The 139,914-nt window shown below is 41.4% G+C and overlaps 3 protein-coding genes and 3 long non-coding RNA genes across 12 annotated transcripts; 2 read left to right on the plus strand and 4 right to left on the minus strand.

Annotated features, from left to right (window-relative positions):
• The first annotated feature begins 23,061 nt into the window (after positions 1-23,061).
• On the plus strand, positions 23,062-32,092 carry LOC102714878 (ABC transporter B family member 11-like). Of its 3 annotated transcripts, none has more exons than XM_040530026.1 (12): positions 23,062-23,247; positions 24,655-24,709; positions 24,895-25,070; positions 25,708-25,929; positions 26,033-26,271; positions 27,073-27,598; positions 27,674-27,947; positions 28,553-29,213; positions 29,916-30,144; positions 30,243-30,509; positions 30,596-30,859; positions 31,243-32,092. In XM_040530026.1, the coding sequence occupies exons 1-12, from the start codon at positions 23,083-23,085 to the stop codon at positions 31,894-31,896; spliced, it is 3,732 nt and encodes a 1,243-aa protein (XP_040385960.1). In that variant the 5' UTR covers positions 23,062-23,082; the 3' UTR covers positions 31,897-32,092. The 3 variants fall into 3 exon arrangements, with proteins under 3 accessions (XP_040385960.1, XP_040385959.1, XP_040385961.1); XM_040530025.1 differs by lacking the exon at positions 23,062-23,247 and adding an exon at positions 24,030-24,162; XM_040530027.1 differs by lacking the exon at positions 23,062-23,247 and adding an exon at positions 24,577-24,581.
• A 14,935-nt stretch (positions 32,093-47,027) lies between these two features.
• On the minus strand, positions 47,028-48,141 carry LOC107305367. Its single transcript, XR_001551527.1, has 3 exons — positions 47,937-48,141; positions 47,566-47,847; positions 47,028-47,488 (listed from the first exon to the last, which is right to left on the minus strand). It is a non-coding gene; the product is annotated as an uncharacterized LOC107305367 (long non-coding RNA).
• Positions 48,142-51,432: 3,291 nt separating this feature from the next.
• LOC102713131 lies at positions 51,433-54,173 on the plus strand. Of its 2 annotated transcripts, XR_001551525.2 has the most exons (4): positions 51,433-52,364; positions 52,602-52,679; positions 53,218-53,304; positions 53,902-54,170. It is a non-coding gene; the product is annotated as an uncharacterized LOC102713131 (long non-coding RNA). The 2 variants fall into 2 exon arrangements; XR_005813489.1 differs by having other exon boundaries at positions 52,602-53,304; positions 53,902-54,173.
• A 13,619-nt stretch (positions 54,174-67,792) lies between these two features.
• LOC102712860 lies at positions 67,793-71,146 on the minus strand. 2 transcript variants are annotated; one of them, XR_001549495.2, is made up of 5 exons: positions 70,519-71,146; positions 70,165-70,395; positions 69,956-70,063; positions 69,676-69,736; positions 67,793-68,501 (listed from the first exon to the last, which is right to left on the minus strand). It is a non-coding gene; the product is annotated as an uncharacterized LOC102712860 (long non-coding RNA). The 2 variants fall into 2 exon arrangements; XR_423021.3 differs by having other exon boundaries at positions 67,797-68,501; positions 70,165-71,146.
• Positions 71,147-71,555: 409 nt separating this feature from the next.
• Positions 71,556-75,151, minus strand: LOC107304196. The gene is made up of 4 exons (XM_015837150.2): positions 74,436-75,151; positions 73,037-73,183; positions 72,298-72,351; positions 71,556-71,965 (listed from the first exon to the last, which is right to left on the minus strand). The coding sequence occupies exons 1-4, from the start codon at positions 75,078-75,080 to the stop codon at positions 71,585-71,587; spliced, it is 1,227 nt and encodes a 408-aa protein (XP_015692636.1). The 5' UTR covers positions 75,081-75,151; the 3' UTR covers positions 71,556-71,584.
• A 21,904-nt stretch (positions 75,152-97,055) lies between these two features.
• On the minus strand, positions 97,056-109,789 carry LOC102712583 (ABC transporter C family member 10-like). Of its 3 annotated transcripts, none has more exons than XM_015843758.2 (13): positions 109,509-109,789; positions 109,024-109,094; positions 105,705-107,116; positions 105,073-105,393; positions 104,910-104,996; positions 103,773-104,366; positions 103,514-103,678; positions 103,176-103,404; positions 102,601-102,815; positions 102,171-102,476; positions 99,947-100,007; positions 99,617-99,847; positions 97,056-97,333 (listed from the first exon to the last, which is right to left on the minus strand). In XM_015843758.2, exons 1-13 carry the CDS (start codon positions 109,718-109,720, stop codon positions 97,224-97,226), a joined length of 4,014 nt encoding a protein of 1,337 aa, XP_015699244.1. In that variant the 5' UTR covers positions 109,721-109,789; the 3' UTR covers positions 97,056-97,223. The 3 variants fall into 3 exon arrangements, with proteins under 3 accessions (XP_015699244.1, XP_006644297.2, XP_040377666.1); XM_006644234.3 differs by having other exon boundaries at positions 103,113-103,404; XM_040521732.1 differs by lacking the exons at positions 109,024-109,094; positions 109,509-109,789 and adding an exon at positions 108,838-109,000 and having other exon boundaries at positions 103,113-103,404.
• Positions 109,790-139,914: the final 30,125 nt, after the last annotated feature.

Below are 139,914 nucleotides of genomic sequence, written 5' to 3' on the forward strand. Positions count from 1 at the left end.
ATCTGACACGTCCACCGAAATTTAGGTGGTGTTTGTCACGTTACATCCGACGCTATATTAAATATAGACCAATTATAAAATTTATTCTATAATTTTGTACTAATTGGTAAGACGAATTTATTGAGTCTAATTAATTCATGCTTAGTCTATACGATGCTATAGTAAATACTTACTAATTATGGATTAACTAGGCTTAAAAAATTCGTCTCGTGGATTAATTCTCATTTATAAAATATTTTTATTAGTCTATATTTAATACTTTAAATTAGTGTCAAACATCCGATTTGACATAGACTAACAAATTTTAGCCTCATCTATACATCCCCTCAAATCAAATCCAACTTGTTTGCTGCATATAAGTAAGAAAATTTGAATTTTAAAATTTAAAACGTTCTCTTTCATCGCGGTTTATTTTCTAGGCTTCGTTTCTACTCATTCTGTTCTAAAATAACTTTATTTTCACTCATTACATATATACCAATATAAAAGCAAAAAGGCCATAATATCGTCTAAATTATCATCTTTATATAATTATTCCTGACTTTATCTGTTCTTAATACATTTACTTTAGAACGGCAAAGTTGATGTTATTTTGTATGCTAGTGCTAGTTTATACAAAAGCATTGGTTGAATAATGCCTCTAGATTGCAAAGGTGACGCAATTCAAAATTCGTAGTGGGAACACCTGGCCTTTTTTGCCCATAAAAGAAACAAGATTCGGCCCACCGTGACCAAAAAGGTGTCACCGTTATGTATGACCGAGAGATCTGATTTATTTTTACGCTTTTTAGATTGGGATTTATTTATTTGACTAACACAATGCCCAGTTCTTCCCCCACATGGATAAAAAGAACCATTCCATATAAAATTTCACTAAAATATACTTCCTATGTACTTTAATAAATACATGATTATTATTTTAATAAATACACAACTTTTTGGTATATGTTTGAACTTTTTTATTAAAAAACTTACATAATTATCATTTATTTTTAATGAATTTATTACTAAATATATTTTAATTATAACTTATATTTTTCACATATTTGCTAAACTTTTTGAATTATTAAACTTGTGTCAAAAAGTCAAAAATATCATCTATTAAAATACAGATAGAGTACTAACCTTCCCTAAAAAAAAAGCTAAATAATCACAAATTGTACATCTAATAATACCCAAAATAATGAAATGCTTTTGTATCATCAAGCGACCGAACAGCACGTCGAGGCCCCCAGGCCCCAGCGCGTCAAGTACGTACTACACCCATGGGCCACAGCCCATCTATTGGCCGGCTACCACACTAGAGAGCGATCTGTTGGGGTACGTGTGGCCTACTGGTTTGGGCGCCTGCACTGTGTACGTAGGAACAAGTTTATTTGAGGTCCCTTCGATTTTCGTCCGTGAATCACAGTACCAGATACAACAAGTCTCTCAAATGTCAAAATCGATGCAAAATATTTTCTAAGATGGTTTGAATGATGGTTTTTGCTGACGTGGCACCTGCGTGACTGATCTGACTTGGTCCTCGTTCTACGTGGAAGTGACGTAGCATTAAAAGCAAAATATAAAAATTAAAAAAATATGTCCCCTATGTGGCGATACCCTCCACCAGATCGACTTTACCATTTTCTAGCAAATTTGCGTAGACAGATAAGAGAGGGAATGAGGTGAAGGAAGTGGGGTCATCGACATGTGAGTCTCCCTATTTTTAATTTTATTATTTGACTGCCATGTGGGCCTATATATTTTGTTTTATTTTTTTAATTGTTAAATTTGTCTTTATGGGTAGGTTAGGATGAGTACTAACTCATACTAGCCACGTAGGCGCCAAGTCAGCTGAAACCATCGTCCAAAACGTCTTAGGACTTATTGTATGTTAGTTTTGACTTTGTATATGTTTTTTCGGTTAGACAACAAAAATCAGATTCGTTGATATGAGAATGGATCTCAGATGGACTTATTCCGTACATGTATGCACGCCAAAGATGTGCTTATGCGGTGGGGCGGCCCAGTGGCGCGGGTGGCACCAGTAGGCCTGACAAGGGCGCGGGGCGAGGCCGACCCAGGCGGCGTACAAATGAGCATGCAGGCCGCCAGGCCGATGGCTTGTGTGCCGGTGTGACGAGGCACACCGCACACGGCATAATGAGACAGAAACACTCTATATTTTTTAAATAATTATATATATATAAGAAAATTAGATCCTACTACTAGGTGTAGCTACTCCTTGCACGTCCATGATGAAAAATATTTTTATAACTGTTTCTGCTCCCACTCAACAGAAAGTATAGACACTATAAAACCTCAAGTGAATGATACAACTACACGTATAGAGTTTGTACTTTCTGTTGGAAGAGAGAAGAAATATATATAGAGATGTTTCTGCACCTTAGACGTGAAGAGAGTAGCTACACCGGGTAGTATGACAGAGACTTCCTCTATATATATATATATATATATATATATATATATATATATATATAAAATTTTATAGATATTTAGACTCGCCGTTATGGACAAAAGCACTAAGCATATTAATCGAACACACTGAACCTGCCATATGTGTGAAGTCCCAGAGAGACAGCCTAGAGGGGGTGAATAGGTAACCTGAAAATTCTTTCAAATCGCAGCGGTCAGTACAGGGGCCGGACTGTCCTGGTTAGAACACCGGACCGTCCGGTCAGTGAAAAATACAGACTTTGGCGTGCAGAAGGATCGCAGGAACAAACAGAACATGAACGTGATGTGATTGTGTGTGTAATAAAACAGCAGAAGGATCGCAGGAACAAACAGAACATGAAATCATAAGAATAAAGACACGAGAGATTTATCCCGAAGTTCGAATCTTTCGATCCTACTCTCCGTTGAGGCGCTCCTGCGAGCGGGATCTCTCTTGATCCTTTCCCTCTCTTGGCTTCCTCCCATAATGCCAACACGGGTTTCCGAATTCACAACTAGGGACTAGCAACCCCTTCGATCGACCACCAAGGTCAAGATCAAGGCGGCTTGCCCAGCCCTAGATTGCAATTCACTCTACCCTGCAGCCTTCTATGAGAAAGCACAAGAATCCACTATCAATCTTACCTATTCCTTTGCGAAGGTTAGGCACCAACCTTCACAACTTGCTACTGGGCCATCCACACGAATCAGAAGCTCGCGGGCGACGCCTATCTGTCTAGGAGATCAATCTCCAAGAGTAATGGGCCACCTTGACTCCACATGCATCCATCAATGCCCGAGAATGAACACTCTATCACTCACTAACCTTATGTCACGCCCAGAAATTCCTCACACGAATTTCTGAACTTAATTGTGTATTAAATCCCTGTCCAGGACCAGCCAGGGTACACAAAAAGACAATGTTGATTACATAACCATCGTTCTTAGAAACAACTGAAAATTACACTTATTCTAGCGGAAATGCAGCGGAAAGAAAAACAAAGGGTAGACTAGCTCCAGCGGGTACGGCTCCAGTCCACAGGCAACACTTCGACGGCGGAACAGCTCACTCCTGAGAGGCACCTCCATCGGACTCTACTTCTAGCTCTGGGTTGGGAAAGTTAAGCAAGGCTGAGTACAAACCACCGTACTCAACAAGTAACACGGACAAGGGGAGAATAAATGATGCAACGGAATTTACAAGGACAGGCTAGGGGTAGTTGCGATAAAGCAGCAGTTTAAATAAATAACAGAGATTGAAAGAATAAAGGTAATTTAAATACAGTAAAGCATAAATAAAAATTAAGCAGTTGTAAAGTACCACAACACTGTTCAACGTTACACCACGTTGCAACAGGCCCAACCACTACTCAACGTTACACCACGTTGCAGTAGTCTCGAGTGAAAACCAATTACTCAAGTTATTAGGGTTCACTAATCACAGTGAAGCTGGGAGTTCGCCCGTAACCGTGGGCACGGCTATTCGAATAGTTTATACTCTGATCAGAGGTGTACTACTGTACCCACAAGACACGACTCCACTACACTTGAACGTGCGCCAACATACCACCACGGCATACCGGAAAGGAGACCGTGATAGGACCCGTTACACAACCCTCCCTATTTGATCGCACCACACTTCAGGTTTCACCCCCTCCTTTACACCAAGTCGGGCAGTCCCCTCTTGTGCCTTGGTAGATCCGGAAGCAGGAGAAGCTTTCGTTACACCACGATTGCCCGTCCATACTCCATCACGCCTACCCTTGCTTGGGTACGTCAAATAGTTCGAAGTCATGCCCCAAATCCCACCTTACCCATTTCGGCATGTGGTTAGCACTTAATTACTTCCAGGGTTTCCCGTGAACCGGTCCTTAATTACCATGGGTGCGACTCTCAAAACCATGCACCCACAGCCCACCATTATCAATATTTTAGTTGACATTAACCCGAACCGGGTAGTGAATCATTATCTCAGCTAAACAGATCTAAGCATAATTATATGTGATCCCATGAGCTATTTGTTCTAAGCATGGCTAAGCATTAACCTAGGCCTGACTCTAATCAAGTTACCCCTGGTCCAGCAATGAATAAGGTTAGATAAACAACGGCATAATAATAAGGTTTACCCGAAAATAGCATAAAGTAAGTACTTTAATTAAGACAATGCATATTTAAAATAAATAAGCGGGGAATTTGCAATAATGGGTTCAATATGTTCAAGGATGAGTGTCACTTGCCTTGCTCTGGCCCTTGGGGAACTTCGGCGACGATCTCGAAGTAAACCGGCTCTTCGGCGGGGTCCGAATCTAAGCGACAAAGCACAAAAATAAATAAAACAGGCACAAACTCTACTGAAACAGCAAAAGAAACTATTTTTAATGGATTCTTGATAATTTTATGAATTTAATGAAATTTGAATGGACCTAAACGGAGACTAGATGAATTACTTATGAATTTTAGAAGTTTTCTGGGTTTTTAGCTAAACAGAAAAGTCCTAAATCAATTATTGCGCAATTAATGGGGCTGCTGACGTCAGCGAGGAGAGAGGAAGTTGACGGCTGACAGGTGGGGACCACCTGTCGGTGAGAGAGAGGGGGAGGAAGAGACTGACACGCGGGCCCCACGGGAGAAGAGAGAGGAAGAGAGGCGGGGTGACTGACGGGTGGGCCCCGTCGGTCAGCGAGAGGGGAGCAGAGAGGGGAGCAGCGAGCGCGGCGGCGGCGGCGCACGGCGACGGCGACGACGGCGCGACGGCGACGACCGGCGACCGGCGACGACCGGCGACCGGCGACGATCGGCGTCCGGCGACAACACGAGGTGCGGGACCGAGCACGGCGCACGGCGACGACGGCACGACGGCACGGCGACGGCGGCGACGACGGGCGGGCGCGGGAAGCGGCCATGCGGTAAGGCGCGGGTGGCGCGAGGACAGCGTGACGACGGCGGAACTGGGCGACGGTCTGGCAGGGGCTGCCGGCGACCGGCGGAGTCCGACGACGACGGCGCGGGGAAGAGCTCGGCGGCGATGATGGAGGGAACGGGAGAGGGAGAGGGGAAACGCTCACCGGCGGCGACAGGGACGACGGCGCGTCGGCGAGGGCGAGGCGGAGGTGATGACGCAGACGCGTGGTGGCTGGCGACGCGTGGTGACGAGATCGTCGAACGGCGGCGAGGCGGTGAGGCGGTGCGGTGGAGGGGTCGGAGGGGCGGCGACGGGCACGAGGCGTCCACCGGCGGCGACAGAGCCGGGGAAAGGTTGGCGACACCGAGGCGGAGACGATGACGCGGCTGGACGACGACGTCCGGCGGCTGGCGGCGAGATCAACCGGCGGTGGCGAACGACGACAGCGCGGCGGCGGCTCGGGCGGAGGCGGAAAGTGGGCGACGGCGCGCGGCGGCTCGGAATTTAAAGGGTGGCGGCACCGGCTAGGGCGGGCGGAGGTTGGAGACCGAGTCGGCGACGACACGGTCTCGGCGGCGGCCGTTGCGGCGGCGGCGGTTGCGGCAAGCTGGGCCGAGCGGCGGCCCAAGCGGGAGCGCGCGCGGGCGGAGGAAAGGGGCTGGCGCGGCTGGGCTGGCCGAGGAGGAGTGGGCCGGCTCGGCTGGGCCGGCCCGGGAAGAAAAAGAAAAAGAAAAAGAAAAGGAAAAAGAGAGAGGGAGGAAAATTGGACTTCGGCCCAATTTGAGAAGGAAGGGAAAAAGAAAGGAAAAAGGAGGGAAAAAGGAAAACCCCACTTTTGCCGAGTTTTAAATTAATTTGTTTGGCCAAATTTTATACTTCTGCAGTTTAAATTTAAATCCTGTTAGTCGATTTGCGAGCCTCGATTTAATTGAATTAATTCCTTTTAGAGGGATTTTTCCTGAGTTAATTAAGCCAATTGTTATTTACGGATTTTTTTTTACGATTTAGGCTTAGGACGAAACTCCGGGTGTGACACCTTAACACTCTCTCTAAGACATGATCCAATGATTAATCTCTCTAGGAGGTGTATTGGGTTAGTGGGGAGGCTTGAGAGGTGCTAAACTTTCCCTAGCAACCAGAAAACTCGAACAGAAAGACTCACCAACGGCTAGATCTCGAGAGCCCCTTTTATAGGCTGGTAGACGTCACATAGCCGTTGGAAAAGAAACCTAACCGGACTGTCCGGCTAGGGAGCCGGACCGTCCGACCAACACTTAACACATTCACTTCGAGCAGAGGCCGGACCAAAGTCCGGAACGTCCTGCCACCGGACTGTCCGGACAGAAGTCCGGACCGTCTGGTCCCTGCTACTTGCGAAAAACAGCAGCGAGCCTCCGCTCGACTTCGACTCAACCCTAACCACTCTTGGATGCATGCTTAGCTTCTGGTGACCCCTCTTAATGGTACGAAGTTCCTACGACTCAAAAAGAAAAAAATAAAATACGCCTTCGAGCGCCTTCGTCTTCGTAGAGCCGTCGCTTCGGGTCACACATGCTCTAAGTTTTATCAAGTAATCCTTCAATCGAATTGATCCTTTAAACTTCTCTGCAATCACAGCTCATTAGCGCACACATGCTTGTCTAGCATTGTCATTAATCATCCAAAACTTCGTTTAGGGGCTAAATGCACTTTCAATCTTCCCCTTTTTGGTTATTGATGACAATACTAGTCAACACATGACATTAAAACAGAATATATGCAGAGATGCAATAAATCTAGCTCCCCCTAGGTGTGTGCTACCTTTAACAAGCAATCATGCATGAAACTTGAACTTTTCTAACGTAAGGCATACGAGTTCATGCAACGAACACACAACACATAGCAAGGAAATTAAATGCGAGCTAGCCTACAGTCAATACATCCCAGCAACACAAAAGTTCAGAACACAGGATAAACGAGGCCGGACTGTCTGGCTTCAGGGCGGACGGTCCGGCCGACATAGACTCGGAAACATTTTGACCCCTCTCAATTCTGCAACTTCTCCCCCTTTGACATCAATACACCAAAAAAGGGAGCAAGCAGGGGAATGAGATGGTCAATGCTCATCTGACGGGACAATCTCAGTGGCGCCAGAGGCGATGCTCGTAGTGTCGTCCTCTGTCTGAATCACATCACTCTCAGTGGCCTCCACCTCTGCAGCTACTTCTGGCTAAGCTGGTTCTTCCATCTGAGGTGCACCAAACACAAACTCCTGCTGAGTAGAGTCGCCACCTGAAACCTGAGGCTCTGGGGCCGCCTGCTCTGGTAGTTGTTCTGCCTGCTGCTCTGGCTCCCCCTCTGCCTGTGCGTCTCCCTCCTCATCGTCTACTACCTCGCCCTCATCAGACTCGGCCTCCTTTGAGGACTCCGCTGCAGGCACCTCGGACTCCTTGTCGTCCTCCTCAACGTACTCCTCCAACTCGGTGTCGACATCACTATCAACAGGAGCAAGGCGAGAAGAGGATGCGCCGACGTCACGGACGATGGTACGGGCAGCCTCAAAGGCAGCAAAGGGATCCTCGTAGACCTCATCCTCGGACTCAGAGGGAATCTCATGCCCAGACTCACACATAAGCTGATTGATCTTTCTTTCATTGGATTTTACTTTCACTGATGTCTTCTTGCAGATCACAAAGATAGCAGAGAGCGCTTTCTTGAAAGGAGAAACCGATCCTGAAGATGGACGCGCAGGAATATGCGAAGTGGAGGGGCGAGCTGAGGCACTGGACTTTTCTTTCGCTTTGCTGACTTTGGAGAGAATGGGCTTGTAACTGCGGTGAGCACAGTCAGCTACAAAACGCAGACCAGTGACTGTCTCAATCATCAGATGCAGGTATGGAGCATATGCAAGTCCACGGGAGGCATCCAGGATGATTTGCTGCAGCTCATACCAGATATACTTCATGATGCTGAAAGGAGGTGCATTCTCCCTCATGCGCAACAGCAAGGTATGGTGCCTAGAGGTAAGGGTTGTCTTGTCGCCGCTCTTGGGCGAAACAATAGTCTTCAAAAGATTGAGTAACAGATCGTAATGAGGAAGGAGCCCCTTGGTCGAGCCAAGTGCCCCTGCCGGCATCCGATCTGCATACAAGGTGCGAACCACCTCTGAAGACATTGGGGACTCTGCGTGTATACTGGGCTTGTTCAGATCGAGTGCATCGAGTCCCAAGATGGTGGCAAATTGTGACATGGTCACAATATACTCTTCCCCTTCAGTCAGCCACCGCATCTACTGTTCTGTCCTGTCCTCCATGTCCTCAAAAAATACAGTCGCAAAGAACTATCCAATCAGCTCCTCATTCCAATCCTTCTCCAAGCACATGATGCCACCGACATCCTTGTCGATGCACATCTTGATCACTTGCTTAGCTACCGGATTAGTAGAAGCCTGCAAGTAGTCCCAATCCATCCATTTTATCTCTGTGAGGGAATTGGTCCTACCGAGAAACAGTGAGTTGTACCAATCCACTTGCACTTGGGTCTTGAAACGGTAATCTGCTTCACACAGGTACTGCTGTTCTGGAGCCTTCAAACGATCAACTCTGGTCTTTCCCATGCACCTCATGTAGTCAATGCTCTTTCTTGGAGTCTCAAACTGGTTACAGCGCATCACAACCCTTCTTTTTCGTAGCTCAAGGGGGCGGCCGCTCGACTCATGACGGGAAGGTCGAGAGGAGCTGCCACCAACTGGTTCCTTCCCCTTCAGCTTCTTGGATTTGTTGGACTTTTTAGCTTTCTTGGCTTTCTTGCGCTTGGCAGGAGGGGATGAGGGGGAGACAGGTGAAGCGGTCTCTCGACCTGTCTGACTGCGAGTGCAGGGATGCGGAGGAGACTCAATCACAATCCCCATGGAGCTCTTACGGATAGTAGCTCGCTTGCCTCCCCCTTTGGTTGCCACCTTCTTTCCTTTTGTCATTTTCCCTCTGGGCAACTCAACCGGAGGGGAATCCTCACTGTCTGTTTCTGTAGATAGCTCCTGACGAGCCTTCTGATGCTTTTCTGAAGTCATGACTGAGGACAAGAAGTGCAAGAATCAAGAACCATGAAAGAATTGAAGTATGGTGGAAGGTGAAGCCAAAGAATTAATCGGACTGGTTGTGGGTCGGACAGTCCGGACAAGCACACAATAGTCCAATCAGAGCTCACTGTCTGGCCAGAGAAATTGAGCCGGACCGTCCGGTCCAAGTGCTTTGCCAGACCGAGAGGGCCGGTCGGACCATCCAGCCTTGAACACCGGACTGTCCGGGCAAGAACAGGTGGTTGAGTATGTGATTTTGGCCAGTAGATCGGTAAACTAGACATCTAACTAAGTGGTTTTCTATGGTCGAAAGTTGTTAGAACCTAACAGATTTAGAGATCGGGCTAAAACAAGGTGAAAACCCTAAAAAGAGATTGAAACCAATACCTGGAGTTGGGGAATGTCGATTCCGTGTTCGGGGGCGAGTTCCTCACCACCAATGCAGCGAAAAATGTGGAATCCGAAGCCTTTTAGACAGTGCAAACTCAAAATCGCCTCTATGGGGGTGATAGGGAGTTAGGGTTTGAGGGAGAGAGGAAATGAGAGAGATTTCCTGTCTCTGCTCGGCCTGGGGGCAGATAAGGAAGTCGCCGGCCGGACCGTCCGGGTAGGGGCCGGACCATCCGGCTGGGACTTTGCGAAGCAGGCCGAGGGGGCTGGCCAGACGGTCCGGCTGGGGGCGGACTGTCCGGTCCAGACTGAACTCTGGTGGAAGTAAAAGAGGCTGAAGCGAAACTGACTGATTTGGCTATTCAACTTGAGAATCAGATCAAGCAATCGGTACAAAACTATGATTCTCAAGTCAACAACCATTTTCGCTATCTAGAAATCAAGTTTTTGCAAAGCACTCAACAATTTTCTGTCACGCCCAGAAATTCCTCACACGAATTTCTGAACTTAATTGTGTATTAAATCCCTGTCCAGGACCAGCCAGGGTACACAAAAAGACAATGTTGATTACATAACCAGCGTTCTTAGAAACAACTGAAAATTACACTTATTCTAGCGGAAATGCAGCGGAAAGAAAAAGGTAGACTAGCTCCAGCGGGTACGGCTCCAGTCCACAGGCAACGCTTCGACAGCGGAACAGCTCACTCCTGAGAGGCACCTGCATCGGACTCGACTTCTAGCTCTGGGGTGGGAAAGTTAAGCAAGGCTGAGTACAAACCACCGTACTCAACAAGTAACACGGACAAGGGGGAAATAAATGATGCATAGGGATTAACAAGGACAGGCTAGGGTTAGTTGCAATAAAGCAGCAGTTAAACAAATAACAGAGATTAAACGAATAACAGGTAATTGAATACATTAAAGCAAAAGTAAATAACAGTTGTAAAATACCACAACACTGTCCAACGTTACACCACGTTGTAACAGGCCCAACCACTACTCAACGTTACACCATGTTGCAGTAGTCCCGAGTGACAAACCAATTACTCAAGTTATTAAAGGTTCACTAATCACAGTGAAGCTGGGAGCTCGCCCGTAACCGTGGGCACGGCTATTCGAATAGTTTATACTCTGATCAGAGGTGTACTACTGTACCCACAAGACACGACTCCACTACACCTGAACGTGCACCGACATACCACCATGGTATACTGGAAAGGAGACCGTGATAGGATCCGTTACACAACCCTCCCTATTTAATCATACCACACTTCAGGTTTCACCCCCTCCTTTACACCAAGTCGGACAGTCCCCTCTTGTGCCTTGGCAGATCCGGAAGCAGCAGAGGCTTTCGTTACACCACGATTGCCCGTCCATACTCCATCACGCCTACCCTTGCCACGGTACGTCAAATAGTTCGAAGTCATGCTTCAAATCCTACCTTACCTATTTCGGCATGTGGTTAGCACTTAATTACTTCTAGGGTTTCCCGTGAACCGGTCCTTAATTACCATGGGTGCGACTCTCAAAACCATGCACCCTCAGCCCACCATTATCAATATTTTAGTTGACAGTAACCCGAACAGGGTAATGAATCAAAATATCAGCTATTCAGGACTAAGCATGATTAAATGAGATCCCACGAGCTATTTGTTCTAAGCACGGCTAAGCATTAACCTAGGCCTAAGTCTAATCAATTTACCCCTGGTCCAGCAGTGAATAAAGTTGGATAAACAACAACATAATAATAAGGTTTACCCGGAAAATAACATACAGTAAATACTTTAATTAAAACAATGCATATTTGAATTAATAAAGCGGGGAATTTGCAATAATGGGTTCAATATGATCAAAGACGAGTGTCACTTGCCTTGCTCTGGCTCTTGGGGAACTTCGGCGACGATACACTTTCAATGTGATACTGTTTATTTGACTAATAAATATATATGGCATGGCTCAGCATCCAAAATAATAAATGATTGATAATACCAAGGGATGAAAACAAATCGGAAATGGGGCATTTAACTATTTGCCACTCTTATAAGTGGTCTTAACTTTTTGCCACTCACATGTGTCTATGACATGTGGGTCCGGGCCCACATGTCATAGACACATGAGATTAAGACCACTTATAAGAGTGGCAAATGGTTAAATTTCCCATAAAAAATAGAATTGAATATTATCAAATAAAGACAGGGATGGCAAATTCTCCGTCGGGGCTAGGGATTCGTTGGGACCTGCCTAGACAGGGCCGGGGATGGTAGATTTTTTTTCCACATAGAGTTCCTCGGCCCTGGAAAAATGTGTATGATCCCACTCAATTTCTATTTTTTAATATCAATAGAACCAGTAACCCAGTTGTTAGAGCATATATAAGCCCTACTCAAATCTAACCTTTTTTCCTCCTAGGCTCCCACTCACGCATCTATCACCACTCCTCCTTGGCACCGCGCGCACATCACCACCCCTCTATGCCCTTCGCCGCCCTCGCCTCTCCTCGCCACTCGTTGCTTGTCTCTGCCCCTCGCCATCATCAGCCACGTCGATGCCTCTGCACCGACCTACACTCGTAGTCGTGTTGTCCACCCATGGGCTCCCGGTCGGGCTAGGGATAAGCTGGGGGTCGGGGTTGTTCTTGACTAACACAATCCCAACCTCCTTCATTACCAACCCTAAATATAAATACAAAGTGAATGCATACGGTATGACTACAGTAATAACTATTTATCAGAATATAAAAGCCTCTTATGACGAACTCCTAAATAGCAAAGAGTTATAAGCTTATTGTATATTAGATAATAGATCAAGCTGTTTAAATTTTAGCAATAGTATTTACGTAAGGATATATCACATAGGCAACTTGTAAGTGTTACGGATATGAGGTATCCTATAGATTTGTAACTTATCTCGGCAAGAGTACTACATACATAATCCTATACAAAAATAAGTTTCATACATATGGATAGAGTGATGAGAATATAGGAAAGAATACATGAGAGAAAATAATTGTACTGGAATAAGGAAAAATAGGTAGTCCAATTCGAACTTGAATGTACATGTCCGATGGTTTTGCGTAAGGACTTCATAGTCCAACTTGGCTACTGAGACTACTTGGATAGTATTTATATTTGTCTCCCTAGTTCTACTTGGACTAGGAAGCAACTGTGGGTATAAATACAAAGACTCTTATGAGGGGGAGATAGCCAACCGACCCGAGGGACAACCAGAGATCAATTCAACTCAATAGACTCTGAGGGGTAATTAGAAGCCAATACAATACAATACAAATCACATCAAGCCAACACTGAAGAAGCTTTGTAATACATAGCTACCGACAACTATTGTCACACCCGGAGTTTCGTCCTAAGCCTAAAATCGTAAAAAGAAATTCGTAAATAACAATCGGCTTAATTAACTCAGGAATAATCCCTCTAAAAGAACCAAATTTAATTAAATCGAGGCTCGCAAATCGACTAACTAGATTTAAATTCAAATTGCAGAAGTATAAAATTTGGCCAAACAAATTAATTTAAAACTCGGCAAAAGTGAGGTTTTCCTTTTTCCCTCCTTTTTCCTTTCTTTTTCCCTTCCTTCTCAAATTGGGCCGAAGTCCAATTTTCCTCCCTCCCTTTTCTTTTTCTTTTTTTCTTTTTCCTCTCCTCCTTCCCGGGCCGGCCTAGCCGAGCCGGCCCACCTCTTCCTCCAGGCCGGCCCAGCCGAACGGCCTCCGGCCTTCCGCTGCCCTCCCGCGCGCGCGCGCAAGCCTCCTCCCGGCCGGGCCGCCTCGGCCCAGCTCGCTCGCTCGCGCCGCGCTCGCCTGCGTAGTCCGCGCCGCCTCCCTCCTCCACCGTGCCACTGACAGGTGGGGTCCACCTGTCAGCGGCCAAGCTTCGCCAGCTCGCGCGCTCGCGCCGCGCCACGCCGCGTCGAGTCCGAGTCCGCGCCGCCGCCGCAACGGCCGCCGCCGAGACCTCGCCGCGCCCGACTCGGCCTCCAACCTCCGCCCCGCCCTAGTCGGCGCCGCCACCCTATAAATCCCGAGCTGCCGCGCGCCGTCGCCCACTTACCCTCTCAGCCCAAGTCGCCGTCGCCGTTCGCCGCCGCAGTTCGATCTCGCTGCCGGACGCCTTCGCCGCCGTCCAGCCGCGTCACCACCTCCGCGCCGCCATCGCCGATTGGTTGCCGCCCCGTCGTCGCCGGTGAGCATCCCCAGCGCCGCGCATTCCTTCGCCACCCGGTCGCCGTCGTGCCCGGCCTCCTCACCGTCGCCAACCGATCTCCGCCGCCACCGCCGATCTTCCGCTCCTACCCGCGTCGCCACCTCCGTCTCATCCTCGCCGACTCGCCCGCACAGTCGGCGCCGCCGGTGAGAGTCTCCTTCCCCCTTCCCCCTCTCTTTTCCTTCCCGGCCGACCGCCGTCGAGCCGCACGCCGTCACCGGACGTGTGCAGAGCTCGTCCTCGCCGTCGTCCGCTGCTGTCGTCGTCGCCTTCGCGACGCCGTCGTCAAGCCGCCGCCACTCGCGCCCGTCCGTGCCTGCGCTCGTCGCTCGCTCGTCGTCGCCGCGCCAGCCCGTCGCCGCTGCTTTGCCCGGTTGTGCCGCGTGCGCCGCCGCCTCGGTCGCGCGCCACGCGCCGTCGCCGGACACCGGTCGTCGCCGTCGCGCCGTCGCCGCCGCCGGCTGCCGCCGTCCGCACGAGCTGCTGCTCCCCTCTCTATTTCCCCTCTCGCCGACCGACGAGGCCCACCCGTCAGTCACCCCGCGCCCTCCTCCCTCTCTCCTCCCGTGGGACCCACTAGTCAGTCTCTCCTCTCCCCTCTCTTCCACCGACAAGTGGACCCCACCCGTCAGCGCCTCCTCTCTCCTCGCTGACGTCAGCAGCCCCATTAATTGTGCAATAATTGATTTAGGACTTTTCTGTTTAGCTAAAAAACCAGAAAACTTCTAAAATTCATAAGTAATTCATCTAGTCTCCGTTTAGGTCCATTCAAATTTCATTAAATTCATAAAATTATCAAGAATCCATTAAAAATACTTTCTTTTGCTATTTCAGTAGAGTTTGTGCCTGTTTTATTTATTTTTGTGCTTTGTCGCTTCGATTCGGACCCCGCTGAAGAGTCGGTTTACTTCGAGATCGTCGCCGAAGTTCCCCAGGGGCTAGAGCAAGGCAAGTGACACTCATCTTTGATCATATTGAACCCATTATTGCAAATTCCCCGCTTTATTTATTCAAATATGCATTGTTTTAATTAAAGTATTTACTGTATGTTATTTTCGAGTAAACCTTATTATTATGCCGTTGTTTATCCGACTTTATTCATTGATGGACCAGGGGTAACTTGATTAGAGTTAGGCTTAGGTCAATGCTTAGCCGTGCTTAGAACAAATAGCTCATGAGATCACATTTAATCATGCTTAGTTCTGAATAACTGAGATATTGATCCATCACCCGGTTCGGGTTAATGTCAACTAAAATATTGATAATGGTGGGTTGTGGGTGCATGGTTTTGAGAGTCGCACCCATGGCAATTAAGGACCGGTTCACGGGAAACCCTGGAAGTAATTAAGTGCTAACCACATGCCGAAATGGGTAAGGTGGGATTTGAAGCATGACTTCGAACTATTTGACGTACCGAGGCAAGGGTAGGCGTGATGGAGTATGGACGGGCAATCGTGGTGTAACGAAAGCCTCTGCTGCTTTCGGATTTACCAAGGCACAAGAGGGGACTGCCCGACTTGGTGTAAAGGAGGGGGTGAAACCTGAAGTGGGGTGCGATTAAATAGGGAGGGTTATGTGACGGGTCCTATCACGGTCTCCTTTCCGGTATACCATGGTGGTATGTCGGCGCACGTTCAAGTGTAGTGGAGCCGTGTCTTGTGGGTACAGTAGTACACCTCTGATCATAGTATAAACTATTTGAATAGCCGTGCCCACGGTTACGGGCGAGCTCTCAGCTTCACTGTGATTAGTGAACCTTTAATAACTTGAGTAACTGGTGTTTCACTTGGGACTACTGCAACGTGGTGTAACGTTGAGTAGTGGTTGGGCCTGTTGTAACGTGGTGTAACGTTGGATAGTGTTGTGGTATTTTACAGCTGTTATTTACTTGTCCTTTACTGTATTCAATTACCTGTATTCTTTTTAATCTCTGTTATTTGTTTAACTGCTGCTTTATTGCAACTAACCATAAGCTTGTCCTTGTTAATCCCTATGCATCATTTATTTCCCCCTTGTCCGTGTTACTTGTTGAGTACGGTGGTTTGTACTCAGCCTTGCTTAACTTTCCCCACCAGAGCTAGAAGTTGAGTCCGATGGAGGTGCCTCTCAGGAGTGAGCTGTTCCGCCGTCGAAGCGTTGCCTGTGGACTGGAGCCGTACCCGCTGGAGCTAGTCTACCTTTTTCTTTCCGCTGCATTTCCGCTAGAATAAGTGTAATTTTCAGTTGTTTCTAAGAACGATGGTTATGTAATCAACATTGTCTTTTTGTGTACCCTGGCTGGTCCTGGACAGGAATTTAATACACAATTAAGTTCAGAAATTCGTGTGAGGAATTTCTAGGCGTGACAACTATGCACATGCTACTATGTCCATATAGTTTGTAAGCTAGACTAGGGTTTCCTTCTTACATGTGGTATTGATGTGAGATTAATATAATGGTGAAATCAGCTACGATTTGGAGGAGTAGGCCTATTACTGAGGGGTGGAGTGTGGGGGGGGGGGGGGGGGAGAACCTTCGAGCTAATGTTCTAAGTCTCCATATAAACTTTTGTAGGAAACCAATGACCTAGCTAATAGTTGAGACTAACTTAGCCAGAGTCCTTAATACTCCATCTGTTTCATAATGTAAGACTTTTTAGTCTTATCTAGATTCATATAGATGCTAATTAATCTAGACATATATATAAATTATATATATTCATCAATTGATGAATTTAGAAAATGCTAGAAAGTCTTGTAATATGAAATGGAGGTAGTAATTTATAGCCCCATCAATATTGTTGGTAGGAATAATACAAGATATTATCTATTGGGAGAGGAAAGGAAAGGGAAATGACACTATGGCATGGTTTGAGAGGGAAAATATGTTAAATGATATTGTTATCTTAGAGTATTGCTCGTCTCATTAATCATCTTTCATTTAAATTTATTCCTACGCTATCTCAGCCACTCCGGCACCCTTAATCACACCACTTAATATGAGTACAATATAGTTTATTTTAAAAATCTTAATACATACTAAACAGAATATAAGAATGTGACAGATGAAAGTGCTTAAGAGATGTCTTTATCCCAATTGATGGATGTGCTAATTAATGTTCTATGCGTACTTTTGTTGATAACCTAGATTCTCTCGGGTTTTTTTCACACGTACGTATCTCGAAACTGTTATACAATATATTTTTTATGAAAATTTTTTACAGCAAAGTTGCTTAAAAAATCAGATTAATCAATTTTTCCATTTCTTTCTAGTCTATACCGTATTTCCGCGCCACGCTGGTTAGCAACTACCACGCGGAATGCAGCCTAAAACTATGATAAAAGGAAAATTCAAAAATCAAATTTTATTTATAAACATAAGCATATGCGAAAACAACTTAGCTTTTTCTCAGCAAGCACCAATCGAAGTGCCCCTTTGAAATTTGCCTCCCCTTTTTCCTACTAAGATATACTTAATTACCGCGTGTAAATTAACAGTTTCCTAGTTAACTTTAAGCTTTTATCTGTATGCCTTGCCGCAAATTTTGAGCTTGCTTCATCCCGAAAAGCATATACTAATGGATGAGAGGGACAAGAATGAGGAGAGGTCGGGGTGCCCCGACCCCCTCAAGCGCGTGGGGTGCGGTTTTCGGGCCCACCACGCATCGGGGGTAGCTGGGGCGCCCCATGACTACATTTACTGCAACAAAAGGGGTGCCTAGTGCTTCGCGCCATCATCAGGATAGGCGTGGACGCGTGCCTGCGCTGCATTAAATATGGCGCAGGCATGCGCCTCACCCATATTTTCCCCTGGGTAAAAGGCAGGCTAAGACATGCCATCCTAGCAGCACAATGGCATCTTTGTCACTTTTGGGATGGTCTGTCCTCCCACTCAGCCCAAGTTGGCGAGTTCCAAGGAGCGCATCTCCCCCTCTCTTCTCGCAACTGCCCACTGACAGACGGGACCGGAGGAACAAGACGTGGCAGCCACGCCTCACCCACTCCCTAACAGATGGGACTGGAAGGAGGACAGGATGGTGTCAGCAAAGCCCTGCGGCGTATCCTGGGGAGAACAAGATCTGCTTCTTGCAGGCCAGATGATTGCCTATGTAGTAATTATGAATAAGGGTCATAACCGTTGTGGTGTCCTCTTGTCCATATAAAAGGAGGCCCCGACTACCTTAAGAGGGGGATCCAAGCAAGAAGAAGAAAAAGAAACTTGTAACACATTCATTCACATAGTGCTCAGACAACAGGAGTAGGATATTACGCCTCGCGGCGGTCCGAACCAGCTGTATAACTCTCTTTCTCTTCCAGAAGCCCATCGGCGGAGAGCCGACCTTGGATTTACTCCCACATTCAGTCGAGGCTTTTGGGCCCCAACTCTACACCCCTAAGCCAAACTTACCAGGGTCTTATGGATCCCCGCTTGAGGAGCTCACACTTTGACATATATGCATAAAAGTATATTTAATAATAAATAAATAATATAAAAAATCAATAATTATGTAAATTTTTGAATAACACAAATAGTCAAACGTGTATAAAAAAGTCAATTACGTCAAATATTTAAGGACGGATGAAGTAATTGTTTAGCTTCCTTATCAACGCACGTCGTATAATCAATTATTACTCCTTCTGTATGAAAATATATACAAGGCGCCCTTATATTCTGTAAAGTCAACAATTATACGCCTAACTGATATCAAGCTATTAGTATATATTTTTAATGCAGTATATATTGTATTGGGAATTAATGGCCAATTAAATATACGACTTTGTACACCTTATAATTTTATAGCAGTGGCATCGTCTAACCCTTTTGTTTCAATGGAGTGAATTCCATTCTGGACTATATTTTATTACGTAAGTATCGCTTTAAACACCCTTCAGTCCATCTTTTAACTTTGGACAGGGTGAATTTGCGAACACAACAGCTTCAATATACTAATAAACTCTCTCATATATGCGCAATCCATATATTTGACCATATTATTACCTGCTCGGTTCTATTTTGTAAGATGTTTAGATCACACGTAATTTATTCATATATTACTGAATATGTTTTATATTATTTTTAGTACTTATCAATATTCATATTTATATTCATATGAATATAAAGGAAGACGAAAACGAAACAGAGGTGATAACTGTCATGGTGGCTGTTACCGTTCGAGGATGCTCTCTAGCTTCTAGAAGCCCAGCGGCGCTCGGGCGGGCCATGCGAAGATGCCCTGCGTGACAACAGCGAAAACAGTGGGCCACCTTGCAATGTCTAGGCATAGTTTTTTTTTTTTTTTCGCTCTCCGCAGGGGACCTAACGTGGTGACGCCTTGCTGCACGTCTGCACGGCTACTCAGTCAGTCCTGGAGTATTGAGAAAGAACATCATCATCACCTACGCAACTGCTCCATCATGCAAATGTATACTATTAGCAGTTGACGATTAAAAGAGTCTAGCATTAATACTCTTCTGGTTTCGTAATTTCTATAATTCTGGATAAGCTTAAAGTTAAAATTTAAAAATTTTGATTATCGATGATTTTAAAATATTTAGTTAAAAACGTGAAAGATAATACATATAGTTTGGTATTAAAAATACTTTAATAAACTGAAATATCTATTTATTTATTACAAAATAGAAAATCAAATCTAAATATAGGTTTTGGATGTCATGCCGGTATAGAAAACGACATGAATAATTAAACTTGATAGAGTATATATTATTCCTATATTGATAGGCAGGGGCGGCGACACGACTAGTGTATTTAGGGCTTGAGCCTTGCCTACGTAATCATGCTTAAATCCTTCAACGTCATCACATAATTTTTTAGAGAAAACCCCTTAAGTATTTGTAGCCCTATCAATATTATTGTTGGTAAAAATAATACAACATATTATATACAAGGAACTAGGCATTGCTCAGCTTGCTAGCATAGTTGTCGAGCACGCAACCCACCCGAGTTCAATCCTAAGTGATCACAAAACCCGGAGTGTCCTACTAGTGGTCATATAGATTCAATGCATGTAAATGGCAGGTCTTATCCATATAAAAAAAAGAAAACCCGTTGGGAGAGGAAAGATAAATGACTATATATGGCATGGTTTGAGAGAAAAATATGTTAAATGACGCTGTTACCTTATAGTTTTACTTCATTAATCATATTTAATTTAAATTTCTTCGTATGCTATCTCAACCACTCTCGCACCCTTAATCACATTAGGATATATACTAAAGAATTTAGCCAGAATATAAGAATGTGACAGATGAAAGTGCTTAAGAGAGGTCTTTATCCCAATTGATGGATGTGCTAATGTTCTATGCATACTTTTGTTGATCTGCAACAGGAAACAACTTCTGCCTGGATAGGCACAGGTTTGAAAAATCTTTGAGCACACCTCCGTAGCATCAGCGCTGACGGAAACAGCGACTCGATCGATCCGCGTGCAGTTTTTCTTTCTGTCTGACTTTTTTTTTATGTTTATACTTAATTATAAACTAAAATTTAAATTTTTAACTTTAAATCTTGAGTTGATTTGAGATTTTTTCACCAAAGTTTATTTTTCAGAATTGACTTTCGTATCGCTAAAAATGTATATAAAGTTTTTGTTCACAAACTATTTTTTCGTTTGTAAATATATTATTTGTCATTTTTTGTGGAACGCCCTAACAATGAGCCGAGCACCCCGTAGCATCAGCGCTGACGGAAACAGCGTCTCGATCGATCCACGTGCAGTTTTTCTTCCTTGTGGAAGGGGTGTACGGGATTAACGTACGTTTCCTCCAACTTACTAGTTGGAAAAGAAAATCTTTGGAGCTTCATTGTTCGGATGAAATATAAACAAAATAACTCATTCACGATTAAAATGATAAATTATGGATAAGAGTTTTATACATGTGTTCTCTTAGCTATATATAAGTAAAATGCTAAAAAATAAAATTCTAAAATTAACTCTAATTTTAAATTTTAAAAAAATCAAATTTTTTTACTTGATAACCATACGTCAAAAGATGGGGACCTAGTTTTTTCTTAGCAAGCTCCCATAGAAGTGCCCATTAAAAATTTGCCTCTCTTTTTTCCCATTACTTCGGCACCAAGATTAAGATATCCTTAATTACCGCGTGTAAACAGTTCGCCCCAGTTAATTTTAAGCTTTTAACTGTACGCCTCGCCGGACACCTAGAGTGATACTCCATCTGTATTAATTTATTAAATGACGCCGATTTTTTACATATGTTGAGTATTTATCTTATTCATAAATTTTATGTAAACATGTCAAAATTTAAGTTATAGTTAAAATACATTTAGTAATAAATTCGATCACTGTAAAATAAATTATAATTATGTTAGTTTTTTTTAAATAAGACAAATAGTCAAACCCATGCCAAAAAGTCAACAACATATTTACAGAAAAACCGAGGAATACTTCTTTTTTCATCTTAAAAATGCATGAGAAGCCTGCCTACGGTAAATATTAACAATCGTGTACATGTATCATGTACTCATAAATATCATTTTGATTTTTCGACGTATGTTTTATTCAAAGTTTATCAAATATATGAAAATGCAAGTTATACCTAAAAACATTAGGTAATAAATCCAATCAGTAATAAAAATAACAATTGTGCAAGTCTTTTAATAAGATGAGTGGCTAAACATTTGATAAAAAGTTATAACGATGACCTATATATACTAATAAGGTACTCCCTCCGTTTCATAATATAAGATGTTTGACTTTTTTACTTGTAATGTTTGACCATTTGTCTTATTCAAAAAATTATGAAAATATTATTTATTTTGCATGTGACTTACTTTATTATCAAAAGAACTTTAAACACGACTTGTTATTTTTTACATTTATACTAAATTTTTGAATAAAACGAATAGTCAAACGACTAAAAAAGTCAAACATCTTAAAGTAGTACTAGTTTACGTAGCCACTTAGCTAGCATAGGACAAACGCAGGTGATCCAAAAAGAGGCGACACGTGGAAAACGCACTCCAGCTCGATCGCGCATTATATTCTTAATTATGTAAGTCGTATGTAATTAGAGCTAAGCTACTATTTTTTCCGAACGAGAACACATTACAACACACCCTCATAATATATCGTATATATATACGACTATAAAGCTACACACTAGCATCATATTCCATGACTATGTACTTAATAAATTGTGCATACATATGTGACTAGCACTAATGCCTGTCCTAGCTAGATTATAATAAATTTCAGAAATTTACATGAATATTAAGCCCTGTGGAATCAAATGATGGATGATTAATTATTACACGCAATGGATTGAGAATACAAGGTACTCCCTCCGCTTCATAATATAAGATACAACCACCACTAACTCAAAGACTGAGAAAGAGTTATACCTACCTTCTCGTTTCGATTATTTAAGTGCATGTATGCATGTAACGTGGTTGGATTTTTATTAATACATACTTGCATACATGTCTTATATTATGGGAAAACGTGATTATGTCTTATATTATGAAGTAGAGAGAATATGTTAAAACAATACGTTGGTCCTTGGAAGTAAACAATGAGTTGAAACGAGATGGCGTGGATAAAAAGTTCTTATATTTTAGGATAAATTTAAAATGCTAAAGTTGATACTCCCTCTATGATTAAATATATGACGCCAACGTCATATATAAAAAATGAGAGGGGGTATATTTTAGATTGGATAGATAATAATATATTCTAACATCGCTACATGTACGTAATGACCTAATTGAATTTGCTAATCCTGTAGCCCTGAATTAATTAATTATTTTATGCTTGGCGCCCAAGCCAGTGACTCGCAAGCAAAGCAAGCAACCAACCATTCTTTTATATATACAAGTAATCATGATTGTGCAGAGAAGAGAAGAGATTAATTCCCTCCTCTCGGTCAGCCTCCTTCACATGGCGAACGAATCCAGCTGAGAGAGCTTGCTAGGATCGATAGCTAGCTCGCGCTCTCTCTCTCTCTCTCTCTCTGGTCTATATGGCGATGGGGCGAGAAGAAGCCGGCGGCGGCGGCAGTGAGAGGCCGGCCACGGCGGCGGCGGCGGGGGAGGTGGGGAGGGTGGCGGTGCGGCGGATGTACGCGTTCGCAGACGGGGCGGACGCGGCGCTGATGGCGGTGGGAGCGGCGGCGGCGGTGGCAAGCGGGATGGCGCAGCCGCTGATGACGTTCATCTTCGGCGACGTCATCAACGCCTTCGGCTCCACCGCCTCGCCGGACGTCCTCGCCAAGGTCACCAAGGTGCGTGCGCCCTCCGTCCTCCTCCTCCTATGGCGCCATTGCCCTCCTGTGTGTTCTTCCTTAAAAAAACGGGAGAGCACGTAGATTAGAGAAAGCTACAAGTGGACTTCCACAAACCCATATATTATTTGATGATATGGCACCTAACCACACGTATGATGATCATATTATTTAATAAAACTACACTTTTGACAAGTTATTAACTCTGCTTCATATTATAGGATATTTTGGTTATCACTAGATTTATCTATATCTATAGATGTTGATGAATATATGAACATATATATTCATATGCATTAATCCAGATATAACGAAAATGCCTTATAATATGGAGTGGATGAACTATTATTTAATTCAGAAAAATTATAAGTGAAAAAACTACATATAAAATCATGTAAAACTTAATATCACATGAAAGTACTAAAATTTTACAGTACTTTCTTAATTCTTAAGACAGTAAAATTTCTCGTTAGAATTACATGTTCTTTGATATATTATATACAAGCTATGACCACATAAGATGAAAAATTTTCATTTTATTATAGTAACAAGTTAAAATTGATCAATGGTGTGATTTTACGAAGCTCTTGGATCCTAGTACCCATGATTCTGTGAAATTTCAAAACGAAAAGCTATTTTTTTTTTCCCGAAAACGAACCTTTCGAGGCCCAAGCCCAACGACTAGAAGCTCCGCCCGCAGTATTTTGGCCCAAATATTGAGACCAATGGAGACACTCGTCGTCGTCGACTTCCACGCGATCCTCGCCCGCGCCTCCGACTCCGACGGGGCATGACTCGCCGTAGCCGGCGCCGGCGGCTCTCCGCGGCCTCGACAGCGAGGCGGAAAAATGCGCCCCTTACGAGCTCGCTCCCATGCACGGGGAGGTTGTTTGACCCGTCCATTGATGGAGTGTGGTATTCCCTGATAAAACTCTGAATCTGAATCCCTACGACTAGAGGTGTTCTTGTTGTTTAGTGTTGTTTGGATCTATTTGGGTGGTCGGGGTGGGGTGGGGGGGGGGGGGATCGTTCAGGATAGGGTATTCGGATGAACTAGGCGTTCTTCGTGCTTCCCGAATGGGCAGAATCGGAAAATCTGATGGTCACCTGGTTGAAATCGATTCATTTCCCTTCATTTCGATTCGAATTTGGGCATATTCTAGTAGTACGTTTCGACGGCATGTAGGCGACTTGTTCTTGTCAGCAACCAGTTTGATAGGATATGAATCAGTACTCTGCAAGACATCCGATCACAATCAGAATAGTATCGAGCCATCGAGGAATGGAATCGGTCACAATGTATTTGCATAGTAGGGTGTAGGAGCAGGACAAAGGTGAAAATTATTGTCAGGGATATGTCCTTTTATCGTTTTAACCTCTAATTAAGGTGCTCTTTCTTCTTTTCAGGTGATCTTGAATTTTATCTATCTTGGCATCGGAGCTGGATTTGTTTCAACCCTTCGTAAGTGGCTTTCTGATGCAACAAAATTAGGATGTCTTAATATCTATCGTTCAACATAAACTCTCTCCTCTTAGATTAGGAATTCGACTAAAAATGGGTTGTTTTGTATTAATACTACAGTAGTGATGTTCAGAGCATTTTAATGGCACTACTAGAAACTGATATATTGGCTAATGTTTTGGTAGAGGTATCATGTTGGACAATCACTGGAGAAAGGCAGGCTGCACGAATCAGGGCCTTGTATCTCAAGGCAATACTGAGACAGGACATTGCTTTTTTCGACAAGGAAATGAGCACAGGACAAGTGGTTGAGAGGATGTCAGGGGACACGTTCCTCATTCAAGATGCCATTGGAGAAAAGGTAGGCTGTTTATCTAAAGAGTGCACTTTTAATTTATAGAACATAACTGCAACTCCCTTTAAGCAATGCATTGTTAGATGTTATATACCATCAAGTGCATCGTTTGATGCAACAGATCTCTATGGTCAATATGGCAAACCTTGCATGGTTTGACAGCAAAAGGGGTTGACATCTTGATTCACAGAAAAACAATTGACTTTACTTAAATTCATCCAACTCACTGCATACCTGGTTTCAGGTAATAACTCAGTTTACTCCTCAATATTAGTTACATGAGTACATCCATACATCATAGTCAACACTAGATAATGTGTGTTTGAGCTCCACTCTAATTCTAATGTATTTAGTTGTTTAATCTTTGCTTGTCTTCAAGTTTGATAATTAATGAGTTCATGCTGTATTCACATGCATCAGTATCAGTAATGTACATAACAAATTTCTTCTGAAATACCCTTTGATTGAAGTTAGCAGATCATAAAAGGAGATTGATTCAGTCAATATGGATTGTGGATGTATAACATGAACTCATTCTCAGATATTGCAAACTATAATGAACTATCATTTTTAAATAAGAAATAAACACGTATCAATACCGAACTAGCAGTGCATATTCGTTTAACACCTCCTTTTTACTTAGAGTGGCAAGTGTATACAACTCCTTTCTACTTTCTTTGGAGGCTTCATTATTGCATTTGTGAGAGGCTGGCTCTTGGCCCTTGTGCTGCTCGCATGCATTCCTCCAATTGCGGTGGCTGGTGCTATTGTGTCAAGGTTGATGACAAGAGTCTCCACTCGCATGCAAGAAAAGTATGGTGATGCCGGAAACGTTGCTGAACAGACTATTGGAGCCATTAGAACTGTGAGTTCTAGCTGTAGAGTAGATAATTAATATTTGAGCAGTTATTTCCTGTTACTACCAATTTAATCAGTTTTTTTTTTCTTAACTGGCACATGCTATGAAGGTTGCTTCATTCAATGGCGAGAAGCAAGCTATAAACACTTATAACAAGTTCATAAGAAAAGCTTATGAATCTACTCTACAAGAAGGTGTTGTTAATGGCCTTGGATTAGGTACTGTAATGGCAATCTTGTTTTGCAGCTATGGGCTGGCAGTTTGGTATGGTTCTAAACTGATAGTTGAGCATGGATACAATGGTGGCATAGTTATAAATGTTCTAATGTCTGTCATGATGGGTGCAATGTAAGTCTCATATGTTAACCCTGCTCCCATGAACAGTTAATGTATAATTAAAATTTGTTATGGAACGTACGTCAGTTTATATTATGGGTAGGTGGGTACATTTCAGGTGGTTATTGGGAGCATTACAAGCTTGAATTTTGCATTTTGTAAGAAGTTTGCAACTAGATGGACCATTTTCAATACTCTTATAAAAAGGAGTAGTGGTGGTGGTGAATCTACCACCCACTCACTCCACCACCAACTCTTATTTTTAAAAGGAAAAATAACTATGGGACCTACATGTCAACCATTCCCGCTAGCTCTTTACCTTTTTGTAGTAAGAAAAAGGGATTGTAGGACCAATGGGTCCATATGCCAGTAACAAATATATGTAGCAACAATTAATAAAATGATATATATAGAAAATAATAGTAATAACATGGTAATGGTAACTTTGTTTAATAAAAATTCCGTTGCAATGCATGGGCAATATACTAGTCTTTCTTGGGTTTTAAATCACTATACGCTTTAAAATATAGACTGGAAAAGAATAGAATGTCTGATAAAAGTTGTTAGTTAATGAATAATTAGCCATATTTCTCCATCGATGTGCCTCTCGGTGTAACCAATTTGTTGAATGCAAAATATATTCGTTAGTGCTCCCAGGACAACACCGGCCATGACTTGCTGAGTTATTGTAGCAATAAGAGTCTCCAGTAGTAGTGAAACTAGTCCTGCTAAGATATGAAATAGATTATTTCCATGTCACTGTCATTTTTCTAGGTCTTCTGGGTACTGGTTTAGCTTATACCTCTTCTTTAGGTCCTTAGGTCAGGCAACACCATCAATAACAGCTTTTGCAGAAGGTCGAGGAGCAGCGTACAGAATGTTTAAGACAATCGAAAGACAGCCAGATATTGATGTATGTGATACCAAAGGTATCATATTAGAAGACATCAAGGGTGATATTGAACTCAAGGATGTTTACTTCAGCTATCCTACCAGGCCAGAATATTTGGTATTCAATGGATTCTCCTTGCAAATACCAAGTAGCAGAACAATGGCCTTAGTTGGAGAGAGTGGCAGTGGAAAATCAACTGTGATCAGTTTGGTGGAGAGATTTTACGATCCACAGTCTGGGGAAGTCTTAATTGATGGAACTGATATTAGAAGAATGAATCTGGGATGGATAAGAGGAAAAATCAGTCTTGTTAGCCAAGAACCAGTGTTGTTTTCAAGTACAATCAGGGAAAACATTGCCTATGGGAAGGAGGATCAAACTCTTGAAGAGATAAAGAGAGCAGTAGAGCTTGCAAATGCAGCAAAATTTGTTGATAAGTTGCCCAATGTATAACACTAATTTGAATGTCCATAATTTTAAGTTGGTTTCTATTGTTAATTAATATCTAATGCAACATTGCAGGGTCTTGAGACGATGGTTGGGGAACGCGGAATTCAATTATCCGGAGGGCAGAAGCAAAGAATAGCAATTGCTAGAGCAATTATAAAAAATCCTAGGATCTTACTACTTGATGAAGCAACCAGTGCATTGGACATGGAATCTGAGAGGGTAGTTCAAGAAGCTTTGAATAGGGTAATGCTAGAAAGGACTACAATAATTGTTGCACACCGCCTAAGCACAGTGAAGAATGCTGATGTGATTTCTGTCCTACAGCATGGAAAGATGGTTGAACAAGGTATACCATTAATAAATTTCCTGGAGAGATTATCTTAAAGTACATATCAAGCACTACCTCTGTTCCAAAATATAAGGATTTCTAAGTTCTTTGGCAAAAACTAAGGTAGAGGGAAAATATCCTCTTTTAGTCACTTCAGTGGTCAAGAATTTTGATTTGCTTATATTCCCTTCCCAAACATCTAATTGCTTGAAAATGCATGGATTTCCATGCGTTGGAATTAGTGCCTGAGAAATGCTTATATTGTGGTATATTGAGTCCTAGAAATTCTTAAATTTTGGAATGGAGGGAGTAGTAACATGTTCTTGTAGACAGTAGAACTACAAATATAGATCCCATTGTGTAGTGTTTATGATACATGATACTTTTAAATGCACATTTTTTACACATCTTGGTAGGCTCATCAACACACAACTTAACTAGATGAATAAAAGCTGCTTCTGACTACTAGCCAAAATTTCAACAGATAGGCAACAATGGGTATTAGTCACAATGCTTCCTTATAGACATTCCCTAAACTGTCAACATGATTCAGCATGCTACTTGATCTACAGGTTTATTTTTATGACTTTGCTGGTTGTTTGTGTCAATTCAATTCCGAGCAGGTTCTCATGTAGAACTGATGAAGAAACCTGAAGGTGCTTATGCTCAGCTAATCCACCTCCAAGGGACTCAACAGGAAGCTGAAGCCCCTAATGACGACCCTGACATGATAATACGAAGCGGTTCGGGTTCTAGGTCTATAAATATAAAACCAAGAAGCCAAAGTACCTCATTTAGGAGATCATCAATTACCAAAGGCTCTTTTGGGCATAGTGGTAGGCATCCTATTCCTGCTCCCCTTGACTTTTCAGATCCCATGGAATTCGAGGATGATCTGGGCAAGGAGATTACAGACAAAGTGTCTAGTGGCCAGAAGAAAGCTTCAATCAGTCGGCTATTCTATCTGAACAAACCGGAAGCTTTCGTTCTTGCACTTGGTTCTGTAACTGCTGCAATGCATGGACTCGTATTTCCAGCATTTGGTATATTGATTTCAAGTGCAATAAAGACCTTTTATGAGCCACCATCAGAACTGCTGAAGGATTCCAGGTTCTGGGCAAGCATGTTTGTTGTCATGGGAGCTTCCGCATTTGTTCTGATTCCAACCGAGTACTTCCTCTTTGGATTAGCAGGTGGGAAGCTTGTGGAACGTATACGTTCACTGACATTCCAAAGTGTCATGCACCAGGAGATCAACTGGTTTGACAAACCTGAACACTCTAGGTGTGCATATAATCTCTCTCATCATAATTTTCTACCTTTTGTCCTTGAATTTATTGTGTCAAAATTCCATGTTCCAATACTGAAACCAATGTCATGGGTAATACTCTCAATTACTTGAACCAACTGAACAACACACGTAATTTAAAAACATTGACCAAATATTTTGGCATGTATTATTTTTCTTACTAATATTTCATAGTGGTATGTCTCGTATTTTCCCAATTAAGAATTTTAACATTATAAAACTATATTTATAACTCATGAGTTTCCCTGAAACATAGACTAGTTTCCACTGGGATGTGGTGCGAAAATTGTTTTTCATAAACAAGGGCCGACAGAAAAAGACAAGTGCATTTTGATGAACAGTACATATGCTCGTTAGCATCTGCTCACAAATTTGGTATGTACTAAATTAATTCAAGTGGATTGATGCATACATAGGAACATGTATTATCACCTCCACCAAACGTGCATCCAGATTGATGCAGGCATTCAGAATTCAAACTTCCATCCCATGTTCAATTCCTTGAAATTTCCTTGCATAAATCTCGAAGTGCTTTTCGATGGTTAAGATGGCATATGTAATAAACGTGTGGTTTTAGATCCCCCAGATTTTATATATTAAGGAAAGAGCTGTACTCGTCAGCTAGCACTGTCTTTCTACTGTTGTTCTCACTCCACAAATCTCAACATTTGTTGTAGTGGATCAATTGGTGCAAGGCTATCTGTTGATGCTCTGAATGTGAAGCGCCTTGTCGGGGACAATTTGGCACTTAATGTACAGACTTTATCAACCATCATATCAGGTTTTGCAATTGCAATGGTGGCAAACTGGAAGCTGGCATTGATTATAACAGTGGTAGTTCCTTTGGTGGGCTTCCAAGCCTATGCTCAAATGAAGTTCCTAAAAGGTTTCAATAAAACCGCAAAGGTACATACAATTGACTAACCATGACCATTTTTTTCTGCACGTGCATTATCATGCAATAAGCTCTTCAATTTTATTGTTTTGTGGGATGCATCATGCAGCTAAAGTATGAAGAGGCAAGTCAAATAGCAACTGATGCAGTCGGAGGCATCAGAACTGTAGCTTCGTTTTGTGCTGAACAGAAGGTGATGGAAGCCTATGCGAAGAAATGTGAATCTCCAGTAAGGCAAGGAATAAGGGAAGGTGTTGTTGGTGGCTTGGGATTTGGCTTCTCCTTCCTTGTGTTCTACTTCACTTATGCTCTCTGCTTCTATGTTGGAGCAAAGTTTGTTCAGCAAGGAGTAGCAACGTTTCCTGATGTGTTTAGGGTGAGTAAACTTTCTTGTCCATTTTTGCTTAGCATTGACATTTCAATCTTCTAGTCAACTCTTTACCAGTGGTTGTCACTTGTCAGGTCTTCTTTGTATTAGTTCTGGCTACCAGTGGAATCTCGCGTACAAGTGCAATAGGCGCAGACAGCACCAAGGCTAATGAATCGGCGGTCTCCATCTTCGAAATCCTCGACCGTAAATCGAAGATTGATTCCAGCAGCGAGGAGGGCGTGGTTGTTGCAAGTGTGAGGGGTGACATTGAGTTTCAAAACGTGTGCTTCAGTTACCCACTACGCCCAAATATTCAAATATTCAAAGATCTCTCCTTGAGCATCCCCTCTGGAAAGGTTGGTTTCAATCTGATCCGAGAAATGAATATATTTAGTTTATTAACACATTGCTATCTAGTGCTGAGCATTCCCAGAAGTACATTATCCCATCGTATATCATGAAAGTAGAGGATGATTGGTAAAAATTGAGATTCAACAAAACATCTATCTCATTATATCAGGAGAGAGAGAAACCCTATATTTGAATATTCTTTCTCCATTCTCTAAAGAGATACGAAGGATGTCATATATGGATGATTTGCTGGAGTAAAAAAGATATGAAAGATAAGACTATTTTAGATAATCATCCAAAGATATGAAAATAAAGATATGAATGAATAAATTTTTAGATAAGTCATGGGCGATGATCTTAACCAGATGAAAACTGTCGTTTCTTTCAGACTGTTGCACTGGTCGGAGAGAGCGGAAGCGGGAAGTCCACCGTGATCGCGCTGCTCGAAAGGTTCTACGACCCAGATTCCGGCAAGATCCTCTTCGACGGGGTGGACCTCAAGACACTGAGAGTCGGCTGGCTCCGTCTGCAGATGGGGCTCGTGGCGCAGGAGCCGGTCCTGTTCAACGACACCATACGCGCCAACATAGCCTACGGGAAGCAAGGAGAAGGGTCAGAGGCGGCGGAGGAGGAGATCAGGGCCGCCGCCGAGACGGCGAACGCACACCAGTTCATCTCGGCGCTGCCCGACGGGTACGACACGGTGGTCGGCGAGCGGGGGGTCCAGCTCTCCGGCGGGCAGAAGCAGCGCGTGGCCATCGCGAGGGCCATCGTGAAGGACCCCAGGGTGCTGCTGCTGGACGAGGCGACGAGCGCGCTGGACGCGGAGTCGGAGCGCGTGGTGCAGGAGGCGCTGGACAGGGTGATGGTGGGCAGGACGACCGTGGTGGTGGCGCACCGCCTGTCGACGGTCAGGGGCGCGGACGTCATCGCCGTCCTCGGGAACGGGGCGGTGGCGGAGAAGGGCCGGCACGACGAGCTGATGCGGATAAAGGATGGGGCCTATGCTTCGCTCGTTGAGCTTAGCTCAAGTTCGATGTAATTAACCTTTTCAAGCCTAGACAAATCACTCTTAGATATTTGACACCGATTGTCACCATTAGACTTCGCCGGCTGTTATTGAAAAGGGTTAATGTTTACATGTAAATTTGCAGTAGGAAGAGCTTTATAGTGTGTTTAGTCAGCACTCAGCACACATTTTTATCTACATAAATTTCATCGAAGGAAATATTTACATACACCTATATACATGTATGTATGATCTCTAACACCCCTGCCGTGGATCCACTTTACAAGCTCACGCGAGAGAGACGTCACGGGCTCTTCCGCAGCTACTTGCGCTAAGTCTAATCAGTGCAAGTAAAACGAAAAAATATATTAGCATATGATTAATTAAATATTAGCTTTCATAAACCTAAAAAATAGATTAATCTAATTTTTTAAACACAGGCTTAAAAGAAGACTCCGGGGCTAGAAATTACCACGTTAATCGGAGTTAAAAAAAATACACACCGTTAGATCATGATAGGTCCAGATTATAATGGTATTGATTAATCAAAGATAAAGAAAAGATATATTGGAGAAAAAGAAAAAATATGCACCCTTAGATTATGGTGGGTCCAGATTATAACGGTATAGATTAATCGAAGAAAAAGAAAAAATCTATAACATTATATTGGAAAACAGGAGAATAAAAAGAAAAGATATTTTGTTGAATCGGACAACTACGAACAAAAAGAGAAAAGAAAAAAAAACAGCCATCCGTGGAAGGACGATGGAGTCATGGACCCCTCGCCACGCCCCGCCTGCCTACGTGCCTGCCTTTCTTGGCCCGGCGAATCGAATAGAAGAAGGGCAGAAAAAGCAGTATAAATATAATTTGAAAACAACTAAAAATACAATTTAGGAATTAAAAATAAAGAACAATAAAAAAGCCTACGTATGAGTACAGTTTAGACAAATTTAAATCTCGATTAAAATTTTTAAAATAATTAAATCGAGAAAAAAGTCTATCTATAAATACAATTTAGAAATTTCAGTTAAAAAGAATCAGATTAGAAATATAATTTTAAAATTAAAAATAAAGAAAAATAAAAAAGAGTTCATGCATAAATAAAGTTGTAGAGCCTCGAAATTATGAAAAGAGAAAAAAAATCTACGCTGTTAGATTACGTTGATCTATTTTTTAATGGTCAAGATAAAAAAGAGATATAGATAGAAAATTCTATGTTAAAGTTATAGAACTAATCAATCGGACTCAACCATGAGAGAGACCACGGATAAAAAAAATACCAGCAGTACCAGCCGTACAGGCCATAGTAGCGGGCACACGGCAAAACAAATATCACATTTTTTTTACCAAAAGTCGTCCGATCAAATATTAGTAAAAGTTTGAACATTATTTTATGTAAGGAATGTCTATACGATTATGCGATTATGCTATTAGAGCCTGAAAAAAAGGCTCCACGTTCGTCTTGCAGCCTATAAATTCCCACATTAATCGAAAAAAAAATCTACACCATTAGATGATAATATATCTAGATCATAAGGTCTAGATCTGCTATAAAAATAAAAAATCTACACGGTTAGATCATTATATATATATATAGACCTTATATCTAGATCTACTATAAAAATATAGAAAAATTATGTACTATTAGATCATGGTGAGTTCAGAGATTATAACGATATAAAAATAGAAAAAATATGCATGGTTGGATCACGGTGAGTTTAGATTATAAAGGTGTAGACTAACCGATATATCATAATATATGTATATAAAAAAATAATATATATAGAAAAGAAAAAATATGCACCATTTAATCAGAGAAAAAAAATACACACCGTTAGATCATGGTGAGTCCAGATTATAACGGCACAGATTAATCGGTGAAAAAGAAAAAATTATATGTCGTTAGATCAGGTTGGGTCTAGATTATAACCGTTTAGATTAATCAAAAATATTTCAACCATCGGATCATATTGTCTTTGAATTTTAACGGTTGATATTAATTACCACGTTAATCAGAGAAAAAAGAAAAAAATTCTACACCACTAAATCATAATATATTTGAATCATACGGTTTAGATTTGTTATATAAAAGAAAAGCAAGATTATATGCCTAGGCCCGTTCGGCCAGTGGCTCCGACACGTACGCGTTACAGCCACGGGAAGATCGATCTAACGCAGATCTCTCCGGACTCACGCAGCATTAACGATGGAATCGATCTCTCCGGACTCCAGAGCAGCGGCAGTAGGAGCACTCCACGTCAGACTCGGTGGTAGTTCTTACATACAACAGATTTCATGTTTTATTTAAAATTACAGCGCAACTCATTAAATAAATAAATACTACTCTTAATGTAATATATATATATATATATATACACACACACATGACAATAGACTTTTACACGGATTCATGTATAGACTCGGATTCACATGTAGAGGAGCATTAGGACATAATAATATCATATTTTCCTCCCTAATAAATACCAAGCAAATACAATAAGGCTATAGTCAGATCAACCAAATAGTTAGCCATCAAACAAAATAGTAAAGAACAAATCCCTTCAAGGTGTTTCGCAGGATTTAATCCTTGAAAGTGCTATGAAAAAGAGAAAAATATGCACCGTTAGATCATGATAGGTCTAAATTATAACAGTGTAGATTGATAGCTACATTTATTGTGTATTTAAAAATAACAAATATTCTATTTCTGATAGCACGACCAATTAGATTAGATCAATTCGACTAGAGAGCGAAATCATATATGTTCTTTTAATCAGATGAAAGGAGAAAAATATCACGGTGATCTCATATTTTAACTGTCAAGATCAAATACAATATGTAGCCTACTAAGATTTGATCCCTATTCCGTACCATTGGTGGCGGTTCAATCTAAGTGCTCACGTGAGTCATCTGATCTGTGATTTGCGTTCCGGATAGATATGATCAGCCGGCCCACGGATTTACCATCAACCGCGATCGTGAAAAAAAAACAAAGATGTACAACTCATTGAACCGAAATTACCACATTAATCAAAGAAAAGAAGAAAAATATCTAGATTTATCAATCATTCCTATTACAAAACAAACTACATATTCAATTTGAATAGAAAAAAGTATTCTGCATGTACACATACATATACATACATAGAATCCTAATAGTTTTCCGATTGAAAGAAAGGAAATTGTTTACGATTGAAAAAAAAAGGAAAACAAAGATCTACAACTCACAACCAAGTCAATAGAAAGTCTTGCCAAGTCATCATAAACATATAGTTTTATTAAATATTAACCAAAGAAAAAGAAAAATATTAACTGTTGGATCGCAAACCCAAAATTATATATAGGGTAGAGATTTATTAAATAGCATAAACAACAATCATAAATCTATGAAAGAGATTGAAGGAAAAAAACATAAGAATATTATTGGGAAGCCAATTATGTCGGTGTCCATTGTTTTGTTTTTCTCAGCACCTTATTCGATCCAAATTCAAACTATTATTAAATAAAGTATACTTTAGAAATTTTGCATCGTGAGTTTTCATAAGGCAAATAGAAAATAGAAAACTAACAGTAATATGGATAAAATGCTATATATGAGAATGGAGGCAATGATATAACAGTGAACTGGAAACTTTGTGATATATATACACACTATTAATATATGCTATAACCAATTTTATAGGCAGATAAATCATTAATAGAGTTATATTGAAATGACAAAAAAAATTAAAGAATTAAAAGTATAACGAGAGTTTGAAAAACAAAAGAAATTAAAATATAATATTAAAGTAAAACACATAAATAAATTAAATTTAGCTGCGCAAATGCGCTGCCCCCTAACTAGTTTTTATATAATTTCTTTTTTCAAAACACCGTTTAGCGATTCGAGAGACGTTTACACGGGAAAAGAGGGAAAAATTTGCCTACTTGCGAACACGCCTCTCGAGGGCTCATTCGTTTCACGGGACAAACAAAGGAAACTAAATCCTAGGGAATAAATCCTACAGCTACTATTCGTTTTGAAGGAATGAACAAAAGGAAAATCATAGAATTTTTTGCTACCCTCCCAATTGCATTTGAAAAACGAAGGTGTGGGATATCGGGGTATCTATAACCCGTACGTATCCGTATAGTGAAGGGTTATCGTACGGAGAAGGCAACATTATCTTGTACTTGGTCCGTTAGAGTTTGATTGCATTTAGATTACATGACGTGATTGCTGGACTCTACCATATCTAGACCAGGTAGGCCTTAGTCTTATCAGATTAGGTATCTGTCGACGATTGCTGTCGGCAATAAACTTACAGGGTGGCTATCGGGCTCAAAATTCGATGGTTAAGATGAAGAGGGAGACGATTTACCTAGGTTCAGGCTCTCGATGTTGCGAGATAATACCTTATTCATGCTTGGCGATTGTATTGCATAGATGAATCTCTGTTGCCCTCAAGGGGGCGCCCCGTACCCCCTTATATAGTGGGGGAGGGGCTACCGATATGATAGAGTCCTAATCTAACAAGACTAAGATCTATCCCAGTTCGATTACGGCTCGGGTCTAAAGTACACGGCATGCAATCCGGTAAGTATCAGACTGCTAGCCGATACCATACAGATATATTCTCCTTCCTATTCGGTACCCTATTGACCGTACGTATTCATATAGTCTATGGATACCCCAGGTATAGGTATCCAACAGTATCCCCCGGAGTCGTACATAGCTGCGTAAATTATCTGTGTAGATTATTAATCATCGGGTATATTTTCACACGTCACGCTTGACGTTATCTGAGTGCTTCCCAGACGCTCCCCGAGTGCTTCTTGAGTGATCTCGAGTACTATGTAATGATTGTAGAGGCTGTGGAGGGCTTCGAATGGAAGAAAAATCTAGTTGCATCGAAGATGCACCTAATAGGTATAGCCCCTAAACATAGAGTCATCTATGGACTTTTACCCAGAAGGTTTTCTCGAAGTTCCGAGCTTTCCGACTGATTTTGTGTCGTATTTCCCTAGACATATAGCCTTTGGCTATGTTCTGCCCAAGGGGTAGGTTGCGCCGACTAGCTCGTCCATTACAACCGAGTAGTTAGTACTGAGTATATTCGGATTTACTCAAAGTTTAGGCACAAGCTAAAAAGCGCAATTAAGTGCCATGGGTGATATCGACCGATGCTTGCCCGAGTGCGGCCTAAGGCCCATAACATAGGCGTACCAGCGATTCCCGATTTGAAGGAAATTGCGAATTTCATATCACCGTCTGGCGCGTCCAAAAAACTCGCAACGTTCCTTTAGAATGGCATGGTATCCATTATGCCAGCACCGAAAATTTTGGCCTGCTCTGTCCGTAGGGGAACATAACGACACTTAGCCCAGTAACGGAATTTTCTAGCCGTTAGGCCCACCATCAGCCCGTTTAAGCCTCCCGTTTCTTTGCCTATTCACCTTCTTCTCCGCCGCGCTAACCACTATAGCCCTAATTCGTTCCGACGATCCCCGCACTCACCAAACCCTAACCTCCACGCCCAAAGCTCCGCCATTCCCATCACTTGTCGCACCTGCACCCGCCCCTCCCTCAATCCGCCAAAGAGCGCCCTAGATGGCTTCCCCAACAGACACAGAGAAGGCGCTGCCGCTGCACGCGTGGCACTCCATCATCTCGAACCAAAATCTCTCGGTGTTATCCGGAGCTAGCCTGATCCAGAGCAAGGAGATAGCTGGGTACCGCGGCGCTTTTGGTGAGGAATTTCCTACCCCCGACTCCCGGGAAGTGGTAGTATTTGAGCCGTTCTTCAAGCAAGGTTTTGGGCTGCTGGTGTCCTCCTTTTTTCGGGGTTTATTGGACTTTTATGGAATCGAACTTCATCACTTGAATCCTAATTCCATTCTTCAGATCGCGGTGTTTGTATACACTTGCGAGACCTTTCTTGGGATCCCCCCTCACTTTAACCTCTTCCGCCATCTCTTCGCCGTCAAGCCCCAACCCAACCGAAACCATCCATCAGTGGTAGGCGACGCCGGCGTTCAACTTCATGAGGGGAGCAAAAAAACTTGCTTTCCCTACCCATGTAGACCTCCCTCAAGGGCTGGCATGCGGCATGGTTTTATTGCTCCAACCTAGCCGACTCCCTTCCTCCCTTCGTCGGCCATGCTCTAGTAGCTCGGGAGGCTTGGTCGTCACTCCCGACGACCGAGGAGATGCCGCAGGTGAACTCGTTGCTCAACTTGATTGAGAACTTGAAGACCGCCGGCTTAACCGGTGCCTGGGTGACGCAGCACTTCATCCGGCGCTGAATCCAGCCTCTAAAGGACCGAGCCCGGTACGCTTTTGACTACACCAGGAGTGACGACCCGACTTGGGAGTCGACGGAAGTGCTGCAGTGGGAAGCCATCCAAGCCAGAGCTCGACAGCTATTCACTCCGAACACCCATATTCCGGCTACCCCCTCCGGCTTCCCATCGCCATTCCACGCTAGGAACCATCCTTCTCCGGTGAGCCCTTCATCTCTTCTGAAGGTTTATTTCCTTCTTCTCGGGTATTTACCCTAATTTGCCATAGTTTGACTTCTGACATTTCTGTAGGATCGCCACCAGTTCCTGTCTTACCCCCTGAGTCGGGCGTTGCCCGTGCTCAAGAGGGGGTCGGAAGCTTCGGCTGACAAGCCGGCCACCAAGAGGATGGCGTTTGATCCAGACGCCGAGCTCACCGGGGCGCCAGATGACAACGCCGCTTTGACCCCGACTCGCTCTCCCAGTCCACCTCCCTTGAAGCGCTTGAGGAAACCCGCCTTCAAGACAGGATCAAGGTAACATGACTCAGTTTTTGTGCCATGATCCGATTAGGACCCTTACACTTGCCGAAATCACGTCACCTGGTTTCTTCAGGAAATCAAGCAATATCGATTCGGCCGCACCAGCCGGCTCTAGGGACGTTCAGCCCCCGGGCCCGCCAACAACCATTGCTCCGATTGCCCTGAGCTCGGCCCCCATGCCAGCGGCCAACCCTGTCACAGAGCCAACCACCAAAATGATCCTAGCGATCGTCCCAGCCACCATCCCAGCGTCGACTGTGGAGCCAGAGATCGCTGTAACGCTTCCAACCACAAGCACCGCGACGCCGAATGCTGGGGCGCCCATCCCACCGGTTGTGACAACGACCTCGGCGGCGCCCCCACCAAGGGCCTAGGTAAGCCGCGCCGAGCGAGTCAAAGTTGACCTATCGGACGACTCCCAGGACATCACCAAGATAGAGCGATATATTGAGAAGTCGATCAAGCTCATGAAGGTAAGCTCCTCGGCTGTTACCCCATGCACGTGATTTATTTCGCTCACGTCATAATGCTCAGGGAATCGAGGCGCGCTCTAAGGCAAAGTCGGAAGCCCTTCGTTCGCTGGACCCGTAGCTAGGGAACATGGATGCCCTGTGGCATGATCACGACGAAATCTTGGAGCGTGCAAAGGCCATGGAGAGTCGCCTGCAAGGTGAGATAGCTAACCTCCGCAGGTGTCGAGTACCGCCCGGATCAAAGGTGCAACGATTTGATTTTGGCTAATGTTTTCTCTTCGTGATTGAAGGTTATCTTCTTTTGCCAGATCAAGACATGGCCTTGGGCTGAAGAAGGCGAACGCTGGGCTCTAGGCCGAATGTACCAAGTTGCTAGCGGTGAAGGTCGAACTTCAAGTGTCACGCGCGGAAATGAACCATTTTCCTGAACGCTTAGTGCATTAATCCTCGTCCCAGGAAAGGCGAGGTACACAAAGACATAGTTGATTATTACAAGCCAAACTTTGCGGAAGCGTAAATAGAGAACTTAAAAGGGGCGACCTTAGGCCCTTACAACCAAAGATAAACAAATAAAACAGCGGAAGACTAAACAACGGCAGCCACAGGCACTTGACGGCGGAGCGAACTAGAAACCAAAGCCTTCACCTTCTTCTGGTCCAACTTCTGGGGATTTTTGGAGCAAGGGTGAGTACACATCACCGTACTCAACAAGTCAATCGGAAAAATGATATAAATGCATAGGGGAACAAAGGAAAGGCATAGTATGGTTGACATTTTTGCACAAAGCTAAGTTTGTAATATTTTACTATTTTAAAGCTATTTATAAAACCAGACTTATGTCTGAGCAATTTTACCACGGTTGCGCTAAACCACGCATTGCCGGCCTTAAACCTCAGGTTAAACCACCTGTCCCAGGTTAAACCACCTGTTTACCACACCAAGAATTCCATCCATTCATTTTATTTAGAGAGAGGAATCTAACTTAGGTACATTGCTAGGCTTGCCCATGACCGCGGGCGCGGCTATTCGAATAGTTTTTAACTCTGATCAGAGGTGTACAACTTTACCCACAAGACACAACATTCAACATGTGTTACCACGCGCCAAACACCACCACGGTGCCTGGATAGAAGTTGTGACAAGACCTTTCAAGCATATCATCCCAAAACAAAGGACCCGCTGAGGTTTCGCAACCCGCCGGTTCCCCACAATTAAACCATTGCCGGATCCCTGGGACAAGACATGCCCCCTCTTGCGCCGAGTCAGAATCAGCCGACCCTGGCCCTAGACTCATCGTACCAGTGCCCTATGTTTTGAGATGATCTACCATTCCGGTCAGGCCTTACCCATTAGACATGTGGTTGTACTGATATACTTCACGACAGAGGCCCGAAGACCGGTCCTTATATTAGCCGAGTTGCTTCTAACACAACCATGCACCTCGTGCCCCACCCAAAAACAATTTTCAGAATTTTGAATAGGGATCCATCAAGTTCTGGCTATACTAGCCATAATCTTATTATCTAAACCACATTTTAGTCATTACCACATTTTAAATATAAAAGAGTGATTCTATGTTAAATCTAAGCATGGATAAGCCAACCTAAAGCAACTAGTGAGTCCATCATATAGGAGTCAAACTAGTTATTTTACAATTTTACTAAGGTTTGCAAGGTATAGATAGACAATATCAAATTGGCCATAAAGCAAAGATTATAGGAATAATAACTAAATAAAACAGTTAACGTTATATAATTTTACAAAGCAATGCATAAGGATTAAAACAACATAGATTTTCACAATATTGGGATCAATATGTTCAAGGGATGATTGACTTGCCTTGGTCGCTCCAAAATTTTTCTGCTTCCATAGCTACAAAAAGAGGGTCTTCCGAAACAACGGAATCTACACGACCAATGACAAAAGGAAGCAAAAATGGCTAAGACAACAATAAAATTAAGAACCAAACAATACAAAAATGGGTTCTTTAATTCGTTGGAGGGGATTAGTGATTTTAACAGATCCTATTCGAAGTTCAAATAGCCAAGGAAAACTATTTGCATTTTATATGTTGTTCAGGTGAACAATTTGCGAATTCGTTAATTTAGACTTTTTATTTTGGATAATAAGTAATGGATAAAGAGAGAAAGGGATGGTCACTGCAACAGTAACCATGATGGATGATAAATCATCGGCTTACCACGAAAAAGACGACGATTGGTGGCTTGACGGGTCCCCAGGGAAAGTTGTTGTTCCAGCGAACGGAGGGTTGGCCGGTATTCTCCTTGATCACACGAACTCAACGGTGCAAGCGGCGTCCTCCAAAGCCGTCCAGAGCAGCGGCAAAAGCCCGCCGAAGTTTGTCGGGGAGAGGAGGGAGGAAGATGGTGGGAGGGCAGAGGAGAGCTTGAGAGCTTGGGCCAGGGCTAGCAATTGAAGGAGGAGGACGAGGGGGTTCCATTTTATAGGGTCCCGGGAGGTGGAAAGTCGCGGGAGAGGTGAAACGCCGGCAGCTTCTTCACTGCGTCCATGAAAACGCCGGCGAGATAAAGAGTGAGGAAAACCGGCGATTTAAGTCACGATTGAGTGAGGAATTAAGGGGGAAATTAAGAGGGAGAGGTGGGGATTCCGTTTTTCTATTTAATTTGGAGAGAAACCGTCGGGAAGGAGGCGAATCGAGCGGCGGCGCCGGTTAGGGTTCACGGGAGAGAGAGGAACAGGCGGCGTCGGTCTGGAGGAAGGAGAAGAGCACGTGCGTGCGTGCCTCTCTGGCTAGCTGGGCCGGGCGGCACCGGGAGGGGGAGGAGTGGGCCGGGAAAAGGCCCAAGAGGGAGAGAAGAAGGGGAAGGGAGAGCTGGGCCACCAACTAGGAGAGAGGCCCATAGAGGGGAGGGGTGGGAGGACTTGGGCCAACTTTCAGCCCAAGTTGAGGGAGAGAGATTTAAATTGATTTTCTTTTTAGTATACTATTTTAATGGTTTTTGTTGCATTAAAATTAGCTAAAGTGCTCTGAAAATTCCAGTAAAAATTACTTACATACTTTGAGGCATGGGGAACTTATTAAAAATACCCACAAGCCCATTTGAGTTCAGTATTAGTCATTTTTAATTGTTGGAGGCTTCCTTCATCTTTTAAAATTTCTCGAAATTCGGATTAAACAATGTTTTAAACTTAGGGTGATTTTAGGGCACTACAAACCTACCCCCCTTACAAAGAATCTCGTCCTCGAGATTCAGAGGCACAGGCGAAGAGATGGGGATGGGCGGATTTCAGTTCATCTTCACGCTCCCAGGTTGCTTCATCCATTGAGTGGTTGCTCCACTGGACTTTACAAAATCTGATTACTCTGCAACGAGTATGCCTTTCTGCCGTTTCTAGTATCCGGATTGGTTTCTCTATATAGGTAAGATCTTCTTGAATCTCGATCTGATCAGGATTTGCTTCCTCTGTCGGAACTCGAAGACACTTCTTGAGTTGAGACACATGAAAACATCATGGACTCCACCGAGTGATGCTGGCAATTCCAGTTGATATGCGACTTCTCCTCTCCTGCTCAAGATCTTCTATGGTCCCACATAACGCGGTGCCAATTTTCCCTTGGTATGAAAACGACACACACCCCTAAGTGGTGTAACCCTCAGATACACAAAATCTCCTTCGAAGACTAGCTCCCTTCGTCGAGTGTCAGCCTAACTTTTCTGGCGGGATTGGGCTTCCTTTAAGTTTCTCTGAATTATCTTGACTGTCTCCTCAGCCTCTCTTAAGATATCTATTCCGAAGACTTGACGTTCCCCAGTTTGATCCCAAAGGAGAGGGGTTCGACACTTTCGGCCATATAGGGCTTCAAAAGGTGCCATCTGTAAACTTGCCTGGTAGCTATTGTTGTAAGAGAACTCAGCATATGGGAGACTCTTATCCCAACTTTTGCCAAAGTCTGGAGTACAAGCTCTAAGCATGTCCTCAAGGATTTGGTTGACTCGCTTGTTCTGACCATCTGTCTGGGGGTGATAGGCAGTGCTAAAATCCGATCGTGTTTGTTGCGATCCCGAGTTGTGTTGCAACGAATGTTGGATAGTAGCTTTCATCACCATTGCTTTGATCTTATTGATGGTCTCGACTACTAGCAAATCTTGAGGTGGCAGCTATTGAACGACATCACTGAGTAGTTTTGCTGCCACTCGGACGTTTTGTTGGGGCATTTTGAAGATGTACCCCTTGACCTGAGTTTGGAGTAGATCGCGCTAGATCCTGCGTGATTGGTTCGTCAGCTCCTCACGAGATTGACTCACGCACTGGCGTTTGGCTTCATCTTCAAGTCGTTGGTGTCCATCCTCAAGTTAGCGCTCCTCGGCCAGCTTGGCAACCTCCTCTTCTTGTTGACGTCTCTCGGCGTCTTCCATTGTCACCCAAGTGATGGTGAAGACCTCTCAGGGAGGAACGAAGTTTCCCAAGCTATAGTAGGTGTTCGACGTAGCGAGTTGAGTAGTTGGCGTTGACCTTGATCCCAACTGGCAGATGTGCCGACTCAGGAGACTGCAGCTCCGTGTGGTGAGATCTACATTGGATCTCGTCTTCAATCAACGCCGAGTTGTCAAGTACAAAGCGGCACACCTCCTTATTAGAGTCCGATAAATCTAAATCCGTGAAGGACAACGTACTGTACTAGTTGGCAAAAAGTCTAATGTTGCCAAACTTGAACGTCTACCCTAGGGCAAACTTTGTCTTCATAATCTCCAAGTTTGGGTCCATCGATCTTGTCAAAAACCTCGGAGTAGCTTCCCCTACCAAGCGCGCCAACTGTCGATGATTTGGATGTCGACAATATATATAGGGTGGCTAGCAAGACACAAAGATCGATGGTTAGAATGAAGACACATGGTTACCCAGATTCAGACTCTCAGTATACGAGATAATACCTTACTCATGCTTGGCAATTGTATTTGATTGTGTACAGATCAACTATAGAATAGTCGATCTAAATATGCGCCCCCTATGAAGGGTGCCCCTGTCCCCCTTATATAGTGGGGAGATAGGGCTTACAAATATGGTAGTCTTAGTCTAACAAGACTAGAATCTATCCTACGGATACGGTTAGAACCAGTGTAAGCGGTATGCAATCTAGACGTTACCAAACTTGTAACCGATCCGATACAGATATAATTGCCTTCCTATTCGGTAACCCCCTACCATACGTATATATGTATAGTTTACAGATACCCCTAGTATAAGTTTTTCACAATACTAAACAAGCCAATAAAAAATTATTATAAACTTAGAAGATCAGACCAAACCGGGATAGTTCATGTTTAAACATAAATATAAACTAGCTCAAATCAATATTGAATGCAATTGATACTTGATCGATAATCCTAGGGTAACTTATCCACCCATCTTGCTAAACCTAACAATTCAAAAAGGTAATCCTTCATCTCATTGCAAATAACACAGTAGATCGAACTAAACCGAGATAGTTCATAATTAAAACCAATGTAATCAAGGATCAAGTAATGATTTGTAAGCACAACAAGTCAGTTGATAAGCTAATAATACTTTATTGGCTATTACTCCAATAAAACCAAACATGCATATACCCCAAGCTACTCTATAGCCATGAAACCATACAAGTGTAATTGATCAGACTAAAGCAAGACAAAATTGCACTTAATATCCTCACAGATGCAGACTAGAATGATATTCATGCATGAATTATGATTGAAGAAATACAATCGCTCTAAACCAATCAACATAGATTAAAGCAATTACAAATCCTCAAACAAAATTGTCGAATAGATTAGATACAACATCGGACCAAACCAAAGAAGTCCTATCAAATTTACTCGACAGGTTGATGGGATTGAACTTATATCACGGAATATGTCGACTTCGATCGGTGCTACTACAGGACAGGGATAAAGTAACACAAACTTATAACACATGACAAAACGTGTTACAGAGAAATATCATAGCAGCACAAAATGTGTGTTACACAGTATGTTTGTAACACATACTCTATGGAGCTTGAAACTGTGTTACACGAAATACTACAGTAGCATATATATGTGTTACTAAGGATGGTTACCTATTCGCAATTTGATTTGTGAGCATACAAGATTGAAAACAGATACTTGTTGATTTTTTTTTACAATTGTGTACTATACGTGTTTAAAGGCATTATACGGCACCTAATTAGAATCATAAGAATTGACCACAAAAAAGTTTGTCCAATGTTAAAGTTTCTATAGGAGTTTACCAAAATCTTAACATAAATAGCTAACTAAGATTTGTACTAAAGCTACGATATCACAAGTTACTGCTTTAATACCAAACTTGATACAGATTAGGAGCAAAAAGGAAAAATTGAGGTTTTGCACCCAAAAAAATAGTTGATCATAGGACATCCAAGGTGTATCCTTGAATCTTTGCAATTTTTTGTATATTGCATCGAATGACTATTTCAAGTTATCAACATTTCAACTGAGCAAATCTGTTTATTCAGTGAATGAGTATGCCAACTCCAGTATTTTTCATTGATCATCAGCATATTTAGGCATAGGTTGAGACTGAGGAAGAAAAGATGATCACACTAAAAGACATCTCTTAGTGAATAATAATAAAGTATTAGCTATTGAAAACTTAAAATACGGATTAATATATTTTTAAAAAAATTATATAGTTCTTTTCCAAAAATAATATACCAGTTTGCAAAACGTGGTCACAGGATACTAGGGGGTTCACCCTATCCATTCCTAATGGAGGCAACCTTAGAGTTGTACATAAAAAATGTATTATAATTTTGATAAATATGTTAAGTTGTTATGCTAATTTCTAGATATTAACATGATTAAATTCCTTTGGCAATTGGCCTAAGAATGAAATTTGTTTGGTTTTCTGGAGCTAAAAACATAAGACAAACAAAAGAAGATTAAAAACTAGTCATAAATGTGAAACATATATTTCTTACAATAACCTAAAAAAATTAAGAAACAATATACTGTTCCCTCAATTGATTGGTACTTAATTTTGAAAATATTAGAAAAAATTCAAAGCTAAAATTCATGGTATATGGGGGATCCTCCTCCTTTTTTTAATTTCCTGTAAACATAGAATCTACACAAAAGAATGTGCACAGAACAAATAAACAAGCTTACAATCTACTAGTATATATTTTCGCATCCTGATACTTGCACCAGAAGACCACATTATTAACTAGCTTGAACTGAAATTTTGATTGCAGCAAGGATAGCTTCATAATGCAAATAAACCTGCCCGGAGAGGTCGAGGTGTACAGCACCAGACCAGACGTCGATCATGATTCTATCTGTACTCAGTGCATTAGGATTGGGAGAACAGTTTGTGCAAATTCAATTTGAAAACTACATAAAACAATCAAATACACTATGTTCCACAAAATAAGAACTTAAATTGTTTTCTTTCCAAGCTATCGGTTTATATATTGACATGAATCATAAAATATTTTGTAGAAAGAGAACTTCAATGAGGTAAGGAAAACCATATTAACTGAAACATATGGGTATTGTGGTGTGTCAATAAAACAAGGATCAATTATGCACTTTATTGTATCGCATCTTGTATTCTGCTGTAAACACTTGCATCCTGCAGGACTATTGAGATAAACATGCATCTGATGGACGAGGCACTCAGACTTACCATCCTTTGGCTGATTATGATTTTGACTGTTCCCTCCGGGCCTCCAAGACAAATAAATATGCATGTCCTCTGTGCCCCAGCAGGACAAAAGCATATTTCCAGCTTACCAACAGACATACACCAAGCAGTTGCTGATCAGGATCAAGACTCAGGCACAATGTGTTTCCAAGACATGTTTATTTCTATATGCAAAACTACCTGAAATTTTGTTGGACCATACATGCACACACACAGACACAGAGAGAGACAGCAGACCTAGCACCGGCCTATTGAATTCCAAACGATAAATTTCTCACAATAAAATAAATTAATCTAACATGAGATAAATACTTTCCTGTCAACACTAATAGAAAACTCTTATAACTCCAGGAACTATTCTGACGATTGTCCTCTGATAAAGAAAATGTACCAAAACTATTCACCTAAAAAAGGCACATCACATATATTTTGAAGCATCACTGCATCCATGTTATAGCAAATCAAAAGATGAAAACTTTTAGCTACACACCGTTCTTAAAAAGAGCAATTAGCTACACACAGTTTCTAGCGTTTCGAAATCTGAAAGATTCTTAGAAATATTAGGCTATTATTTAAGCTGCATTAGTGCATTTATGCTGCACAAATGGAAGCAGTTTGTGCCCAATTCTGAACAATGGCGACCATTCCGTGGAAAAAACACTGCCAGATGCAATTGAAATAATTAGATGAGGCGATTCTTCGATTGATGTTTGGGCATGCACAACATAATTAGTTACCTGATGTTGCAACTGGTGGCGGCGTGGCTATCAGGAAAAGCCAGACTGCCCATCGAGTTGGAGACGCGGATGCAGGGACGGCTGGAGGGGTGTGGTAGCCCGCCATGCTTGACTGGCTGGCTTGATAGAACCGAGGCGCCAGAGGGAGCGGCGGCACCGAGCGTCCTCCGCCGCAGGGCAAGTTGACGGCTCGGCTCAGCACGCGTGGACACGCCCATGTCTTGTACTCAGCCACGAGCTCCGGGATTGGATCAGGCAGGCCGACGGTGCCGGAAACCAACACTGCGAAGAAGACTGTGGAATGAGAAGATTGGTGATGGGAAGAGGTATTTGGGGGAGGATTTGGCGCCCAGGAATGACGGGATTCTCACCAAAGAGGGATTTGACGCCTCCAAAGGAATACTTCGCGCCAATTTCGTGTCCCGGAAGAAGGATTTGGCACTCAGACTTTGGATTTTAAAAAAAGTGATTTGGCCATTTGGCGCGAGAGAATAGAATCAAGTGTCTGTGAACAATGGAGACTGCATTCGGCAACCCCTCTCCAACTTCTGGATGCTTTGGGAAAGACGAAATAGATCGATGTTGGATGCTTTGGGTGACTGGGTTAATTTGGTACACCTGTTTCATATAAGATCACAGAAGACAATATGTTTTTCGCGCCAAACTTTCCCGCGTTGGCGCGTTGCCAAAAAATTGGGATATCTGGAGGGGAACATTTCAGCCCGCGGGAACTGATGGCTGGAGTTTTGTTTTAAAGTATCTGTACTTTGCCTGGGTAGGCTTGTAAAGGTAAACAGAATTATGAAATTGTCGATGGTAATTTAAGAATGAATCTGCTAAATTTAGAAAATGGTTGGTAAAATAGCAAAATTATTCCCATCACCATTTCTAGCTGTTTTTTGGTGATTGTTTTAACAATTCCGTAGAAGAAAAAGGAATTCAGTAAAAAAAATCAAATATTTCTATTTTTATTTTATAAAAATCCAAAAACTTATTTCCAATACACTCTCTATTACAAAATATATGTCATATGTTTCGCTATGACAATTGTTTAACCAGATATGTTGGGATATAATTTTTTAATACAAAATTGATATTGTTATATTTGTATTAGAAAGTATTTTGTTATGATTATATATTTCTACAACATAAGTCATGTATTAATACAACTGTCTTTCGATGGTAAGAGTATGAACTTTTTGGCCACGATATTTAGACCGTGTAACCAGAGAAAACACAATGTTATAGTTAGGAATCCAAGCACACCATGTTGCGGTCCACAACACGTGATGTGCACGGGGGTGGCCCGATCTTTCAGTGAGTTGTGATAACTACGATTTGGGAGAAACGTTGACAATTCGACTACAACCGTACAAGACGTTGTGTTGCACCTTAGCGATCGATACACCTCTCCTTGGGTTTGTTGATCTTGCCGGTGCAAGTCAACCTTATTCCTGCAAGCAAATCAAAGAAATAAGCAAGAATAAGATAAAAGCAATCTGATATTGCAAATAAGAATTGAATACAAATGATATGTTGGGGTTCCGAAGAACAAGCAGACGGGCGGTCTAGCCAACACGCGCGCTGTAAGCAAGTAGCAAAGGTTAAACTTTAATCTAACAAAACCCAAATAACCCTAAAGGGGTACCTAGCTATTTATAATGGTGGGAGAACGACCAAGGGTGCCCTAGGGTTATCCTCCACCAGATTGGGGCGCACTCCACTTGGGCCCCTCTTGGGCCGGAGTCCCAAACGAAGTTACATGCCTATTGGCCTAATATAGATGACGCAACACCTTGTTTCTGTGATTTCTGCCAAACGAGATAGAATTTGACGATGAGGCTGGATCCGTTGGAAAGATGACTCTAAAATCTTTCCATCAAGTACTCATGGAGCCAAAACGGAGCTCGTATGCAAATTTGGCGGCCGTTTGAAGTCAGCAATGTGGCGTGTGGCCGAATCGGATTCCAGCACTTGATCATCTTTATCTTTGTGTGAGCAATGGTTGTATCAATGGTGGGCGTGGTCACATCAACACGATGACATCCCACTAGGCCTCTCTACCATCATAAAGAGACTAATTGTCTAACCCTAATCATTGCCCCACTGTACCCAAACTGTATTTGGTGATGGTAGAAGTAGGATATGTCTGTTATTTATCTATCAATCTTGTTATCATCGCTAGACTACCCCTATGGCTGGTCCTTGTGTGGCCATGCTGTTGCCACTGCCATTGCCACCTCCCATCATCCCATAATCCTGGTGTCACTACATCTATCGTGCCCTCGTAGGCTCATGGCGTAAACCCAACATCCGTCGTCACACTCCTGTCCGGTTCCCACTCTCCACTCGCTATCTATTAGACCATCACCACCTACTCCTCCTCCTCCCACTTTGATTCAGGCATGAAACCAAAGTAAGACAAACTTTTAGCATCTCGTTATCATAATGAGTAAACTAAACCAAATAGCATAGTCATCATATTGCTCATCAATAAACATTGCTAATCTTGTTAGGACGGAGTGGAGTCCCACAAGGATGAATATTGATGTCATCGCTAGTTCGTTCTTCCTATCGTGGCTTCTCTATGATGTATATAGGTATGTGTAAGCTAGATGTCTTTCACCTTTTTAGATCTGTAACGTGTAGGTGGTGGTTAATGCCTTTTCTATGACTTAAATCTAAACCAACGATTTGTTGAAGAAAACTAGCAACATGAAAAAAAACCAACCAAGCCAAAAAAGGACTATGACGATCCCAAGGCAACCACGGCGATGAAGCATGTGTGAGAGTGAATGAGGAACAAGAACCGTATATCATGTGTAATGCTCGCCTTGGCATTAATGCAACCATGGATGACAAGTGAACGATGGGCCTTAGCAACAACATGGAACACTCGTCATCTCCAACCTGGTGAATCCCAGATCTAAGGATGGATCTTGTCAATGCTACCAATGATGTCGACAAATATAACGAAATTTGGTAAGTGGAGAGAATACCATGCGCGCGTAAGGATGAGGTCCCGTACTATAGTATTTCACATTTTATTAGTTTGTTTAAAATACCAATATACTTCTCTTGCCCCAAAATTAGCAACCTTGAAGGGACTATATAGTTAATTTGTTATTGCAAAGTATTTTTAATTATGAAATTATTGTTAAATTGCAAAGCATTTTCCTTCCAAATTATCTTTAACTATAGCTAAAATTGCCTCTAAAACAATTAGAAAAAGTAAATATAGGCCAAAAACAGTGTCGATTTTTTTGGCGTTTCGTAGAAAGTTTGATTTTGCCGCCTGGCGTGAGAAACCGTACCCCACCAATCAGCTAAAATAAAAGAGCTCGTAACCACTCATCTTTTTTCTAGGACAATAGGAGCTCAGACGCTTCGTCTCTTAACTCTTCCTCTTCCACGGGGCTCTTCGTCTCCTCCCTCGGTTCCTCCATATCCACGGCGGAAGGCAGAGTAGTGTACACATTAGGGGAAAGGAGGTGTGCTACATGGACCTGGAGATGTGGCGCAACGATGTGAAGAGGTCTCCGTAGCTACGGCAGGACCGTAGGATGTACTGCAGCCATGTGCAAGTAACCGCGCCCGGGTGTAGCTGGCACCGACGCGCACCGTTCGCCGGCAGCGAGGGGGAGCATACTGGTGCCTAACGACTGCGCGCGCTGCCTCATAACTCCACCGAAGTCTTCAGCGCTCGTTCACATTAGTTCAGGTTCAGAGTCTTTTACAACTATGCCATTAAAAAGTTGATGGTTACTTATATGGAAAAGGAAAAAACTTTATGGACACATACAGGTGGGACCCACGTAGGAAAATACTTCCACTGCCCAGCTACTCCTCCGTCCTCTCCTCCCCTATTCGTACTCCCTCCCGTGCGCCGCCTCCCCCCGAAACCCTAGCCGCCGCAGTCGTCGCCGTCGGGCCGCCGCCAGACCGCTGCCGAATCCTCCTCCTCCCTCCCGTGCGCCACCGGCGCACCGGCCGGTGCGCCCGTGCGGCCGCCCGGCAGGCTGGCCCCCGCAGCCCAGGTCGGCCACCTCTACCGAACCCTCCTCCTACCGTGCGCCAGCCAGCGGGGCGGCGCGGCCGGGCCGGCGCGGCCGTGCGGCCAGCCGGCACCCACGCCCGCGGGTGAGCCACCAAGCCGGACGGCGATGCCCCACGCCGCCTAAACTCGCCGCCTGACTCCGCCGCCTCGCCGCCCGACTGGACCGCCGGCGACAGTCCTAGGCCGAGCCTGGCCGCAAGCGCCCAGGCCGCCGCCGGCGACGACTCCTTGACGCTCCCCCGGCGGCGCGCGCGACAGCACTCCCTCCACCACCGCCAGCCGCACAGCAGCAGTAGATCCATGGAAGCTTGGTCCGGCGACAGCCCCGCCTGCTCCGGCGGCCTCCCCGCCGCCTGGGTCGTCGGCCTCCCATCTGCATCCCCTACTGTTCATTCAATGAAAGAAGAAAAGAACTGGAGCACTGGATTTATTTCACTCGGCTTTTCCCATGGGGATGAATGAACAAGAAGACTGCTTTAGTTCATGAATGCATTCATACTTTCACAGCTCAATAAACTGAAGCCAGATACTTTGAATATGTTCTGATAATTTACTGATTAATTTGGGAATTTTTCTGATTTTTTCTGAATATGTCCTTGGCATCGTGAGCTCGCACGTGGACATGGACTCATGGAGCTCCTGGCCAGCAAACCATGGGTGCTAAGGTATGGCATGGGCTGTCATTCCAGTTCGCAGACGCATCGTTCTTTCAGTACAGCTATAGTCCTTTTTTGTCTCACAGGTATGTCTTTTACATCATGAATAAATTTTTAAGTGAACGTGTAACTCTGCCTAATTATTGAACAAATGTATAAGTTTGTTCCTATGCATAGTAGAAATTCTAAGAATAGTAGCTCATATATAGTTTTTGGGACATTTAACTTTTTGTCAATCTTACGAGTGCCCTCAGAATTATCTTTACATTTCTGTAACCACATGACAATGTTTTGCTTTTCTGTCTATTTGTTCCTTTTTCTAGAACATAGATGTGTTCCTGGATAGAATGGAAGCAGGCACACCCGTGTTTTTTTAGTCATTTCATGATTAAACAGCTAATGTAAGTTTTCATCATTATCATCTTTATGTCACGTTACCTATGGGCTGAACTGTACTCAACTTCTTTTCCTATCATTGCAGCAGATGCTTTATTTATTTAAATAAATCATAGCATTGGCCATTCATCACAATATTTACACTGCTAAATTAATTTTTAGCATTCAAGCATTGAGCTCAAATTCTGTGTGATTGTTTGGGAGATTTTATAAGGCAGCTAGGGTGAAATGATATAATGTTTTCAGTAAACTCAAAACTGTACATGCTTCACTCTTTAATGAAATTAGTTGGCCCGGTCTGGGCTTCCCTGGCAAAAGAAATGATATATGTTCAATGCTGCATTTGTGCCTTAGGCTGGAGCGACAAGAATGTTGTTTAGTTATTAAAAACTCATAATCGTAGTACTAATTCCTTATGCTGTAGTACTAATTCTTGCTTCAGTTCCAAATATTTCTAAAACTCATAATTCTAGTTTGCTTCTAACTACAGAGGGATGGGGGCACTGAAAACAGTAAAAACTCAACATCTTTTGTAACTTGCAGGGCTTCTTCATGTGTCTTGTTCAGGGCTTCAGGTACATATAATGTCAGTGCAAATGCAGATGTGATCACAGAAAATGGATGTTAAGGGTATAGTGTTGCATTATACTTTATCCATGGGAAAACTTTTATTCATCGAGCATTTTATAGCTTGGTGCACTGCGATGAATATATTGTGTAAAAATCTACAGTTGCATTCATTCTCAATTATATGAAGCTAGTCATTGCTGTCTGGTCTATTCCTAGAAAAATATTGTTTTGTACCTAAGAATTCCTTTTTTAAAAAAAAAAAATCTTTCTTCCTAGGCCAAGCAATTCTGCCATATCATTTTCCAGATTATGCCCTTGTTTTGGCTAGAACAAGAAGCAAAATAGTGGGGAATTTGAGATTTTCTTTTGAGCTAAAGAAAACTGCAGTGTTGAGAAATCCTTCCTTGAATCTGATGTTTGACCTATGCTATTCATGTAAATTTCTATGGGCTAACAGCATGATCTTTCTGCTTATGTTTATAAACCAAAATTTAGAGTTGATTTTGGGGTTTTTTTACTGAATTATTTTTTATATTGAATTTTAGATAGCTAAGAGTACATATATAAAAGTTCTATTCATAAATTATTTTTCGTTTGCAAATATGTTATGGAAAGAAAACCAAGCAATCACCCTATCTTCGTCTTGATCAACTGCAGGTACACATTCAAGACTTGTACTATACAGTGCAACTGTGTGAGTGTACGCATGCAAGTACAGGATCAGCTGAACTTGGAGCAAAAGATGATTACTCAGTATTTTTATCCCATCGATGGATCCAGAGGCAAATAGCTCTAGTCTTGTATTTAGAAATTATGCATGTATTGAGACTAATCCTATGTATCCATGTAAATTAAAATTACTTTATTCTGAGGCAATCCAATTTGTTACGTTGATTTGTGTTGTGAGCCATACGATACTTATAATAGATATTTTGATACATTCCTAGAAATATAAATACAATAGTTTTAAAATAAGTAGTGGTTAATAAACTGTTATCGCTAATCAAATTGTTAATTCTGCTATTGTTAACTATAACGTGTCATTTACTTGTGTTACTGGTGGCTCAACTGTGTTGCTGGAGCCTAAGACAAGGTTTGTAATGTGTGGTAGACGTTATAAAGATGTGTTACCAGTGTGCATGGTAACATCTAGTTTGTGTTACAACGGGATGGTTGTAACACCGATTTTTATATACTGGAACACAAGTTAGGGATGGTTGTAACACCTATTTTTATATGCTGGAACACAAGTTATGTGCTACTAGGTAATACGCTAGTAACATGGCCAGTAGGATCACTTGTATTATGTGTTACAGCGGAATCCAGTAACATGGTTTTGGGGTTATAGTAGCATATAGTGTTGTTACAAAAGCCCTGGGCTGATGTAGTCCGACAGCTCACTCAATCGAAAAGGTTGGCGATGCACCGAGAATACGTGTATTGATCTAAATCTCCAATACAAACTATCAGGCTTTGTATTTATACCCTCACAACTGATTCACACAGATACAGACATGTATCTTTTAACTAATCTTAACAAATATAAACTCTAACTTTCCTAACAAACTGATGCCGAAACTAAGTGACTATATTACACTTATCCATTTTCGTAACCAGACTCTGCAATCTATCACTGAATCAATCTCTATCTGTCTCCTTCAATCGTACTTCTCCTTTCCTATCCGATCTGATCATCATCTCCAGTTTGATTTGGACTCCACCAACTCCTTTTACTTTCTGTCCAGCCCAACTTTTGGCCATTTAATTATTCCGTGATATAATTATTTGGTCACCTGCATCCAAATTCACATTCTTGCGATTCACGGCTAAAACCAATTTTTGTTGTTAACACATCAAATACAATCGCCAAACAGGAGTAGGGTGTTATCTCGTATATCGAGAGCTTGAATTTGGGTAATCCCGTGTCTACATCTAACCATTGATCTTTGCACCTCGTTAGCCACCCCATATATTACTGTCTATCCAGATCGTCAATAGTTGGCGTGCTAGGTAGAGAAGCTACTTAGAAGGTTTCGATGAGATCAATGGACCAAAACTCGAAAATCATAAAGACAAAGTTTTCCCCAGGGCAAACCTTCAAGTTCGAAGGCATCAAACTTCTCCTCGATCAGCACAATGCGCTCTCTTTCATGGATTCTGAATCACCTGAATCTAAGGAAGCATGCCACTTCATACCACCTGAATCTAAGAAAGTATGCCACTTCATACCAGACAACTCAGTGCTAGTCGAAGACGAGATCCAATCTGGATCTCACCACACAGAGCTACAATATCTTGAGCTGGCACCTCTGCCACTAGGGATTGACTTCAACGTGCAAGCCGACCATTGAACTAGACACGTCAAACACCTACAGTAGCTCGAAAAACTTTGTTTCCCCTAGAGAGATCTTCACCACCACTCAGACGTCAGTAGATAAGGGAGAGAAGAAGCACCAGTAGGAACAAGCGGCTAAACTAGCCGAGTAGAGGAAGCAAGAAGACGAACGTCAGCAACTTGAAGCTGAAGCCAGACGTCAACGTGAGAACCAATCTCGCGAAGAGTTGAGGAACTAGTTGAGCATGGTGTAGCATAATCTACTCCACACTCAGGTGGAGGGGCACACAGTCTTTAAGACTCTCAACAGAATGTCCGAGTGGCATCCTCAAACAACTCTTCGACCATCCAATTGAGGAAAAAATTCACAAGGTGAAGGCAATGGTTACTACAGCTGCCACCCAATAGTCTCAACATCGCTTCAAAAATCCACCTTCCAGATCGAAGGCCTAGTTGTCTAGATCTCCTTGATCTAGGGATCCATCTTCTAAGCGACCATTAAGCTCCATGCGGTTGGGCCGAGTATCTACCGACTTAGAGGATAGTAAGGAGCTCGTCGAGAAACGACGTCACCTCGACGACGAACAACGCTAACTGGAAGAGCAATGCCAGCAGCTAGAGGCCAAACAAGAACAACTTCACCACAATAAGGGATTCGACCTACGTGACAAGCTCGACTGTCAACGTAAGGAACATGAGGAGCAACGACGTCATGAGCGCCGACAAGACAGTCGGGATAATCAGAGTCGGGGCCGATCGTCATTGCGTCATTCCACTGATAGCTTTGATACTGATATCGATGACAGTGTGCCTACATTCACCAAAGACCTATGCAAGGTAAACTGGCCGAGTGGTTTTAAGCCAATTAGCATGGACAAATACGACGATACCTCTGACCAAAAGTCATGGTTGACGGTCTACACGATGGCCATCCGAACATTTTGCGGTGACTCCAAGGCCATGACCAACTATCTGTCGGTCGCTTTGGCATAGTCGGTGAGACATTGGCAGTTGGGGCTCCCCTAACGATCCATCGATTCTTGGGCAAAAACTAAAATGTGGGTGTATAGTTTTGGGAGTCGTGCCCATGGCAATTAAGTACCGGTTCTTGAGACACCCTAGAATAATCTAGTACTAACCACAAACCAGAATGGGCAACGGTGGAACTTGTGGTATAAGTTTGCTTTGCCTGGCGTATCCAGGCAAGGGTGAGCATGATAGAGTATGGATGGGTCCGACAGCGGCCTATGCTGCTTTTGTATTTGCCTAGACACAAACTGGGGCTGGCTGCCTTGGGTTAAAGATGGGGGCGAAACCTAAAGTGTGGTATGATTGATAGAAAGGGTTATTCGATAGGTTCTATATATCATGGTTTCCTTTTTGAGGTGTCGTGGTGATATGTCGGTGCACGGTAACGTGTTATGGGGCCATGTTTTGTGGATAAAATTATACACCTTTGATCAGAGTAAACTGTTCGAATAACCATGCCCGTAGTTATGGGATGAACTGCCACATTCACCGTGATTAGTCTCTTCTTTAATAACTTGATTAATTTGGAACTAGTATAGTTTAGTTGGTGATCTAGGCTTGTTGCAATGTGGTGTATCGTTGGACATTGGATGATACAAATGTTTACTTTACTTTCTGTTTAGTCTATTTAAATTACTATTTTGCTAAATAACTATTGTTTTATGCAAAGTAACTTTAGCCTATCCTTGTTATCAATTGCATTCGTTTTATTCTTCTCTTGGGTGCTACTTGTTGAGTACCATGTATTGTACTCAGCCTTGCTTAATTTCCCACCAGGGCCAGAGTTTGAGTACGGCAAAGGAAATTCGTAGGAGTAAGGTTCGCTCTATCACCAAGACTACATGTGCCGATATATCTTAAAGGCGTGGACTACAAGCTCGAGTTTAGCTAGTCTTTTATTTTCTTTTTCCGCTGCATTCGATAGACTATTACTTTTACATGTTTTAAAGACGTGGAACTGTGTATTCAACTTTGTTGTAGTGTGTACTCGGGCTGGTCATAGACCAAAATTTAATGCATACTATTGTTTGAAAATCAGTGTAAATTTCTGGACATGACAAAATTAGTAGCCGCTGTCATAGTTAGGGTTTGTGTTTTGCTTAGATTAATCTATCTAGAACAGTTTCGCCGTTCGTTCGGTTTGTGAGACCCCAACTTGTGAGTTTAATCATTCACCTGTAATTTTGGGTGCAACCTATCTTGTTCTTGTTTGTGTTCTTTGATTCGCAAAAAGGGATTAGTATTCTCGGTGAGGTCAATCGGGTTTCGATACGGTTGATAGCCAGAGGAGACGTGATGCTGTGAATGCGGGGCTTAAGGGCGTGTTCGTTCAGAAGCCGGATCGAGTTGTGTCACGACTCTACCAAATCGAGTGATTTTCAGTACCTATAGGAAGATTGTGAATCTTTGTCCACATGGTGGTATTAAAGCCTTTTGGAAGATCGGGAACCTTTGTCCACGTCACCATTGCCATCAATTTGAAAACTTCAAAAATGGGAAAAAAAATCTATAAATAAGGTTCAGGTAAAATATTAATCTAAAAGGACGCGAGTTATGAGTCCATTCAATTTTGTCAGTTAGTCATGTTAGATGCAAGATTTTTTTTTTTTTAAATTCAACAAATCATGCCATCTTATTAGGCGTAACTATAAGCTTATATTCACCCCTAATGTGACCATAGAGACGACCAACCCTAAACACTATGGTTACCATCTTTTACGATATATTTGTAAATAAAAAATATTTGTGAATTAAACTTTTATATACATATTCTTAGCAATCGGCAAGTAAAGACTAAAAAAATAAACTATGATAAAAAACTCTAAAATCAACTTTAATTTTATGGTTAAAAATTTAAATTTTGAATTATAAATATAAGTATGAGTGAAAAGACAGTGTCCATGAAAGATGAAAAAGATAGAATGGGTAGAACAGCCATTTTAGACCAAGTTATTCTCGCTCTTCTACTAACCCCAAACCTAGATACACTTATTTTTCTTTCCGAATTACTGAATGATGTATCTTTTTATAAAAAAATTTTATAGAAAAATTATTTTAAAATTTATATTAATCTATTTATTAGATTTTACAACTAATAATTAATTAATCGTATACTAAACTATTAGTACGTTTTGTGGGCCGAATAGCTGTACTCCAACAGAACGCGGCCTAGTCCTTGTACTGGTAGATCAGGGTATTTGAGAGAACGACTGCTGCGGAGAGCGACAGGGTGAAATTCCCCCACTCCGAGCATCCGTTTCCCCTTCCGGCAGACACTGGCCGTCGCCGTACGGTCGGAGGTGTTCGCGGCGCGTCTCGGTCGCCATGGGAGGGGCCATATTAGGAGCAGCCGCCGCTCCCTCCCTTGATCGGTTTCTTCTGCCACGTCGCATCGACACCCTCGGCCACGCTGGGATCAGGCAGCAGTGTTCCCCGCTTCTGCTCACATACGCCACCGCTGGCTGACATCACCTCTGTCATGCATTGCCACGTTCTCTTATCGGATAAACGTCAATACATCAACATCCGATCGGTTAGATATTTTGTTACCTATCGGCTCGATAGCCGATCGACTTGTTTCAGTGTTTATCTTGTCAGTTGCAGGATCAAACTGACTGGCACGTCCGTGCACCTTTTAAGAATTTAGGTCCTGCACTGGAGCATTCTGAGAAACGACTCTCAGGCCTTCGTGTGTGACACGTCAGATCACATTTTTGACATCAACACATTTTTGGCATGTCTAGTGGGACTACGTGCTATTTTTACTCACAAGCGATCGTTTGAGTAGTCTGAAGAAGTCAATACCAAAAACTTGGTCACAATAGAGGATTTGACGAAAGAACAGAAACAACTGGTGCAGCAACATGTGGCAGATTTTGGGAAGCGTTGTCTTCAATCTTTCGTCATCACACTAGAAGGACCAGTTCAAAAGACTTAACTCCCCAAGCCGATGGTCAAGACACTTCAAGATACAGTTGATGAATCGGTTTGTCGTGCCTTGTTCAATCAGTCTGGAGTTTTGATGAATACATTGCAAGATTTGATCAAGACAACAATTGATGAATACACTGCTAAAGGAATTCAACTCGGGGGGCAGTATCAGCTAGAATAACCTGATCAATATTGGCATGGTGAATACAATGCAAAGAAAGATGAGTTGGCCAATAAAGTTATTGAGATAATGAGTAAACAATTTGGGATCAGACCAAAAAGGCAAGTAGATCTGTATCGGTGACCATATCCTGAGTGATTCGATAGGGTTTCATTGTCACGCCTATACATGATACCAGAATTCTCTAGATTTTTGGGGCAAGATGATGTTTCTACAATTGAACATGTCAGTCGATTTCTAACACAATATGGAGAGGCATCGACTCATGACACCCTGAAGGTTCGGTTGTTCCCACGGTCACTTTCTAGATCGGCTTTTACATGGTTTTCGTCATTACCTCCAAATTCTATTAGAAGCTAGGCTGATCTAGAGACACAATTTCATAAAAATTTCTTTGTTAGAACATATGAGCTGAGACTTACAAATTTAATTCTGGTTAAGCAGCAGAAAGGTGAATCGGCTATGAAATATATACAAAGGTTTCGTAATGTTCACAACCGATGCTATAATTTAAGCTTAAATGATAAACAGTTGACAGAGCTTGCATTCGGAGGACTGCTCGAACCTATCAAAGACAAATTCTTTTGCCACGAGTTTGCAAGTTTGGCCCATCTCATTCAAGCAGTATCGGTTCATGAAAGTCGATTACGGGAGGCAGGAGAAGAAAAGTTTTGGAGTCATCACAGCCTAAAGAGAGAAGATAATTTTGAAGCATGAGTTCTCATACTTCAAAACTAGGGGACATGTGTTAACGTCAGAATTTGGATAATTGCCGCTGGAGATTAAACTGTGATTAAAGATCGAATCGGACAGGAAACATGACAATCGGATAGAAGGCCAGACGGAATACAACTCGGATTCAGCCGACAGAGTCTGGATCAGATAAGAAATAGAGTCCGATTGGCCTAGAATGTTATAGATAGATTTAGGAATAATTAGAGCCTATGTAATTTAATTTTATCTGTTAATTAGAGTTAGTTTAGATTTTTTTTCCTTTATCTCTAAGAGAGTTAGAGTCTAATCGGGACTTATGTGTTAGAGATAGAATCTACGTAGGAGTTTGTTATTTCTTTTTATCTATTAGGAGTCGTATGTCGTGTCCAACACGGATTAGCATCTACCTGAGGGTATAAATATGTATGTATGGGGTCATTGTAAATCATCTACACATCAATAGATCAATTACTCTCGGCGCATCGCCACCCTCCTAATCGAGGTTTCAACATTGGTGGAACTTGGCACCTGACACGGGGCTGCATCGTCTCGATCTCCCGCGGAGGGGTAAGTCCTACATTCCGCCGACCAAGGTAATCGTATTGGCTAGATTAGAACTATCTTGGTTCGGTCCGATTTTCTAATCTGGTTGTGCGATTGCTAGTTATTGTATCAGTTTTAGCTTGAGTTACTTCGTTATCTTGAGTTGATCTGGTCGACCACTTTGGGTGATCTACGTTGGTTTGATATTTTCTGTTTGACATACTCAATCTTATACTATCTCGGTTCGGCCCAATCTAGTAGATTGCGTTTATCAGATGGATTATATTAGATTGATGTATTTTGCTCATCGTTTTATCGGAGTACCAGCCGATAAGTTGTCAGTCATCGGCTCATGGGCTTGATAGCAATCTAGATATGTTTAGTATCTAGCTTGGCATTGTAGGCGTAATCTTGAACTATCTCAGTTGGGTCTGATCTTTTATGATTAATTATTCCTAGTAAGTTAAGTTAGATATTTTATAGATCTCGATTGATTGTCCGCCGTTTATAGCCGATGATCTTTGTCAATCTACATGTTTAGCATATCTACATGTTTATAGCCGATGATTGATTGTCTTACTGCATTATTTTTACACCAATCGGCTTGATTTACTTAGATCGGCATTTATTTTGTGTTGCATTGGCTTATGAGGATTACATGCAAATTGTATTTAGCCGATCGCAGCAAAACATTCATTGTTGATTTAAATTATTCCAAGTAATTCTTCAGTTTATTTATTAGCCTTATCGATCTTCATGTTTCCTATAATTATATCGTGCTTGACTGCATACTGTCTCAGTTAAGTTCGATCTATGTATGTTTAGTTTGATCTGGTAATAGGGGTGTTAATGCCAGATTTTGGCAAATTACCGTTATGGATTGAAACACAGCTAGAGGCCGAATTGGATAAAAAAGGGGGAGAATCGGCTGGAGACAGAAGATTGGACACGACATAGGTGTAGCCGGTGGAATCCGAATCGGATAGGAGTTGGAGTCCGAGTAGGCCTAAAAGCTTGGAGATAGATTCGGTGTTAGTTGTGAGTCCAATCAATCTGGTTTGTTGGGTTTGTGCTATCAGATTAGATTAGGGGCTCACGAGGGCTTATCGCTAGAGTTCTAGCCAGTACGATCCTAAGTAATCTGCTGATTGGTCCATTAAGCTCATCAATCTTCATACTTATATGATTATATCGTACTAGATTGCATACTGTCTCGGTTAGGTCTGATCTATATATGTCTGATGTGATCTGTTTATAAGAAATCTGTCCTATCGGCTGAGTTTAATGGATTACGCTGGTTTGCTGTCTTGTTGCTCGCATGCTGTAATGATTACTTAAGCTCATGCATGGTTATATTTATATCTATACTGTCTTGATTAGGTTCGATCTTCTAGATCTGGTGTGAGCATGTATACTGTTGATTATTTTTGCTTTATGCTGGCAATTAGTAAAGCAGTCCGGTTTGTATTTAAATTTCACACTTATTCTCCTATTGCCTGTCGATTTTATGTGAGATAAGCACTGAATCGGTTCGATCAGCTGATTAATCTTAAGACTGTCTCGGTTGGGTTCGATCTTTTAGAATTAATTGGTTGGTTGGTCTGTTTAGTGTTTATCCTGCTTCTGACTCAACCGATTGAGCACATTTATACCCACTATCATGAAATTCCTACAAAGCCAATGGTCTAGTTCATCGGCTAGGGTCCTGGGGTGGTATAGGCTATCCGGACGATAGCGGTTTCGGTGTTAACCCTTTTTTCCATGTTATATTTTGTCAGTTACAGGATCAAACTGATTGGCACGCCCAACATTTCTAAGAATTACGTCCTGCACTGGAGTAGTCTAAGATTGATTCCCAGGCCTACGTGTGTGACTGTTGATTATCATTTTCAACGTCAACAAGGGGCTCATCCGATTGACTAAGATAAATAAGTAACTTGGCGGATTACGTTGGTCTAATATTTAACTCAAGTTTATTTCTATTAAGTTTCTAGCCGATCCAAGCTTTTTACTGCCGATTGTTCATCCTATCGGCTAAACGTCAATACATCAACATCTGATCGGCTGGATATTTAGTTACCTGTCGGCTCGATAGCTGATCGGCTTGTTTCAGTGTTTATCTTGTCAGTTGCAGGATCAAACTGACTGGCACGCCCGTGCACCTTCAAAAGGGAGAGAGTTTTTGCTTGTGATGAGGGGAAAGAATCTGTCAGGAAGGCAGAATTTGATCAAGTAATTAGGAGAGAAGAGAGGGGAATTGGTGATACTAGTCTGAAGCCTTATATTATGTATTTGGGCCAGAATAAGGGATACATATATGCTAGTCTAATTGCTATAGCTAACATTACTTTCGCATCTGGGCAATTAGCACAGAACTCATGGCTTGCAGCCAATGTTCAAAATCCCAACGTAAGCACATTGAATTTGGTTCTAGCGTATATGGCAATTGGAATTGGTTCGATCATTTTCTTACTATTTAGAGCTCTGTTAGCAGTTGATCTAGGTCTACAGACATCAAGGTTGTTATTTTCCAAGTACTTATTGCCCTATTTTGTGCACCCATGTCATTCTTTCATTCCACTCCAATTGGAAGTATTCTTAGCTGTGTAAGTACTCAAAATTGGATGAAATTGTATCTCGCTCGCCCAATTTGATTCATTATAATTTATTTCTGTGGCAAGTAAAATGTTCTTTATTTGCCGGTATCGTCTGACTTAAATATAGTTGATCTTGATGTCCCATTTACATTGTCTTCCACTATTAGTGCCACACTAAATGCATATATCAATTTGGGTGTATTATGTTTCTTTACCCGGGCAGTTTTTATTGTTGTTGCACCCGTAATCATTGTGGCTACCAGAATGCATGTGAGTTTTTTATGAACTAGTCTTTCTTGGATGAACTTAGATTATTTTTCTTGTTTTCAAAAATAGTTTTGATGAAATTCAGAGGTGCTACTTAGCCTCTTCAAAGGAATTGATGAGGATCAATAGAACTACAAAATCTCTTATTGCCAATCACCTTGCTGAATCAATTTCTGGAGCAGTAACAATAAGAGCTTTTAAGCAAGAAGATCGTTTTTTTTGTTAAACTTTTGGAGCATATTGAAAATAATGCAAGTCCAGCATTTCACTGTTTTGCTGCAACTGAGTGGTTGACTCAACGTTTGGAGATAATGGCTGCTGCTATTCTCTCGTCAGCTACTTTTGTCAACACTCTTCTTCCACAAGGAACTTTAAGTTCTGGTGAGATCAGCAAAACATTACCACATGCAGTCTTATAATTAGTTTACTCCCTCTTTCCATATGCGAACGTACAATTTACATTATTCATGTAGTTCCTCATCACATAAAACTTTTTTGAGTTGCTTTGTTTTTAAGAGTTTCCTAAGTCATATGGGAAGTAGATTAAGATTAACTCATAATTATAGATTTTCTCTCCACTTTTACAGGTGTTGCAGGGATGGTGCTATCTTATGGTCTTTCACTGAACATGCTATTTCTTTTCTCCATTCAAAATCAGTGTTCCCTTGCAAACCATATAATCTCTGTTGAAAGGCTATGCTAGTACATGAATACTGTGAGTGAGGCACCAGATATTGTGGAAGACAATCAACTACCTGCTGATTGGCCCTCGGCTGGTAAGGTAGTACTTGAATATTTGGAGGGAAGTGTGGAAAAACTAATTTCAAATGCATTATTCATGACTTTATCCGTAATGACTTCATCGGATTAAGTCTTCAAAATCATAGTATGATAAACTAAAAATTAAACTTCTCCATCCACCAAAAACCTAATCAATATTTATTTCAGCAGGTTAAATATACTCATGATGCTTCTGCAGTATTGAAAGGAATTTCCTGCACATTTCATGGTGGGGAGAAAATTGGGATAGTTGGTCGAACAGGAAGTGGAAAGGCAACTTTGATAAATGCAATTTTTATTCTTGTCGAGCATTCTGGAGGAAAAATAATCATTGATGGCCAAAACATCACAACAATGGGCTTAATGGACTTGCGATCTCGAATTGGTCTTGTTCCTCAAGATCGTATACTTTTCCATGGTTCAATCAGATACAATTTGGACCCTCAAGGGAATTTCTTGAACGAACAAATCTGGAAAGTACGTACTTCCTAGGAATATATGAAAATTTGATCCTTTTGTTTTCATATGGTGCACAACAAGCACTGAAAGAAACAAAAAAGAGCCTAGAGAAGACACCCTCACGAAGTCACATGCACCAGTGCCTTACATAAATAATTAATAAAATAATCTCATTCTCTCTTTATAAGAGTATGTTACAGATTTCAAACTATACCCAAGATGGATTGCTTTTTCCCTCTTGAGTGCTAATTTAATTATAATTACCTAAATTTCCCTTTGTGTACAAATAATCTAGCACGTTATTGCTGTGTGAAAATTGCAGCTCATTAACAAAATAGATAATAAAATGCAGTGCCTTCTTGAATGGTATTGAACTCTCAATTACCAAGCCATACCTGTGCAACCAATAAGTTCACTCTTGAAACTTTAGATTAACAGAAAGAAAGTACTGTGCTTTCCCCCAATTTGAGTAATAGTTCCCCACCTTCGCTTCCACCCATAAATGGTTTATTCAAAGCTAATTAGGTACTTTTACATTCCTGATTTGCAAGGTTCTAGGAAAATGTCAACTTGATGAAGTAATTGAAGAGAAGCAAGGGTTGGATTCGCTTGGTATGTGTTTTCACGACATTCACAGTTTAGCGCATAGTTTTTATTCCTGTGAAAGGTACAAAAATTTGTAATGCTATTCCTCTATATGTTTTGCAACAGTTGGGGAAGGAGGATCAAACTGGAGCATGGGCCAAAGGCAGTTACTGTGCTTGGGTCGTGTCCTGTTGCGAAGAAGCTGCATCGTGATCCTTGACGAGGCTACCGCATCAATTGATAATGCAAACTGATGTTGTAATTCGGAAAATCATCTGGACAGAATTAAAGACAGCACAGTCATCACCATTGCACATCGGATTCCTACTGTGATGGACTGCACGAGGGTACTTGTCGTTAATGATGGTATGAATACATCTAAAACGAGCGTAAAAAGCTTTCAAGACCATGCTTTATTTAATTCCATCTACTCTTGGGTAATCCATGTGTATGCAAATTAAGGGGCTATTTTGAAGGATGGAATTTGCATGAAAAAACTAATTCAGTAGAAAATTCATGTAAAGTCCATGCTGTCCAGGGATAACCATGCATGTCTTGAAAAAGAACTCTTATGCAGAGAATATGGCATGATAGAAGGTTGTTGAGTCAGTCATGTTAATCTTTTGTCACGGCAGGGAAAATGGTCGAGTATGATCAGCCCCAAAAACTGATGGAGATCGAAGGATCCTTTTTCAAGGAACTCTTCAATGAATATTGGATGCAAATATCAAGAGCAGGCTTGTAACTCTTGAAGAGAAGTTAGGAATGGGAGACTCTTGCTACAGGTATTCAATGTACCATTCTCTATGCATTCTGAACAACACAGCAAGAGCTAGAAAAGAATTGTTATTAAGGTCGTCAGTTTTGGGACGGTGCAGCCATGCTTGTGGACTGGAGTCTATAGGGTCGATGAGGTAGAGGGCGCTAGAGCTTCTGGTGTTTTCTGTTGTCTTTCTGAAGACCCGTCTTGCTCGAGAGATGCACATATGCTGGATTCTTAACTGTTCTCATGTTGAAGGATATTAGCTACAGCGAGCTAATCAATTGGGATAGCTTTCTGCATAAATGCTTGCTAGCTAGCTTTTTATTGTTTCTCTGGTCATGAATATTTGATGTACAGGATATTTATGTTATAATTTGATTAAACATTTAGAACTTTAATACAAATATTTTTAAATGCTTAGTATTTAGAATACATTTATTTTATTTAAAATGTATTATCATCGTCATTACTACCTATTATTCAACAATATGCCATGTTTCTATCATCATCCGTCTCCTCCATTGGATGCCGTTCAATCTCGCTACCATGAGCCGATCTAGCTGTCCAACCGATCCGATCTGTTCAGTCACGTCTCCACTCCCACTACGCCCCTTAATTAGGGCATTTATAATGTGAGCAAAAAGTGGTATTTTAACTCTATATGGTCTACTTTAATATTATAAAAGGGGTATTAGAAAATGAAGTAGGATGATTTACCTTTAGCTATAAGGACTAACCATATAAACTAGCAATATATCCGTACTAACGCTACGTTGTCAGAATATATTCAATAATACATTATTAAATTATGTGTCAATCAAATTTCCTTTCATATAACAAATCAAATAAATGTTTAAATCGATCTATGTCATGTATCAAATATAATCGAGGAAAAGTGCAATAGTATAATAATCTTTTAAATATTGAAGTCGATACCATAAACAATTATGTATTGTGGGCATCATCATTCCACGTAGAGCTATCGTTGTTCCGTTACAACAACGACTATGCTAGGAGGTGCTACAAGTAGATATGCCACAGCTAATGCCCCTGCACCATATAGAACACTAGAGTGGAACACACGCGTTACGTGCCCTACCAGTCGCCCTGCTATCAATTTGAATCTTCAAAGAATTACAAATATCAAATTATATTGAGCAAATATTGTCAGCATGACAAAATAGGATGAAAGTGAAAGCCAGTCAGCCTGTAGGGCAACACTTATTTTCCTAAGATGAAGTTTTATGGGAGCAACGAAAGTCTTACTTGTTGTCCATGCGCTAAATGAAGAGCAGAAATAGTATAAAAATAAAAATAAACTATTTTGTGTAACATTGACATCAAAATGTAAAACGGTGGTTGGCCATCAAATAATAATTCAATATTTGTAGTAGCACAATATATCTTCCAGATTAAACACAACTTGTCCTTAACAAGGTCAAACTGTGAAAAAGTTCATTTCTATTGAAAACATTAAATAAAATGCGAAGACATGGAACACTGTCACAAAATAGCTCAATATATCCATAATAGTTCATGCGCAACCACAAGTTCACTTTATCACAATTCATGTGGTTTAACGCCCGTGCAACCTTACATTAGGGATTTAAAAATAAAATTCTAGTAAAACATGTTATATATAAAGTTGAACTTGCAGATCATATGCGAGTGACATGGGACATGTATGTTGTAAACCTGTTTGTACATTCTCTTTCATTTGATGCCTCTTCATGTAGGTTCAGTGCAGCAACCTGGGACAGATCCTTTGTACCAAATGTTTCCACAGCACAGCAAGCTTAGGCCATGGCATATATCACTATTTTCCAGGCTACAACCGTTAAATATCAGTATTTCCCTACTCACACGTGCTATAGCACATATGCATGAAGAAAACAAACAATAGGTAGATATCCTTGCCTCTTTTCAGTTTCAGCACTATTTGTTTCCATCTTCATATATTAGACAAAAATAATGAGCAATTTGTTCAAAAAACTTACTTGAAATAGGAATATAGCAAAATACTATATTGTCTCGTCACCGACATGGGTCCTTCAGCTACTCAAGGCATTAGGCCTGGAAAAAAATGAAAAAAAATATCAGAACCCAAAAAATGAGTGTATTCATTTACAATGTTTTGAACACCTACTGAAGAACTGGGATCAAGGTTATGTCAAAAAAAAAAAAGAACTGAGAGCAAGGATCCCTGAGAAATTAAAAATGAATCCAGCTAGACTTAAAAGCTCATTCTCGTACTTCTACTAAACAACACAAAGCCCAACTTCTATCCATGTTTGGACAGAATGGCGAGAAATTTGATTGAAATGTACAAATATATCAATTAGTTTGTCATTCATCCGTCCTTAGACATTGATGATGGAATTCATTCATATCCAGAGTTATGAGTATTATGCAAATAGAAGAGATCTATTGGAAAAGAAAAATAAGTTCTGAAGTAGATAAACTTAAGGTAAAATTAAGATGAGTTTATCAACAACAGAAATATTGAAACTTAAAAGGCTGCAAGACCTTATTCATGTGCTTTAAGTTGAAAAAAAACTTTATCCATGTGCTCAGTACCATAAATACCAAGGCAGGAAAACCACATGTATTATTAATTTAATTTCCTCAATGCGTATTAGCATGTGCTTAGTAAAGTTCATACTTCAATTTTTTTTCCTAAATGTTCTCACATTTATGCACATCAGGCTTACACTATGGTGGAATGAACAGTTTAATGGAGGAACAGTTCCAACACATAAATTTATCAAATTGATGACAAGATGCCCGCAGAATAAATATGAGGGATTGTTTGAAACTTGGTTGACACATAATATTTCAGTGTGGACCAGCATAAATTGTAGTTGTGGATGAACTAAAATTATATCATTAGCAAGGGTATCCAAAAGTACACATATACAGAGGACAACTAAGACGTTTGATCTTAACTTTACACTTGGCAGAGACAACTACCTAAGTACCAAAATAAATGCCAAGTATTTACCATCATAATTTAAAAACAAAAGGTAATAAATCAGATCTTGATAGGATGTTATACAAATGAAAACCATAGCTTCTTTTCCTCCTCTTGCTATTGTCTCATTATTCTTTCGTTCAAATCTGAAGGCATGGAACAAAAAAGTACAATTTTACTCCCATTTGAAATATTCCACAAAACAATTTCCTTCTGAAGGGCAAAGCAAGATGAATTGTTCCCAAACTTATGTTTATCTTCATTGGTTTTTTTTACCTTGTTCACTAAAGTTGTCTTGTTCTTTCTATTTCTTAAGTGACTCTAACCTTTTCTGAACCTGCAACCAGAAAAGTAACTTGAGAAAATAAATAGCGGTAGGAAAAGGATTACAAATTAAACATTCGAAAGTCCAGATATGAAAACCAAGGAAGCTTGAAAATTAGACAAAACTATTGTTTGCAAGTTTTCAGTGGTAGTGTGAAACGTTGAGCAATGGATAATTTGAAGGACTTCAATGCCATAAACAAATGATGAAAATAATAGGATGAACTGTTACATTCCAATGGGAACTCTTCATGAAGTCCAACCACTCTCCTATGGCTTCATTAGGCTGGTGCTAGCCAAGCAGCTCAAATCTCCAGAATAAAACACTTCCTTCACATCCCTAGAAAAATGGTACTCTACATTTCAATCGGAGCAATTTGCAAACCATAGCAAGCTGAAATTCATGCATCAGAAATCAACAAATTTGTTATGATAATTTACCTTGACCAGTAGTTCGCATCATTAGTGATTAGCTATTTCAAGTTGATAGCAGCATTGATGACCAACGAATATCTACATATCCTTAGCTCTTGTTGCTGATATACAGGAGACATGGGACAGGAAGCAGCCTCGAGTTGGGTTCGATATATCAGTAGCACGAACTTTATCCGCCATGACGGGCTGAGAGGAGCAACCAACTGTACTGTCGGAGCGGGGACGCTGCAGTTCATCCTGACCAATAGCCCCGTTAGATCCAGCTTTATTCCATCCAATCCACAAAGTGACATGATTGGGTCTGGCCATGGTGTGGAACAGGGGGGAGGGAAGAGAAGCAACTGGCCTAGGAGATCTGACCTAACCGTGAAGCAAGTACGCAGCTCCACTCAGTCCAGTAGATCGAACCCTTACCGCCAAAACCAACAATCGCTCCAAGATCTGGCATGACACTGCTCACCGGCCCTCCTCGACTGTGCGCGCATGACCTTTGCTGCTGCCTGCTTCCTCTTCGTTGCCGCCGCCGCCGCGCCATCATCGACACGAAACAAGGAGGCGTGATCAGAGGGAGCATGGCAAGGACGGTGCCGCTCGGCGGCTCGGCAGTGGAGGGAGCAGAGCAGGGGTGGTGTCACTCAGCGTGTTAAGCAGTAGGCCAGGGGCGGCGCCACCGAAGCGCCTCATCATCTTTGGCCCTGCTGCCGCCGCTGGATCCGGCCTCCCCGGGTAGCCCACCGCGTACTGTCTTTGTCAACGTCGTCGCAGGGCCGGCGGCGCTGATTTGCCCCCAGCAGCGACGATCGGCCATGGATCCGGGCATGCATGCCCGTCATCGCCTCAGCGCCGCCACCCCCGCATGCCGCGAAAGGGAGAGGGAGGGGATTTGGAGAGGAAGGACGAGAAGAGGAGGAGGAGGCTCCGGCGGAGGACACAGCGGCGGCGGTAATGGGAGGGAGAGAGCGAGAAGAGGTGGGGGAGGCGGAGGGGGGCAGAGAGGCGGACGAAGAGCCGAGGGGACGGGAGGGAGGAGCGATATGGGGTTTTTATTTTTTGGTTTACAGAAAAGCCCCTCTATTTTGTTTATTTAGAGCTCGACCCTTTTTTCAGGTTTTTCTCTTCCTCGTGTAGAACATTTTGTTTATTTGGGTACCCCTACGGAAGAGATCAGAATATACACGTGTATCAATAAGAAAATATAAGAAACGACAAGGTCTTTTTTGCAAAATCGCTAGCTGTTGCGTGGGAGGGGGTGGGCGGGGCTGATGCGTCGGCCTCCGCTGCTATCCACACCAGTAAAAAAATCGCTAGAATCGCGGGGAAAGCTCCGTCTCACGCAGGTTTGAAGAATTCTCGCGCGCGGCTCTGCCGTCAGACAACAGAGGACCATATAGAGCAAGAGTAAATGCATGTGAAATAGATGGCTGCATTACGCAGTCATACATGGATAAAGTTGGTTCGTAATGTCTGGTGATTCATGGTTCATGGTGGTAATTACATATAACTGGGTTGCTAGGTTATAGCAACAGGTTAGCTGGCATAGAGGCAAAAGAGGAGTTTTTTCTTCATCTAGGGTGCATTCAAAGGATATGAATGGTTGCATGTACATGGCCATTCTTGGTGCTGAAGTAGAAAGCACAGACTGTGTGACAAACTTGGTCCACCCAGCTGTGATGTTGCAGCGGTCGTCGGTTGACATGGTGATTGTCATGCTTGAGGGGGTTGTTCCAAGCGTGCTAGCTGTGATTGTTGTCTTTTTGCCGAGGAGGTGTGGCTTGATGTAAGTTGATGTGTACTCACTGCTGAAATACTGGCATAAAAAGTACAGTATTAGTGCTGCACCCAAAATTAGGAGGTCTTTTTAATGAATGAGGCCAGGATTTACCATCTCATTTTGATTGACAGCAGTTTTATTCATCGTGAATAGATATAGCTTTTCTAAAGGGTGCATTTCTGAGGTGTTGGTTTTCAAGTAGCATTTCATGTCCTTTGTCAAGTAAACAAAGTTTCTAAAGCATAACTTATCAGATAGGGTGGGCATTGATGAGGTTTGCTTGGCTGACAACAATAAGGCATTCAAGTAAGCATAGAAAGATGTATTTGTTATTTGGTACTATGAGATATTAGTTGCTGTAGTTGTACCAGATATTCCTTGGTTAGGCCGGCTGATTGTTCCATGCTCTTCAGGAAAACCACCTGTAAAAATAGAAGGATCACTATTAGTGAGCTATATTGGTGGGGGATGTGTGCTATGCAATGTTATTTTGGTGGTGAATGAATTATGGTCTGTAACCTGGTTTGGAGGTCTCGGTGCTACCTGTGGTGGCTGTAGTAGCAGGGTTGTGTACAGTAGGCTGCTTCCGTCGACCGTTTTTGCCGAAGAAAATCATTCTGGCAATAGCTAGCGTTTTCATCTTGAGCATAATTATATCATCTTCCTTTAGGGCCTTTTTTCTTACAAAGTGAGCCCATCCAAAGGAAAGGTAAAGGCTGCTTTTAATTTTCTGGGTCTGGATTCTAGTTTTCATGGCATCATCTGTGAAAATGTTAAGGCTATGTCTACTGGCTAGATTGTAAGCCTCAACAACTGCTGATGGGATGCGCTATGGAGGACAAACAAAGAAGATTAACAGGTACAATCTATGTGGACAAAAAGGATTACACATGGATGGAATGGCTGGGGTAAAAAAAGAATTTATACCAGGCGGTGGATGGATGAACGGCTAAATGGAATAAGAACGTGTTTTGCACAGGTCATTGCAGCGGTCGATGACCATTTGAGGAGAATTAAGAAACCAGAAATATTATTGGCATTCCAATGTATAACAGAACAATACTGACCACAAAATATACTGTTTATAGCAAAATATAACTGACATACATGAAGTGAAGGGGAAGACTCAGATGCACCATTTGGCACTGACAACGGAAGGATTATCTCAACCTCTTCAGCTGAAGATGTGTACTCTGCTAGGTTTACTGAAACTGTTCCCATAACCAATTCACCTTTTGGCCCTTTATTTGAATCCTGCAATAAGAACAACGAAACCAAGTTAGACTAAGCTGCAGGAATAAGCAAACAAGCATACCAAGAGAGGGTGCCAAAGGAAGTATTGTTCCGCTTGTTATTTTGTTACCAACACGCATAAAAAGCTGTAATAAACCCTGACTTTAGCTCTTTTTCTTTTCTTCTGTCAGCAAATAGCTCAGATAATGTGGAAACACCAATGACGATATACCAAAGCAAACAAGTGACTAAATGAGGATCGAAACACATGCGGCAAAATGGTAATATCATCATCATAAAAATTGGCAAAGGAAAAGTTCATCGTTGGCTGATTTCGCTTTTGTTTCCAGAACAATAGAACAACATATTTTTCTGCACTTCCTGATTTGCCATCAATCCTTCTGAAGGTGTAAAAGAATTACATGCCTTTCTGATACATTGAACCTAATTTATGCCTTCAAGTAATTCTTTTTTGATACAGCGGATACTTATCACACATTCAGGCAACTCTTTTTTGATAGAAATATGATTTAGCTTGAAATATTTCATTGTTTAAGGTTGTCAGGACAAGTGACAAGTATAATGATCAAGACACATCCAATAACTGCATACACTGGCCACAACAATTTGGTGAAAATTTAATCATCCCCAACAAAAAAGAATTGAAAGAACCCAACCAATCAACCATCATATCATCCCCCAGAAAAAGTAAATGTTTTGTTAAGGCTACTTGTATCATCATACATAGTTATTTTACACTGAAGACTGGTTGGAAATAAAAACCAATTTAATATATGATCCTTGTCTTATCATAGTTTTTTTTAACAGTGAAGACGGGTTAAAAATAAAACCAATTAAATATTTGCTGTTGTGTTGTGCATAGACCAGATCCAACCGAATTGAACGGAGTTAACAACAAACCAATGGGACTGACTTTTTCAAACGAAAAGTCAAAATTTTCGCTGTCAATATGACACGAACGATAAGATTAAAAATTTCGAGCAAGAATCACTCAAACAACCTACGCGAAAACCAATCAAATCGGTCATCAGGTTATCACATCCCAAAAGCGTTCATCGAAGGCGAAACTTCATTATTTTGTTGACACAGACAATCAAACCAAAAGCGTTCGTCGAATGCGAAATTTCATTCTTTTGTATACACAAACAACCAAAGATTTGAAACATAAAAAACAAATTAATTAAATTGTAGCTAAAAAAATTGCATCACGTAGATTAAACCAAGACAAGAGCAGAGACGAAGAGACGCTCACATTGGAGACGGAGAAGGCGAGGTCCCATGGGTAGAAGGAGGCGGTGGCCTTGCGGTGCGACGTCGCCGTGAACGTCTCCACCCTCTCGAACTCCTTCCACGCCACGGCAGCGGCCGGCGCCACCAGCCGCATGCGGTTGCTGTGCATCACCCGTCGCAGCGACCCCAGCGGCGACGCCCTGGGCCCCTTCCACCGTACCTCCACCGCCACCTTCGTCGCCGCCGCCTCCGGTGATGCCCCCGGCGATGAAGAGCTCGCCGGCGGAGGCGCCAGCCCATCCGCCCGCCGCACCACCAGTCGTACCCGGAACTTCCTCGCCGGTGGCGGCCATGACCACATCCTTGCCACCATCAACGCCCCACTCCCACACCCCACCCTCAATCCCTCCAATCGAGGCAGAAGAAAAAAGAGAGAAAAACGCAGTCTGCCTTCCTTCCTCCAAGAACACGAGGATTTGTGACGCCCAAATTGGGCCTTTACCTCGAATCCGGCTCTTAAGACAGCGCAAGGATGGATTTTGACGGTGGAATCGGGATGAGGGGAGAGGATCTGTGTCGGGGTGGGGTTGGGATTTGGGATGCGGGGTTGGAGATTGGGACGCGCGGAGTGAGGACGGAGGAGAGTGAGGACGGAGGAGAGATGCATGTGAGCAGAGTGAGGACGGAGGAGGAAGACGACCAAATGAGAAGAGGCAATGACGAGCACACACTAATCAAGCCATGTCCACCCATGCTCTGCCTCTTTACCTGTTGCTAGTCAGCTTTTTGTCCGTTGGTGGATGCATCTGGTCCATGCATTTTTCCTCCCTGCCATGTGGGCCTTGTGCCTACTGTTTCTGTGTCTACCATAGAACCGGTCTACTCAGCTAGGCGACCTGCATGTGTCCATGTGAATGTCCTATTTTTTGGTCTGTATAGACATAGTCCCATGCATCCCCGCCTCTTTTATTTCTTTCTTTGTGCGTGCGCTAGGTCCACCGGTTCATCTCTTTTGCCTTTCCCTCACACTGCATGCTATATGAGCAAGTTTAGCTAACTAATAGCTCTAATTTATCTATAATTAATTTAATAACTAATTTATATAATAGTTACCTATAAAACATCAATACATGGTTCCACATATCATACACACATTTTATCTTGGAGCTCGTGTGCAAGCTGGCTACAAATTAGTAACTCATCTCTTTTTTCTTTCCTCTCTTATATGTTTAAAATATATTTATAACTGGCTTATAGCCTAATCATAGGGTTTTCTGTTTGCCTATCAGAGGTCGAACGGCGAATAGAGAGCGAGGAAGCCACCAGCCATCCAACACTGCAACGACAGGGCCCAGCTGACCCCATCGTCCAGGCAGAGGGCGCACCGTGCACGCAGCGCACGCAGCACCAGAGAGAGGCAAGGGGCACGCGTCGCAACAACGAAGCATCCACGCCAGCCAAATTGCTCTGGCCAGCCAAATTGCTAGGGAGCCCTCAAATCCCAACGCTCTTGAAGACTTTAGATATTAGATAATCTAATGTCAAGGTGTGTTCTAAAAAGTTGTAGAGGGGTTGTACTGTGAAGAGTTACCTTTCACAGCATCAGCCAGTGTTAAGTACAGTTGTAAATTTCTTCATAAATTTTTCATGCCCTGTTCTATGATGATGAGGAACGATAACAACGTGAATACAATATTGCTTTAGTTTTTTCCCTCTCGTCCTCACGGAAGGGTGCAAAACATTGTGTAGTCATACAAACGTACCAACACTTGAGCATGCATTCCAACATCAAACAGTCCGGTCCAAGACATGTGTGAAAGAACTGCTGTCAACTTGTCATTTACCATATCGTCCAAGACGTCCGATAGAACGAGCAAGATTTGCTAAGTTATGGCAACCATTGGTGTTCATTGGAGCTGTCGACAAAACACATCAATGACAAAAGAAAACCCTTCAAGACGTGTGAAGAAAAATCTTGTAAATCTTGCCCGAAAACCTGAGGTACTGCTAATATATTTATCAGTACATGTCAGCAGTGGAGCGCGTGTGGAGACCAAAATTGTTTAAGCATTGCAGGCAAGCTAGTAGTCCAAGGTGCCCGAGTAAGGCGGTACATGAAACTATACACAACATGGAAAACATCGAAACTATATAGCCTCTCAGGCCATCAAATATCTTCATCGGCTTCTAGCGGCAGTGAATCTCCTTTGGGCTGATGTGGCCCTTTTGCTCACAACATGCCTGCCCTTATTAGGAAACAAGGAGGGATTTCAGGAGAGATGTGGAAGCAATCTCGGGCATCCATTTAAGTGAAAAATATATAGCCGTCGGATTTTAAGAGTGAGGATGGTAAAAGCGAGGACCTCATGTTGGTGCACTATAGGGTAGACGAGGATGGTAGAAGTGATGACCTCATGTTGGTGCACTATATGATAGATTAAAATACATTATCTCTCTTCTCTCTCTTCCTTTTCCTCGTGAAAGAGCTAGGTCGGGTCCTAGCTTATGTCCATTGCTATCTTCATACATTGTACAAATTGAAACATCAAAAGGTCACGTACATGGGCTGCATCTATATGGACCTACATTGGGGATTCCTTAAGCATCCGGGCATCCACTTGTCCCTCCTCGTGCATGGGCACGGTCTCTCTCTCATGCTAAATGTAGGCTCCTCTGCTACACTCCACGCGTCAAGGCACCCAATCGAATCAGGCGACGACCAACGCTTGCCAACATCAGAGGAGAGGGTACCCATGGTCAGCCTATCTAATACTGGGTCTATATAGGTGCACCAAAATTTAATATTAGTACCACTGAAAATTTACTTGTGGTTGTTCAGGATTTCGATCATGTATAGAATGATATAACGTGCATTGATTATTTCATGTAAATTAATTATTATAATTGTAAAGTAAAGCTCAAGTTGAAACTAGAGTAATCTTATCAAGAAAACTGATACCAAAAGATTCCATAAGCAAAAGTTCAAGTGTAGACCAAGTCTAGAACGTGAAAGTGCATCTAGGACCCTAATTTAGTTTGGTGATTAATGAAAATCAAATGGCGAGGACTAATGATTTATATGAGATTGTGAAGGAATGGTTATTCCTCGTGTTAGCCAAGTCATTTCAATATTGTCCGCGCTGAAAAGAGAAGAAAACAGTATAATCGTGTTGGTGTGCGTGTTTATTTCTATTGTGAGTCCATTAGGAATACCGTACTATAAAGAGGGGTTGTGCAATGAAATCTAGTAATGAATCCGGTGCTCGGAAATATTTTTGAAGTGTCTCTTGCTATCTTTCTGGAGTTGTGCTGTGTTGATCGGAACTTCTAAAGAGAGCTAATTTCAGTTATGTAAGTTTCTCGGAATTTCCGAGGATGTAACCTTCGGAAGTTCCGTAATTTTGGTTCTGTAAGTTTTTCGGAAGTTTTGAGTATGGAACCTTCGAAAGTTCCGAAGAGAGCCAATTTTTGTTCTGTAAGTTTTTCGGAAGTTCCAAGGATGTAACCTTTGGAAGTTCCGAAGAGAGCCATTTCGGTTCTGTATGTTTTTCGGAAGTTTCAAAGATGTAACTTCGGAAGTTACGAAGAGAACCAATGTCGGTTCGGTAAGATTTCTAGAAGTTTCGAAGGAGTTGACTGGAGCTTCCAAAGAGTTGACTTTTTGCAGATGATTTTGAAATTCTAAGTGTTTGGGGGCTGTTATTTTGAATTGATCGGAAGTTCCGAGGTAAGCACCTTTTGTCCCCAATAGGCAGAAAATAAGAGGGGGGTATAAATACCCCCTCCACCCCACAAGCTAGGGTTGCTAGCTCATTTGCTCATCGTGAAGGTTGGATTTCACCTCCGAAAGAAAAGAGACACCTCGAGTGAGGGGAAGTGCGTTAGTGCAACCTTGAGAAAATGGTTGTGGAAACTCGGCTTAAGTTAAGCTCCTTAACAGAGAGTACAATCCCCTTAAAGTGCTTCTAGCCCCTAAAGCATGTTTTGGATGATTACTGATAATGCTAGTCAAATATGTGCGCACCAATGATTTGTGATTGCAGAGAAGAAAAGAGTTTGACTCATGTATGGAGTACACGAGAATGTTTAAAGCGAGAGTGATCCAAAAAGGCTAAAAGCTTATGGAGTCAAGATGGTCAAAGATGTTTTCTTTTCGTTTTTGAGTCATAGGACAATTCGTACTATTAAGAGGGGTCACTAAGTCGCTACATGCATCCATGGTTGAGTCGTGTGAGTCATGTGTTGAGTTTTAGTGAAATTCCAGAGAAGCTGGACCGGACAGTCTGGCCCTAGCCCCTAGTTTGAGTATAAGTGTAGGCCGGACGGTCCAGCTCCTGTGCCCAGAAGGTTTGGCCCCTAGCACTTTTCCCAACGGCTAGTTTGACGCAGATAGCTATTTAATTTAAACCTCAGGATTCTAGCCATTGGTGAGGCTGACAGATTGTTCTCTAGGGTTCCTAGGCTTATTCTAGCCCTCTTTAAGCCTCTCCCACTAACTCAAACACAACCTAAGAGTGATTAATGCATAGATCTAGCCAAGGTGTGTGTGATTAGGCATTAGTGAGTGATCTTGAGTGATTGTGAGTGTTCTTGGGTGATGTCTGGATGCATGTGGAGGTGTTGGAGAGCTATTACTCTTGGAGATCAACTTCCTAGATGGAAAAGCGTTGATCGCGAACCTCCAAGCACGTGGATCGCCTTGGATCAAGTTTGTGAAGGTTTGCGCCGAACCTCCGCAAGGAAATAGGTGAGTTCTTGAGTGGATTCTTGCGCTTCTTTACAAAAGGCCGCCGAGTAGAGCAGATTGCAACCTAAGGCTAGGCGGGACGCCTTGATTTTGACCTTGGTGGTCGATCAAGGGCTTGCTAGCCTTAAGGTGTGAATCTAGAGACTCGTGTTGGTCTTGTGGGAGGAAGCCGAGAGAGGGAAAGTATCGAGAGAGATCCCGCTCGTAGGAGCACCTAAATGGAGAGTAGGATCGGAAGATCCGAACTTCAGGATAAAATTTCTCGTGTTCTTCTTTGTGTATTTCCCGGTTTCTCGATGTTTCTGTGATATTTTTGCTTCCTTCTTTTGCACAAGAACACAACATGTTCCTAGGAACTACACTGAGAAAGGAGGCTTTCAAAGTCTCTCCTTTGACTGACCGGACGGTCTGGAGTTCATACCCGGACGGTCCAGCCATAGCTCTCGGCCCAACCCGAGAGTGCCGACCAGACGGTCCGGCACCTGAGCCCGGACGGTCTCGCCCTGCTAACTGCTACTTTTCGAATAAATTTTTAGGACAACTATTCACCTCCCTCTAGGCTGTCTCCCTAGGACTTCAATCTCCGTGCAATCTCTTAGTGAAATATCTCTAACTTGTGTTCTAAGCTTTGCTTTGAGTTGTCACACGTACTCTACTTGTTGGTTGTGCAAATCTTGGTACTTGCATACTTGTTTGTGTTTTGGCTAGCTAGATATTTGCATTTATTGTTCTAGATCTGGTGCTGTCAAAAGTTCTGAAGGGACCAGAACTTTCAAAGGCCGAAAGTTTTGAAGGTTGACCAGAACTTTTGAAAGTCCAGCTTCCGCATTTTTAGTTTAAAGTTTTTATCACCTATTCATCCACCCTTTAGTCCTTGATTTACTCTTTTAATTGGTATCAGAGCCTAATCTCCTTATTAGAATTAACCGCTTGGAGAGATCATGTTGGGAGAGAGGAAGGGTGACGACAGTACCGTGAGTACTCACATCGGTGGTGACTACTCCACCATCAGGTATGACTATTCCATGTCTATGTCCTATTCGTCCTACAGCGGCAAGGCACCGTACTTCAATAGTATGGAGTATGTCGCTTGGAAGCATAGGATGAAGATGCACCTAAAGTCTACTAACCCATCTATTTGGAGAATAGTTGAAAATGACTATGTTTTGCAGAATCCAACGACGCCCATCGACGAGGATAATAAGAATGAGCACAAGAATGCTCAAGCTACCAATACATTGCTTAGTGCATTGAGCCTGAGCAAGTTCAACCGCGTCGATGGGATCGAGAGCGCCAAGAAGATTTGGGAAACCCTTCGCAATGTCCATGAAGGCGATAGGGTGCACGAGTCCAAGGTGGAGATCTTGAAGGGACAATTGGAGAGGTTCGTTTTGAAGCCAGAGGAGGCCCCAAGTGAGATGTACAATTGATTGAGCAAGATTGTCAACGAGATAAAGGGGCTCGGGTGCAAGGACATGATAGATAGTTATTTCATGAAGAAGATGCTCCGTGAGCATGCCAACTACAAAACCTTGACACCTCATGATGTGCTTGGGCAAATCCTCACTCATGACTTGATGGAGCAAGAATCCAAGGATGCTTGCAACTTCATCAATCAAGGCTCAATCCGAGGTTGATGAAGAGTGTGCTTCTTAAGCCGAGGATGACATGACATTATTTGTCTCATGGCTTGGGAAGTACATGAGGAGAAGAGAATTCTTCAAGGGAGGATCATCAAAGGCAATCTTTGGCAAGTCAAGAGCAAGGCACTCGTCAAGGAAGTGCTTTGAGTGCGGTGAAATCGGGCACTTCATCACCGAGTGCCCCAAGCTTAAGAATGACAAGAAGAAGAAGAAGAAGGAGAGACACTTCAAGAGGAGTAAGGGCAAGCATGGAAAGGAGGAAAGAGGACAAGCTCACGTTGGAGATGACTGGACCTTTGACTTCGAGGGAGACTCTAGCTCAAGTGACGATGAGGGGATGGCAACCGCCGCCATCAAGTCCTCCCCACCATCGGCACCAACTCTCTTCAACTACGATAGCGACGATGACTCTCCTCTTTGTCTCATGGCAAAAGAGTGCAAGCTATCACCCTCCTCCAAATTGTTTAGTCATGACCTGATTGATGAGGTTTGTAGGAGTGATGTGTTGGTACATGCTCCTCCTTTCCGACCTATTTGTCCGAATACGCCTCGGTGGCATGTTCAATATGCCTTTGTGGCATGTTCAACCATTATGCCTCGGGGGCATGTTCGAGCTATATGCCTCGGTGTCATGTTCGACCAATATGCCTCGGGGGCATGTTCGAGCTATATGCCTCGGTGGCATGTTCGACCATTATGCCTCGGTGGCATGTTCGGCCAATATGCCTCTCTGGCATGTTCGACCAATATGCCTCGACGACATGTTCAATATGCCTCTCTGGCATGTTCAACATGCCTCGATGGCATGTTCGACTGAACGTGACTACGAACATCTTTAGGTACGATCAACCAGGAACCTGGGTGAATCTGGAAGGAAGCTTGTTGAAGAAGACAAAGAAGAAGCTTCCCTATCATGACTCCTGGAATATTCGCGCCAGATGCCTGGGGACCAGCACTCAAGTGTTTAGGACAACTGGCTAGGTGGTCCCTCGGCATGGGGGACATTACCGTTGTACCCTTAGTCCTCATGAGTAACTGCCCCTGGGCGTTTTGGTAATTGTACAGGGAAAATCCGGGGTTATAAAAGCTCGTACCCCTGCCTTGTAAAGACCAGAGGTTAATTAAGGTGAATAGTGCCGAGGCATTCGAGTATATTCTACACTTGGGTTCTTTCCGTACATGTTAATTGCTTTTGACTCGATTGCATATACACTCTTGTTCGTGACGTGAAGTCACAACATGATGACGACAAGGTTGAAGATGAGTTGCTTGATGGGCTAAGCAAGGAGTCCTTGCCCACCATGTGTGAGTTACTTGATACTATTGAGCATCAAGATTCCACTCTTGAGAAGCAAAAGGCTATGCTCATTCACAAGAAAGAGCATAACCTCAAGCTTGAGTGTGAGATCACTAAGGAGAGGATGAGGTATGAGACACTTGTGCGTATTTATTGTCACACTCTGAGTTTTTGTCCTAAGCCAAAAAAAAATTGAAACCCTAAATTATTCGCAAGAAATCATGTTGGTTTAACCAGGAGAAAATAGTCCAAAAGAAATTATTTTATTAAATCGTTTAAAGGCCGCAAAAACAAGTTTTCATTTTTCTTTGGGTCAAAATCGACTAATGGCACGTACATGTGAATTTCAGAGGAATCACATTAAAAATTTATCAAATAAAAATCATTCAAAGTTTTTTAACAGTAACTAGGTCGTCTGTTTTCTTTTACTTTAGTTGTAGGTTTTTGTTTGGGTCAAATCGGAGTTCGCTGGGCGTTTTGGGGCCTAAAAGTGATGGTCTGTCTTCGACTCTCTTCCCCTACGGCTGAGCCCCACCTCTCCTCCTGCCGCCTGCCGCCCTAGCCTCCCCTGGCCTGGGTCCCCTGTCCCCACCACAGGCTGCCACCTCCCTCCACCCTAACCTAATCCTATTAGGATTTCTATAGGACTCATACTCCTAATTCTATCTCTAATCCTATTCTAGTTTCCTTAGGACTATAATCTATATTCCTTTGGGACTCTATCGATTCCTTTTTATAGGGGATGAATTCCTAGTTTATCTTTAGACTTTACCCCTATAAATAGCCCCCAAGCTCCACCATTTTCTCCCTTTGTCACATGTCCCCAAGCCCCATGCGCACAACCGTAGCCAACGTCACCTCCCTGCCATCCGTCGCCTCAAAGCCAGGCCAATGCCACCCTCAGCCACTGCCCACCCATCATCGGTTCCTGCCATCACCACCCGGGATGCCTCTGTCGTACTGCCCTCCCCAGCTGATCAGCCGAGCCGCCGGCCGTGCCCTCTGCCTCGGCCAACCCCTTTGCTTGCGCCTGCACCGGCCGGTCATCCCCTGCTGCTGTGCGTCTGTTCTGCCCATGCAGAATAGCAAGCATCAACAATTTGTCGCCGATCTCTCCACCGATCGTCAGGTTTGCATGCCATTTCTATTACAAATCCATCTAAATTTATAGATCATCTAATTGTTCAGGCTTTCTAATATGTTAGCTAACGTGGGATTGATTTGCTGTGCGAAATTCAATTTTGTATGTATAGATCGGTTTTACATTAAAATCATTAAGTTTTGAGAAAATAAAAAAATGCCATTGGCAAACGTCTAAGTCCAAGAAATGCCATTGATGAGTGTGAGTTCTAAGAAATGTCATCGCACAAACGGTAACAATGTTAAATACATTGTTCATACTATAGCACTTAGTGGAAAAATACTGACGAAACCGTAACGACGATGGTATTTCTTAGACAAATTCGTTTGTACGATGGTATTTTGTAGGACTCGCACTTGTCGATGGTATTTTTTACAAATGAAGTGTTTGTCAATGGTATTTGTTAAATTTTCTCTGAAGTTTTCTGTTTAGCGAGCCATTAAATTTCAGTTTAACAGGTCGTTAAAATCTTGTCGTTAATCATGTCGTTGTTTCAGCCGCTAGTTCACGGGTTTGCATTTTGGTACTGATTCGTCGTGCGAATCTCTGATTCGTGCACGTTTTGGTCCTGTCGTGCAAATACATGTTATGTCCGGTGTTTTCCTGAGTCATCCAAGTTGTCGATAAAAAGTCGTTAACCTATTTTACTACCCGTTAAGCAAGAAAAACAACGTAACTTCTAAAAATCATAAATTTTTAATCCGAAGTCCGTTTAAGCCCATTCAAATTGTAGTGGATCAATAATTTTTTCTCCTGTTTGAGTAGTCTTATAGCCTATTTGTCTTTGTTTTGCTTTGATTGTTGTGGAGAAGCCGGTCTCGCCGAAGCGCCGCTTTACTTCGAAGTCATCGCTGAGATTCTGTCTGGACCAGAGCAAGGCAAGTGACACTCTAACCTTGGTCATATTGATGCCATGTTTTTAAAAGCTATGTTTTATTTTCAAATATGCATTGTTTTGCTAAATTGTTTTATTGGGCAATTACCTATTGTTGAGCCGTTGTTTACCAATTATTATAATTATTTAACTTGAGTAATTTGACTAGAATTAGATCTAGGTTTTGCTTAGCCAAGCTTAGTGAGTAATTTGACTAGAATTAGATCTAGGTTTTGCTTAGCCAAGCTTAGTTCAACATAGCTCATGGGTTATCATTTAATTAATGCTAGAGAATGATAGTTGATGATTATGATTAATTACCCGATGAAGGGTTAATTACAACTAAAATATTGCTTAATGGTGGACCGTGGGTATATGGTTTTGTAAGTCGTGCCCATGGTAATTAAGGACTAGTTTTCGGGAAGTTCTAGACGTATTACATGTACTAACTACAAGACACAGTGAGCAACGATGGAATCCATAGCTTAGCTTTTCTCTATCTGACGTATCCATGCAAGGGTAAACGTGATGGAGTATGGGTGGTTCCCACGATGACCTATGCTACTTTCGGATTTGCCAATGCACAAGAGGAAACTGCCCAACTTGGTCTAAAGGAGAGGGGTGAAACCTGAAGTGTGATGTCGATTGGATAGAGAGGATTAGGTGAAAGGTTCTATCATGGTTTCCTTTCCAAAGTATCGTAGCGATGCATTGACGCATGATGACATGTTGTTGGGCCATGCCCACGGTTATGGGACGAACTACCAGACTCAACATGATCAGTCTCATCTTTAATAAGTTGATTAATGTGGATCTGGTAGAGTTCAGATGGTGGTTTTATTGCCCTATCTGGAACATGGTGTAATGTTGGACAGTGAATGGTTTTTAAATGTTTTACTTTATTTTATTGTTCTCTTTCAATCAACTGTTTTGTTAAATAAATGTTGTTTTATGCAAAGTAACCTTAACCTATCGTTGATATCCAAGTGCATTCATTAATTTTCCTCTCCCATGAGTGTTACTTGTTGAGTATGGTGATTTGTACTCAGCCTTGCTTTTATCCCCTTAGAGTTGGAGGTTGAGTCCGACGGAGGTGGTTCTCAGGAGTAAGGTTCGTCCGTTCGTCAAGAGATGCATGTGGTGTGGAGCCCCTTCACGTGTTGAAGATTAGATAGTTTTAATTTGTTTTTCTTTTCCAATGCATAATCGTTAGTCAATTGTTTTTATATGTTTTAAGTCATGGAACTGTGTATTCAACTTTATCATAGTGTGTACTCGGGTTGATTCCTGGACTAAGGTTTAATGCATACTATTGTTTATAAATTGGTGTAAATTTTTAGGTGTGACAAGTGGTATCAGAGCTAATCTTAACTGTAAGATAAGCCAAATGAAAACACTAGGAGCCCTTTTTCATATGCATTAGTTTTTGCAAAATTTAGGTGAGCGAAAGGATCGAGAAGGATCTGACTCCTAGGAGCACCTCAACGGAGAGTAGGATTCTTGAATTCGAACTTCAGGAAAATATTCTTTTGTCTCTCCCATGATTTCGTTTTTTCTCTGTTTTGCGCAAGTTTTTGTCTTATCTCTGCACACAAACTCTCACCACAGTCACAAGAACTTCACCTGAAAAGGGGATTATCTAAATCCACTCTTTTCAAAGCCGAATGATCTTGTGTTCTAGACCGGACTGTCACGAACCGAGTTTTGCCCTAAGCCAATAAATCGTTTTCCTAAATTAAATTACAAGAAATCATATTGGTTTAGCTAGGAGTTAATTAACTAAAAGAATCAGATAAAAAAATTCACCAAATAAAGGTCGTACAAATTTTAACAGAAGTTGGAAACCAGTTCGGTCGTTTTTCCTCTTTTTAGCTATATGTTTTCGTTTGGTGCCCCCCCCAAGCCGCCTATGTGCGACTCTTTGCTGCCCCCCGGCATCCTGGCCACGCACTTTTCCCCCCTCTCCCTCCCTCATGGCTCCCACCGCCCCTACTCCTATACGAATCCTATATTCGTTAGATTCTATCTAATCTATTCTTTGGACTCTATCATTTCCTTTTCTTTTGGGTAAAGGACTCCTAATGCAATTCTATCTCTAATCCCCCTATAAAATATAGGAGCCCTCAGCCCCAAATCCCTCTCTTTTCAGCCCCCAGCTGCCAGCAGCCTCCAGCCCTAGCGCGCCCCTGCTGAGTCGCAGTTTCACATGCACGCAAGCCACCCAAGCCGCTGCCACGCGCCCCAGCTGCTGCTGCCCAGTTTTGCCATGCGAAACCTTGCTTTCGCGCGAGTTTGGTCTGCCGCTGCCGCCGCCAATTTAGCCGTGCTGCCTCCGCTCGGTTTCGCTGTGTGAAACTTAGTTTTCATGCATGTCTGGCCGTTGCTGCTCGCTGCTGCCATGCCCCACGCGAACCTTCTGTTCGGGTGCTGTTCGCATGCACGTAGGCTGCTGTTTTGCCTCCGCTAGTTCCATAGATTGCTGCTGCTAGCCGTCCCTGCCACCAGCCCCTGCAGCCGTGCGAAACCCTGTTTTCGCATGGGTTTTTGCCGCTGCCAGCCGCTGTTTTTGCCAGGGCCATGTTGCTGTTTGCTGCGTGAACCGTTCGCAAGGAGTTTTGCCGCTGCTGCTAGCTGCTGTTGTTAGCCGTCTAGATCACTACATGAGTCTCCGTTTTGCATGGATCGTAGCCGCGCGAAACCAATCTAATGTAATAGATCATGTTTGGCACTTAGATTTTTAGCGAGTCGTTTAACTACTCATTAATCTATAGTGCGAATTCTCCATACGCGTGTACGTGTAAGTTGATCTTTCGTTAAAGCCGTTATCTTGTCGTTATTCCTGTCTTAATCATGTTGCTAACCATGTCATTGTTTCGGCCGTACGTTCATGACTAACGTTTTGGTAGTGATTCGTTGTGTGAATCCCTGATTCGTGCATGTTTCTGTCCTGTCGTGCGAATTCATTCGTCCAGTGTTTTTCCGGCTTTCCCGTTAATGAGTTTGTCGTATGAATCTGCAGTTCGTGCATGAGTCATTAATCTGTCCTCGGTCCGGTGAGTCCTGTTTTTCTCGGCCATTTCCCTATTACGTTCATGTTGCCGTTAAAAAGTCATTAACTCGTTTTTCTGCAGGTTAAGCAAGAAAACAACATAACTTCTAAAAATCATAACTATTTAATCCGAAATTTGTTTAAGCCCATTCAAATTGTAGTGGATTAGTAATTTTGTGAAGAATCTATTAAGAGTAGTTTCTTTACTGTTTCAGTATCCCATTTGTACTGTCTTGAGTGTTTTTAATGCTTATTGTAGATTTTGGCGAAACCCAAGGTCCGGTCTACTACGAAGTGGTAGCCCTAGCCGTTCTAGAGTCGCAAGGTAAGTTACTTTCTTAGCAATTTGAAAGTAAGTCAAGTTGCTAAATCCTTGAGCATATTGATCCCAATTTTTAAAATTGTTTTTGCACTTCTATATTCAAATTTGCATTGTTTTGCTATTACATGCTTGGGTTAGTTGTGCTATGCTATATAGCCAATTGTTATAGTGGATTTTTTATTTTATTTAAGCTGATTTGCTTAGCCCTCCTTAGTGTCAACTTCACTTAATTTGTGTTGGGATATTATATTCACTGTCATTTAATTAAGTCGCGACTTTGTCTCGCAATGGTAATAGTTGTCGTTAGGTGTTTTACCTAAAACAAATAAAACATGACTAATAGTGGACTATGAGTGCAATGGTTTTGTAAGTGGTGCTCATGGTAATTATGGACCGATTCAGGAATCCCTCATTTGACATATTCGTGCTAACCACAAGCCAGAGTGGGTAACGATGAAACTTGTAGTATAGTTTTTATCTATCCGACGTATCTACTAAAGGATGAGCGTGATGGAGTATAGATGGGTCCTTCGACGACCTATGCTGCTTCTGGATTTACTTAGACACAAGAGGAGGCTGCCTACCTTGTTGTAAAGGTGTGGGTGAAACCTGAAGTGTGGTACGATTGGATAGGGAGGGTTACGCGACATGTTCTATCATGGTTTCCTTTCCGAGGTGTCGTAGTGATACATCGGTGCACGGTAACATGTTGTGGGGCCATGTCTTGTGGGTAAAGTTGTATACGTTTGATCAGAGTAAAACTGTTTAAACAGTCGTGTCCACGGTTATTGGGCGATCAAATAGATTCATAGTGATTAGTTTCATTGTTTTTATAATTAAATGAATATGATAAATTAAATGTGGATTAGCATGTTATCAGTGGGAGCTAGTATCATGTGATGTAGTAGGGCATTAGTGGGATCTCTTATATTATGTGCACTAGCATGACAGTGGTGGGAGCACTGGTATTGTGTTGTTTAGCACAGTATTAGTGTTGGATCTCTTATATTATGTGCACTAGCATGACAGTGATTGGTTAATACTATTATTTAATTATTATTTATTTATTTATTTATTCTTTTTGTTTTTATCTAACCGTTGTTTTTGCAAAAGTGAGCCTAAGCTGTATTTTTCTTTGTACACCGTTATGCATTTTTCTTGCATTTGTTGGTGGCTTGTTGAGTATGGTGGTTGTATTTAGCCTTGCTTTTTTCCTTCTCTGTAGAATCCGAAGTTGCGTCAGATGAGGAGTTGTTTGAAGATTAGGCGAGTTGCTAGGCATAGTGCTGCCTGTGGGGCTGTGCCTTTGCCATCGCTCAGAAAAGCTACATTAGATTTTATTTTTCCGTTGTGGTGTTAAGTCTCTGTTTTATTTTATTTGTTTATTAAGATGGTGGATCCATACCTAATTATCATAGCGTGTACTCGGGCTGGTCCTGAACCGAGAGTGAATGCATACTATTGTTTCATAAATTGGTGTAAATTTCTAGACGTGACACGGATGGTCCCACCAGCTCCCTCGGTCTGACCAGAGAGGGCCAACCGGACGTTCCAGCCTACATGACTGGACCGTCCGGTAGTTTTAATCACTATTGCTTTAAGTGTTTTTCAGGCATGCCCTATTCAACCCCCATCTAGGCGAGTTCTCACGAACTTCAGAGATAACCGTTAATAGGACGAATATGATGTCTACGCGTGCGCTCGTGTCGGCTACTAGGCCAAGCAGAGGAGGGTGCCTCCGCTTGGGCCCTACAGGAGTAGATAGCTTGGTGCAGCTATAGATGGAGAAAAGGTCATGTTACCTCACTCAACTCTTTGCTGAATCCAGATCGCATCCCTCACTATAAAACCGGACACTTTGGCTCCCTGTACTTTACAAACATGTTCAACTGAACCCCGTCAGCGGTTTTGCTAGCAGTTTTGCGTGACATGGCAAAAAGGACTAGATGACATGGACGTTAACCATGGTCCAAATTGCTGAGTCACTAGAGAGCTATGTAGTATCAATTCCTAGATGTCTTGATCTATTGTTTCTCATCCCCATTCATGAAACCCTAGGACGCAAAGGCTACCAAGATTTAGGTCCGGCGGCGTGGGGATTTGGTGCGGTGGCGAGGGGATTTGGTCCCACGACGGTGGGATTTGGTCTGGCGACGGCTTGAACTGAGGCTCGTAGGCAACGGTGTGCTGTGCAAGAGCGATGGCTTCAACTCTGGCCTAATTACCGGCGATGAGGTAAGAGAATGTTTCTGTGATGGCTAGTTACATGAGTGATGGCTCAAGCGCTTCTTCCTGGCATATCTGCTCTTCTCCAATACCATATAGGGTCGGTCCATTTGACTATGAGCCGGCGGTGAAATGCAAGTGTAAAGCAAAGGAAGCTAGGTGGATTTCATGGAGCGTGGACAACCCTGGTCGCCGGTATTTTAAATGCTGGAATGCTCGGGTGAGTTATCGTTCTACAAGTTTTGGTTGATATTTTTTCGATTGCTAAATTTAAGCTTGGATTGGTATTTCAGTGTGGTGGCTGCGATTTTTTTGCTTGGTATGATGGGGGAACAATAAGTTTCATGCGAGAATTATTGAATGATTTGAGGGATGTTGTATGGTTACTGAGGAAGAAGAATGAAGAATTGTTAAGTGTTGTGGAAGAAGGGAGGCTAAAGGCAGAGGAAAAAGGCAGAGAGCTGGAAGCTGTTAGAAAAGAAGTTGAGTACATGAGAAACGTTGCTTTGCAGAATGATGCCAGAATTTGTTGCACTGAAGAATAGAAATAGTAGGCTAGAGGCTGAGAAAATTATTTTTATGTTTGGTTTCTTGGTTGTAGGTTTCTGTGTTGCAATGTTGGTGGTGTCTAATGGATGGTTGTAATTTGTGGAAATGTTGAAATCGAACTCTACCCTTTTGTGAATGATTGAATGTGCTTGTATCTGGAATAAATGGCTGAATGTGAAGGCTGAATCTGAAAACTTCCTTTCTCCATTTTTTTACTCACTCAAGAAGAAGTAAACGTATGCCACATGAGAACATGTAGGAATAAATGGCATAATGTGAACAGTGAATGGTATAAAAAAGAGCCTAATATAGTATGACAGTACACCTTAATTGAGGATATCAAATGGCATTTTACTTAGGCAGTACATAACACAAATCTTGCCTACTATAGTCTGGCAGTACATGACATTAGTTCCAGTTACCAAATGGCATTTAGTCAGGCATTACATAACACATATCTTGCCTATTATAGTCTGGCAATACATCACACATAACTAGCCATATTGTGTGGCATTATATCACACACATGGCGAAGCAACTAATAATGTCATTACATGTTCATCACAGCTTGTCAGATTCCCATGGAGGAAGAAGAAGGAGTGGTCCAGGGGTCAATTTTTTTGAAGTATTCTTCGCCTGTACCAGTTCTGCTAGTTCTTGGGCAGAAACATTAACAACAGCCTTTCCCGATGTGAGTTTGATTGATGCACTTGTGGATCCTTGTGATTGTGGCACTTTAGCATGCAAGGCCACACTAGCGGAGCCACCTTTGGCTATTGAAACTCTAGCACTGGCACTGACCTTCACCACTTGGATGGACTCCATGGATCTCTGCTGGTAAAAGAGTTTGGATTTCTCAAACAAGGAAATTACATAGGTACAAATACAAAAAAAATACAGATGCAGACCATACAAATTACCTCTTCCCTTCTCATTTTCTTGCTGACTGAGGGGTTTGCACTTTGAGTGTTGCCAAGTTGAGTGCTAGCAGTTGTGACTGTCTTTTGTTTCCTATTTTGTGTACAACTATGTTGATTGTTGTTAACACCAAAATTTGGTAAGTTTCCGTATTGGGTTCGGATAAGGAAAGGTGCAATTGCCGATAGATATTTTATCCGGAAGAGACCGAATTCAAGAAGGAATCGTGAAGACCAAGGCTTGGCGGTGTAAATTTATCTATTAATTAGAGTTAGTTAGGATTTTTATTTTATCTCTAAGGTTGTTAGAGTCCGATCGAGACTTGTGTGTTAGAGATAGAATCTATTTAGGAGTTTGTTATTTCTTTTTATCTCTTAGGAGTTGTATGTTGTGTCCAACATGGCCTAGCCTTAACCCGAGTGTATAAATATGTATGCCCGGCGTCATTGATTTTCATCTACAATCAGATCAACTAAATTTCGGCGCATCGCCACCTTCTTGTCTGAGGTTTTCAACTCCGACGGAACTTGGCACCTGACGTGGGGTTGCATCATCTCGATCTCCGACGGAGGGGTAAGTCCTACGTTCCGCCGGCCACGGTAATCGCATCTACTATATTAGGATTGTCTCGGTTCAGTCTGATCTTCTAATCTAGTTGTGCGATTGCTAGTTATCATATCAGTTTCAACTTAGATCACTTTCGTGTTATGAGTTGATCTGGCCGACCACTTTGGGCGATCTACGTGGGTTTGATATTTGCCGTTTGACATATTCAATCTAGTACTGTCTCGATTCGGTCCGATCTAGTAGATTGCGTTTGTCAGATGGTTCATATCAGATCGATGTATTTTGTTCACTGTTTTATCGGAATACTAGCCGATAAGTTACTAGTCATCGGCTCATCGGCTTGATAGCAATCTAGATATGTTTAGTATCTATCCTGACATTGCTAGGTTTAATCTTGAACTGTCTCGGTTGGGTCCGATCTTCTATGATTATTCTTAGCAATCTGGGCTAGGTATTTATAGATCTTGGTTGTTTGTCCGTTGTCTATAGCCGATGATTTTTGCCGATCTACATGCTTATCATATTTACATCAATAGAATAGCCGATTGCCTTATTGCATTACCTCTATACTAATCGGCTTGATTTAGTTAGATCGACAGCTATTTATGTTGCATCGGCTTACGAGAATTATATGCAAGTTGGGTTTAGCCAATCGTAACATATGATTCATTGTTTATTCCAAGTAATTCGTCGGTTTATTTATTAGCCTTATCGATGTTCATGTTTCCTATAATTATATAATGCTCGATTGCATACTGTCTTGGTTAAGTCCAATCTTTGTATGTCTAGTTTGACCTAGTTATAGGGGCTCTTCCGATCGATTAAGATTAATAAGTAACTTGACGGGTTACGTTGGTCTAATATTTAATTCAAGAATATTTCTATTGGTGTTTCTAGCCAATCCATGCTTTTACAGCTGATTGTTCATCTTATTGGCTAACTGTTGTAGCATCAACATTCGATCGGCTGGATATTTAGTCACCTATCAGCTTGATAGCCGATCGGCTTGTTTTACTGTTTATTTTGTCAGTTGCAGGATCAAACTGACTGGCACGCCCGCGCATCATTCTAAGAATTAGGTCCTGCACTGGAGCTGTCTAAGATTGACTCCCAGGCCTTCGTGTGTGACACGTCAACAATCACATTTTTGACGTCAACAATTATCTGACAACACCAATTTATCAGTTGCAGTTGCCTTTGCATGAGAACCTAAACTTTTGGAACCTCCTCCCTGGCTATTATTACAAGTTGATCTGTTGTGCCCTACTTGCTTGCATCTGCCACATCTGATGACAGTGCCAACCTTTGACGTTTTACTACCTTGTGGTGCCTCACTAGCTTCTTTTCTCCTCACTGTCTTAGGTCTGCCTAGCATCTTCACATAACCAGGTGCATTAAGAGGTTCTCTACCATCCACCAGCTAGCCAGACATGCCCTCCAATGGTTGCAGGCAATGACTATAGGTTTTCTTGAATTCATCCACTAAGTAACAATTGGCTATGTAATCATCCAGTGAATTAGTCCTGTAGAAAATGCAAGATATTGCATGCGGGTAAGGCAATCCTGAAAGTTGCCAATATCTACATGAACACTCCTTCCTATCTAAATCCACTGTGAACCTATTGTCATGGTGTTTGACCTCATAGTTGTTAGCTCCATTACATATTGCATGACAAAAAGCTGATTTAGAGATATAGACATTTAGTTTTTTCAGAATAGATGGGCATATTTTTGTGGTCCACCTTGATGAATTCATGATTTGATTATCAATCCTAATCATAACTTTCCTTCTAATTGTCTCAAGCATGGTGATGATGGGGAAGAACCTAGCCTCTAATATGCATTTGTTGAAGGACTCACACATATTATTATCTACTGAGTCACAATTGGAACCTAATCTAAACCATGCCCTACTCCAGTGTTGTGGATGTGTGTTCATTATTGCTTGTGCCCCAACAGTGGTTAGTTGTGCTAGTTTTGCCCTAGCAAGATTGAACAACATCCTGCACGGTGCCTTTGCACACTTCCAAAATTTCTTTTGATATACCTTGTCATTGAAATGTTTCTTCCAATTAGCATATATGTGTCGTGTACAGTTCCTATGCTCAGCTTCTGGAGCTCATTTCTACACAACATTAAGGATTCCCTACAAAAAATAGGTATACAATTAGAATATAGCAACTCTTGCAATACTTGACAAATAGGTACATGACAAATTACCTTCTATTGGTTTGATATAAACACCCATCCAGTTCCATCACCAACTTTCAAGTCATTACATAACAAGTCACAAAACCAATCCCATTCTTCATTATTCTCCTTCTGAACCACTACCCATGCAACTGGATACATTTGATTATTAGCATCCCTACCTATAGCACAAAGGAGCTCTCCATTTGTTGCTCCCTTGAAAAAACAGCCATCAAGGCCTATCACTTTTCTGCACCCATCTATTAAGCCTTTCTTGCAAGCATCCAAGCATATGTACATCATCCTTTTGAACACCGGCGACTCGACATATTCTACCCTGTTAACAACAACAGTGCTTCTAGGGTTGGTTCTTAGAAGCTCCATCTGATAGTTATACAATTTCTGGTATTGTCCCTTGGTTGCATCCATTGCCTTCTTCATAACAATTGCCTTGGCTCTCTTTAGCTTAGAGATGGAAGCATCAGCAAACATCTCTTCTTGCACTGTTGCCTTCATGTAAGATAGGTTCCATGATGGGTTTGCTAGTATGAACTTGTGATATTTCTCAGCAATCCTTGCAGCTGTCACCATCTTGTTGTCTCTTCTTGGAGGGCAAACATGGAAATTTACTAATGTTGCAATTTGCCAACTATCACAAGTTGAGTTCTTTGATAGTAGACAGACCCAAGGGCAACTAGACCAGTCACATTTGGCTCTTACTCTCTTAGGATCATCTTTTATGAAATTTATGACCTTCCTCTCAGCCAAAGCATAGGTTGTAATAGCCTTCTTGAACTGCTTCTTACAACTAAACTTCATCCCTACTTCAAAAATTAGAACAACTGCCTTCTTCTTTTTATACCTTGGGTACTTGCTTGTTCTAACTTTAACATCACCATCACTGCTAGCTTCTTCTACTGACTCTTCAGTGTCACTGTCAACATATGGGGTGTCATTGACATCTTCTTCATGACTAACTTGAACAATTGCATTTGAATTATTTGTCTCAAAAGTAAATTCATCCAACTCAGACACCTTTCCTGCCTTTATCTTCTTCTTCACTTGTTTATAGTGCCTGTCTATCTCTATAGCCTCTTCATCATCATCTGAAGGTGAACCATCTCCAGGATTAAAATCACTGTCGCTGTCAAAATTAACCTCACTGTTAGGGGGTGCTGATTCATGGTTATAGCCACTAGTCTCCTATCATTATCGTCATTACAGGCTTCTTCTTCATCACTATCAGAGTCTTGATCAGCTTCCTCTTCCATCTGAACCTCGTAATCACTATCTTCATCATCCCCATCTGACACATCAATTAAGATTGGTTCCTCCGAGTACACTTCAGCAACTCCTCCTTCAACAATGCAGTCAGACATGTATTGACAGACCTTGTCGTCCACTAAAGCACGAAGACCGAAACCTAGCTCTTCGCCTGGGAAGAACCAGTGCAGCATAGTCCCTTCTTGTACTTTGGTATGATCACGCAAATGTCCAACTAGCTCAGGAAGAGATACCTTATCTCGATCCATATAAGATATTGCCTCATTCCCCCCTAGATAGCTGGTATGTATTCCAGAATGCACAAACTCCCCGTTGAAATGGAATCGTACAGGTAGGGTGCCAAGGATGTCCATGAATACACTGCTAGGTTCCCCTACATGACAATCAAACAAAGAAAATTATTTCCCATCATACTTAACTAACAAAGTTCTAGATCCCCATCAACTTTCCACACACTAAGAACTAAAATAAGACCAGATACAACTAACCACCTTTAATCTACCTAAACAATGATTCATCCAAGACATTGTCCGAACAACAAGCAAACCAAGCACACTAAACAAATCCCCATTCCACCGAGACAAAATCCCCACTTGAAAACTGATGACATGAGCACTAACCTCCACTGTTTCAGGTCGTGGATCCAGCTTCCGCCACATGGAATTGACGTTGCACCGCCCTCCGAAGCCGCTAAGCCAGTCGCTCTCCACCGCCGCCACAGCACGACGCCCCTCCCTCCACCGCCGCCAAACCACCACTCGGAATTGACGTTGCGCCGCCCTCCGAAGCTGCTAAGCCGGTCGCCCTCAGCCACCAAGCTAGGGTTTCACTAAATCGAATACATACCCCTCATTTTTAAGTAGCCGCCCATTATGCCACAAGGCTTAGCAGACTCAGCAATTTGGACCATGGTCAACATCCATGTTATCCGGTTTGTGGGCCACGTCATTCAAAATTGTTATCAAAACCGCTGAGGGGGCCAACGTGTCCAGTTTTATAGTTGAGGGATGCGATCTGGATTCAGCAAAGAGTTGAGAGAGGTAAAATGACATTTTATCGCTATTATAGATGTGCTAAAGCTGTAGTGGCCTAAGAAAGATTTTGAGGGGATGGAAGGATGAGCCATGGGCAAGAGGCCCAATGAGGAGAGAGGGAAGGAGGGAAAGGGGAGGAAAAGAGACCGGACTGGGCTAGCTAGGGAGGAGGGAGAGGAAGGTTGGACCAACTTTTGGCCTAAGAGAGAAAACATATTTTCTTTTAATTTTTCTATTATAAAAACTAAAAAAATTATTTTGTTGTATTAATATTATTTATTGTGCTCTATAAATTTTGGTAAAAATTGAGTGCTTTTAGGGCATGGATAATTTAATTAAGAAAAATACTCCAACTCTCGTTTAAATTTTTCTTGGTTGTTTTTTTGGAATTAAGATTTTTTTAATCTTTTAATTAATTCTATTATCCCATTTAAAAGGTGATTTTTAACTTGGATGAATTTATTAGGGCGTGACAATATTGTCTCATCTTCCACAGGTTGCAAGGTGGACACGGATGAATGGGGCATTTGGCATGAGGCCTACTGCCAGAGCAATGTAGTGAGGAGGGACAGATAATTAGATTGTCCAATCCTATCCTTTTTCAAGGGACTTCTTCATCTAAAGAATAATTAACTTTTTGCTACTCTTACAAATAGTAATAACAGATCTATTACTGGACCCATGTATAATAGACACATGAGGACTAATATGTTATAAACAGCGAGTGACAAATCTCTATTACGATCCAATCTTAAGTGTGGCGAATAGTTAAATGCCCTCCATCTAAGTGGTACCTGTATATGATGACAAAAGTTCTTTAACATAAAATAGTAATTTTGTATCATATAATAGAAACTAGGTTCAAGATGATATATAATAACTTGGGGTCCTGGAGACCCCACATACAGCACGTCCCTACATTAATGAGCAACTTGTATTAATAGTTTTAACATTTCATCAGGATGTAGTCTACACGCCTGGTCTTGATATTTGCCGTCTGTATTCATTGAGGAGTTGATTAAAAAGGGATCCTTCAATCTCCATCAGTTTTTGGGGCTGATCGTACTCGACTATTTTCCCTGCAGAGACAAAATACTTACACGTCTGTTACCGAACATATATTATTAGACAAAAGCTGACAAATGCAAATATTTAACAAACAGCCTTGTAGTAACATATTATATTCCCTGTATAACAATTATGTTTTGTATTTGATGGTGGGAGACTGGCTGATCGATTTCTGGGTTGGACATATATACAGGAGGTTCAAGTTTGAGAATTATTGGGTGTAATCACAGGGTTTCCATGAAGTAATCGAGGAGACACGAGCAAAGACAGGTCCTAAGTACATATCCTTATGTCACACTCTACGTAAAGATGGCGTGGCTGGCGAGGAAGCTGAAGATATGGAGGCAAAAATCTATAAGCTCCCTAAGGCTCCAATTCCAGATAGCGACGGAGATCATATGTAGAGTGGATGCAGCACATGACACAAGGACTCTCTCGGCGTGGGTGAGAAGCTTGAGAGGGGCATGCAAATGCAGAAGCTTGGCTTTGGCGGCACTGGAAAGGATTAGGGTGCATCAGCGGGCAAAGATTTGGTATCTAAAGGAGGCGGATACCAATACCTCTTTCGTATGAAGGTGAGGGCGAGAAGGAGGAAGCTTACCATTCACTCCTTGCAGAATGAGGGGCGGCTGGCAATGAACCAGCTAGATATGTGCCAGATAGCCAGAGAATACATCCAGGGAGTCATGGGTGAGGCTAATCAGGAAACATAGAACTGTTCTATCGGAGTTAAGAGGTGCCCATCACTGAAGAAGAAACCTGGAAGGTGATCAAGGACACGCCCAAAGACGAGGCACCGGGTCTGGACTCTTTTGGCAATCGGCATGGGAGACTATAAAAGAAGATGTCATGGCATTCGTCCAGCGATTCAGTGAAGGGAATGCACAGAATTTTGAGCTGCTCAACTTGGCAATGATAACACTGCTACCTAAGAAGCAAGCTCCAGCCCTACTCAAAGATTACCGGCCAATAAGCTTGACCTGAGAAGGAAACCGGCAGTCTTGCTCAAGCTTGACATTTCTAAAGCCTTCGATTCAGTATCCTTTACCTTTTTGCTGCGGCTGCTGCAGTGCAAGGGCTTGATCAATAATCGGTGGATCAAGGACATCAAAGGGGCTCCCTCAAGCACGGCAATCTCAGACTTCCTTCAGGTCTGGGACAAACTACAACAAGTGTAATTGAGGCAAGGGTCTGATGACGAACAAACCTGGAAGCTAACAGGGGATGGTTCCTACTCGGCAGCCTCGACTTACGACATGTTTTTCATGGCCAAGACCATGGTAGGGATTGCTAAGCTCATCTGGAAGACGAGGGCCCCAACGAAGGTGAAGTTCTTCATGAGCGTGCTGCTCAAGAAATGGTAATTAACGGAGGACAACTTGGCGAAAAGAGGATGGCCAAACTCGCGCATGTGCCCATTGTGCGGACAGCACCATATCATGGTGCAATGCACCTACAACAGCCATTGTTGGAGCTTGGTTAAAGGCTGGACACGAATAGCCTTCACGTTTCCAGGCGAGTCTAGAGCTAAATTGGACACTGGGTGGCCAGTGACAAGGAGAGGTTTTCGGAAACACTACGGGAAGAAGTTCGACACCTGAAATCTCAGCCCGAAGCAGGCCAAAATCTGGATTTAACATTAATATTTTTATTTTTATTCAGATTAATAATTTGACATAATATTTTTATATGTTTTTGGAAAGTTTCTTGGCGAGCATTAGCTGTACTTGAAGGGCAAAGGATCAGAACACACATAATGAAAATTAGAAATTACATGAATTCTACCACAGAATTTTATTGTTTCAAGTCAAAATTCTTGCGATCTGAATGACCTCTAAAGTTGCATACACATGGATTATCTAAGGTCAGATGGCATTAAATATATCACGAATTTTTTAGCTTTTTGAAAATCATTCACAAGGTTGACAATCAGTCTTGTTCTAATTTAAATAAGAGTCCCTCTCTGGTGCATTTTACTGGTAATATAATACTACCGGTGGAACTAATCTCATCCGTTAATTTAAAAGGGTATTTTGGTACTTTGTTAATTAATTGATTAGTAGTATTTTGTAATTTTTTTTGGCAATAAAGATAACAATAAAAAGGATGATATTACCCCTTCAATTTTTTACGTACACCTAATATTATTGGTAGTAAAATTTAATCACAGTAGTCCGATAAAAATAGAACAACGGTATAGATTAAATTCTACTACCAGTAGAATGCACTGGAGTCCACCCCAATAGGCAAAAAATAATGAAAATACAAATGACCAAGTTTAGATGCATTCATACCATCATTAATAACAAGTACCCTGTTGCAGTCCATCACTGTTGGAATCCGATGTGCAATTGTGATGACTGTTCTGTCTTTGAATTCTGTCCTGATGGTTTTCTGGATGACAGCATCAGTTGAATTATCCATTGATGCTGTTGCTTCGTCAAGGATCAAGATGCGGCTTCTGCACAATAGGGCACGGCCCAAGCAAAGCAACTGCCTTTGGCCCATGCTCCAGTTTGAACCTCCTAACACAATTGTTGGGCAAAACAAATAAAGAGAATGCAGTGTAAAATTGAACCAAGTTCATACACATGATTTCAGCACGAGTGAGTAAAAACACATACCAAGTGAATCCAATCCTTGCTTCTCTTTAATTGCTTCAAGAAGTTGACATTTGCCTAGAACCTAGAGAATCATGAGTTTAAAAGTACTGACTTAGCTTTCAATAAACTATTTATGGTGGAAAACTAATACTTCAAGTGTAGAGCTGTCCCAGTTCCAAATTTGATTATAAATAGAGACCTGCCATTATTATTATTATTATTTTTGAAAATGAGACCTGCCATTTTATGTTTTAGATCGGCAAACTTCAGCCTTACAGCACCAGGAAGCAAAAGAAAAACAACCAGGCCAGGAGTTTTGTGCAGCAAAACGCAGCATCACCACGCCTCTAGCATAATAGATAACCTCAAGAGTAGATTGTAGAACAATATATACTTTATTTCTGATTTCTCCATTATCAGTAAAATGGTGCATACATAGGTAAGGCTTACAAGGTGTATATGAGAATATCATGCAAGAAAATAATGCATCAACGTAAAAAGACAATGTAATTGATTAGATAACTGCGACTAAGTCGCTAGGTAATCTTGTTGGGTTGCACATTGCCGCAGCTTGACGGCCGATATGTTCTCTGTGATTGACCAGCGGGAGCAAACAATCGACCATTTACATCCCCATTGCCTATCCCGAGTCCCTTCAATTCTACTCGACATATTATAAGCGATAGAATTAATTGATAAATGTATTTTATTCCTAATTTTTTATTGTCATATTTTCATTCCGAATAAATGTATTTTATTGATACCATCAAACATACCCTTCCTCTAATTGGTTCATATGCATGGAATTTGTTATATACTCACATGTCAATCAGTAAAGATAGAGTAAATATACATATTTTTTTAAACAACTATCTATGACACGTGGGACCCACATGGTATCCATACAAAAAAAGACTTGGTAAACATGAGTCTTAAAATGTAAATTTAATAGGAAGAAATATAACTTTTAAACATATGATGACGTAAAATGCCACCGAATATATATTGCCAACTTACAGGCTCATACATGCAAGATGTAGAAAATAGAAAAGAATTTCATCTATCGTCAGCTATTTCATGACCCTTTTGCTCCTGCTATAGTGCTAGTCGTATCTTTATCCCTTTTTTTTGTCCGTTCCCGTTCGATCTAACCCTTATCTCCATTTCTTTCATTTCATCGAGAGCAAGGCCATGGAACAGAGGGGCGACGCAACCTAGCCTGAGGGAATGTTTAAAATACCCCACTGTTTAGAGGAAGGGGGTTGGCAATTTAGGGGAGAAAATTAATGGTGACATTAAGGCCATGTTTATTTCCACTTAGGATATTGTAAGCTGGATTATTAAGCTAGATTACTATAAGTTGGATTACAATAAGTTGGAGGAGAATAAGCTATAATCTGTTTGTTATCAGATTATTGGATAGGCTGGATTACTTGATTTGCATGGCTAAAGTCCAAAATGCCCTCAACTATTTTGGGGGTAAATGGTGGCAAGGTGCGTAATTACTTTGAAATGTCAAAGGGCAGTGGGTCTTTAGCCAACCAATAATCTAAAAAAAGCACCTATGGAGGTGCTTATCAGATTATAGTAATCTAGCTTATAGATTATAATAAGTTACCACAATAATCTATGTGTTTGTTTTAGATTATTCCTAATAATCTAGATTATAATAATCTTGAGTGAAAACAAACAGGGCCTAAGACAAGAGTTTAATATTTGATCTCAATTCTATGTTTGATAAGACAAACATGAATTGGTGAGGAATTTATGTTAAGTAATGATGGATGTCTTATATTTATCTATAACAAGAGAATTCCCTCCCAAAGCTCATCTCCTCCTCAAGTATTAAAACATAGAGAATTTCTCCTCTAATACCTCATCAACACCATTCAAAAATCTCATGTCCTCTAACCAAACATAAGAGTTTAAATAGCTTAATCACTCTCAACTTCCATTCTCTTCTAAAACGTCCTCCCAACCAAACACACCAAATTAAACGAAAATCAATGGTTAGATGTTTTTTTTGTCAGAATTTCTAGATGTTTTCTAATTTAATAGATATGATATGTGGCAGCCTATGAGCTCTATAAAGAATACTTAATGGATCTTTAGTGTATAATATATAGGTGGAATAGAATAGAATAGATGCTCCCGTACATTATATAAAAAGCTAAACAATGAGAGTTTGTTTGTTAGAGAAACAAGCTCTATATGAAATGTTAATATATATAAATGGAATACCTACCTCCCAGATTTGTTCATCAGAGAAACACCCTTGAGGATCCAAATTGTATCTCACCGAACCATCAAAAAGTATAGGGTCTTGAGGGATAATACCAATTCGGGATCGTAAGTCACGTAAGCACATTTTTGTAATGTCTTGGCCATCAATGATTATCTTTCCTCCAGAAGGCTCGACAAGACGAAAAACTGCATTTATCAAAGTTGTCTTCCCGCTTCCTGTTCGACCAACTATCCCAATTTTATCCCCACCTTGAAATGTGCAATTAATTCCTTGTATTACTGGACAATCATCTTGATTATATTTAACCTGTTGAAATCGTATTAATTATATATATGAATAATGCAATGAAAATTTAATTTTCGATCTTGATCGTATTGTGTTGAATGACCAAGTTCATTGACAAAGCATTAAATAAGTTTTACACACTTGCCTCCAAATCTTCAAATTCTATCTTACCAACTGAGGGCCAATCAACTGGTAATTGATTGTCTTCAACAGTATCGGGTTCCTCCCTCACAATATCCATGTATTGTCTTATCCTTTCAACAGAGATTATTTGGTTTGCAAGGGAACACTGATTTTGAATGGAGAAAAGGAATAACATGTTTAGTGAAAGACCATAAGACAGCACCATCCCTACAACACCTGCGAAATTGAAAAGTGAAATTAATACTTCTATGCTAATCTTAATTTACTTCTACTGTCTGCTAAAAAAATTTAAAAAACAAAGTCCAAAACAGCAAGTTTTAACATGTGCAGTTTCATACAACGATATATTAACAGATCTTGAAATGTACAAGGAACCAATAGAAATAGAACCATGAAACAAAGTCTATTGTATTTCAAATAAATTCAATTATTACTACTATATAATAGCGCATGTATGAAAGAGCAAACTAACAATAGCATTTCCTATACTAAATTTAATTTGAATGATCTCACCAGAACTAAATGTTCCTGGAGTAATGGTAATGACAAAACAAGATGATAAAAGAATAGCAGCACCCATTATCTCCAAGCGTTGAGTCAACCATTCAGTTGCAGCAAAACAATGAAACGATGTGCTTGCATTATTGTCAACAAGCTCCAAAAATTTAGCAAAAAAACAATCTTCTTGCTTAAAGGCTCTTATTGTAGTTGCTCCTGAAACTGATTCATCCAGGTGATTGGCAATAAGTGATTTTGTAGTGCCATCGATCCTTGTCAACTCCTTCGAAGAGGCTAAGTAGTACCTCTGCAGTACAATGTTTCAGCAAAACTATTAATGTGCGAACAGGACTTTTTTTTCCTAAATGCTTCCCAGAAATGCTACGCCATAATATGCAAGTGTTACACTTACTGACCTGCAGTTTCACAGCCATAATGATCACAGGTGCAACCACAAAGAAAATAGGCCAGGTAAAGAAACATAAAACACCCAAATTGATGTATGCATTTAATGTGGCACTAATAGTGAAAGATATAGTCAATGGAAGATCAAGATCGATTACACTCAAGTCAGAAGATACCTGCATGACAAACATGTGACATGCCACTCAATTAAAAATACCATGGATCAAATTAAACAAGTGAGGCAGATTTATCAAAATTTTGAGTACTTACACGAGCAAGTATCCTTCCAAGTGGAGTAGAATAAAAGAAAGATATGGGTGCATGGAATAGGGCATCAAGTAGTTGGGAAAATAAAGATCTAGATGTCTGGAGATTAAGAGCAACTGCTAACAAAGCTCTGAACAGTAAGAATATGATTGAGATGATGCCAATAGTTGTATACACCAGAACCAGAATCAATGTGCTTACATCCGGATTTTGAACATTGGATGCAAGCCATGAGTTGCCTGCCAATTGCCCAGATGTGAAGATAATATTAGTTATTGCTATAAGAATTGCACATATGTAGCCCTTATTCTGCCCCAAATACATTAAATAAGGCTTCAGACCAGTCTCGCCAATTTCCCTCTCCTCTCTCCTAATTAGTTGACCAAATTCTGATGTCTTTATGGACTCCTTTCCCTTAGTATGAACAACACTAGTATCCATTTTGAACAGGTTTTTATCCCTGTTACAATCCAGGACATTAATATTTTGAAAGTCGGCAGTGCCTTCATGTGCATTCACAAGGTTCTGGAATTCCTCAATAGATGATAGCAGTTCTTGGTATGAAGCAGCATGCATAATTTGTCCATGGGACATTAACTGCAAAAGGAAACATCTTACTGAATGTTAAGAAAACAACAAGAATTTATCACATATAATTTCTAATTAATTGAAGAATCACAAAAATGTATATTGCAAATAGCACAAAAAACTAACACAGTTCAAATTAATTATTATCGTATACATTTGAATATCATATATCACTTGACAGAAATGTTAAATAATCTGGAATAAACACAGCAGAAAGCAAGGAAAAAGATAACACAAAGGTAACCATTGGCAAGAAGTGCATATTGCGGCCACTTACAGTTGAAAGTGATAGAATGATACTACTAGGGAAAAAAAATGCAATATAAGCCCGCCTATTATTTCGTAATTTGCATATATGTAAATGATTTATTTGATCTCACGGTTCTCCTACTGGAAATTGTATGATTACACACTTACTACTGATGGACAGGGACACAGGGTCAACAAAGGAGCATAATTAGATGTGATCAGTTCAGTGGAGAACCGCAAGGCAACCAAAGATGACCATATATAATCTTTTCAAATGATAATTGTTGAACAAAGCATACTTACTACAATAGAATCAAATGCATGTAAGAACTCCACTTGATGAGTTATCAACAGAACAGTCTTTTCTGATAGAGCCCCCATCACATATTCCTACAAGAAAAAGGTGAACTTCAGATAACTCGAAACATGTGCGACTTAACTTAGAAGCCTAAGATACATAGCATACGTTAAAGAGATTTTTAGCAGTATGTGCATCAACTGAGCTGAAAGGGTCATCTAAAAGATAAACATCCGCGTCGTGATACAGTGCACGAGCTAGTTGAATGCGTTGCTTCTGTCCCCCACTAAGGTTCACTCCTCTTTCCCCAACTTGAGTTTGGTCACCAAACGGCAAGTTTTCGAGGTCATAGACAAGCGAACACCGTTTAAGAGTCTCTTCATATCTTGGCCTATCCATGGGAGACCCAAAAAGTATGTTGTCCTGCACGGATGCTGTTTGTATCCATGCATTCTGAGAAACATATGCTATTTTCCCACAAACTTGGACCTGCAGTTATGTTGAACAAAGTGGAATTGTTATCTATTTCAGAAAAAAAAACTATACAGCCGTTGTATGCCACAACAGGAAAAATAAAGTTTGCACTACATTATTCTAAACACCATATTCAAAACAAAGTGTTTTTCTTTTCCAACAGAACCACATCAACTACAAGTTAAGGGCATACTTGCAACATAATAAAGTTATACATGTACGACTAACATTGTTGCAAGAATATGCAAAGGGACATTTCATTGATAATACAAAAGGAGGTTTTGATAGCAAAAAATCTACTGATAAAGAGAGTAGAAACAATATACCATTCCATTGATCCTAGGCATTTCTCCCAGAATAGCTGCAAAAAGAGATGATTTTCCTGAGCCAACCTCACCACAAATTGCTACCTTTGTTCCTGCTTTCACAACCAAATTAATATTCCTCAGACTAGAACATTCAGAGCTGCTCCATGTGAAACAACCAGATTTGATTACTACAGGATACGGGTTGTGTGCACAAGACTCCATCCAAACTTGGTCCTTTTCTAGCTCAAATGCACCTAGAAATTCGCTTATCCGAGAGAAGGCAATTCTTGCTTGAATTAAAGATCCAATTACGTTTGGAATATAATTGATAGGCTCCTGAACAAGGCGCAGTGTAGCTACGAAGGTAAATACATTGGTGGGATCAAGTGGGATTCCCAGAAAGTAACATGCTATGAATGTTGTAGCTGAAACAAGTGCAGGTGACGCCCAGAAGAGAACACTCGTATATGCTTTTCCCAGCTGAAATGCTGACAACCATTTTAGCTCCAACTCCCTAAAATGCTGTACGACACCCTTGAAATGGTTCTCCCATGCATAGAGTTTCAAGATCTTCATGTTTGTGAAAGACTCAGACATCGTTTTCAGCCTCAGATCTTGAGTTTCCATAAGTTTACTATGGAAGTGTTGCTGTTGCTTGGCTAGAGGGACATTCAATATAACAGTTAGTACTATAACAAACACAGATGCTATTGTTGCAACACCAACAGAGTTGTACAGTACTGTCAAGGCAATTGTAAGTTGGAGTCCACTAGTCCAAATCCGATGGAACCAGAACGGAAATTCCCCAACCCTATAAGTGTCCACCATAAGATAGTTCATTATCTCTCCAGAAGAATGTTTTGTTCTGGCAAAACGTGACAATTTTTGTTGCTTTTGATAAATAATAGCTGCTAAGAGTGACTTCACTTGGATACCCACCCTTCTCGAGTGAAAATACCACTGTCTTTGGGCTAACGACTCTATGCATTTGGAGAAAAGAAGTCCAAGAGCTATGATGTAACCTTCGTGCTTGAAAGCTTCTCTTCCTGATGATACATTTATAAATTCCTTTATGAGCAATGGACCAGCAGATAGAGTGAGCACCTTCAGCAACGCAAAACAACCAGAAACTATAATTTCCCTTGTGTAACACGAAACAATTGACCACAAGAGAGACGATTTCTTGGATTTGGTTTTGGCAACGAACATGGAGAACTGGGTGCCTGCTTCGTCCGCAACATCCAAAGCCGGTATGTCTTTCTCTTCAAGAGGCTTCTCGTAACCTTTCCTAACCAAGGGGTTCAACCACCAAAATGACATCTTGCTGAAAAATCCCGCCGTCGAGAAAGGAGATGGCGATATCTCATCATCAAGAACTTGCTGATAAGCTTCATTGTTTTGCAGGATGTGCAATTCAACTTCTCTGTAGGCTGTGCCAACTCATTTTATTAGACAGAAACAGTAAATCAAAATCGTGTGGATGAATGCATAGCAACATCAATTTTCTGCGTTGATGTATAGTAAGCAAACATAGGGCATAGAATGATGAAAATATTTACTATGCAAATTCAGAACATGAGCAATGGAATTTGCAGATTATTTTTGGGTAGACTCGTGAACTATGCAAACTCTGAACGAATTTACAGGTTTTGTGACCAAACTCTCATGCTTACAGCTTCTCCGAGTTCCTTGGCTATATTAAACTCTGAACCATTTGTACCTCAGACGACAATTCACTTGAGATTTTGGAAGTGGAAAAACAAGGTTTATTCTAGATACTCCAACAAACATCACGTGCTTTTTCAATGTTTAATTAAATTAAAAATGTTTCAGAAGTGTGATAGACTTCAGTGGTTATTGACATTTGACAAGATAAAACATGATAATTAACCCATTGAGAAGATGTTATCAAATGGTCCATTAATTCAACACATAAGAATTTTCAGCACAAGTACAGGAATTAGGGGAAATTCCAATGACATCTACAGTAGACCAATAGATGTAACAGACTGCGAACAGCTACATTAGGAATCAAACCAAATAAAATATGGCTCAAACACTATTATACAATCTAATGCATATGAACTACACTTTCACAAGTCACAACAGTGGCAACATAGATATGGAAATATCACTTATCTACATCACACTCTTGAACAAACCTGGTAACACCTTCCAGAATGACCAAGTAGAGTCAAAATGGATTTGAACCCCAAACTACTGAAATGATTCTACTGATGATGAAGTTGTGGTGTGATAAGAAGCCAATATCATCATTACTAACAATCCAGTTCAGCACGATAAAACAGAGAGTGAATGCAGAGATTGATCAGGTACTCGTTTATATATATAAAAAGGACTGGATGAGAAAATCTAGATGTTAGGCATTATAGTGAATGGAGAACAAGTAACCAGCTATTTAACAAATGTTTCAAGCATTGAGGCGTGTTTGTGTGTATATATATATACACACTACCAAAACGCCGCTGCGTTGAAATGATCAATGGGTGAGTCTTTTTTTATTAGAGTGCATGATTATGAGAAATATAACGATACTAACTTACAATAAAATTATATTTTACAAAATGTTAAGTTTGTAACCATGAAAAACTTGTCTTAGCTATTTCACATAATATAATTTTTATTTATTAAGTACCAAAATCCGAATTATTAGTAACTTTAGTTTGGATTAATCCATATTGAAATCAAATTGCAAGGTTATTTTATTTTTAATTCCGAATTTCAATTAATGCATTTGTGCGCTGTATGGATGAAATTGACTCTGCACGACCAAACATTCCAGCTTTATGCATTCATTTTCTTTGACATTGATGTTCTGAAATTGATATAAATATGTGATGCTGTTTACGGAGAATTGCATAGTTAACTGAAAACCATTTTTTAATAAGTTATATTTGAATCCTTAAACTTCGACCCATATGAGATTAGTTATATTGACTTAATCTATGAACTTACATATCCTAATTGATAGCTCTTAGCCTTTCACAACCAAACAAAGTCTCCGTGCAGAAAGTATGAAGCTAGTGCTACAGGTGGCCATATTTATATGCTGAAAATACCTAGAGTATGAAAGTATTTGCTTTACTGAAATCTTTCAGACATTCTTGATGAACCTGGAATTCAGACTTACATTGAAAGTCGTTCAAATCATTCATGCCTGTCGGCATGAACATGTCACAAAACGAAATAATTCTCTCTCTTTTCCATTGTGTTGCAAAGAGAGGATCGAAAGTGAGCACCCGACAGAGAGAAACACGAAGGCAACGACAAACAACCACGCATGAATTAAATAGTACTCCTTGCCTGAAAAAAAAACCTGTTTGCAGTCTCTCCTTGATTTGCCGCGCAAATTTCTTTCCAGGTGTTGTCATGTAAGACTGAATGAACCTTCATAGCAAAATCATTGGCGGGAGAGAGGATTTCAGCGTTCCACAAAATTCAGAAACAATTTTTTCTTGGCAGGGGTGTTAGAGATATTATCCAAATTACAATATGCAATGTATTCAGGTTATGTTATTTGTTTTTGAATATGACTTCTAGGTTTTTGTATTATGATTATTAGAGTTTTCTAATAAGACATAAAATTTTCCTATTACGTCTCTTAGATTTTGCCTTGTTATATCTCTTCTAATAAGCTACACTTAGGGTTGGCAATGGGGTGGGTCGGGGCTGGGTTGGGCAAGAACGGCCCCGGACCCGACCCCTAAATTTCTCCCCCGGCCCTGGCCCCGACCCTGCGGATCCCCGTCACCCGACCGGGGCCCCATCACCCGAGAGGAGAGGAGAGACCGAGAAACTAACCGGGGGTCTTGGGTCCTGCGCTGCCAGCGTGGGGAGGCGCCGGCGGCCTGCCGACGGAGTAGAGGAGGAGGCGGTGGTGTCCGAGGCAGCGACGTCCTGGCGACGGCGTAGAGGATGAGGCGACGGCATAGAGGAGGAGGCGGCCGCGTCCGAGGCAAGGGTGGCCTAGCGACGCGCCACCGTGATGGTGTGGAGGCAGCGGCGACCGTCATGTGGGAGGAGAAGGCGGCCGCGTCGGCATGGAGGTGAGGCGGTGGCTAGTGGGGAGACGGCGGCGCCGGGGATGGGACTCGGAGGGGCCGGCGCAGGGTATAAGGCCGCGTTTGCGATGACAATAAAAATTTTCTATCGAATTTTTTTTTAAAAAAATCTTATTAGTGTATTTTATATTTTTGAATAATTAATAATTAATTATTTATGTACTAATCTACTACTACCTCCATCCCATAATAACTTCATTTTTCGTTTTTTCCGTGCCCAACGTTTAACCATTCGTCTTATTTGAAAAAATTATAAAAAACTTTAAAAAAATTAGTCACGCATAAAGTACTATTTATGTTTTGTCATCTAGTAAAAATAAAAATATTAATCGTAAAAAAATTTTAAATAAGACGAAGAGTCAAAACGTTGTATCAAAAAACTGAAAAATTATCTTATTTCGGGACGGAGGTAAGTACTACGTTTTTCGCACCAGATAACTAACTCACCTCCTCCTTTCTATAGAACGCGGCCTAAGATAACTTACCCCTCTCGTTTTTCACCCACGCTTCCCAAACTGCTAAACGGTATATTTTTTGTAAAAATTTTCTATATAAAAGTTGTTTTAAAAAATCATATTAATATATTTTTATATCTTTAAATAATTAATTAATCATGTACTAATCTATTACTACGTTTTCCGCGTCGGGTAAGTTAACTTACCCCCTCCTCTCATGAATGTTCGCTAGGAGTGATAAGTTAACTTATTCCCTCGTTTTCCGTACACATGTTTCCCGAACTACTAAACAGCGTATTTTTTGCAAAAATTTTCTATAGGACAGTTGTTTTAAAAATTATAGGACAGTTGTTTTAAAAATCATATTAATCTATTTTATATTTTTTTAATAATTAATAATTAATTAATCATATACTGATCTATTGCTACGTTTTCCGCATCAGATAAGTTAACTTATCCATGTCCCTACCGCCTAGGGAGGTGGAGGGTCGGCAGCTGTAGAGAAGGCATCAGCAGTGCCGGTGTGGAGGGGACTCAGGAGGCAACGGGCAGAGGCTAGACACCTAGAAGCGGTAGCTCGAGCAGTGGAGGTGGTCTCATGGTTGTTAGGGATTAGGGTTTTACTGGGCTGGGCTGTTGGGCTGTAGGGAGGTCCCGTGGGTTGGATTTCTATCACATGGTCGCCCTAAAATTTATGGAGGTCCACCTACTTCCCCGTGGATTAAAAACAAGCTCCCTCCCCATCTCTACTAGGGCAATTGACAACCTTAGCGATATAGAAAGGGTATGATAGGTGTAATGGCCTATTGTATTCTCATGCATTGCGATTATCTCTTGGTTATTATCGGTTGACGTCCATAATTTTTTTTTCATAAGGTTTCCAAGTTAATATGTATTTTTATTGTGACTCAATTTTTCTACGAGTGATATCAGACCATGAAGATCCAATCACTGCCTCACCGTCTCGTCATCAATCCATCTGTTTGTTAGATTGATTTATTCCTGGCCACCTGCTTGTTGGTTTCCTATTCAGCGATATCAGATTGGCTAGCCACCCCCGCCGGTGGTTTTCGTCATCTCATCGGCTCACCGGATCAAGTTGATAAAGCCAAGATGGTCGACTAACTAACCAAACTGGCATAGTGATAGTTTTCATGATCAGGCTGTTTTGCAGTACCGCACACGAGGAAAGTAGGCAGTCATGCAGTAGCAGTATCCTAACTCACGGATCCCAATGCTAATCATGGATCCCAATGCTAAAGTCCTTGCTCCAACCAGACCACACGAGGTGAATTTTTGACATGAATTTGCTACGGCCACGCAATTTGGGTATCAGGAAAATTATTATTGAGCTAATCATATTTTTTTATCTACAATTTTTCTTGAACATGTCATCCTCTGTGCTCTTTTGGCCGAACACAAAAACAGGGTACACGATCTCCCTCGAGCTTTGGCCAAACACAAAAACAGGGTACACGACCTCCCTACCGGAAGAATGATCCTTCCACAACCCGGATTTATGGTTGAGGAAAGAAAGAACTCTCCGTGTAGTTAAGAGAGAGGCAAAATGATATCTTCTCACAAATCTACTGCCATATTTGGCTGGGAAGGTGAGGGTGATTTTCCCGACACTCGACCTCGTACCTCTGCCCTGACACCAGCCTCCATCTATCCTCGTTCCACGGTGAGTAAGCCTGCTAATGGATTCTAATCCAATCCAAATCTACTCCGATCCATCTCTCTGCTAGTTAGTCGATCAATCCAACCCGCACCGATTATTCTTTATTAGGATCCAATCCAAACAAATCTAATTTCGATTTTAGCCCAACCCGCACCAATCTATTTGGTTAAAATGGATCCAATCTACTCTTGCGGAATGGGTCCACCCATTTGGTATGTATAAACTCGGATCTAAAATTTTAAAACTCACGTTCACACTATAAAAGTTTATCAAATTTGACTGCAACTTAGTGAGATGATTTATTATGTATAAAAGCAACTTTCTGCAAATTTTTGATCAATTTCTATATGTGCGTCCCACGTATGTCTATTCTCTTATCCATTATCTGCCCAATTAAAGGATTCATTTGCCCTCCACGGGTTAAATCCATTTAGAACCTAAAATCAACTAACCAAATCCAATCAATTTGTCTCTATGACCCAATCCAATCCAAACCATTTGAAATAACAATCCATTTACACCCAACGAAAGATAATCCAAATTAAAACCAACCCATTTAATCCATTTTCATCCAATCCATTAGCAAGCCTAACGGTGAGTGCACCACAGTCTCTCCCTCTGCTCCATCTCTAGATCCGGTTGTCTTCAATCTCTGTGGCAGAAGATATAACCGGGGTGGTAGCGGGGAGACAGAGATGTTAGGGATGAGAGAGGAGCGACTGAGGTGGTGTTTGGGAGAACGGACTTATTTTTATTCCCTTGTCCTATCGAATGTTTGGACATTTATTATAAATAGTAAACATATACTATTAATAAAACTCATCTATAATCTTGGACCAATTCGCGAGACGAATCTATTGAGCCTAACTAATCCATGATATTACCACTCAGTTATGAAATTAGTTTTTTTATTAGTCTATGTTTAATACTTTAAATTAGTGTCCAAACATCCGATATGACATGAGGCTAAAAAGTTCTAAACAACCCATGAGAGCGGGGGGGGGGGGGGGCGCAAATGGGCCAGATGTGGAGGCGGTAGTTACGGAGGCCGAGATGGCGTCGCCAGTGAGGCAGTGAGCAACATCAACGGCGATTGTGGAGCAGCGTTCTGCTCCATGCTCATCCATGGCCGAGATTGACCAGTCCAGTGTCCTCCGGTAGTGTTAATAATTGATGAGAAGGTGATTATTTGAGAACTTGTTAAATTTGGGGCTGCAATTAATCGAATTTTCGAAGGTGGTTGCATAGACAGGTTCATTGAGGTACTTCATATTTCCGACTACTCCTGTTATATGGGGCCAACACTACCAACGGTGGCCCGCACCCATGGCACAGCAGAAGATGTGCAACAGCAGCCACCGGTGTTTCCTAGCGGCTACAATGCAATCTAGGAAATCAACATGCTAAGGAAAGCTAGAATTAAGGGGTTTGTTTTCTTTCATAGCAGGATATTGTGTTTTCTTTTAGTAGCAGGCTAAATGTCTATATAATAACTGTACCAGGCACTCTACGAATCAAGCAATAATAGCTTATTTCTAATCTCTTCTGATGTTCTCAATCTCACCCGTTTCACCATTGCGCGCTCGGGAAAAATCTCTAGCGCCTCTACCTCCTCTAGCTACGAACTCTGAGTCGAGGACATGCTGTCTTGGGCGCACACACCTTTGACAGCTCCTAAGAAATAACATATAGTATTGTGCTCATTGAGAAATCAGTAGTGCTCCTAAGAAATAACATATAGTATCAACAAAGTTTTCATGTATATGCTTGATTTTGTCGTCTGGTATGGTCTATTTCGTGTAAGAAGATGAATATTTTCATGGTCCGAAGCATTGTTCTGCATTAGCCACATAAAGTTCCATTTTGATGAGGGATGACGGTCACTTCAGTTAATTGGTAACATTCGGTCTGTCAATGATCTTAAACATAGGGGATATGTCAAATGAAAAATAATTTCTAAATAAAACTTTTGTATGCGTGTTCTTAGCAATATAAAAGCAAAAGTTAGAAAATAAACTACGATGAAAAACCCCAAAAATCAACTCTAAATTTAGTTTAAAAATTCAAATGAATTTAGCTATGATGCATCAAATCACTCGATGTTACTATGTTGTCGCCCAGATTTTATATGCTTTCAATGTTTTGGATGCAACCATATATCAAAATGAAAACGCGCGAAATTCAAGTTAGCAGTCACTACGACGCCTCAAGCGCCGGGTTCGGATCGGTCCTCCACCAGGATGCGGGGCCGCTGGCCTTACAGCCCCCTGGTTCGCTGCCCGCCACCTGAAGCTAGCGGCCTACGAACGTGAATTGATCGCCCTTGTCCAGGCTGTTTGCCCGTATCTTTGGGATTGTTGCTTCCTCGTCCGCACTGACCACTTCGCCCCAAAATTCTTGTTGGATTAGAAAACTCATCGGTTTCGACTTCACCATGCAGTATTGCCCTAGGCAGCTAAACACGGTCGCCGATGCCCTGTCCCACCGTGACTCCGACCCTCCGGTGCCCGCGACCACGGCGCATGCCCTCTCAGACCCATCATTCCGCTTCCTTGACGACATTCGTGCTGCAATTTCCACTACCAACAATGCTCGTTTCCACCAGCAGATCTAGGGTGGGGAGTTCGATCGGTGCGCAGTAGCGCTTCGGTGAGGGCCTTGTACTCCACGGGACACGCATATATGTCCCAGACCAGGGCTTCTACTCACTCTGGCACACAGTGGGGCATGAAGGCATCCAGAAAATGCTCCAATGGCTGTGAAACAACTTCTTTGTGCCTGACAACTGCACCTTGGTCCAGGACTTCGTGTGCACCTACAGCGCGTGCTCATGGAACAAGACACATGCCTTATTACCGGTCGGCTTGTTACCGCCTCTCGATGTTCTGTCCTATGTCTGGAACGATATTTCGATGAATTTTGTCATGGGCCTACCCAAGGTCAACAGTAAGTCTGTCATCGTCATGGTGGTCGACCGCTTCTCCACGTATACACACTTCATCGCCCTCGGCCACCCCTACACCGCTGCCTCCGTCGCCCGGGCCTTCTTTGAGAGGATCGTACGTCTCCACAGATTTCTCTCCTCCATCATCGGTGATCAGGACCTGGTGTTTACCGGTCATGTCTAGCGTGACTTGTTCAAGATGGCTGGTGTCACGCTCTGCTTGAGCACTGCCTTCCACCCCCAAACATAAGGGCAATATGAGGTCGTCAATAGGGCGCTCGCCATGTATCTTCGTTGTGTTACTAGTGATTGGCCCTGTGCATGGGTCGATTACTTACCTTGGGTGGAATACTGCTACAACACATCCTTCCAAATGTCTCTGCGTGCTACTCCGTTTGAGGGTGGTCTATGGCCGGTCGTTGCTGCCCTACTACCTTATGCGATGGACACCGCTCGAACCAAGAAGGGGATGCTCTCCTTCATGACCGCGACGCCATTTCACTGAGGTTCGGCAATGACTTTTGCAAGCAAAACAACTATCCAATAAGTATTTTGACGCCTCTCACTGCGACGTGGAATTCATGGTGGGGGAATGGGTTTAGCTACGGCTTCTTCACCGCACCACGCAGTCTCTTGAGCCTCGGGCCATGGGGAAGCTTGGCCCTTGCTATGCAGACCCGTTCCAAGTGTTGGAACGCATTGGTCAGGTGGCGTATCACCTCCAACTTCCGGTGGGCACCCGCCTTCACAATGTCTTCCATGTGGGGCTTTTGAAGCCACACAAGAGCGACCCTTCGGCTGCGCCAACAGTTTTGCCCCCGTTGGATGGGTTGCCTTCTTCTCGCACCCAACTGCTCTCTTCGTGCTCAACTCCACCGCGACACTTGGCACATCCTCATCAAATGGCACAGCTTGCTCAACAATGACACTACTTGAGGGCTGCTCTAGGAATTCAAAGACCTCTACCATGACTTCTAGCTTGAGGACTAGCTATTTGTGGAGGGAGGGAGAGATATTATGACTAGGATCACCTCTCCAGGCGTCGACCATTCAGTGGTTAGGGAGGCCACGCCTACTAAGAGTACGTTTGGTTGATGGTCAAGGTAGGATGGGATACGACCATCCATATTTTTAGGGATATGGTGATCCAGTTTTATGTTTGGTTACATGGATGGGATGATCCAATTTTTTGTTTGGTTGGATGGATGAGGATGTATGGGATGGACATATTGAATTACTAATAAATAATAATATAAATTAATCATCATAGATTTTATCGTAATTAATATAAATTATCAATAAAATATATCTATCGTCATTAATTAACACTAATTTAAACTTGGTAATTACTAATTAATATCAAAACAAGCTAATTATCACTAAACAATCACTAATGATCATGGTTCGCGAAGGTGGATGAGCTAATCCGGCCAATTTGGCTAGATACAGCTATCCAGCATCTTCGTGAAATATTTTTTTTCTGAGCCACTATATCCAGTTTCGCCTACGAACCAAACGCATCAAAAACCTGGATGGCCATCTCCCATCCAGGCATATCCCACCAACCAAACACATCCTAAGTGGACGAGATCCCATAATATCTTTCTTAATTGCTTTTTTCCGTAGATAAGAATATTTACGTCTTAATTATAGGTCTCCTGAGAGGAGTATAAGTAATATATTTATTGCAGTATTCCCCCAGGGAGTCTAGCTACCATTCTTGCTCTCTTCCTTCCTGCACTGTGACCATCACGGCACCACATTCATACGACCGACATAGCCGGTCCGGTAGGACCCATAGTTCTAACAATGGTGGCCATGGCTCCATGGGGACTTTTGTTTGATGTAAACATAGGAAGATGTGCTGCACCTGGGTAGGTGTTGTTACTATATAGAACTGCTAAGGCGATTAAGCTTGAATATCAATGATTTAGTTTGGTTTAATGTAATTCTATTTTGCACAATTTAATCGTTGTTAGTTGTAACTGTCAAAGGGATCTACATGTGTGTGTATCTCAATGTGCACTGAGCTTCCAGTTGCAAAATTTGTAGGTTATTGTAATAATTCCAAGATGAATTTTGCAAATGGACTCCAATATTTTTATTTTCAGATTTATTTAATTTTCTAGGCATTTTTATTTCTTTGTGGACCTTCCGATTTTTCCTGGGTAGTACTATAAATTTTGTATAGATTTCAATTTTTTGTTGTACATTGTGTTGGAATTCCGTTATGCCAAATTAACTGTGTGTGAGTGATTTTTAGTTAACTGGTGGCCTGTCAATCCCCATGATCCAAACAAGCTAACACACTAATCCATAGGGTTGGGAATTGAGAAGGGGATTGGATAACGGGAAAGGTTTTACCCGATCCCCCCTCTTGGGTAGATCTACAAGGGATATGAACCCCCATCGCCAAACAAAGCAGGTATGTTTTTCGGCAGTGTCGGAACGCATGCCTCCACGCGATTTTTCCCACTTCACACCACCCCTTGCCTGCCCCATTCCCACTCGTATCCTCTGCGTCCTATAAATTTTTTACTACCTGTTTCTTCTCAATCTCACAAGTTTTTTTTTTACTAAATGCTCCTCCAGAAAAAAATTACAAATATGTATTTATGTCATATTGAACCACCTTCGAGTAAAAATATTTACAAAAAGGTATTCTACCGTTGTAAAATGTTTACTACCATGGGTTTGAAACATAAGAGTGGTCGGTGGAAATGAGTTGGGTTCACTATTACCCCTTCAGATTTTTTTTATTTGACTCAATTGGTTTTTTCTTATGTTTGACCTTTCTATTTAAAATTTTTGTGCAAATATACAAAACTATAAGTCATTCTTAAAGTTCATTTAGTAATAAATTAAATCATAAAATACAATTATAATTATATGTTTTTAATAAAATAAATGGTTAACCATAGATCTGAAAGTCAACATGACAAAAAAAGAGCAGAACAAATAAAATTTTACAAACAGTCAGCTTGAAACACATGAACGCGTGGTGGGTTTGAAGGTGCGGTGAGGCGTGGAATGAAGACATGTTGTGTGGCATAGTATAGTACTAAGGCCGCGTTCAGCCTTGCCTACAAGTTAACTAACGTTTTCTCGTTTTCCGTGCGCACGCTTCCCGAACTGCTAAATGATATATTTTTTTTAAAAAATTCTATAAAAAAGTTGTTTTAAAAAATCATATTAATTTATTTTATATTTTTTAATAATTAATAATTAATTAATCATATACTAATCTATTACTCCATTTTTCGTACGAGTACGTAAGTTAACTTATCCCCATCCGAACTGGACCAAACTCTGTCACAAAAGGAAGTTATTTCTGCCACCCATCCTTTATGCTAAAATTGGAACTATTTGTCTACCTAGCTCATCATTTCAACCAATAACATTCGTAATTTAATTTTCTCACCTACATTCTCCTATCAACTAATCAAAATATTTCTCCAATCATTCTCATGTACTTTATTAATTCTCGTGCCTAGCTCTAAAAATAGTTAGACTTCAAGATTGAGGGACTAGCTTATATGTTTGTATGTATGACAGCTCTATTCTACACCCTCTTTGTAGAATAAATATTCTATGCCTTCCTCTCCTATGACCCAAACAAATCTTCCTACCTCCGTTGCAATGCCCTAACCCACCCCCTACATCAGTCAAAGTCTGTCAAAGGCAACCTATAGCGGTCAAACGTGCACCCAACCTTTTTCCACCACCCACCTCTTCTCAGCTCTCGTATATTATTTTTCAAAACCATTTTCACCATGGTGTTTAAAAAAGTGATTATCAAAACTAGATATATCATCACTATATCTTAATGATGGTATTGTACACAAGCCATGACGTTATTGCATGTTGATTGTTACGTTACTGCACCACTATGAGACGAGAGCTGAGAAGAGATGGATAGCGAGGAAGGCTCGTGACAGCTTTACCCAAGGTCTGACTGAGGTGGAGGCGCTATAATCAGCCTTTCACTATTGGGGAGCTGGGTTTGTGGGCCTTAGAAGGGTCGTGGGAGGTAGGTTAGACCATGAGAAGTTGGTGCAGAATGTGTATCATGATAAAAAAACAATTGTGTACTTTTGTGTTTAGTTACTTCATACGTCCTTTCATACCAGAGATTCTAGCTTTTCAAATTTATCCTCAAATAAAGGATTCCATACTACTATTTGCTAATGAGCCCCCGCTCTCTACGTTAGTAAGAGGCGCTATATTCTTTATATAATTATATCCTTAATCTTCTCAAGAAAACCTATGAACTCTTGACAGAGAGTTGTAAAGAACAGAAGTCTCATTCCTTGCATCTCCCATGCACGTAATCCCTCCCTACCTACTACATCTGTCAGTCTCTCCCTGACTCCCTCCCTCTGTTCCTTGACGAATTCATTAGGTCCAAGCTGTTTCCTTTTAATACAGAGTACATAGACGATGGTCACATCCGGAAAGGAGTGAACTGACAGGCCCAAGCTGTTGAACACTCTCCTTCTTTCCCCCGGTGCATAGCAAAATACTCGTTCTGAACTAAAATGAAATATTATAGAATTGACCATTTAGATTAATAAAGTAGGTCTAAATGATGGGAGGATGTTGGTGATTGGTTGAGACGAAAATGTAGATGAAAAAATAAATAGAGAATGAGGTATGTATAGAAATAGCTTTATTTTTTGAGATAAAGGATAGGTTATTGAAATGGCTTTATTTTGAGACGGACAGAGTATTATTTTAAAATTTAGCCACATAAAAACTGACAAGTTATTTTTTTACAAAGGCTAACCTAAGGCTTAACAAACACTATTAAAGAGATATCAATTTGAAATGAATGTGATGTTGGTGGTACCGAGAGTGTTAAATTTGCCGGAAACATGTGATGCTCTACAATACTTAAAAAAAAAATCCATGGATGTGGTATGCACAAAATTATGTAAATGTGTAGAATGTCAAATTGAAATCCATCCGTGTTACAAAATTGAATGTCTCAACTTGGTGACAACAGATAAAAGCAGATTGGTTTAGTTTTCATTGGGGGGTCTGGTTGAGAAAATCTTTTATGTAACTTTTGTTGTTTGGATTAGCATCGAATTTAAACCATTGTTGTTTGCATCAGCATTAAATTTGATTGTCGGCTCTACATCAATTTTTGTTAGTAGATTGACTTATCTGATTCCATTAGGTAAAAATATGGGGTTTGACATGATTTCATCCCTGAGTATATTGTAGCTTATATTGTTTTGGTTGTCGAAAAAGAAGTCTGAAAATTTGTCTTTCAAGAGGATCGCATTTTTGTAGCATAAACAAACATGAGACACCGGACAATCAGATGGTTGAAACAAGAAAGCGTCATGCTAATATGATAAACCAGTAAAATAACAAAGCATATGGAAATGTCTATATAAAGATTTCTGCATAATCCAAAAACTGTTGCCAAGAAATCCCGAAACAAGAGAGGGAGGCCGAGGAAGAAGAGGGGAGGGGGGATCACCTCGAGAGCTGCGTGAGACGGCTAGCCACCGACGATGGCGAGCGGTCGTGTCGAACAGAAGCTGTGAATACCGCTCGCGCCCGGAATTCTTGGGGGCGGCGGCGCGACATGGAAAGCGATGGAGGAAGGGGACTCCGAGGGATGCACCCATATTATACCATCCAAGCTGCGCCCCCCCCAAAATCCAAACTGAACCGCCTGCTACCACCCTCGGCTGCGACGAACTTCAAGGATAACCTCGCCGGAGGCGAACCGGAAAAAATAAAAATACAGGCCGTCTGCTTGGGAACCGTGAAGGCCAGAAGGGATGAGCCGAGCAATACGGTGCAGGGCAGTAGGACAAAGAATGAAATTATACGGATCTGGTTTTTGTCTTCTTTCTATATTTGACATGTGAAGGAAAAAAAGAACGATATTGATCTCAAAGTCTCCATCTTGTCTGCAACTCTGCTGCCAGCATAGTTGGGACGCTATAACTCCCTACGCTTCAATCTCACTCCCTTTGTATATAATCGCCGCATTTTAATTACATCCTACGCTAACTCACCAAGCAAATCATCTTTTGTTATTAGTGTGACCATTTATCCTATAGCTGATAAGCCATAAACATCATATAATCAACAATAAAATAATTCACAGGTAAACTTTTTTTTATCATTATGTTGTTCCTGGTTTGAAAGCAAAATGCTGGAAAAAAATCTAAGACGGAAAACATCAAAATTAACTCTACAAGTTCTAAAACTTTAAATGTTGGCCATAGATTATTAGCTAAAATCTGAAAAAAACATTAACCCTCAGATATTCTAGGAAGAGGAATTTTCTCGTTCTTCATAAAGTATAACGAGGTATTGTATCTTCTAGCATAAAATTTTAGAAACTTCAATCGCTTGGTACCTCGTGGTATCAATTTTTTTATGTACAATTTAATACCAAAATATACTTTCTCATGGTAAAATTGCCAATAAAGAGCAAAAAAGTTTGACGTATCGTTGCGGCGCAAACGGTAATGTACTTAACGGGACAAATTCACACTTTCAATTTTTTGAAGTCCACGGGTTTGATATGTTAACCACACAGTTTGGTGTGGTAACAGCAGACAGCAATAGTTGAAACTATAAAGAAAAATTATAAAACATAGTAAAAATCATAGAAAATTATGGAAATTTTAGGAAAATTATACATAGCTCTAGACACATATATTTCAACATTGCATTAATTTATTTCCATAACCTTTAGTATATATTTTTAATTAGAAATAACATTTGTGGTTGCCCCTCCTTTTGAGGTTCGGCCAGGTGCAACCAAGGTTGCCCGAAGATGTTTTTAGAAGTCTATAAGGATTTGCTCGGGGAAGATCAAGGGATAAGTTAAGAGGCTGCTGGAAGACTGAACTTCGACGAGTTTAGCCTAGAGAAAATATACTCCAATAACTATAAAGGTTTAGGCCACCTGGAGATCTAATACTCTACTCTTGTGTTCTTTTTACTATGGAACAACTGCAGATACAGGGTGACATCCCCTTTTATACCGCAAAGAGAGCCTACAATGCCAACTATCTTATTGGAGAAAGCTAGATCTAATATTGTCATTGTCCACGTGTGTCATGCCAGAAATTATACCAATTTTCGAACAATAGCACGTATTTATTGAAACTCAGTCCAGAACCAGCCCAAATACACACTATGATAAATTAATACCGATCCATCATCTTAAATAAACAAATTAAATAATAGAGTCTTGACAACGTAGTGGCAAAAGAAAACTCTAATACAACTATAGAGAAGCAACAACAACGGCACAACCCACAAGTAGCTCTTGAGCATAGCAACTCACCTAATCTTCAAACGAATCCTCGTCGGACGCAACTTCGGCTTCAGGGGAAAAGGGAGAAAAACAAAGGCTGAGTACAACCACCATATCAACTAGCTACACCGAACAAATGAAATAGTATAGATGCATAGTGGTGTACAAAAGAAATAAAGGCTCAAGGGTTAACTTTTGCATAAAACAATATTTACAAAGCAATCAATGTAGCAAAAGAAAAACATTGAATAATTAAACAACAGTATTAAACCAATCATTAATCAGTGCGAAACCACACCAAACCAGGCTCAACCGACACTAATATTGTTCTAAGGCAAACACTGTAAGTGCCACTAATACCGTGTTAAACAACACAGTACTATCCTAAGCTATCTATCTTTACAAGTTTTACCATATTCATTTCATTATGAAAATAGTAAAGCTAATCACGGCAAATCTCATTTGATTGTCCATAACTACGGGCATGACTTTTTAAACAGTTTTACTCTGATCAGAGGTGTACAACTTTACGGACGAGACACAACCCGACGTACATACCCATACGCTAGTATGTCACAACATCCCGAGAACCAACGATGGTGCTAGGGCTATTCGGGGCGTGTGGGAGGCAGGGAGGAGGGAAAGTTATGGTGATCTAACAAACTCAGAAAACACATCCCTATAAAAAAAGGCTAAACATAAATAAAAAGATAGAGTTTGTGTAGGAAAAGGAATAGTACCTGAATTGGGAATGAGGGACTAGGGAGGGGCATTCGGCCATGGGGGACGAGAGGCAAGGGGGCAGCTGAACAAGGAAGGAGGGGAGGGTGGCTAGCCGGCATGGGCTAGGCCCAAGATCCACTAGCGCACTTCCGGCCAATGGAAGAGAAAGGCCGTAAGGCTAAAAAGAAAATGAAAATGAATGGGTTTTATTGGTTCAACTTTAAATTAAACTTTGAATGATTTTTATTTGTTAAAACTTTAAGCCGATTTTTCTAAGATTTTAACTGTACATCCGGTTAGTTGATTTAAACATGATGAACACGACAAACACATTCGCGGCCTTTGGGTCAAATTAATTAAATATTTTCTTTTACTTAATTAACTCTCTACTAAACAATACAATTTGTTTTATTTGTTTTCATATTTTGATTTCTTAGGTTATGGAAAACTTGGGATGTTACAAAGCAACACCCCTTAAACAACTTCTCGTCCTCAAGATTACTCTGAACTGACAAACAAGTTTGGGTGAGGGGCCTTCAGCACATCTTCATGGTCCCAAGTTGCTTCTTCATCCTAATGGTGGCTCCACTGCACCTTGCAGAAACGGATTACTCTATTCCTTGTGTTCCGTTCACTTGATTCCAATATGTCAATTAATTGGCTTTTCCATGTAGTTCAGATTTTCTTGTAACTTGTCACGCCTAGAAATTCCTCACACGAAGTTCTGAACTTAATGTGTATTAAAATCTCTGTCCAGGACCAGCCACGGTACACAAAAATACAATGTTGATTACATAACCATCGTTCTTAGAAACAACTGAAAATAACAATTAATCTAATCGAGAAATGCAGCGGAAAAGATAATGTAGACTAGCTCCAGCGGGCACGGCTCCAATCCACAGGCAACGCTTCAACGGCTCCTGAGAGTCACCTCCGTCGGATTTGACTTCTAACTCTAAAGGGGGAAATTGAGCAAGGCTGAGTACAAACCACCGTACTCAACAAGCATCACGGAAAAGAGGGTAATAAATGATGCAAGGGGTTCAACAAGGATAGGCTATGGTTAGTTGCAGTAAAGCAGTATTTAATAAATAACAGAGATTAAACTAAATAAAGGTAATTAAGTAAATAAAAGAATAAATAATAGTTGTAAAATACCACACCACTATCCAACATTACACCACGCCGCGACAGGCCCAATCACTACTCAACGCTACACCACGTTGCAGTAGTCCCAAGTGAAAGCCAATTTACCCAAGTCATTAAAGGTTCAACTAATCACAGTGAAGCTAGGAGTCCGCCCTTAACTGTGGGCACGGCTATTCAAATAGATTATACTTTGATCAGAGGTGTACTACTGTACCCACAAGACACGACTCCACTGCACTTGAATGTGCGCCGACATGCCACCATGGCATACCAGAAAGGAGGCCGTGATAGGACCCATCACATAACCCTCCCTATTTAATCGCACCGCACTTCAGGTTTCACCCCCTCCTTTACACCAAGTCGGGTAGTCTCCTCTTGTGCCTTGGTAGATCTGGAAGCAGCAGGAGCCATCGTTACACCACGATGTCCCGTCCATACTCCATCACGCCTACCCTTGTCTTGGTATGTCAAATAGTTCGAAGCCATGCTTCAAATCCCACCTTACCCATTTCGGCATGTGGTTACACTAAATTACTTCCAAGGTTTCCCGTGAACCGGTCCTTAATTGCCATGGGTGCGACTCTCAAAACCATGCACCCACAGCCCACCATTATAGATATTCTAGTTGGCGTTAACCCGAACCGGGTAATGAATCATAATTAACAGCTATTCAGAACTAATCATGATTAAAGTTTAGTCCCATGAGCTACTTGTTCTAAGCACGGCTAAGCATTAACCTAGGCCTAACTCTACTCAAGTTATCCTTGGTATAGAATGAATAAAGTTTGATAAACAACGGCATAACAATAGGTTACCCGTAAAATAAATACAATAAATACTTTAAGTAAAACGAAATTTACAATAATGGGTTCAATACGATCAAGCTGAGTGCCACTTGCCTTGCTCTGGTCCTTGGGGTACTTCAGCGACGATCTCGAAATAAACCGGTGCTTCGACGGGGTCCGAATCTAAGCGACAAAGCATAAAAATAAATAAAACAGGCACAAACTCTACTGGAAAAGCAAAAGAAAACATTTTTAATGGATTGTTGACAATTTTATGAATTTAATGAAATTTGAATGGATTTAAACGGAGACCGGATGAATTAGTTATGAATTTTAGAATTTTCTGGGTTTTTAGACTAAACAGAAATGTCCTAAATCAATTATTGCGTAATTAATGGGGCTTGCTGATGTCAGTGGGAGATGGGAGAGAAGAGGGGATGACACGTGTGCCCAAGAGGAGGAGAGGGAGAGGCGGTGGCTGGCATGCGGGCCCCACTGGCCGGTGACACAGAACAGAGAGGAGGGGAGATGGCCTCGGTCGGGCTGAGGGGGAAGGCGGCACCAGTGGCGAGAGAGTGGCGGAGGGCGGCGACGACGCGGACTTGTCGGCGGTGATGCACGACGGCGACGGCGATGGCAAGGGTGCATGGTGGCGATCGGTGGCAGGGCAGGAGCGGTGGCGGAGAGGCGATGACGCGCGACGCACGACGGCGATGGCGACGACCGGCGACGCGGCGAGCTCGACGCGTGCGGGCGTCGGCGACAACGGGGAGAGGTCGGCGAGGCGATGGCGATGGAGGCCGAAAGGGCGACGCCGGCGGCGGACGGCGCACGGCGTGCGGCGGTGGCATGGGGAAGTCGACGGCGATGGCCGAAGAGAAAAGAGGGAGGGAGAGAGAGGGGGAGGCTCACCGGCGGCGGTTCGGGCGGGTGGAGAAAAGGCGGCGGCAGCGCGTCGTGGTTGGGGATTTATAGTGCGGGGGTGGCCGGCCAGGGCGGGGCGGCAGTTGGAGACCGGGTCTCCCACAGCGGCGGATTAGGCGGCGGTGGTTGCGGGCGGTGGGCGTTGTCCGACACGGGCACGGCAACAGCGCGGACTCGGCTCTACCAGGAGGGAGGTGAAGCAGACTTCACGGGGCGTGGCGCGTTGGGCCGGCGGGCGGGCTGCTGGGCCAGGCGGCTCGGCCGGAGGGAGGAGAGCACTCGCGTGGGGAGAGAGAGGGTTGGGCCACACGGCTTGGCCGGCCCAAAAGGAGGGATGGGATAGGAAGGAGGAGGGGGAAGGAGAGATTGGGCTGCGGCCTAATCCGGAAAAGAGAGGAAAAAGAAAGAAAAAGGGAGAAAAAGGAGAGAAAAGAAAAACCCCACTTTTGCCGATTTTTAAATTAAATTTTTGGAGCAAAATTTTATATTCTGCAATTTGAGTTTAAATCCAGTTAATGATTTGCAACCTTGATTTAATTAAAATTAATTCCTTTAGAGGGGTTTTTCCTGAGTTAATTAAGCCAATTATTATTTATGAATTTCTTTTACGGATTTTGGCTTAGGATAAAACTCCGGGTGTGACATAACTCAATCTACTCTGGGTGGCCTTCCTTTGTTGGAACTCATACGTACTTCTTCAACCGTGTCACACGAAAAACATCGTGTACTCCAACTAAATTGGAAGGAAATTTCAATTGATAGGCCACATGGCCACTACGCCCCCGAAATCCTGTATGGTCCCACATAATACAGTGCCAACTTTCCCTTTGTCTGAAATCGATGTACTCCATGAAGCGGCATGACTCAAAGGTACACGTGATCTCCTTCTTCAAAGCTTAATTATCTTCAATGGTTGTCTGAGTAACTCTCTGTCTTGACTAGGCTCTCTTTAATCGATCACAGATGATCTTGACTTTATCTTCTGCTTCCTTCAAGACATCAGTCTCGAACACTTACGTCCTTACAACAAGCTTCATAATTGTTGTTGTATGAGAACTCTACAAAGGTAGACTTATATCCCATGTTCCTCCAAAATTGCCAGGAGTATACTATCTTACAGTCTTCCATCGCTCAAGTTATCCTCACTGACTCTAATGACTCCTGGATGTATATTTGGAATTCGGCAAAATACTCTTCTCAACATTTCTGTCGCCTTTCATTCTAGTCTTTGGTGCCACCCCAGTCTCTCAACAGAGCAAGTTAAACATGAAGATTAAAGTTTTTGGGTGGTTGTTTATGATTGACAGGCTTAATACCAAGGATCTATTGGATAGGAAACATTGCATCCCACCGAATGCCTCTACAAACTGTCTGAGTTGTTCTCGGTCTTTAAGAGAAAACATGGATCATCTCTTCTTCTGCTGCGAATTTAGTCGGGATTTCTAGAACTTTATCGGCTGGACTTGGAATGTTCACTGGGATTTTTCAGATGATTCATTTACAAAAGACTTCCCTGTCCCTGCTTTATGGAGCTTTTCCTTCTAGATGCTTGGAATATATGGAAGCAAAGAAATGACAAAATTTTCCAACAAGAACAACCTTCGGTTACAGGCTGGAGAAGAGGTTTCAAAGCAGATTTGAGTCTACATTTGGTTAGATTCAAGGATTCTCACCTACAACTGGTTCAAACATGGATTGATCGTTTCTAATTCTTTGTTTCCTTTTGTCTTCCTTTTGTCTTTTCTTCTCCTTTCTTCGTTGTTTTCTACTCCTCTGTACAGTTCTGTTTTTATTATATATATACTGTGGGGGCCTCTCTCACTGTGCTTTGATAAAAAACTGAGCACATATTCTCAACCTACAGCTGGTTCAAACATGGATTGATCGTTTCTAATTCTTTGTTTCCTTTTGTCTTTTCTTCTCCTTTCTTTGTTGTTTTCTACTCCTCTGTACAATTCTATTTTTATTATATATATACTGTGGGGGCCTCCCTCACTGTGCTTTGATCAAAAACTGAGCACATATTCTCAATCAGTCTTCCAAAATTTGATTGAGTCTTCCTGCCTATCCGTCAGCCTAAGGATGATAGGCCGTACGGAAGTTCAACCATGTTCTCATCTCCTCTAGAAGTCTCGGCTAAAACTTTGAGTCAAGTTGACTTCCATGATCAGATACAATCCTCTTGGGAACTTCATGAAAACACACTATTCGTGCCATGTACAATTCTGCCAAGATGAATGGAGTATTGGGTTCCATGGGCTTCATTCAAGATTAGCCCTTTCAACTCCTTGTTATCAGGAACACACAACCTCTCGTTCATCCAAACTACGCCTTTCCCATCTTTGGTGAAATCTTGGGTTTTTCCATCCCGTATATTCCTCCTTGACTCTTGGATCTCTCCATCCTTTGCTTGAGCTTCACGTATCTGACCATACAGCATCAGCTCTTCTTCCAACACTAATAGCTCTCTTGTTAACCATACGGTGTCAAAAGATATTAACCAATACACCTACCTACTTTTGTTGCATTCAGAGGCTATTGAACTATTTTACATGCATGGAAGACAGAGGTCATATGTGGTTTCCCAGTATTTCTGCCGGTCGGATACAAGTTCAACGCTAAAATTTGTGTCGTTAAGACGTTATATAGCTTATTGCCAATCTCGATGATGATGAGGTAACGATTCATTTCTGTAATTAGTTTTTAGCACAATCTATTTCTTAATTATTTTCTAAAAGAGTCAATATGTCAAATTTCTGGTGGCTAGGTATCTCTAGTCACTAGTACAGGACCCTCTATCGGCAACAGCTCATTTTTTCGAGAAAATACGGTCTGTTACGGATAACTTATCCATAGCGGCTTAAAATGCAGCCCATTTCAAATATGCCCGCTAGGAAAGACCCGTTACGGATATATGGTTATCTGTAACGGGTCATACTTATGGGCGCTACGAATGATCTGTAACGAGATAAAACCATGATCTGTTACGGATGATAACGTATCGGTAACAGGTGTCATAAGACGAACCGTTACGTATAACTAACCTTATCTATAACGAGTCTTAATTATGGACCGTTACGGATAAGAACATATTAGTAACAGGTGTCGTAGGACGAACCGTTACGAATAACTAACCTTATCTGCAATGGGTCATTATTATGGACCGTTATAGAAACTAACCTTATCCATAACTGCCGGTAGTTACGACCTATTATAGATAAGAAAATACCAATTTAAAAAAGGGTTAATTAGATCCATGCCACTACAAATATGTCAGTTTAGCAAAATATCATTACAATTCAACTAATTGAAAATATGCCATTACAATTCTTCCTTTCTTGTAAATATGCCATTTTATACAACTTGAGACCATTTGGACCCACATGCAGACCAATGTATTTTCGTATTGATCAAAATGCCCCTATTACTTAGTATTGGAGATGGACGACCGCAGAGTAGAGCAGTCGCCGCGGCATTCGCCGGAGTCAACGGGGCTGCGACGACGGAGTCGACGGATGCGGCCAAGCGAAAGCGTAGCACTGGCCGAAGTCGACGGTGGTGGGCGGACAATGCGGCGCCTCCGTCTCATTGTCCTTCTTCGGCGAAGAGCAAGAAGAAGAGGACCACGGAGGCGAGCAGCGGTCTTGTGCGGAGGCCAGCAATGGTCGCGGACCGCCGGTCGGCTGTCACGGATGGGGAAGACCGGCCACCCGCCGCTGTCGCCGCGCCCACCTCCTCTTCCCCTCCGCACCACAATGACATCATCCGTCATGGGACAGCCGCATGCACTGTCGGTCGACCTAGCGGCGGAGGAGCCGTGCAAGACCCACTGCTCGCCTCCGCGCAAGACCGCTGCTCCCCTCGGTGGTCCTCGTCTTCTTGCTCCTCGCCGAAGAAGGATAATGAGACGGAGGCGCCGCGTCGTCCACCCACCGCCGTTGACTTCGGCTAGTGTAGCGCCTTCGCTCGGCCGCATCCGTCGACTCCGCCGTCGCAGCGCCGTCGACTTCGGTGAATGCTGCGGCGACTGCTCTGCTCAGCGGTCGTCCATGTCCGATACTAAGTAATAGGGGCATTTTGGTCAATACGAAAATGCATTGGTATGCATGTGGGTCAAATGGTCTCAAGGTGTATAAAATGACATGTTTATGAGTGAGGAAGAATTGTAATGGCATATTTCCAATTAGTTGAATTGTAATGACATTTTTCTAAACTGGCGTATTTGTAATGACATGAATATAATTAATCCTTTAAAAATGATATTTTTTGTTTTGAAAATTGTTTTGGATGGAGATGTGCTAATAGAAAAGTGGTAGGTTTTGATAAGATCTACAACTTTCTAATTGACATTATTTTGATTTGAGATTAATTTATATGCTCAAATATGTGTTACAGAACATTAGATCTATTTTGAAAAACTAAGTTTTGAATTTAGAAAACAGTGTCGAATAGATATGTGCTCTATAGGTCTGCAGCTTTGTAATATTTTTTCATTTGACATTGTTTAAATGTCTACATTTGAATTTCTCATTGATTGGATATATTTGAAATACATGACATTTTTGAATATTTCAAATGACATCGGATGAAGATATGCTCTATATTAAAGTTGTAGATATTGAGTTTATCTACAACTTATAATTGACTATATTTTCATTTGAAAATTTTTTGTTGGCCAAATATACGTTATAATTATTTGAATATATTTTAAACGAATAGTTAAAATGTTTAAATGACCTCGGATGAAGAAGATTCCTATATGAAAGCTGTAGGTATCATTGAGAACTCCAACTTTGTAGTTGAGAACTTTTTAATTTAAGATCATATAGAGATTCAAATATGCATTATATGATTTGAAAATTAATATTAAAAGAATAAAATGGAAGAAGCAATCAAAAGTGCTTCGTAGGTGAGATGGTTAGAGCGTGTGTTTGTAGATGTGGAGTTCTTGAGTTCAAATGCGGAACTGCCGCATATATATGATGAATAGATGGTGCATACGATTCTAAGCATGCTAGATAGCTAAAATAAGAACTTTTTTTTTGGTATTTCGAGTGTATTTCCGTAACGGTTCATAATCATGACCTGTTACGGATATATCATTTCTATAATGGTTCGTAAACCCGTTACAGATGATTTTTCATTTCAGTGACCCTTCGTGGTAACGGAATCAATACCCATTACTCATAAGGGTATTGACCCGTGACAGACAAGGTGTTATGTACTAGTGAGTGTCATTCTTACATGGTACTCTCTCTAATTTTTTTAATGGAGGCTGTTGACTTTTTGTTTTACATTTGACTCTTCGTCTTATTCAAATATTTTGTCCAAATGTATAAAATTATAATTTATTCTTAAAGTTGCTTTAGTAACAAATCAAATCATAACAAAATAATAAATAATTATATAAATTTTTGAATGAGATGAAGGGTCAAACGGAGATCAAAAAGTCAATGACGTCAATTAAAAAAAACTGGAGGGAGTATATGTTTTTTTATGTGTGACCACTCCTTTCATTGTAGTGTTCGAGCACTGAGAGCTCAGAGCTCTCTTGTTTGCCAGTTCATTATCTGGCGCGGAGCCCCTCGCACGCATGCATATCCAGCTGTACGCGTCGGCTCTTTCAAGTGCCTAGCTCCGTGTTGAGCTTCTTGATTTCCTGGCAATTATTTTGTGTGTTTTCCTCACGTGCACGCAAGCAAGAAGTCATGACCAAATTGTAACGTTCACATATATGGATGTAGGAGTATATGGGTATTTAGCACAGTTTGTTATCACACACTAACATTTAGGGGTGATTTAAATGGTATATTTGAAAATACAAATTTTATATACTCTTAGTTATTTAAAAATCAATGTAAAAAATAAACTATATTAAAAAACTATAAATTTAAGATTAAAAATTTAAATTTTGACTTATAAACGTAACAAAAACGAAAAGATGGTGATACGTTTGCATGAGATAGCTGGCAAGTACTACAGGTGCATGTTTGTCTTTTGCGAGCAAACACGTATGGCCATATTCACGCATACAATTAACCATTTGCGCGCATACATTTATCAAGCTGTGATTGCTTGAAACTAAAGAGAGAGAGAGGTATTTTTCCAACGATGGATGTTTTTCACAAGGAAAACGGGAGTATTTCTTTTAGCGATGGGAAAATAACACTGTCTATCATTATCATGATTCATCAAACACCTTTACAATCTCTGATCAAAAAGAAACTTTTAGGATATTTTACTTTGTTGTGTTTCGGTCCTTGTCTATCGGCAAATAATTAGTCCTTGTCGGTTTTCCATGTGCGCAGAGCTGAGGCAAGAATGGGCACTGACAGATTTAACATGGATATGGGGGTATTGCAACAAGACAAGACACATGAGCCGGAAAATACACATTGCTTTAAGCGTACAAATACACGCTCCCTCCATTTTTATTATACAACGCTATTGACTTTTTAAAAATATTTGATCATTCATCTTATTTAAAAATATAATTATTAGTTATTTTGTTATAATCTAATTTATTATTTTAGAAACTTTAAGTATAACTAATAACTTTGTATATTTGAATATGGTTTTTAAGATAAAACAAACAGTTAAACGTACATTAAAAAATAACAGTGTAATATCGAGTACTGTACTACGATTACTATTGCAGCTAGAACAACACAAGGAAAGTTGATGGAATAATGGGTCCGGACCCTCAATAACTCGTGCAGTACGTCTCAACCTAACGCGGTATAATGCCAACGAGCTGAGCTCATGAGTCATGATACGCATACCCTACGTAGCATAGACATATAGGCAGGGGAATGACTACGTGCAAGCTACCCCTTTTGTTCATAGAGGTAATGCTACATTTTGTTTTGAAACGAAGGGTAGTCAGTAGTCTATATGTCTATGGTGAGTACCCTATGTCATTTTGTTAAGCCAGTACAACCTTCATTCTAAAATAAACGAATTTCTATGTTTTTATACAAGTTTTAACTCTTCATCTTATTTAAAAAAATTTTATGATTAATATTTTTATTGTTACTACGTGATAAAGCATGAATATTACTTTACGTACGACTAATTTTTTCTTCAATTTTTTAATAAATTTTTCAAATAAAACGGATGGTCAAACTCTCGAACTACAAACCCCAGGGATGCTTTTTTTTGGGACAGAGTAGTACTCTATATGTTGGTTATATGTAGGCATCCAACCCCACTTCAAGTAAGATCTTGTTTAGTTTCCAAAATGTTTTTACGAAACAACATTAGATATACGGACACATATTTAGAGTATTAAACATAGTCTAATTACAAAATAAATTATAGATTCCGCCAATAAACTGCGAGATAAATCTTTAGAGCCTAATTAATCCATCATTAGCACATGTAGATTCTACCAAGAAACTGCGAGATGAATCTTTACAGCCTAATTAATCCGTCATTAGCACATGTAGGTTGCTGTAGCACTTATGGTTAATCACGTGCGAATTAGGCTTAAAAGATTCCTCTCACGGTTTCCCCCATAACTATGTAATTAGTTTTAACGATCATGTATATTTAATGCTCTATTTAGGTGTCCAAAAATTCGATGTGATGTTTTTGAGAAAATTTTTTGGAAACTAATCACGGCCTTAGTTGCCAAAAAAATTTAGCAAAGGGGTCACGTCGAACATTTGACCGGATGTCAGAAAGAGTTTTCGGACACGAATAAAAAAACGAATTTCACGGCTCGTCTGGAAACCGCGAGACGAATCTTTTGAGCCTAATTAATCCGTCATTACCACATAATGGGTACTATAGCACTAATGGCTAATCATGCAGTAGTTAGGCTCAAAAGATTCGTCTCACGATTTCTCCCATAATTGTGCAATTAGTTTTTATTTTTATTTATATTTAATGTTCCATTTAAGTGTCCAAAGATTCGATGTTATGTTTTCGGAATAACTTTTTGGAACTAAACTGGGCCTAATAGTCTCGCGGTGCACGGTGACTCTTGAATGGTGATTTTATGTGTGCTCTACACGTTCGACCTGCACGTCCGACCTATACATATGACTGACTAACGGCGTGAGGCACCGCTAGTTCACACTGCAACGACAGAGGTCAATGTCGCCCATGAGCATAGAAGGACGGCATGGTCATCCAGCGCTCCGATGTCTCGGTCAGATGTATAGCATTTTCCCTGTCCTATATAGGGGGAGGAATAGCTAAATGGAACCGTTAATCTTTATGTAATTTTGGTAAGAAGAACCACTACGACCGAACAACCATTTTTCTAGAGTCTTAATGATCATTTATAGGTATATATGGATACAAAACTCTCGGTACTGATAAGTGAGGTCCTGGTTCGTATAACCGGCGTAAATGAGGTTGATATTTGTTACATGTCACCGATGAGAGAAAAAAAATATGCTGATATGCATTGTAACCATAAATTGAAAAAAATGAAGATATGTAACTAGCACAAATAACTTTATTTGTGCCGGGTAGATATTGCAACACACATACATAATCACCAAACCAACACAAATACAATTTTAGAATCGATACAGATAGATACAAATAGAAAGGAAAAAAAATCAGAGTAATAAACTTTGGTTGCATGCTTAATTAATTGTTTTCTATAGCGAGCTATCTGCTTCTCTGGTCTTGTTTTAGAGTAAAATCTTGATTAAACAAGTTCACCAGGTCGATTCACCATCCGTTTAAGAGTTTATCATCCTACCTACTGTCCGAAGAAGCATTTCCAGCGATCTCACAGCCCAGCACACAAATCTAGAGAAATGAAAGAATCCCAAAAATATTTCCTTTTCCCTTCCCCTATCCCACCTCCCCCTGCATTCTCCGATCAGATCCGAAGGCTGGTATGACACACAGACGTTGATGTGAACTTTGCCCCCTTTATGGCTTGGCCCGTTTAGATTGTATTTTTTTTTTCAAAAACATCCCATCGGATATACGGATACACGTTTAAAGTATTAAACGTAGTATATTACAAAATAAATTATAGATTCTGGTAAGAAACTTTGAGACAAATCTTTTGAGCCTAATTAATCTGTCATTAGCATATATAGATTACTGTAGCACTTATGGCTAATCACGTACTAATTAGGTTCAAAAGATTTGTCTCACAATTTTCCGTATAACTGTGTAATTAGTTTTAATATTCATGTATATTTAATGCTTCATTTAGGTGTCTAAAAATTCGATGCGATGTTTTTGAAAAAACTTTTTAAAAACTAAACACGGCTTTCTATGTGTTTCAGACAACAGTTGTAGGACCATTGGGTATTCTTTTGGCTGAACAAAGACATTCATGTTGTGCCTTGTCTACACTCTTTGTGATTGTTTTTTTTTTGTGTAAACTTCAATAACAAAAGAAGTGGTGAATCATGTATCATGCTTCATTTTGTATGCATATCAGTTCACGATGTTTGTCCATGATATCGTATCTTATCACTTCCGTGGTGATTCCTTAGCAATGCCCGCGTCGATGCTGTTTATTTTCCGTTCGTGCCCAAAGACGTTAGTTCCTAATCATGCATATCAGATCTTGGATACCATCGTGCATATTGATTTGCATGCTCAAAAAATTGTTTGAGTGCTAGATTTTGCTATACATTCGATGCTGGAAAAATTGGCTAAGGCTAGATTTTTGTTATGACTCGCCATATATTTTGTCATACAAACCACAACACAGTTCATATTGGATTATGGGTGGTGCATATATATATTTGTATGGTTGTCTAATGGACTGCTAGACTAAATTAATTGTGACAGTGACTAACAAGTATGATGCAATTTTAGGGTGTGTCTAACGGTCAATCAGCAGGGACTACTACAGAACCTCTTATCTGTGACAGCCCATCACATGCCTAGGGCTTCGTAGGCCGTTACAATGAAGTCATCCCAATCGAGCCTAAAGTAAGACAGTTGTAGATGTAGTCGCACAGACGTAATCCAGGTGCATGCCCTTACAACCTGTCACTGATGTCACTGATGTGTGATGGGCATAAATGTATGCCCAATTGAGATTATCTCCATCATCTCAATGGGCCCAACAACCAAGCTCGTCAGAGATGAGACTCATCTCTGACGGGCTCTACAAATGGCCCGATTGAGATTAGTTTAGCGCCTGTCACCAATGATTCATATCGGTGATAGGCTCTTTTCTCACGCCCATTTGAGATATCTGTGCGCCCGTTAGAGATCTCGTACCTTGGCTCGATTGAGATATATTTTGCACTCTATAAATAGTCGACCGGTCTGGTATTTGAAGCTATCCCACTATTCACAATTTTGGTGTGAGGTTGAAGGGGGTGAATTTTTGTAATTTTTTTCTAAAGAAAAAACAGAAAATCATAAAGTAAGTAAAAATGGTACAAGTATTTTCTTCTTAGTTTAGTAGTGCTTATCTTATAAGATGTTAACTAATATTTTGTTTATTTTTTAGCGATGGATCGAAATTGGATGTATGCGACTAATTTGAGGCATCATTGCAAGGAGTATAGAGATGGCGTATTAAGTTTTTTGAATGCCATAGAGGAGGATCGGAAATGAAGAATAGCAAATACATATGTTATCCATGTAGCGATTGCAAGAATGAGTCTAAGTTTGAAAGCAGAGTGGCGTACACACTCACTTGATACGTCGGGGATTCATAAAGGAATACACATGTTGGGTGAAGCATGGAGAGCAAGAATCAGGAAGTGGTGTAGTTGCAGATAGAAGTGGTGCAGACAATCATGAAGGAGATGAAGATGATCAATGATGAGTATGATATGTTTATACCGTCTCCCTTTGGGTGGTGAAATGATTGATGTGAAACCGGATCTGCTGCAAGACATGTTACGTGACGTTGAGGACCCGACATACAACGAGAGAGATTCCATGAAGTTCAGCAAGTTGGTCAGTGACTCAGAGACACCTCTATACGCCAGATGCAGGTCAAAACACACCAAATTGTCAACTACCTTGGACCTAATGAAGCTGAAGGCTACTAGTGGATGGACCCACAAGAGTTTTATAGAACTATTGGGAATAATGAAGGCGATGATTTCTAAAGAGAACACATTGCCCGAGACGACATATGAAGCAAAGCAGGTTCTATGTCCCTTGGGGTTAGAGGTTCGTAGAATTCACGCTTGTCCAAATAGTTGCATATTGTACTACAAGCAATATGCGTACTTAGATGCTCATCCTATATCTGTAAGGCTTCTTGGTACAAGAGAAAGAAAAGTGCGGGGAGGGAAAGAAGAGAATGTTGTGTGGTATCTACCTATCAATAATCGTTTCAAGAGAATATTTGCCAACCCCAAGAAAGTGGAGATAGTATGTTGGCATGCCACAGAGAGAAGGAATGACAGTTTACTAAGACATCTAGCTGATTCGATACAATGGAGGAATATCGACCGAAAGCACAAAGAATTTATTGCCGATCCTAGAAACATGAGGATATTTTTGTTTACGGATGGCATGAATCCTTTTGGTGACATGAGCAGTTCTCACAACACTTGGCTAGTTCTTATTGTGAACTATAACCTCCTGCCATGGTTATGCTTCAAAAGAAAATATATTATGTTGTGCTTGTTAATCCAAGGTCCGAAGCAACTCGGCAATGATATCGATGTGTTCTTGGAGCCTGTTATCGATGATCTTGAGATTCTTTGGAAAGAAGGTATGGAAACATGGGGTGCATATAGTAAGGAGAACTTCAAGCTAAGAATTCTTTTGTTCGGCACCATTAATGACTACCCCGCACTCGGTAATCTTTCCAGACAAACTATGAAAGGAAATAAGGCTTGCTCAGATTGCATGGAACATACATGTAGCCGGTGGCTGAAGAAATCACGAAAGATGGTTAATATGGGTCATAGGTGGTGGCTCCCTCTAAGTCATGCATTTAGAAGAAAGAAGAAAATTTTCAACGACAAGAGAGAACTTCAGTCTGCTCCAAGGGATTTGTCTAGAGAAGAGGTCCACAACATGGTGAAGGAATAAGTAATGAGTTTGGAAAGAAAAGAAAACGTAGTCAGACAAAGGACAAGGGTATGTGGAAGAAAAAATCAATATTTTGGCGGCTACCTTACTGGAAAGACGTTGAGGTCTGTCATTTCATTAATCTCATGCATGTAGAAAAGCATGTGTGTGAGAGTTTGGTTGGCTTGATGTTGAATATGCCTGGAAAGACAAAGGACAAGTTGAATACGTGCCTAGATCTCCAGGAGATGAACATTCCTAGTGAACTTCAGCCTGTTACGAATGAAGTGACTTGTAGAGTATATATACCTCCCACCTACTTGCCACACTCTGTCGAAGGCTAAGAAGATCGCCATGCTGTCATGTTTGGCAAATATTAAAGTTCCGTCTGGGTATTCAGTATTCAGTGTGGATCAGCAAGTATGTTAAATTAGATGATCTAAAACTAGTAGGAATGAAGTCTCATGATTGCCATGTGCTAATCACACAGCTCTTGCCAATTGCTATCAAAGGGATTTTTTCCACCAAAACTCCATCACACGATCCAACGGCTGTGTGTCTTCTTCAATGCAATCGGTCAGAAGATTATAGATCTCGAAGACCTAGATGGTTTATAGTCCAGTATTGTCAATACTCTCTGTTACATGGATATGTATCTTCCACTGTCTTTCTTTGATATCTTGATTCATCTGCCTGTTCATCTGGTGAAGCAAAAAAAACTATGTGGCCCTGTTTTTCTAAGAGAAATGTGGTCGTTTGAGAGGTACATGGGAGTTCTAAATTCCTATGTGAGAAACAGAGCAGAACAGGAGGGAAGCATCATTGAAGGTTACACGACCGAGGAGGCTATATAGTTCTGCGTCGATTACATGTCGAAGGCAGATCCTATCGGAGTTCCAGCGTCTCATCATGTGGAAAGGTTGTTGGTTGTTGGCACAATAGGCAAAAAAAGAACTGTTCCTGATCAAGCTTCTTATGCGCAGGCTCATTTCGACGTGCTTCAACACATGGATTAAGTGACCCCATACTTCGAAGAGCATCTAGCGAAGGTCTGACAGGAGAATATGGGTCGGATAGATATGTGGATCAACAGAGAACATAGTACTCGCTTCAATGAAATGGTTTAAGAATCATATCACATGGTCGACCGATGGCCCTAGTGAGCTTCTGTAAAGGTTGGCAAGGGGCCCATGTTGGGATGTTGACACATGACAAGGGTACGATATCAATGGTTACACATTTTACACCATCACACAAGATGAGAAAAGCACAGTGTAAAATAGTGGAGTCCGTATAGATGCGTATCAGGATCAAGCTGGATCGAACACATACTATGGCCGCATTGAGCAAATATGGAAACTGAACTACGTTAACTTCAAAGTCCATTTGTTTCATTTTAGTTGGGTTAATATCCGCAAAGGTGTCAAAGTCAACAAGGAAGGATTTACGTTAGTCGATCTAGCCAAGGTTGGATACGCTGATGAACCATTTGTGTTAGCGAAGCAGGTCGAATAGATTTTCTACATACAAGACCCCGCAAACAAGAAACTTCATGTTCTTAGGGATGGCATGGGAAGAATTGTTGGGGTTGAAAACGCCGTCGATGAAGAAGAATACAACAAGAACCTCCATGTAAGACCTCAAATCAACCTTGATGATGATCCCGAACATGATGTGGCATACGCTCGTTCAGACCATTCTGTTAATGCTAGATTTTTGGCAAATTACCGTTATGGATTGAACCGTGATTAAAGACTGAATCGGAAAAGTAGAGACAAATCGGCTAGAGCGAAGAGATTGAAAGCAACACGGATGCAGCTGATAGAGTCTGAATCGGACAGGGATTGGAGTCCGATTGGGCCCGGGGGTTAGAAATAGATTCGGTATTAGTCACGAGTCCATGTAAATTAGTTAGCTTTTATCTTAGAGTTTGTTTAGGATTTTAGAGTTAATTAAAGTCCGGATGTAATAAGTTAGTTACTAATATGGATCCTTATCCAGTTAGGTTAGTTGGATCCGAGGGTGTAAATATGTGTGCCTGGGGTCATTGAAAATCATCAATCAGATCAAATACACAATTTCGGCGCATCGCCAACCTTCTCGACTTGCTTGGGATTTCAGCGCGAGGTTTGTCAGCTTCGCAATGTAAGTTCACGTTCGTCAAAACCCGTCAAATAGCTAGAACATGACTGTCTTGGTTAAGTCCAATCTCCTGTCT

The sequence above is a fragment of the Oryza brachyantha genome, chromosome 1 (assembly GCF_000231095.2).
Source record: "Oryza brachyantha chromosome 1, ObraRS2, whole genome shotgun sequence".
NCBI lineage: Eukaryota > Viridiplantae > Streptophyta > Magnoliopsida > Poales > Poaceae > Oryza > Oryza brachyantha.

Excerpts from the sequence above, each read along its gene's own strand:
- LOC102712583 (XM_006644234.3), bottom strand. The coding sequence starts at position 109,720 with ATGACGGTCGCCGCTGCCTCCACACCATCACGGTGGCGCGTCGCTAGG. Across the intron at positions 109,095-109,508 it reads CGCAGGACCCAAGACCCCCG|GTTCATTCAGTCTTACATGA; the intron begins GTTAGTTTCTCG and ends TTTGCTATGAAG. Across the intron at positions 103,405-103,513 it reads TTATGGCTGTGAAACTGCAG|AGGTACTACTTAGCCTCTTC; the intron begins GTCAGTAAGTGT and ends ATTGTACTGCAG.
- LOC102714878 (XM_040530026.1), top strand. The coding sequence starts at position 23,083 with ATGTACGCGTTCGCAGACGGGGCGGACGCGGCGCTGATGGCGGTGGGA. Across the intron at positions 23,248-24,654 it reads TCCTCGCCAAGGTCACCAAG|GTGATCTTGAATTTTATCTA; the intron begins GTGCGTGCGCCC and ends TCTTCTTTTCAG. Across the intron at positions 30,860-31,242 it reads TGAGCATCCCCTCTGGAAAG|ACTGTTGCACTGGTCGGAGA; the intron begins GTTGGTTTCAAT and ends CGTTTCTTTCAG.
- LOC107304196 (XM_015837150.2), bottom strand. The coding sequence starts at position 75,080 with ATGCATCTCTCCTCCGTCCTCACTCTCCTCCGTCCTCACTCCGCGCGT. Across the intron at positions 72,352-73,036 it reads AGTCTTCCCCTTCACTTCAT|GTGGTTTTCCTGAAGAGCAT; the intron begins GTATGTCAGTTA and ends CTATTTTTACAG. Across the intron at positions 71,966-72,297 it reads GCCTAACCAAGGAATATCTG|TATTTCAGCAGTGAGTACAC; the intron begins GTACAACTACAG and ends TTTTTATGCCAG.